General features: G+C 42.4%; 1 protein-coding gene across 1 annotated transcript; it reads right to left on the bottom strand.

Moving 5' to 3' along the window:
• Window positions 1–1,830: 1,830 nt before the first annotated feature.
• glb1 (galactosidase, beta 1) lies at window positions 1,831–86,584 on the bottom strand. The gene is made up of 16 exons (XM_060850270.1): window positions 86,514–86,584; window positions 83,886–84,052; window positions 79,511–79,661; window positions 79,352–79,412; window positions 76,203–76,297; window positions 74,011–74,191; window positions 72,521–72,579; window positions 71,466–71,587; window positions 71,338–71,378; window positions 69,471–69,583; window positions 65,591–65,665; window positions 63,706–63,795; window positions 55,529–55,642; window positions 48,091–48,222; window positions 38,345–38,584; window positions 1,831–2,603 (listed from the first exon to the last, which is right to left on the bottom strand). The coding sequence occupies exons 1-16, from the start codon at window positions 86,565–86,567 to the stop codon at window positions 2,328–2,330; spliced, it is 1,971 nt and encodes a 656-aa protein (XP_060706253.1). The 5' UTR covers window positions 86,568–86,584; the 3' UTR covers window positions 1,831–2,327.
• Window positions 86,585–115,969: the final 29,385 nt, after the last annotated feature.

The following is a 115,969-nucleotide window of genomic DNA, read 5'->3' as shown; positions in this document are numbered from 1 at the left end:
AACAATTAAATTCTGTGGTCCTTTTACCTCTTAGTCTCACACTGGCTCTTTATTGAATAATTTATATCTGTATAACTAATTCTTTGAATACTTCCCATTGTTGATCTGTAAATTACTCATTACATTATTGCTCATCTTACTGTGGTTTTAATTGATTACTCATCCCTTCAAAGATTGTCTCACTTAAATTTTGATTTTGTGTATGAATCTTCCTTCTCCCTCAAGCTTGATATCAAATTCACTCATGTTCTGGAGAGTATTTGAATGATGTTCTTATACTGCCAGAGTGTTAAAGAAAGCAAGTCTTGCATCTATAGCATCTTTTTAATTGTAAGATGTCTAAAAACACTTCACAATCAATTAAGTACTTTTTGAATGTGCTAAACAATTTCCATACAAGTTCACACACATAAGCTATGTGACAATGGGCAGATAATCAACTTTTTGATACTTGCTGAGAGATAAAATGGTCAAGACACTGGGGATAGGTCCATGGGATCTTTTACATCAATTTGAGGGGATAGCTGGGACCTTGGTTTAATGTCTTATCTGAAAGATGACATCTCTAACAGTGCAGCACTCTCTCATTGGAGTGTCAGTCTTTACATTCATATCCCAGCCTCAGCGTGGGATACGAACCTGGAACTTGTGAGTCAGAGTCGGAGTGGCACAAACCAAACCACAGCTGACACCAGGTTAACTAACTTTAGTTATTCTATATCCAGTAAGACCCATATCCACCAGTTCTAAAATGAATTGGAATGGAAATTGCTGGATAGTTTCTGAAAATCTTTGCCTTTAATACTTGAGCTGCTCCACTTGTACCAGGAGATGGGGAAATTGAAATCTCGCATCACTGCTTTGTTCTTGCGACATGTCTCCTTGACCACTGCATTCAAACATCTCTCACTGCACACCAACACAACCGTAGGTAACGCATTGCAGAGTACGGCAACTTTTGCACTTCATTCACTCAATCCATGGGTTACCTTTGTCTGGCTGCTCTTACTGAAGTTCTTTATTTTCACAGTGGTAATTTGTATCTATTGATCCTCTTCCTTGTTTCCTCTCTCTCCTGCCCCTCTGGAAGGTATTACAGCCTGTGAAGTTACAGCTATCAGTCTCTCTGATCGTTACTAGGTCAGCAGGGTGGGTGGAATGCACAGCTTCTCAGGTATCATGGAAAATGATGCTAGTTCTTGTATCCCTGTAATAAAGCACAGTGTAAAATGCCTCACAACTTACCCAACTTCGCTTCTTTCATTTCCTCATATCCTACATAATGAAGTGCAAGTAAGAGTGAAGTTGGGAAAACTGAACAAAGGCAATCTCTGGTGCTCAATGTACTGACAAGAGAAAGTCCAGAGCAGAGACAGCACTTTGAGTAATCATTCAGGGAGACTGCTCAGCAACTTTTCTGCCCACAGCCAGACAACTGTGCTGATGTCGGCTCCATTTGAGTAGTATTGCAGGCTGGCAGCTTCCATCGAGAATAAGAGGGTACAAAGCTTTAAATGGTGCCTACGTTTTTGTTCTGCGTAGCCACTCAAGTTCTTGATTCCTCTAAGACTGAATCAGAGAAGGATGGTGGGATGTGTCACTATGTCTCTGAACTTGCACAGCAATTGGGATAAGCCGAAGGTTACAGCTTATCCAACGTTCTGGGGGCAGTCAACTCTGCCTGCATTCCCAACATCTCATGTGGAATACGTAGTATGACACTGGTGGATGTGTGGTGCCCTGAAGAGAGCACATCAAAGACCAATCTGTTTCATTCTGTCATTCAAAACTGCAACTTCCTTACGTCGGTAAATGAATAAAGAGACCAAATTTAAATGATTTCAGTCTTTATAGTGCATGAACAATATAACACGAAATTTGAAGTAGTCAGGATTTATTATTTACATTCATTATTAATGTTACAACATGCCCTGATTTTTTTCCCCCAAACCTTGTATTAAATCAAAGGTAAATAATGATCACCCCTCAGAATCAATTTTATTTCTTGGCAATTCAATATCATTAAACATTTTCATTTATTTCTCCAGTAAAAAATCTGTCAAAGTCTCATTCGAGTTTTTAACCAGTTTTAAGGGCAGAGAGAAAACTACGGATCTGTGCAAATGAATCTCTACCTCATTGTTTTATTTCTTTCACACAATCCCAAGATGGTTGCATGGTTGTAACGTTGGTTATTTATCAACTTGCATCAGTAAAAAGCAAAAAAAAAAGACAGAAGTGTTAGCTTCACTTACAATATGGAAAAAGACATCCATATTCAATAGTCATCCACACAAACTGATGTGTCACACCAGATCAGTAACACATTAACCATTCAGGTCATGCATGCCAAGACTGTTTATTGAAAGCTTCTGGAGAAAGTTGGTGTAAGCTGTGGTTCCATTTAAAACAGGAGTGTCCACAAATTGCACAGCACAGACTGCGTTATGCTCAGCTCCACACGGTGCATTCTCCAGCTCCAGCACTGTGACGTTGTTAACTGCGGAGGTGCTGAGAATATGAGCAGGAACATACAGAGTGATTTGGGGTCCCCTGGCTGGCCAGTAACGACCTAGGTTAAAGCCGTTGATCCACACTTGACCCTGGGGCAAAACCAAACAAAATCAATTACGACAAACTTGCAGATCAATAGCCTGACAATCCAAAGATTCAGCACTAAGTATATTACTAAGGCTGGGGAAAGAAATATTTGATTATTTCATTTCTATCATTTCATGCATTTCATACATGTTGAAACGATTGTCACAGATTTGAAGGACATTATTCCTACCTTGTCATAGAAAACCCAAATTAAACCACATTTTACACAGGAACAGGAGTGGGCCAGCACACTGCCACTGATTTAGCTGGCTCTCAGTGTGGCTGCACTGTTTCCAATTCTAGGTAAAAGCAATGACTGCAGATGCTGGAAACCAGATTCTGGATTAGTGGTGCTGGAAAAGCACAGCAGTTCAGGCAGCATCCGGGGAGCAGTAAAATCGACGTTTCGGGCAAAAGCTCTTCATCAGGAATACAGGCCTGTATTCCTGATGAAGGGCTTTTCCCCGAAACATCGATTTTACTGTTTCCAATTCTGGGCACTCTCTCTAAAGGAGAGATATGAGAGGTTGAAAGGGTCATTGTAATGTCCAGTGCACATCTGTGAAATAGGAGCAGGTCATGTGGCCTTTAAAGCTTGCTCAGCCATTTAATAAAATCCATTACCTCAGCTTCATCTTCCTGCAGTATCCCTTTCATTCTCTCAGCACCAAAAATCTATAGACCTTTGCCTTTAATACAATCAACTATTGAACATCCTTTCTGAGGTACATAAATCCAAAGGTTATGACGCAGAGTAAAGAAATTCCTTTTCCTAAATGGTCAAACACTCATTCTGAGGCTATGTACCACATGCTCAGCTCTCCAATCAATGGAAATTCTACTCTGTTGAACCCCTTAAGTTTCAGTGAAATCGGCTTACGTTTTCCTCAACTCCAGGGACTATGGACCAGCTCCTCTCACCCCAAAAATCACTTCAGTGAACTTCCACTGCACTCCCTCTTGGACTCCCTCTTTCCTTATTTCAGGAAAAAAAGACCAGAAGCTACGCACACTACTCCGGATGTGATCTCATCATAAGAGCATCCCTGCAACCTCTTTCTGCCCTCCTTACCACGTATTTTCCAACTCAACTTTACACCAAATCTGAATATGCTACTCAATTCCCTGATCTACATCACTAATAGAAATGGTAAACGGAAAACAACTCTGGACCAAGTACTGCTTCCAATCTACTTATCAATCTTCAGCTCTTGTCATTCTATTAGCTGTCCCCCCTCCATTCTAAAATATCCTAATTCTATGTAGTAACTGCTTGAATGACACCTTATCGAATGCTGTTTTAAATCCAAATAATTATAATTTGTGGGTGGGTCTTCATCCATCTTACTACTTACCTCCTCAAAAACACATTAATCAAGGGTTTGTCAAATACCATTTCTCTGGTCATAGATCTTTGTGTACTCTGCTCAAAGATTCTTTCAGTGACCCCCTGTTTCCATATCCTTAATTATAGTGTGTGACATTCTGCATGCTGCTTATGTTAAACTGACCAGTTTATAGTTTTCTGTTTCTTCAGTTCTTCCTTTCTTAAATAGGGAGGTTCCATTTACTATCTTTTAATGTTTGGGAGCAGTCCTGGTAACAAGGGAGTTCTAACCGATCAGAAGCAGTACATCAACTCAATCTGCAGCTACAACTACAGTTAGAAGATTTATAAAACAAGTCCCACCTCTTTTCTCAGCATAACATTGTATCACTGCCCAGCTTTGTATCACCTCCAAATTTGGTCCTCACATACAAATCACTGATATACATCGTGAATAGCTGGGCCTCAAGTACTGATCCTCACCGTACCTCACTTGTCTGCTAATATGAGAATGACCCATTTACCCTTACACTGTTTTCTGTCAGGCAATCAACTGTAATCCATTGCAGAACATTATCTCCTATCTCACCTATTTTAATTTTGCAAACTAAGCACCTTCTAAAAATTAAATATCCTATATCCATTGACTGTCTTTTATTGAGTGTGTTAGTAGAACCTTCACATTCTCCATATGTCTGGGTGGCTTTCCTCCGGGTGCTCCGATTTCCTCCCACAATCCAAAGATAGACTGTTTCGGTGAATTGGCCATGCTAAATTATCCATAGTGTTCAGGGATGTGTAAGTTAGGTGCATTAGCCAGGGGCAAATGTAGAATAATAGGGTAGGGGAATGGGTCTGGGCAGGTTATTCTTCGGAGGGTCGGTGTGGACTTGTTGGGCCAAAGGGCCAGTTTCCACATCATAGGGATTCTATTCAACTCTCTCTCAACAAAAGACCATATTAATCCAGGGAGTCATTCTGTCTGTACAGAAATGACTAATAGTTGGGTCTGTATTTCACTGTGGAGCTGGTCACTGAAACCCGCCAATTATTCAGCCTTAACGCCAACCTCTGAATGGCACAAGTACTGCATTGTTATTGACTGTGAAGGTAACCATGGTTATGAACTTTAACGTTTCTGTCTTCTGGGCTGTTGTGGGTGACATTAACAATGCCTCACAGTTTGCAGTGCAATGCTCTACGTGGACCTCTATAACACAGCCTTTATATTCAGAGATATAGAACCCAGAAACAAAACAGCAAGAAAGTTTAGATCAGTGAAGACCGAAAAGATAAACTGACCCAAATAAAGTGTTTAATGCAAAATAAGCGCTATCACAAAATATCACTTGTACATTGACACTTCTTCCCAACACAAAGCATTCAACCAAACAGCTCTCATTTGTGGCTTCAAATATCATTCATAGAGTTTGAAACACTCACTTGAAAGATTTTATGAAATACCCTAGCAACACGATAGCTGGGATAGTATGTCTGCGCATTAAGCATTAGGGAAGAGAAGTTGAGGTATGACTATTTCCCCCGTCACACCAAAGGCAAAGCAAACTGAATCAGGCACCAATTAGGTACTCAAATGCCAGCTGGCAAGTTTCTCATCCAACGAGGAGACTTGACACTGAAGTGCAAAGACAACTAGTCAATCAGAGGCTGTAGCCTCTGGGAGCTGAAGAACAGTCACTGTGGGCCCAGACTATGTAAACACAAAGAGCTGTGTCAGTGGGTGTGCACTTCTGAGGAAAGGGAAATTACAAAAGGGGAGGGGGAGGGAGCTTTGAGGCGAGGGTCAGATTTGGCTTTCCTCAGTCATCCCTCTACTGCAACCACTGTCCCTCTTCCCCAGCCTCAAAATTCATCCCTTCCTAAATTGGGACAGATTAAGGGCCACCCAATCACACCCTCCAAAGCAGCTGGCAGGTCGCCTCAGCTTTCCAGTTGGAAGCCAGAAAGGTAGCTGATTGAGGCTGGTGGTGAGTCAAGGCCCTAAAATCGCCACTAATGGAACGACTGGTGGCCGGTCAGAAGCGTGCCCCAAGCATCATCTCTCCCACAGTTGAATTGCCAAGATGGAGGGAAGGGCATGATCATCTCCCTAGGGCCAATATTTTGACCCCTCCACCATTTCCAGTGAAAGTAGATCATGCCCTATGTATAGTCTGTTAACCACATGCAATTGAGACAGGATGAACATTTGACTGTAATATGTACACTCTGAAAATTCACAATACTTCAACACTAATTGTCCCTTTTCAGAACTCACAACAGAGGGGGAGTTGTACATGAGAATTTTCGCTAATCTAACATCACTAATGGAAGTCAAAGAGGCAAATTTAATCACCTGTAGCAACAATGATGTGGACAGCGAAGTTGCACAAAATAAAGTCAGAAGATTTCCCCCTTTCTATTGGCTTAAGGGCTTTATTGTACCCTTTTGCTGGGTTCTTTGATTTCCACTCACTCATTTATGGGTACGCAATAATGTTGCAAAGTGCATAGCTGTGGTAGCAATGTGTGAAGCAGCTTTCTCCACCTGTTTCATTTCTGCTTCAAAACAAAGCAGTAAAAATAACAGCTCACAAAGAAAGAAAGTGTTCTCAATAACAGGACTCAAAACATTAACTCTATTTCTCTCTCCACAGTAGGTGTCAGACTTGCTGAATTTTTTTATTCACTTGAGGGACGTTGCTGTCATTAGCTGGGCCAGCATTTATTTCTTGTCTCTAGTTGCCCCCGAGAAGGTGGCGATGAGCTGCCTTCTCAAACTGCTGCAATCCACATGCTACAGTGTGATCCACAATGCCCTCTTAGGAGGGAACACCAGGATTCTGACCCAGTGACACTGCAGGAACAGCAAAATAATTCCAAGTCAGGATGGGGATTAGCTCGGAGGGGAATCTGTAGGTGATAGTGCTCCTATGTATCTGCTGCCCTTGTCCTTTTGGATGGAAGAGGTCGTGGATTTGGAAGGTGCTGTCGAAGAGTCTTTGGTGAATTTCTGCAGTGCATCTTGTAGTTAATACACACTGTTGCTACTGAGTGTCAGTGGTAGAGGCAATGGATGCTTATGAATGTGATGTGAAGCAAGTGGATTGCTTTATCCTGGATGGTGTCAAATTTCTTGATATTTTTGGAGCTGCACCCATCTAGGCAAGTGGGGAGTATTCCATCACACTCCTGACTTGGGCCTTGTAGATGGTGGATAGTTTTGGGGAGTCAGGAGATGAGTTACTCATCACAGTGTTCCTAGTCACTGACCAACTCTTGTAGACAGTGTTTATGTCATAGAGTCATAGAGATGTACAGCATGGAAACAGACCCTTTGGTCTAACCCGTCCATGCCGACCAGACATCCCAACCCAATCTAGTCCCACCTGCCAGCATCTGGCCCATATTTCTCCAAACCCTTCCTGTTCATATACCCATCGAAATGCCTTTTAAATATTGCAACGACACTAGCCTCCAGCACATCCTCTGGCAGCTCATTCCATACACATACCACCCTCTGCATGAAAAAGTTGCCCCGTAGGTCTCTTTTATATCTTTTCCCTCTCACCTTAAACCTATGCCCTCTAGTTCTGGACTCCCCGACCTCAGGGAAAAGACTTTGCCTATTTATCCTATCCATGCCTCTCATAATTTTGTAACCCTCTATAAGGTCACCCCTCAGCCTCCAACACTCCAGGGAAAACAGACCCAGCCTGTTCAGCCTCTTGCTATAGCTCAAATCCTCCAACCCTGGCAACATCCTTGTAAATCTTTGCTGAACCCTTTCAAGTTTCACAACATCTTTCCAATAGAAAGGAGACTAGATTTGCACGCAATATTTCAACAGTGGCCGAACCAATGTCCTGTACAGATGCAACATGACTTCCCAACTCCTTTACTCAATACTCTGACCAATAAAAGAAAGCCTATCAAACGCCTTCTTCACTGTCCTATCTACCTGTGACTCCACTTTCAAGGAGCTATGAACCTGCACTCAAAGGTATCTTTGTTCAGCAACACTCCCTAGGACCTTACCATTAAGTGTATAAGTCCTGCTAAGATTTGCTTTCCCAAAATGCAGCACCTTGCATTTATCTGAATTAAATTCCATCTGCCACTTCTCAGCCCATTGGCCCATCTGGTCCAGATTCTGTTGTAATCTGAGATAACCTTCTTTGCTGTCCACTACACCTCCAATTTTACTCTCATCTGCCAACTTACTAATTATACCTCTCATGCTCACATCCAAATCATTTATGTAAATAATGAAACGTAGAGGACCCAGCATCGATCCTTGTGGTACTCCACTGGTCACAGGCCTCCAGTCTGAAAAACAACCCTCCATCACCACACTCTGTCTTCTATCTTTGAGCCAATTCTGTATCCAAATGGCGAACTCTCCCTGTATCCCATGAAATCTAACCTTACTAACCAGTTTCCCACGTGGAGCTTTGTTGAACACCTTACTGAATTCCATATACCACATCTACCACTCTGCCTTCACCAATCCTCTTTGTTACTTCTTCAGAAAACTCAATCAAGTTTGTGAGATATGATTTCCCACGCACAAAGCCATGTTGACTATCCCTAATCTGTCCTTGCCTTTCCAAATACATGTACATCCTGTCCCTCAGGATTCCCTCCAACAACTTGCCCACCACCGACATCAGGCTGTCTGGTTTATATTTCCCTGACTTGTCCTCACCACCATTCTTAAACAGTGGCACCACATTAGCCAACCTCCAGTCTTCCGGCACCTTACCTGTGACTATCTATGATACAAATATCTCAGCAAGAGGCCCAGCAATTACTTCCCTAGCTTCCCACAAAGTTCTAGGCTACACCTGAACAGATCCTGGGGATTTATCCATCTTTATGTGTTTAATGACATCCACACTTCCTCCTTTGTAATATGGACATTTTTCAAGATGTCACCAACTATGTCCCCATATTTTATATCTTCCATGTCCTTTTTCCACAGTAAATGCTGATGCAAAATAATTGTTTAGTATGTCCCCCATCTCCCCACAAAGGCCACCTTGCTGATCTTTGAGGAGCCCTATTCTCTCCCTAATTACCCTTTTGTCCTTACTGTATTTGTAAAGATCTTTTGGATTCTCCCTAACTCTATTTGCCAAAGCTATCTCATGTCCCCTTTTTGCCCTCCTGATTTCCCTCTTTAGTATACTCCTACTGCCTTCATACTCTTAGAAGGATTCACTCGATCTATCCTGTCTATACCTTGCATATGCTTCCTTCTTTTTCTTAACCAAACCCCCAATTTCTCTAGTCATCCAGCATTCCCTGCACCTACCAGCCTTTCCTTTCACCCTAACAGGAATATACTTTCTCAGGATTCTCGCTATCTCATTTCTGAAGGTTTCCATTTTCCAGCCATCCCTTTATCTGTGAACATCTGCACCCAATCAGCTTTTGAAAGCTCTTGTCTAATGTTGAGCCTGGTTCTGCTGAATGGTAACCCCCAGAAAGTTGATAGTGGGGATTCAATGATTGCAACACCATAGAATGTCAAGGGGCAGTGCTTTCGTAGGATCTTATTGTTAAATGGCCGTAACCAGGCATTTGTGTGATGCACATGTTACTTCCCATTGTGAGTCAAACCTGTTGCCATGAGAGCTCTTGGGGTCACAGTCAATGTTGGGGAATCCCTCTCAACTGTCTATCACAGTGGTATCATCTTTGCTGGGTTTGTCCTGTCACAGAGCCAGGATGTGTCCAGGGATAGTGATGATGGGGTCTGTAAGGTATGATTCTCTGAGTATGACTAAGTCAGGCTGTTGCTTGATTAGTCTGTGAGACAACTCTCCCAAGTTTGGCACTAGCCCCCTCGTGTTAGTGAGCAGGATTGACAAGACTGTCTCTACTGCCGTCGTTTCCAGTGCCTCAGTCAATTCCAGGTGATCTGTCTGGTTTCACTTCTTTGCTGAGACTTTGCAGTGATTGATACAACTCAGTGTTAGGCGGCACGGTGGCACAGTGGTTAGCACTGCTGCCTCACAGCGCCTGAGACCTGGGTTCAATTCCCGACTCAGGCGACTGACTGTGGAGTTTGCACGTTCTTCCCGTGTCTGCGCGGGTTTCCTCCGGGTGCTCCGGTTTCCCCCCACAGTCCAAAGATGTGCGAGCCAGGTGAATTGGCCATGCTAAATTGCCCGTAGTGTTAGGTAAGGGGTAAATGTAGGGGTATGGGTGGGTGGTGGGTCGGTGTGGACTTGTTGGGCCGAAGGGTCTGTTTCCACACTGTAAGTAAGCTAAGCTAATCTAATTTCAGAGGATAGTTGAGAGCCAATCATAATGCTGTGGGTTTGGGGTTAAATGGAGCCAGACCAGGTGAGGATGGAAGACATTAGTGAGCTATTGAGTTTTTACAATGGGTTCGTGGTCATCAGTAGATTCGTAATTCCATATTTTCTTTTGTTGGAATCAAATTCCACAATCTGCCATGGTGGGATGCGGATCTGGGTCCCAGAAAATCAGCTGAGTTTCTGGACCAATATTTGCGCAATAATAGTACTAGATCATAGTCTCTGCCCGTTCATATCTCCAGGATTCTCTGTGTTTGATTCAGCAGCCACACAATTTTGCTTTTGTAACAACTCTTAAAGGTTGGGTTAGCCAACCAAAGGTTCTCGCATCACTGCATCCTGCACCTCAGCTACTGCAAGTGTGAGAAAAGGTAACTTCACTCTGAGGTGTTTAGACTCAGGTTGAGTGAACAGAGGTACAAAGTGGGTAATGGAGGAGTTTTCCACAGCAGGAACATTTGTCGATTTGGATATCATGGAGTCTGCTACTAAATACCTACTCTATAACGCATGGTGACATTGCTGAGGTTTTTTTGGTATTGTGATCTCCCATTGAACAAGTGAATCTGCAATCGAACCCTTACGGTAAACAGGAACATTGGAGCAGGCCGTTCAGCCCATCAATCCTCCTCTGCCATTCAGTTGGATCAGGGGTGAGCATCCAGGTCTATGCAACTTTTTAACAATTTCCTTTATACATTTGTGTCACTTGTTTCTATAAATCTGCTAATCTCTACTTTAAATTAACTCAATAACCTAAGCTTCTTCAAACCCACTGGGGTTCAGAGTTCCAATGACTCACAACTCTGAATTAAAAATAAAATTTCTCATCTCACTATTGTCCTAAGTGACTTCCCCCTTATTTTGAACTGAATCCCCTGACTCTACTATACACAACCGGGGGAAACAATTTACCTGCATCTATTTGCTTAATATTTTAAATGTTTCAGTGAGATCACCTTTTATTCTTTAAAACTCCAGAAAAAACAGGATAGGCCAGTATCAGCAGCCCTTGAACAAGACTGCTGAGGCTTTATTGCACTCCCTGTATGCCAATATCCTTTTTAAAGTAAGGGGCCTTATCTTCTCCATGCACGTGGAGAAGGTAATGTAGTGATATATTCCTAGTAGGCGTCATAATGACAATTTCAGTTATTACGTTGATAAATTCTGAAAATTAAGAGGGTGGGGGAAAATTGACAATTCTTAGGACTTCGAGTTTGAACTTAGACATAAAAAATCAAAAAACGTGGTTCTATAGTTTGACAATTACAAAAATAGTGATTTCCTGAGTTCTACACAGAATGCTTGACTGAAACGCAAAAACAAAATCAGCCGCTAGTACCAATTTCTTTAATTCAAAATGACTGTTTTTAGAAGAACCTTGCCTTCTAAGAATGAGTGAAAGTCCAAGGTTACATGAATATTCAGGTCAGTCACAACAGGAAAGATAACTCATTTTACCAGTCATCATGATGGTGGCCTTTTAAGCTTGTGTAAATTAGGTTACGTGTCAGCCTGAGTCTGTGTAAGAGACCGTGTGATTAAGTTCCTTCACGGATATTGAGCATGTAATTCAGGCTGCGTATCAACATAATCTACTGAGGTATGATTAGAAACAATTTAAACTGCTAGCCTCCTTCTGCACTGTGACAATTCTGTGAGTTATTTTTATTTTCCTGGTCAATAATCCACCTTTGAGCAATGCTACAGAGAAACAAACTGTGTGTAGGATTGTGCTAAACATTACTGGTTGAAGTTTCTAACCTCACTACACTTCAGTTCTATTTTATTAGTGGGGAGGTGCAATAGAGACATCCTGAGGATGTGAATGACACTATGGAAATACATTGATAGACACAATCCTGCTATGTGTACCTTGTTTCAATTTTTCTGTTTGCAGCCAACAGTTCCTGACGGAGGACTCTACTTGTCAACGTATCAAAGAAAGAATGTTCATAACACTGCTCATTTTGGTGGGATGAGCAGCAAAGGGGGCAGGTCAGCAGGCAAGAAAAATGCTGCCTTAAAAAAAATTAGGTAAACAGTGTCCAGGGACAAGGTTCAAAGTTGTGCAAAATGACAAAGCTCAGCTATGATCTGATTGAAAGCAAAGTCTGGATCAAGGGGCTAAATAGTCTCCTCTTGCTTCTATGTCTGTAAAATCGTCCAGAGCAGAACAACTGGTTTCCATTCCTTCGCTTTCAGAACCCAGCATGGACATCAGGATGCACAGTAGTGACTCACATGGACAAGGAAGTAGGTGATGGGCTCCATCCTTTGGGAGTTTCCACAGCACCAGCACCTGGTTCCTCAGGTTAAACAATCACTACCTATACTGTTATTGAAAATGGTTGAAGAGAGAGAACCTATACTGTACAGAGAGAGAGAGAGAGACAGACAGACAGAGAGTGAAACAGAGACAGAGATACAGAGACACAGAGAGAGAGAGAGAGACAGAAAGAGGGAGACAGAGAGAGGGAGACAGAGAGAGGGAGACAGAGAGAGACAGAGAAAGACAGACGGTGACAGAGAGAGAGAGAGAGACAGAGACACAGAGAGAGACAAAGAGAAGGAGACAGAGACAGAGAGATTGACAGACAGCGACAGAGAGACAGAGAATCACAGAATTATTACAGATCAGAAGGTTCAGCCCCATCGCACCTGCAACTGTTTTATTATCTACTCCATTCATAGAGTCACAGAGATGTACAGCATGGAAACAGACCCCTCGGTCCAACCCGTCCATGCCGACCAGATATCCCAACCCAATCTAGTCCCACCTGCCAGCACCCAGCCCATATCCCTCCAAGACCTTCCTATTTATATACCCATCCAAATGCCTCTTAAATGCAGCAATTGTACCAGCCTCCACCACACCCTCTGGCAGCTCATTCTACACACATACCACCCTCTGTGTGAAAAAGTTGCCCCGTAGGTCTCTTCTATATCTTTCTCCTCTCACCCTAAACCTATGCCCTCTAGTTCTGGTCTCCCCCAACCCAGGGAAAAGACTTTGCCTATTTATCGTATCCATGCCCCTCATAATTTTGTAAACCTCTATAAGGTCACCCCTCAGCCTCTGATGTTCCGGGGAAAACAGCCCCAACCTGTTCAGTCTCTTGCTATAACTCAAATCTTTCAAACCTGGCAACAACCTTGTAACTTTTTTCTGATCCCTTTCAAGTTTCACAACATCTTTCCGATAGGAAGGAGACCAGAATTGCACACAATATTCCAAAAGTGGCCTAACCAATGTCCTGTACAGCCGCAACATGACTTCTCAACTCCTGTACTCAATACTCTGACCAATAAAGGAAAGCCTACCAAATGCCTTCTTCACTATCCTATCTACCTGTGACTCCACTTTCAAGGACCTATGAACCTGCACTCCAAGGTCTCTTTGTTCAGCAACACTCCCTAGGACCTTAATCATTAAGTGTATAAGTCCTGCTAAGATTTGCTTTCCCAAAATGCAGAACCTCACATTTATCTGAATTAAATTCCATCTGCCACTTCCCAGCCCATTGGCCCATCTGACCAAGATCCTGTTGTGATCTGAGGTAACCCTCTTCGCTGTCCACTACACCTCCAATTTTGGTGTCATCTGCAAACTTACTAACTATACATCTTATGCTTGCATCCAAATCATTTATGTAAATGACAAAAAGTAGAGGACCCAGCACCGATCCTTGTGGCACTCCACTGGTCACAGGCCTCCAGTCTGAAAAACAACTCTCCACCACCACCCTCTGTCTTTTACCTTTGAGCCAGTTGTGTATCCAAATCCAAATTCCATTACCCGGTGCCAATCTCCTGCCTTTTCTCCCATATCCCTTCATACTATTTCTATCCAATTAATCATCCACTGCCCTGGGGTGGCATGGTGGCTCAATGGTTAGCAGTGCTGCCTCACAGCACCAGGGTCCCAGGTTTGATTCCAGCCTTGGACAACTGTCTGTGTGGAGTTTGCACATTCTCCCCATGTCTGCGTGGGTTTCCTCCCACAGTCCAAAGATGTGCTGGTCAATTGGCCATGCTAAATTGCCCATAGTGTTAGGTGCATTAATCAGAGGGAAATGGTTCTGGGTGGGTTACTCTATGGAGAGTTGGTGTGGACCAGTTGGGCTGAAGGGCCTGTTTCCACACTGTAGGGAATCTAATCTAATAATCTACATTCCGCACTCTAAATACTCACTGTATGAAAAAATATTTTCTCACATCACCTTGCCTTACTTGCACATTGCTTTAATACCTATGCCCTCTCATTCTTGTTCCGTTTACCTTTAGAAACAGCTTCACACTCTCTATTCTATCTAGTCCACTCATGATTTTGGAAATCTTAATCAGATCTCCTTCCAATCACCTTCTCCCCAAGGAGAACAGTCCCAACGTCTTCCACCTATCCTCAGAGCTGATGCTACTCATGCCCAAAGCCAATCTAGCAAATTGTTTCCATACTCTTTCCAATGCATTTACATCTTTCCTATAATGTGGCATCCACAACTGCACACAATGTTCCAGCTGAGGTCTAAGGGCTATCTTTTATAAGTTTAACATCACCTCCTTGCTCTTGTACAATATGCCTCTATTAATGAAGGTGATAACACTGTTATCATTTACTAACTACTCTCTCCACCCATCCTAGTTTCTTCAATGATTTATACACTCATGCATCTTGGTCCCTTTGCTTTTGTGCCCCCTTTAGAATTACACCCAATATTTTAAATTATCTTTCAGGATTCTTCCGATCACAGTGCATTACCTCATTTCTCAGCATTGAACCTCATTTGACACTTATCTGTCTACTCCACCAATTTGTCAATGTCCTTTTGGAGTTCCATACTGTCATCCTCACAGTTTACAATTCTTCCAAGTTCAGTGTCATCTGCAAATTGTCCCTTGCACACCAAGACCAAAATCATGAAATCATCAGGGAAAGCAAGGGAGCCAATACCAGACCCGAGAGAACTCAACTTCAAACCTTCCTGTCACCCAGAAAATATCTTTTGATCATTACGCTTTGTTTTCTATCACTCAACCAATTTTGCATCTAAGTTGTTATTGTCCCTTTTAAACTGTGACCTGCAACTTTCCTCACAAGTCTGTTATGATGCACTGCATCAAATACTTTCTAGAGATCCATATATACCACATTATAAGTATTACTCTCATCAAACCTTATTGTTACCTCTTCAAAAACTTCAACAAATTAAACACAATTTCCTCTTTAGAAATCCACTTTGATTCCTCCTAACTAATCCACCTTACTCCACGTCAATACTAATTCTATCCCGAATAATTGTTTCCAAACATTTCCCCACTACTGATGTTAAATTAACTGATCCGTAATTATCAGGGTTGGCCTTACAACTTGTTTTGAACAAGGACATAATGTTACCAATAAGCACATCTTTTCTTTCTAATCTTAATTTCTCTCTCCTTTGTCATCCAGGAAACTGCAGCCTTGCTTGAAAGAAGGACCGAAACATGTGAAAGGAGAAAGGGGAGGCAGAGATAAAGAGCAGGACAGATAAAGATAGAGAGAGAGAGAGAGAGAGAGAGAGAGAAAAAAAAAGTAGAGCGAATGGATTCAAAAGTTAGGGCCTTGGAGTGGTCCTTTGTTAAACCTTAGAGGGATTTTATCCTCCAGGTGGAAAGACATTGAAATCTCAGAAACAAAGGTCAGACCGGCCAGATCCCATTGTCATCTTTTTAAATGAGATGCTTTGCTTAATTTTTTTTTAACTTTTGTACATCCCAGACTTTCTTCTGCTTGTTATGGTTTAGGCGTGAGGTAGAATTAACCCCAACATGTTTCATTTCTGTACAGGCAATTCTATGTTTGCACTTAGCTACTTGAATCAATTCTTAAAAAGACCCAGGACTTCCCACGGGAACATTCTGTGAAATGTCTGAACTAGAGAAATGGTTAAATGAGTCAATCAGACTGACTGTGACCTTTAGGAAAGACTTTCTAGACACACAAACTGCTGTCTGTCTGGGCCTGGCAATTTTTCTCAGCATACATGGGTAATGGAAGAAACACAATTAATGAGCCTCATACTTTAATCTCACATTCCTCTGGTGCTACCAATTAATGGATTCCCAATTTTAACACAAATTTAGCGCAATACTCAAACAATAACTTACATTTCCACATGCTCCAATTTGCTTCACTGTTGTATTATTGAATAACATTCTGCACCAAGCCAGATAAGGAGGTGCAAGGACAGATGACTGAAAACTCAGCGAAAGAGGGAGCTTTTAAGCAGCACACTTAAGGAGGAACGAGAAGTCAAAACCTTTGGGGAAGAACTTAAGGCATGGTGGCAGTGGAATGACTGTAAGATCGAGGATGCTCAAGAAGTCAGAGTTGGACGAGTGGAGACATTGGAGGGTTATAGATCAGGAATGGATTTAAAAGATAGGGCCTTGTAGTGGTCCTTTGTTAAGCCTTAGAGTAATTTGAAAACAAACGTGACAATTTAAAAACCAAGGCTGTGCTTCACCGGTAGTCAATGTAGGTCAGGAAACATGGGTGTGAAGGGACATTTCAGCAAGCTTAGATCGGCAGCAGAGATTTGAAGCTTGAGGAGGATGGAAGAAATGTGAGGCTTGCCTGGAGTTTGAGAGGACAGAATAACCTCGAGGTAAGAAAGGCAGGTTTGAGGGTTCAAGTAGCAATTAGGCTGAGGTACAGGTGGTGTTCCTCTCCTTGTCTGTCTGAAGGCAGGACCAACTCTCAGTGCCATGTCTTCCATCCTGGGTATGGCAAGCAGGCAGCTGCTGAGTCCACCCAGGCCGGAACAGGGACTGAAACTGGCACCGATCTGATCCATGTGTGCCATCCAGCCTCTTGAGCCAAACTAGTTTTTCCCAGGAGTTTGAATTGCTCACTTTCCATCCAGGCTGCAGTCTGGAGCTATGAATAGTGATGTCAGAAGCTGCAGTTTTTTTCCATCAGATGCCACTCTTACTTTGTGTTGGAAGGATTTGCAGATCAATAGTCGATCTGTACGATTGTGTTAGTAATGTATCTTTCTTGGCTATCTTCCTGGAGTATATCTTCAACCTAGAGGTCTTGGCTCAGGAGCAGGGATGTTACCTGTTCCATCCCAAGACCTCCCTTTGGGGTTGGAGCAGGTGTTGCAGAGGTAGGAATGGGCATTCAGCGATGTTGAGGAGGTGTTGTCAGAAGCTCAACTCAAGGTCAGACTTGTGACAAATTTGTGAGCATCCTCCTTATGCATCAAAGAGCCAGCTGAGAAAGGAGTGGAGTACCTGGTTAGGATATGGAGCCTGTGGTAGGGACTGAAGACAGTGATACAGAGATAGTGTCTCCATCTGCTGTGCTGCATCTGAAGGCCCTCTCATCCAGCATCACACAGTATACAGTTCAGGCTGCCAGGAATGCCATCCTGGATCCATGGACCCATGCCTCATGAGTCCTTCGGATTCCAGGAAAATCTGGCTCTAAGTCTCCAGCTATCTCCTCACATCTCCAAATCAGTCCATTTCAACAAAGGTCATGAGGATTAGTGGGTCAGGCCTTCTGGCTGAGGTTTATAGTTATTCCGGTCTATATTAGTCCTGGTGAAGCAATGCCTTGGCTTTTAAATATCACTCTTGTTTTCAAATTAATTCAAGGTTTCAAAAAGGCCCACTCCATGGTCCTGTTACAGCCCCATGACCATCAGCTGTCTCCATCCCTCCAACTCTAGCCTCTTGAGCATTCCCAATGTTCTGGTCACTTCCCTGTTGTAACGCCTCCAACTTTCTGGGACCCTAAGTTCTTGAATTCCTTCGCTCAAAATCCTTCCTCTGCTCTTTTAACGTGTTGCTCAAATAAATCTAGAAACTATTGAAGACAATGACTGACACTACTAGCCTCCATACAGATTCCATTTTCTCACTAGTCTTGGGTATTCATTTGGAATTTCATTCCAGCACAGGGATTACTTCCAAACACTCACAGCCTAAACTTAGGCATCGGGCTGGATCCAGGCCCCAGAGGAGAGAGGAAAGCAAAAAGCAGGCTTTATTTATTGTACCTGAAACTTCTGACCTCCAAACGTTGAACGTAATTCTAATCTTTCATTCTTCCAAGTAAAGCTTTCACAGTCATATTCAAGCCACAGATAGATGCAGTACAAACATCAAATGGTGACTGGTTTATCATTGTTTGACATCCAATACACATACCAAATCACTCAGCTCTGCAATGTGCAATTCTCGATTAGTACACAATACACATTGACCTTTCTGGGACATCAACATATATCAAGCAGATCACTGCTGATATGTCACAGAACAAAACGTGAAGGATGTACACTGGGTAGCAATATATTGTACAGATGCAGGCTTCGCCAAATACAGTTTACTCAGGAAATTGGAATATATACTACACTGAACTTTGGATTCCTTTCTACGAATGATTGTATGCAAAAATACATTTGCACAAATAGAGTATTATAATTCTGCACAATGGGCCGTTATATAAGAGGAGCCTCGATTATCTGAACGTGTTGGACGAGCACTATTTCATTCGGATAATTGATTATTTGGTTAATTGATTATTCGGTTAATTGATTTCCACTGGGGCTCGGAGCTTTCTGTGAAGTCTGATCCCCGTTCAGGAGATGAAGCCACATGTGAGCCCCCACCCCACCCCCATCCAACCCTCCCCAACCCCTCTCCACAACACCGCCTGTCCCTAAACTGCCCCACGGCCACTCCCACAACCCCGTCGCCCCCAAAACACCGCCTGTCGCCCCGCCTGCCACCCCATGAAACCCCACCCACCCTCGCCCACTCCCACAACCCTGCCCACCCCCACACAACCCCACCCAGGACCCCGCCCACCCCCGCAACCCCTCCCGCTCCCTGCAACACTGCCCGCTTCCCACAGAACCCCTTTCACCCCCCATCTGCCCCACACAACCCCGCCCACCCCAGCCCCGCCCGCCACTCACCTGCCTCCACACAACCCCGCCCAACCCCCACCCCCACCCACCACCACAACCTTGCCCGCCCCTCCGCAACCCTGTCCACACCCACGCAACCCCGCCCACCCCCACAACCCCGCCCGGCCCCACAATCCCATCCGCCCCCAAAACACCACCTGTTCCCCCACCCGCCACCCCACACAACCTCACCCAGCCCCCGCCCACCCTCCACAACCCCAGCCGCTCCCTGAAACACTGCCCGCTCCCCACACGACCCCACCCAGCCCCCACTCCCACACCCACACAACCCCGCCTGCCCCACAACCCTACCCGCCCTCACAACCTCACCCGCCCCTCCGCAACCCTGTCCGCTCCCACCCTGCCCACCCCCACAACCCCGCCCGTCCCCCTGCAACCCCACCCACCCAACCTCGCCCGCTCCCACAACCCTGCCCGCTCCCACCCCGGCCACCCCCCGCAACCCATCCGCACCCACATAACCCCGCCTGCCCCCACACCCTGCCCGCCCCCACAATCCCACCCACCTCCACAATCCCACCCACCTCCACAACCTCGCCCGCCCCCCACAACCTCGCCCACTCCCACAATCCCTCCCATCCCCTCAACACCGCTCGCCCCCTGCCTGCCCCCACAACCCCCCCCACCCCGCTCACTCCCACAAGCCCACCCACCCCCTGCCCGCCCCCATAACCCTGTCCGCCCCCCCGCCCGTTTCCACAACCCTGTCCCCCCACCTGCTCCCACAGCCCCGCCTGCCTGATCCCCCACCCACACAACCCGTATGCCCCCACCCCGACACCCTCACCGGCCCCACTACTCCGTCTGTTGCCCCAAACCCATCTGTCCCCTCCCCACCCACCTCCCAAACCCCGTCTGCCCCCACCCCTCAACCTGCTGCCCCCCACCATGCCATCCGCGCCCCCCCCCCCAACCAACCCACCCTCCGGGGTAACTGGACTGTACACCAACAGTAAGACTGCTGATGCCTTTGTGGAGTAAGTCTCCAAATAGCGCGCACACACAATTTGTTACTGCAACGTTTTGACAGGTTCCACCTCTGCCCTGTCCAGGGCAATGTTGGAGAGTATATCTGGGGAAGGGGTGTTCAGGGTACACCCCTGTCTAGAACTTCAGGGAAAATGTGTGGAGGAAGTGAGAGAGAGAAAGAGAGGACAGGAGGTCAGTCATTTGGAGACGGTGCCTGGATGTCCAGGACTGTTCTCAGCAGCATTTCAGTGAGCCGAGTTTGTTTTTAATCATTGAACCTGGAAACAAAAGACACGATCAGGGTTGAAACAGCTCTTTGACGTAACGTTTCTATCGGGACCTTGAGATCTCCTTTGGATAACCCGCTATTCAGATAATTGATATTTCGATAATCGAGGTACCTCTGCAGTTTGTTGACTGGGTACAACATCTATAACTATTCAATTTGCGTCGGCAGAATTACGAACCATGCTATTTTTATGTATGTTTTGACAGAAAAACATTCACAGTCTCTTCCTCAACTGTTGTAGAAGTCAAGTTAACCAAAATGTGTCAAAATGCATGGAAGCCCAAATATGGCCATCTACCTTACTAATTAATTGATAACAAATGATTAGTTATGTCAAGAATAAAAATGAATAGATCCTACCTCAATCAAGACTTTTCATGCTATTAGTCGGTTTTGTGACACTGTGTAAAAGTTGTAATATATAAGGTGTCGCTATGCAGGCATGTATAAAACCCAAATATTCAGAAGTGGTGAGATGGTGACAGATTCAATTCCAAGTATTTGAAAAACATCACAGTTTTTTTTCAAATGAAATGGCTTTCTTTTAGAAAAAAACCTGCAATTTTACACAGAACAAAAAACAAATGCACTTTTTCAGAAGGCTGGGTCCAAAGGGTGTGGTTTTAACTGATTGAAGGTGGGTCAGCCTGACCAATAGGGTGAGACTGGTGAAGTCGGTCAAAAACAGTGAAGAAACACTCGGAGGTGTTTCTAACAAAGAAAGGTGGCCATTTGGCCCATTCCTTTGTTGCTGTTTTTCTGTTTGAGCATTTCAACAATAATTCAACTGCCTCAGATGTTCCCTGTATCTTCAACTTTGTTTACCAGTTTCTCCCTTACAAGGTGAACTGGGGTCTGCACCAGCTAACTGTTCCCCTCACACTCTGTGATCACTGAATTGGTTAGCCCTTGATACTGACTCCTTAATAAGTCCTACTTTAGAACTGAGATGAAGAGAAATTTCTTCACCCGGAGAGTGGTGAGCCTGTGACATTTGCTACCACAGAAAGCAGTCGAGACCAAAGTATTGTATGATTGTGATGAGGGGTTGGATTTAATCTCTGTCGAAGGCTAAAGGGGTCAAAAGTATATGAGGTAAAAGCAAACAGGACGTTGATTTGGATAATCGCCCGTTGTTATAATGAATGATGGAATAAGTTGAAAGGGCCAAATGGCCTACTCTTACTCCTATTTCCAACAGCAAATTCCTTCATCAATTTTAAAATCCTGAATTTTTTTTACAATGATATAAACAATCCAGGCATACAACAGTTTCATCTGTCAGGTAGAATTCTCTGGTCAAAGTCTGAAGGACCAAAATCATTTGATTCATTATTGTCCTTTAGGGAAGGACATTATCTAACCTGGTCTCATCTATTTGTGATTTACAGACCCAGTAATTACAATGCTGTTAACGTTTAACTTCCCTCTACCTGCTTAGCAAGCCACTTGGTCCAAGAGCAATTAGGAATGGCAACATATGCTAGCAAAGCTGACATCACCCATACCATCTGGCGAATGACCCACTGACCGTTCTGGAACAAAAATGGTAGATTTGGACAATATCTGTCCATCAGCCACGCCAAAGACAGATTATCTGGTCCTTATGACAGCTTACTGTGTATTCATTGGTCGTCAAGCATCTGTGCCAGAACAGTAATTGCACTTCAAAGATTCTTTCCTGGGTATAAAGATGCCTTGGAACATTGGCAAGTCATGAAAGATGTTATTGTCAATGCACAGCTTTATTTTCTCTTTCTCAGCTAAAGATGTGAAGCACATGACAGTGATTGGTTAAGTGGCTGATCTGTGGTCTCCTGGAGCAAGACTGTATAGAGTTTAGATCTGTGACCAGAAAAGTGTGCACAGAGCTGTCTATGTTATGGAACTCAGTTTCCAGTCTGGTTGCAGGAACAAGCAGCTTTTTATAGCTCCATAAATAAAGCACAACATTCCAAGTCTGACCTATACCTGAGGCAAATCCCGTGCTCCACACAAAGTTCAAAATTCTGACATGTGCGTTTTTCTTAACACCCACCTATATATGGGTGTATATGCATAAGCCAACTGGGGTAAACCAGCTCCAGTTAGGTACTTGAACCCCACGTACATGTGCTAGTCTCTTTTTGATGACAAAGATATCACATGGACCCTGGAATATCTGAACTACTATGTTCAGTTGTACACTCCTCTATGTGGAATAGCACAACTTCTCTACTCAGAAGTTAAGGTCTACTGTCATTAATTGAGAAGATTCGTGCATCTCGACAAATGAATATGATAACATGTGATAACCAGGTAATAGCTAAATACGAGCAAATTTGTAACTGTTTAACAACATGAAAGAAGTGAAAACTTCTTTCTGAACAACTCCGATTGGGGGCCATGATCAGTTCATTTGTTTCCACTATGATGCGCTATGTTTTCAGGATTGGTTCTGTTTCAGGACAGTACTTCAGCACATGAAACCACTATAGAAAAAAAAGTTACTGCTTTGCTAAATCAAAATATGTGAGAATGCATTTCATCACGAAAGATAACTTGAGCAGCTAAACTACTTTTAGATTCCCGTAAATCTAAAGCTGACATCTGGATTTGAACATTTCTGTGGGCAGTCTCACTGTTGAGCTGTGCAGGCAGAAAAAAAAAAGTGAACTGCAGGGAATGTAATATTAAACTTCAAAACGACCAAATACAGCATTACCTTTCCCAAACACTGTGGAGCTTCTGAAAAAGGCCACAAACCTTATCTCCCAAATCAGTACATAAACCCGTTAGCCATCTCAACACCTTGAAGGCACAACAAAGATAACATCTCGAAGCCTGCAACCTACTGTAAAAAAGATGTTTCAAATTGAATCTTTTTGCATTTTCCTCTACCAGTCATCAGGTTAATGCATTGAGTCAGAACTTTCTATCCTTTGTAGTTACTGTCAATAAGAATCTCACCATCTGTCCAATTTTAGTCAAAGAAAGCTTGATGAACCTACAATGTTAAAAAGGGGAAAAGTGATTACTATTTCACATATTAGAGCGCATTGTCAATAATAGAAATGATTAGGTCTGACAATTGTGTCTAGAAAGATAAGAGTTGACTGTTGGGCGGCACGGTGGCACAGTGGTTAGCACTGTTGCCTCACAGCGCCAGAGACCCGGGTTCAATTCCCGCCTCTGGCGACTGACTGTGTGGAGTTTGCACGTTCTCCCCGTGTCTGCGTGGGTTTCCTCCGGGTTGTCTTGGGCATATATCTAAGTTTTGAACCTCTATTTGGCTAGATTAGATTACTTACAGTGTGGGAACAGGCCCTTCGGCCCAACAAGTCCACACCGACCTGCCGAAGCACAATCCACCCATACCCCTACATATACCCCTTACCTAACACTACGGGCAATTTAGCATGGCCAATTCACCAAGACAACATGCTGCAAGGCACAATGTTGAGAATGCAGAACTGTATGTGTTGGCTGAGGTACTATTGGTCACAGTATACCTTCACTGACATGCACTCAGCGCTGGCGTAACTGGAACTTGAAGCTTGATCGTGTTTCATCATCATGAATTCATAACCTACAGGTAAGACTGCGGAGAAGCTGCAAATTGGAGAGATTTTCTAACACTTCAAAAGCCATCAAGCGCATAAATAAAATACTGCAGCTGCTGGAAATCTGAAATAAAAACATCTAGTGAGAGGTCACAGGCATGAAATGTCAACTCTGTCTCTACAGATACTTGCCTGACCTGCAATTAGTTTTGAACATTGTAATCAGGATGAACTGGGCAAGAATTGAGGCCTGAGAGAAATCAGGATACGATTGATTGTTTTTATGTTTGGGTATATAAGACCTACACTCAAAGTTCATATCTTAAAATCATTTTATATTTATGTTTTAATTCAATTGACAGAAACACCAGAATTGTCAGCAATTCCCAATGTCATGCTAATGATAAGGAGTTCATTGTCCACATTGGAACCAAGACATTGGAAAGGAACAGGTTGAGACTCTAAAGGGAGATTACAGAGAGTTAGGCAGAAATTTAAAAAGGAGGTCCTCAAGGGTAGTAATATCTGGATTACTCCCAGTGCTGCGAGCTAGTGGGGGCAGGAATTGGAGGATAGAGCAGATGAATGCATGGCCGAGGAGCTGGTGTATGGGAGAAGGATTCACTTTTTGGATCATTGGAATCTCTTTCGGGGTAGAGGTGATCTGTACAAGAAGGACAGTTTGCACCTAAATTGGAAAGGGACTAATATTCAGGCAGGGAAATTTGCTAGAACTGCTTGGGAGGATTTAAACTCATAAAGTTGGGGGGGGGGTAAGGACCAGGAAGATAGTGAGGAACAAGATCGATCTGAGACGGGTACAGCTGAGAACAGAAGTGAGTCAAACAGTCTGGGAAGGCAGGGACAAGGTAGGACTAATCAATTAAACGGCATTTATTTCAATGCAAGGGGCCTAACAGGGAAGGCAGATGAACTCAGGGTATGGTTAGGAACATGGGACTGGGATATCATAGCAATTACGGAAACATAGCTCAGGGATGGGCAGGACTGGCAGCTTAATGTTCCAGGATACAAATGTTACAGGAAGGATACAAAGGGAGGAAAGAGAGGAGGGGAGTAGCATTTTTGATAAGGGATAGCATCACAGCTGTGCTGAGGGAGGATATTCCCGGAAATACATCCAGGGAAGTTATTTGGGTGGAACTGAGAAATAAGAAAGGGATGATCACCTTATTGGGATTGTATTATAGACACCCCCGCAAAAGTCATAGGGAAATTGAGAAACAAACTTGTAAGGACATCTCAGCTATCTGTAAGAATAATAGAGTAGTTATGGTTAGGGGATTTTAACTTTCCAAACATCGACTGGGACTGCCATAGTGTTAAAGGTTTAGATGGAGAGGAATTTCTTAAATGTGTACAAGACAATTTTCTGATTCAGTATGTGGATGTACCTAGTAGAGAATGTGCAAAACTTGACCTACTCTTGGGAAATAAGGCAAGGCAAGTGACTGAGGTGTCAATGGGGGAGCACTTTGGGGCCAGTGACCATAATTCTATTCGTTTTAAAACAGCGATGGAAAAGCATAGACCAAATCTAAAAGTTGAAGTTCTAAATTGGATTTAGGCCAATTTTGACGGTATTAGGCAAGAACTTTCCAAAGCTGATTGGAGGCAGATGTTCGCAGGTAAAGGGACGGCTGGAAAATGGGAAACCTTCAGAAATGACATAACAAGAATCCAGAGAAAATATATTCCTGTCAGGGTGAAAGGGAATGCTGGTAGGGATAGGGAATGCTGGATAACGAAAGAAATTGAAGGTTTTGTTAAGAAAAAGAAGGAAACATATGTCAGGTATAGACAGGATAGATCAATTGAATCCTTAGAAGAATAGAAAAAAAGTAGGAGTATACTTAAGAGGGAAATCAGGAGGGCAAAACGGGGACATAAGACCATAAGACATAGGAGTGGAAGTAAGGCCATTCGGCCCATCAAGTCCACTCCGCCATTCAATCATGGCTGATGGGCATTTCAACTCCACTTACCTGCATTCTCCCCGTAGCCCTTAATTCCTTGTGACATCAAGAATTCATCAATCTCTGCCTTGAAGACATTTAGTGTCCCGGCCTCCACTGCACTCTGTGGCAATGAATTCCACAGGCCCACCACTCTCTGGCTGAAGAAATGTCTCCGCATTTCTGTTCTGAATTGACCCCCTCTGATTCTAAGGCTATGTCCACGGGTCCTAGTCTCCTCGTCTAACGGAAACAATTTCCTAGCGTACACTCTTTCCAAGCCATGTATTATCTTGTAAGTTTCTATTAGATCTCCCCTTAATCTGCTAAACTCCAATGAATACAATCCCAGGATCCTCAGCCGTTCCTCGTATGTTAGACCTACCATTCCAGGAATCATCCGTGTGAATCTCCGCTGGACACGCTCCAGTGCCAGTATGTCCATCCTGAGGTGTGGGGACCAAAACTGGGCACAGTACTCCAAATGGGGCCTAACCAGAGATTTGTAAAGTCACAGTAGCACAATGGTGCTTTTATATTCCAACCTTCTTGAGAGAAATGACAACATTGCATTCGCTTTCTTAATCACGGACTCAACCTGCATGTTTACCTTTAGAGAATCCTCGACTAGCACTCCCAGATCCCTTTGTACTTTGGCTTTACGAATTTTCTCACCGTTTAGAAAGTAGTCCATGCTTGTATTCTTTTTCCAAAAGTGCAAGACCTCGCATTTGCCCACGTTGAATTCCATCAGCCATTTCCTTGCTCCACTCTCCCAAACTGTCTGGATCCTTCTGCAGCCTCCCCACTTCCTCAGTACTACCTGCCTGTCCACCTAACTTCGTATCATCGGCAAACTTCACTAGAACGCCCCCAGTCCCTTCATCCAGATCATTAATATATAACGTGAACAGCTGCAGCCCCAACACTGAACTCTGCGGGACACCGCTTGTCACCGGCTGCCATTCCGAAAAAGAACCTTTTATCCCAACTCTCTGCCTTCTGTCAGACAGCCAATCCTCAATCCATACCAGGAGTTCACCTCAAACACCATGGGCCCTCACCTTGCTCAGCAACCTCCCGTGTGGCACCTTATCAAAGGCCTTTTGGAAGTCTAGATAGACCACATCCACTGGGTTTCCCTGGTCTAACCTACTTGTCACCTCTTCAAAGATTTCCAACAGGTTTGTCAGGCACGACCTCCCCTTACTAAATCCATGTTGACTTGTTCTAATCCTACTCTGCTCTTCCAAGAATTTAGAAACCTCATGCTTAATGATGGATTCTAGAATTTTACCAACAACCAAGGTTAGGCTAATTGGCCTGTAATTTTCCATCTTTTGTCTTGATCCTTTCTTGAAGAAGGGGGTTACAACAGCGATCTTCCAATCATCCGGGACTTTCCCTGACTCCAGTGACTCTTGAAAGATCTCAACAAACGCCTCTGCTATTTCCTCAGCCACCTCCCTCAGAACTCTAGGATGTATCCCATCGAGTCCAGGAGATTTATCAATTTTAAGACCTTTTAGCTTTTCCAGCACTTTCTCTTTTGTAATGGCAACCATACTCAACTCAGCCCCCTGACTCCCTTTAATTGTTGGAATATTATTCCTGTCTTCCACTGTGAAGACTGACGCAAAGTACTTGTTAAGTTCTCCTGCTATTTCCTTATCTCCCATCACTAGGCTTCCTGCATCAGTTTGAAGTGGCCCAATGTCTACTTTTGCCTGTCGTTTGTTTCTTATGTATTGAAAGAAACCTTTACTAACATTTCTAATATAACTGGCTAGCCTTCCTTCATATTTGACCCTCTCCTTCCTTATTTCTCTCTTTGTTATCCTCTGTTTGTTTTTGTAGCCTTCCCAATCTTCTGATTTCCCAGTGCTCTTGGCCACTTTATAGGACCTCTCTTTTTCTTTAATACATTTTCTGACTTCTTTTGTCAGCCATGGCTGTCTAATCCCTCCCCGGATAATCTTTATTTTCTTGGGGATGAACCTCTGTACAGTGTCCTCAATTATACCCACAAACTCCTGCCACTTTTGCTCTACTGTCTTCCCCGCTAGACTCTGCTTCCAGTCTATTTTCGTCAGTTCCTCTCTCGTGCCCTCATAATTACCTTTGTTTAAATGTAACACCATTACATCCGATTTTGCCTTCTCTCTTTCAACTGCAGACTGAACTCTACCATATTATGATCGCTGCTTCCTAAGTGTTCCCTTACTTTAAGATCTTTTATAAAGTCTGGTTCATTACATAGCACAAGATCCAGAATAGCCTGCTCCCTTGTGGGCTCCACGACAAGCTGTTCCAAAAAGCCATCCTGTCAGCATTCCAAGAATTCCCTTTCTTTGGATCCACTGGCAACATTGTTCACCCAGTCCACCTGCATATTGAATGAGATATGCATATCTCACACATAATGACATGAGATAGCTTTGGCAAATAGAATTAAGGAGAATCCAAAGGGGTTTCACCAAGGCAGCCTTTGTGTGGAGCCACAGAAAATGGGGGTGATACTAAATGAGAATTTTGCATCAGTATTTACTGTAGAAAAGAATATGGGAGATATAGACTGTAGGGAAATAGATGGTGACATCTTGCAAAATGTCCAGATTACAGAGCAGGACGTGCTGGATGTCTTAATACAGTTAAAGGTGGATAAATCCCCAGGACCTGATCAGGTGTACCTGAGAACTCAGTGGGAAGCTAGAGAAGTGATTGCTGGGCCTCTTGCTGAGATATTTGTATCATCGATAGTCACAGGTGAGGTGCCGCAAGACTGGAGGTTGGCAAACATGATGCCACTGTTTAAGAAGGGCGGTAAAGACAAGCCAGGGAAATATAGACCGGTGAGCCTGACCTCAGCGGTGGGCAAGTGGTTGGAGGGAATCCTGAGGAACAGGATGTACATGTATTTGGAAAGGCAAGGACTGATTAGGATAGTCAACATGGCTTTGTATGTGGGAAATCATGTCTCACAAGCTTGGTTGAGTTTTTTGAAGAAGTAACAAAGAAGATTGATGAGAGCAGAGCAGAAGATGTGATCTATATGGACTTCAGTAAGGCGTTCGACAAGGTTCCCATGGGAGACTGATTAGCAAGGTTCAATCTCATGGAATACAGGGAGAACTAGCCATTTGGATACAGAACTGGCTCAAAGGTAGAAGACAGAGGGTAGTTTTTCAAACTGGAGGCCTGTGACCAGTGGAGTGCCACAAGGATCGGTGCTGGGTCCTCTACTTTTTGTCATTTATATAAATGATTTGGATGTGAGCATAAGAGGTACAGTTAGTAAGTTTGCAGATGACACCAAAATTGGAGGTGTAGTGGAGAGCGAAGAATGTTACCTCAGATTACAACAGAATCTGGACCAGATGGGCCACCGGGCTGAGAAGTGGCAGATGGAGTTTAATTCAGATCAATGTGAGGTGCTGCATTTTGGGAAAGCAAATCTTAGCAGGATTTATACACTTCATGGTAAAGTCCTAGGGAGTATTGTTGAACAAAGAGCCTTTGGAATGCAGGTTCATAGCTCCTTGAAAGTGGAGTCACAGGTAGATAGGATAGTGAAGAAGGCATTTGGTATGCTTTCCTTTATTGGTCAAAGTATTGAGTACAGGAGTCGGGAGGTCATGTTGCGGCTGTACAAGACATTGGTTAGGCCACTATTGGAATATTGCATGCAATTCTGGTCTCCTTCCTATCGGAAAGATGTTGTGAAACTTGAGAGGGTTCAGAAAAGATTTACAAGGATGTTGCCAGGGTTGGAGGATCTGAGCTACAGGGAGAGGCTGAACAGACTGGGGCTTTTTCCCTGGAGTGTCAGAGGCTGAGGGGTGACCTTATAGAGGTTTACAAAATTATGAGGGGCATGGATAGGATAAATAGACAAAGTCTTTTCCCTGGTGTGGGAGAGTCCAGAACTAGAGGGCATAGGTTTAGAGTGAGAGGGGAAAGATATAAAAAAGACGTAAGGGGCAGCTTTTTCATGCAGAGTGTGGTACATGTATGGAATGAGCTGTCAGAGGAAGTGCTGGAGGCTAGTGTCATTGCAACATTTAAAAGGCATTTCGATGGATATATGAATAGGAAGGGTTTGGAGGGATATGGGCCCAATGCTGGCAGGTGGGACTAGATCGGGTTGGGATATCTGGTCGGCATGGACGGGTTGGACCGAAGGGTCTGTTTCCATGCTGTACATCTCTATGACTCTATAACAGTCTAAAAGTTTAATCTAGTCTAAAATAATAGTGTGCACTGTACATCTGCAGCTGTTTTTGTAGGTTTGTCATTACCTACAGCCTAGCTTTGAGTTCAGGCTGACCATAAGATTTAGGAGGAGAAAGTGAGGTCTACAGATGCTGGAGATCAGAGCTGAAAATGTGTTGCTGGAAAAGCGCAGCAGGTCAGGCAGCATCCAAGAAGCAGGAGATTCGACATTTCGGGCATAAGCCCTTCCTGTCGGTCCATTGAGTCTGCTCTGCCATTCGATCATGGCTATTCCTTAACCCCTGACTTCTCTGCTTAAACTTTGATCCCCTTACTAATCAAAAATATTTCTCTCTCTGTCTTCAACTTGGCCTCCACAGCCTTCTCTGGCAATGAGTTCCACAGATTCCCCAATCTCTGCCTGAAGAAATTCTTCCTCATCTCAGAACTAAAAGGTCATTACTTCACTCTGTGGCTGTGCCTTCTGGTACTAGTCTCTCCTACAAGTGGCAACGTATTCTCCACATCCAATCTATCCAGGCCTCTCAGCATTCTGTAAGTGTCAATCAGATCCCGCTCAACCTTATAAACTCCATCAAGTAGAGACCCGGCGTCATCAGCCGCTCCTCACAGGTCGAGCCCTTCATCCCTGGGATCACTCTTATAAACCTCCTCTGCATACCCTCCAAGGCCAGCACATCCTTCTTGAAATATGGCGACAAAAACTGCTTACAATTGTCCAAATATGGTCTGACTCAGCAACAGACACAGCCTCAGCAGTGGATCTCTGCTCGTGTATTCCAGCCCTCTTGAAATGAAAAGTAAACATTGCATTTGTCTTCCTATCTGCCAACTGAACCTGCATGTTAACCTTGATAGAATTCTGAATCAGGACTCCTAAGTTCCATTTTTCTTCAGATTTCTAAAGCCTTTCTCCACTTAGAAAATACTCTTGTCTTCCTACCAAAGCGCATAATCTCACACATTCCCACAGTATGTTCCATCTGCCACTTTTTTGTTCATTATCCTTGTCTATCCAAGGAGCCTCCCCACTTCCTCAGACTACCTATCTTTGCGTCATCTGCAAACACAACAACAATGATCTGTGTTCCTTTGGCCAGATGGTGAATATATAATATATAATATGAATAATTGTGGTCCCAACAACGACCCCTGTGGAACTCCATTAGACACTGGCTGCCATTCTGCCTCCCTATCTTCTGTCAATCAGTCAATCCCTAATCCATACCAATACCTTGTTCCTAACATCATGGGCTCTTATCTAATTTAGCTGTCTCCAGTATGGCACTTGTCAAAGACCTTCAAGCAACCCAAGAGTTCATGTTCACTGCCTTTCCTTTGTCTAACTTGCTTGGTACCTTTTTAATTAATTCTAACAGATTTGTCAGGCATGACCTCCACTTGATGAAGGCATGCTGACTCAGCCCTATTTTAGCACGTACTCAGCAATCTCGTCCTTAATGATGGACTCTAAAATCTTATCCAAAGCTGAAGTTAGGCTAACCAGCCGATAATCTCCTGTCTTGTGTCTTCCTCCTGTCTTAAACATTAGCCATTTTCCAGACCTCTGGAACCCTCCGTAACTCCAGTCATTCCACCAATGTCTCCACAATTTCCTCAGCCATCTCCTTCAGAATCCTGGGGTGTAGCTGATCTGGTCCAAGTGATTCTGAACTAGCTACCTTCCCATTTCATCTTCTCCCCTCATTACTTTTTTTTAGTTGTCCTCTGCTGGTTTCTTAACTCCTTCCTAATCCTTTGGCTGCACATTAATCTTCACCAAATTGTATGTTTTTTCCCCTTTTGTTTCGATGCTCTCCCTAATGGCTCTCGTAAGCCAAGGTTGCCTCATCCTCCCCTTAGTATGTTTCTTCTTCTTTGGGATGAATTTCTACTGTGCCTCCCAAATTACACTCAGAAACTGCTGCCACTGTTGTTCCACTGTCTTCCCTGCTGGGCTTCCCTTCCAATCAACTCTGGCCAGCTCCTCCCTCTTTCTTTGGAGGTACCTTTAATCAATTGTAATATTGTTACACCTGATTCCAGCTTCTCCCTCTCAAACTGTCCCCTTGGGGTTCCTTCATTTTAATCTCCCTAATCAGGTCAGCCTCATTATACATCAGTAAATCCAAACGGCCGGTTCCCTAGTGGGCTCCAAAGAACAATCTTGGAGACATTCCTTTTCTCGGCATGCGAGTTTCCCTGTCCTCCTGTGAATTGAAGTTCCCCATGATTATTGCATTATTATTTATTACATGCCTTTTCTATCTCCTGATTTATTTTCTGCCTCACATCTTGACTACTGTTAGGAGACCTACACATAACTCTCATCGGTCCTCAACTCTAACCACACAGATACTACACCTTCTGACTCTACATTGCTTCTTTCTACCAATTTAATTTCACTTCTTACTAACAAGGGAACCCTGCCTCCTTCTGCCCAGCTGCCTGTCCTTTTGCGAGAATGCAAATCCTTGGATATTTAGTTTGTGGCTCTGACCCCCTTGCAGCCAGGTCACTGCGATACCCATAACATCATACCTGCCAAATTTCAATCTTCATTATAAACTCATTTACTTTGTTTTATATGCTGCATGCATTTAAGCACAACATCCTCAGTCCTGTGTTGACCATTCCTTCTCATAGTTGTCTCTAATCTGCTGTGCATGAAGGTAGATTCCTGACCTTTTCCACACTCTCTGTCCTCTACTCATTCTGAAAACTTAAATAATCTCCCCTGATTCCTTCCCTGCTCCACCTTTTTCCATAATTTTCCATGCAATTTGAACCAATACTCCCTACTCCTGCTGAGCCTAATTGGTTTGACATGCAGATCGCTCCAGACCTTTCTATAAAGGTCCTCCCTCATTAGGTCCACCGTCCTCCACAACTGGCACTTTTCCCTGTGGCTGCAGGAGGTGCAAAACCTGCCCCCACGCCTCCCCTCAAACCTCCCCTCTTACCACCGTGCAAGGCCCCAAAGAATCATTCCAAGTCCGGCAGAGATTCACCTGCATTCCCTCTAACCTGATTTATTGCAATCGTTGCTCCCCTTGTGATCTCCTCTACATCGAAGAGGCCGCGCGCAACTAAGGGACTGGTTCGGGGACTATATATGGTGTGTACCTTCCAATCAACCCCACCTTCCCATCGCTATCCATTTCAACTTCCCCTCGCACTCCTCCGACAACATATCAATCCTGGGTCTCTCTACCGTCAAAATCAGACAACACACAAACTGAAGAAAGAACACCTCATCCTCTGCCTCGAGAGTTTATAACCATACGGCCTTAACATAGAATTCGCCAGCTTTCAAATCTCCCCAATCCATCCCAGGTCCAGCCCTCCCTTTCCGCCCCGCTCTCTTGATCTGACCTAACCTGTCCATCTTCCTTCCCACATATCCGCAGCACACTTCCTACTGACCAATCACAATCACCCCTTACCTGCATCCACCTATCACCATCCCACCTACCTTTCCCCCAGCCCCACCCTCTCCCTCTATTTTTCAGCCCCCCTCCCTGCCCCAGTCCTGAGGAAAGGGCTCAACCTGAAAGGTTGACTCCCCTGCTCCTCTGATGCTGCTTGACTGACTGGCCTTTTTCCAGCTCCACACTTTATCGACTTTGACAATACAGTGCTCATAGTTCATCCCACTTCCTTTCTGTTCCAGCTTTCCATTCACCTTTGTGAGCCAAGCAGAAACATCCCTAAAGACTTTCTCTCAAGATTGAATTTTTCTTGAGCTAGTGATTCATCCCTTTTACTTGGCCTTTCATTCTCCTGTCCACTGAAAACTGATATTTTAAGCTCTCACAACATCAGACATTAAGTGTTCTGTTCTTTTATACTCAATTCTATAATTATTTCTTGAATCATCTGTGCAGTTTCTGTTGTGCCTCCATGCATTGTGATGAGAGGTTGGTCACAGCACAGGGCATACCTGCAATCTGCAGTGTCTGCGATGTAGAATATTGGTAACATCCAGCTTGGTTGTTAACACTTGCCCTCCTGATTAATTGATCCTACATATTGAATTAGTGAACTGTTGTATACTGGAAGGTTTTCCTGACACACGCCTCACAAACTGAGGTGAAAACTGGGCATTTCCTTGGTGCATGCAGAAGGCCACATCTTTCTGTGTTGCTATGCTTAGGTATGGCACTGTCTCTATCAAATTGAGTTTGTAATTCGAACCTGTAAACTTTGCTATTCTGAGAGGACCGCATCATACTTACGTCCATCCTTCTGTAGCTCTTAAACTCTAAGCCTTCAGTTTGTCTAATAAATCTTTCTGATTAACTTCTATGGGATAGGTGCATTTACCAGTTCAATAATTCTTTTACTCGTTCTCCATCTAGAAATCCTTCCCTTGCATCAGCTAACAAAGTGGTCCAAGCATTCTGTATGTTCCTGTCTTAATTACATGAATTCTAGTGGATGAGTATGGAAGTTTAATCAGACCATGAGTAGGTCTTCTAATGAGAACCATAAATTTCAGGATCTTTTGGCTCTCTGACTGTTAATTCCTACTCATTAATTCTTTGGAGACCTCATTCCCAATTGCTAAGCAAATCTTAATGGCTCGTATTGCAACATGTAAATCAAGAAATCAATGTTCTGAATACTGTTTAAATATTTTGAATTCTGGTCTGCTGTGTCCAAATTTAAAATATGGAATTTTGCATTTTAGCAATATGATTTTGACTTCCCTTGCTTGCTATCCGACTGGCACACACCCTGATTAATTGCCTTTCTCGAGTGAATTAAACTGTCCCCTTGATAGGAATGTGTCTGCTTACTAGCAAGCTGTGTTTTCAACACTGACACTTTAATGAAAGAAAGACATCAAAAGTTGTCTCATGCACTTTATGCCCATTTAAGACCATTGACCATGAACTGTACGTGTAGATTAACTTGCTTGCCAACTGTCCAAGTTTGATAGCTCTCATCAGTATGATATTTTCCACATGGTTCATCTTGACATTAATGATAACAGTCTAATAATGGTTGCTTATCAGGGATTAACTCCATGAGTTAGTTCATTTAAAACAGTAAAACATGTTACAAATTATGAATTAGGTGTTACAACAAACAAACTAATTTCTGAGACTCTGTGCTGCTTACAGCCACATAGGAGACTAACTGCCTGGCAAAGCCACAACAAAGCTAGGTATATATACAACATTCACCATCCCTACAATCAAACTATACTAGATCCTGGCCAGCTAACATCTTGAGTACACTTCTAGTTGCTGAGAAATGAACGAGACTTTGAAGTATTCACACTGTGAAGACAGACTAAAGAAACTCACCCTGAGAAAGGCAAATCCAGAAAATTATGATGCATTAAATTAAACTGAAGACAAAGAGTTACAGACTCAAACTATAAAATACAAGTCTGATGCAAGATCTATTTACACACCCACACTCAGACAGAATGATTTAACATGCAGCATGGCCTTCTGATAGAATAATTGAGACAAAACTTGCCTCTGTTCTGATTATGTCACTTTCTATACCATAACTCTCAAGATGTCTTCCTTTCATGGCAACTAAGGATTCTCCTCGACTGCCACTGACAAAGCCCTTGGTCATATCCACTTCCATTCCCAACAATCGTGTGCTCACCATTCCCCTGACCATAACAGTTTCCATATCGTAAACCTCTGATCCCATCATCTTCCAGTGAATCATCCGCTGCCCATTCTAATATGATGCCATGAAACACATGCTTGGCCACCCTCTCCTTCAGCCACATCTTGCACCACTCCTCAATCGACTCCAACACCACCTCCTGTTCCCATGGAGCTTTTCCATGTAAAACCAGGTGATGCAACACCAGCCTTTTCACCTCCTGATTCTTCGTCGTTCAGATGAAGCATCGATTTACTCGAACTCACTTGCGATTTAGTACACAGCATCCTCTACCATAAGACCAAATACAGATTGGTTGACCTCCTGTCAAAACCATTTTTTCTTTGTCTGTAGACCTGACCCAGAGCTTCCATTACCTGTCACTTGATGTCTTCACACCACTGTGACTCAGACCTGCCAAGCTGTTCTACGAAGCTAGACAGATGCTGGAGCAAGAAAACCTAATAATTACATATTTTACAACCCTCTGGACTTAACATGGAGTTCAACAACTTTAGAACAAAATCTGTGACCTCATTAGTTTGGGCAGCAGCTGATGACAAGAATTATACTTTTTCCATTTCCACCTTCTCTACACCCACCTTCTGTTTCCTTAGCTTATCTCATTATCTTGCCAAACACTATCACTGCTAAATTCCACTCAATTTCATATTTTCACTTCAGTTTTTTTCTTCATCCCTCAGCCCTTGACCTGGCTCTGTGCTTGCTTTTAACCTCTGTAATTCAACTTTTTTCGAATTCTACTAAAAGGTCTCCAACCCAAAAATCTACTCTATTTCTCTGCCCCTGTAGATGCTGCTGAGAATTTCCAGCATTTTTGGTTTTAATTCCATTGTTCCCTGTTGCTTTACCAACTTTCTATCTGAGCTGCTACTGATAGATGTCATGAACGTTGTCAAATGCAATTTGAAGGTCCCTGGTCATTTAAGGAACAATTAGATGCTACAATAGGAGGAAACTGTGGGTCCTTTGTTGACAGATAAATTACAATGGAATGAATGACTTTCAACATCCAGAACTCCTGTATTATATCTTGTGAATTTTATAATCAGCCAACACCCCTCATATATTCAATTACAAATGTGATTCTTCTTTTGATATCTTCAAGCTCAGTGACAATTGCCTGCTTACTGCGTATCAATCTAAAATAAACAGCATCAGAGCAGTTCAATAGAATTCTAATATCTACTGCCTCAGATCTCCTGATTTCAGTTTTACGTGTAACAGCATTTAAAAATAGCCCTTACTCAAATTGTTTCTTCAATGAATAAATCCAGACTATGAGATCTATTTCTCTGACATCAGTACACATCAGTGTTGTGCTCCATTTAGTCCAAATCATTTACATATTCTGAGACTTAGACTTGACCCCTGGAATGGGGGTGGATTTGGGGAGCACACTCTTTCTGAACTTCAGCAAGACACAGTTACGCTATCCTTTGGCTTCCAGCTTGTCAGAGTGAGGGTGAGACACAAGATGGTAGCTCAGAGATAATATCACTGGGCTAATAATACAGATGGGAGAAAGTGAGGACTGTAGATGCTGGAGTCAGAGTCGAGAGTGTGTTGCTGGAAAAGCACAGCAGGTCAAACAGCATCTAAGAAGCAGGAGAATCAACATCAGGAACGAGGGATTGTCCTGCACCGCACTCACACTCTGACTCCAGCATCTGCAGACCTCACTTTCCCCTAGTGATTTCAACCTGACTGCAAAACCTCTTCCAAGGATGCCTACCTTGAAGACGTTCTCCTCCTCTCTCTACAAAAATCTCAGTGAGTCCCTCTCTCACTGTACTCCCCAAATCATCCTCATTCCTAATAATACAGGTGACCAGGTTAAGGCTCTACAAGGACAAGAGTGTGGTGCTGGAAAAGCACAGCAGGTCAGGCAGCATCCAAGGAGCAGGAGAATCGACGTTTTCGGGCAAAAGCCTTTAGTCAGGACTCTCCTGCTCCTTGAATAATACCCGAACTGCTGTGCTTTTCCAGCACCAGATTCTTGACTCTAATCTTCAGCATCTGCAGTCCTCACTTTTGCCTAATGATCGAGAGACACAGGTTCAAAATTCAACATAGCAGATGGAGGAACTTAAATTCAATTAATAATTCTGGAATTGAAAACCAGTCTCAGGAATGATGACCATGATATCTTGGGTTGTCATAAAAACCAACTGGTTCGCTGAGGTCCTTTTTTACCTGGTCTGGCTACATGTGACTCCAGATCCACAGCAAAGTGACTGACTCTTAATTGCCCTCTGAAGTGGCCCAGCAGGTCATACAGTTCAAGGGCAATTAAGGATGGGCAACATATGTTATCTGACATCCATTCAAAACATATGGTAGTCTCTCAGAACAAGAACGACACTTGCTTGAAATGTGTTACATTCCATGCTCATGGTTATTATGCAGATATAATTCAAATCTCTCACTTACCTTAGTCCATCCAGGAAATTTGAGGTATGTATCTTGAGGTAGATCTGGAATACCATTTGGAATCACAAAGGTACCTAAATAAAAAGCTGGCACACTCGCATTAACCTCAGCTGGGGCTTCTGGAGTCATCCTCTGGAATTTGTTTAAGTAGCCACTGGCCACCACTTCGTCAATATTTAATGAATAGATGGTCCAGTTGGTCAGGATGTTTGAAGCCAAAGTTAGATTTGTTACCAGTCCCTGAGGGGGAGAGCAAAATAAGGAGACATTTTAGACAATTTGCCAGCAGTTGATACTGATGCTGCTGTTGCCTTGCCATCTGTCAACCAATGAAATAACCTCAGACACCCAAATACACAAAAGGAGGCAGTGCCTTGTACTGAGAACAGGGTCAGAAATGGAAATGCATGCATGACCAATTCCCATTTGCCTTTTGAGATATAAATGGGGCTCAGACCTTCTCTCTTATTGGGGGAGTTCTGGATAAACTCCTTGGAGAAGCCTATGAACAGTCCCCTTTATCAGGCCTTCAGCACATGGGGTCACTGGGAAGTACCTGGTAGGTCTCAAGCCCATTGCAGATGTTTGGAGGCATGAAAGAGCAGAAATCCGAGAGCTCCAGGATGAGGACATGGTCCTAGCTCCACTTGAAAAAACAATTTTCCACATTTCACCCAACTTCACAGTGACGAAGACTGAAACTGGAACACATGTCACTCAACTAATTAAGAAAGATGATGCAGAAGGAAAGCAGGGATATGCTATCAGGAATTTACTACAGGCTATAACAAAGGACTGAGTGACTGAAACAAGTTCAGCTGGTCAGATCACCAGTATGGATTTGTAGAGGACAGAATACACCTGACAAACCTGATCATATGAATACACAAACTAGGAGCATCCTGCTCAACCATTCAGTAAGATTGAGGTTGATCTGTTTGCCTTCAAAATCCCACACGCCCATCTCCTACTGATAGCTTTGGATTTCCTGACCTAACATGAATCTATCTACCATGGTCTTAAAATTATTCTGAGGTGAAGAGCTGGAAGGTTGCACAACTCTCAGAAAAATGTCCCCCTCATCTCCATCCCAAAAGGATGACCACAAATTTTAAAACAGTGACCCCTAGATCTGTAATGACCTAAAGGTTAAAGTGTCTATCCCATATACACCCTTTTAAGATCATTCAGGATCTTACATACTTCAATCAAATCTTCCCCTACTCTGAATTCCTTACCTTTCCTCCGACACCATTAGCTTCTACTTTGCTCAATGACCTTTTATGTGGAATCTTGTCAAATACCTCTTGGAAATCCAAGTACAGTATATCGGTGGGCTCCCCTTTATCCAGAGCACATGTTACTCCCTCAAGGAATTGCAATAAGTCAGCAATGATTTTCCTTTCACAAGATTATGCTAACTGTTCCTGATTAAGTTGTATTTTTATAACTTCCTCAATGATCGATTCTAAAACCTTCCCACCAACGGACATCAAGATGACTAACCTATAGTTTCCTGTTTTCTTGGTACTTTCCAGTCTGATGGAACCTTTCCAGAATATAAGGAAAGTTGAAAAGTCAACATCTAAGTACTGATTATTTCATTTACCACAGGAAATCCAAGGTTGTCAGCAGGAGATGGGCATGTGGGATTTTGAAGTCAAACAGATCAACCTCAATCTTACTGAATGGTTGAGCAGGATGCTCCTAGTTTGTGTGATCATAGGATCAAGTTTGTCAGGTGTGATCTGTCCTTGACAATTCCATGGGTGGCAGGGTGGCTCAGTGGTTAGCACTGCTGCCTCACAGCACCAGGGTCCCAGGTTCAATTCTAGCCTTGGATAACTGTCTGTGTGGAGTTTGCACATTTTCCCCGTGTCTGTATGGGTTTCTCACAGTCTAAATGAATTGGCCATGCTAAATTGCCCATCGTGCTAAGTGCATTAGTCAGAGGGAAATGGGTTTGAGCGGGTTTCTCTTTGGAGGGTCGGTGTAGACTAGTTGGGCCGAAGGGACTGTTTCCACACTGTAGGGAATCTAACCTAATCTCTTTTAAGACCCTAGCATGAAGTTTATCTGGATCTGCAGACTTGTAACTCCATCAGTTGGCTCATAACCTTAATGATTATAACTTCATCAAGTTCCTCTCTTCTTTCCACTTCCTGATTTACAAATATTATTAGAATTCTATTGGTATCCTCTAAGACAGAAGCAAAATGCGTATTCATTACGTCTGTCATTTCTTTATTATCCACTATAAATTCCTCACCTAAAGCTCTAGATGGCTTACATGCACTTTACCTACTCTTTCCCTTTTTATATGGCAAGAGAAACTCTTGCTACTTTTTAATGTTTTTAGCTATTTTAGATTAGATTACTTACAGTGTGGAAACAGGCCCTTCGACCCAACAAGTCCACACCGACCCGCCAAAGCGCAACCCACCCATTCCCCTACATTTACCCCTTTACCTAACACTATGGGCAATTTAGCATGACCAATTCCCCTGACCTGCACATCTTTGGACTGTGGGAGGAAACCGGAGCACCCAGAGGAAACCCACGCAGACACGGAGAGAATGTGCAAACTCCACACAGCTAGTCTCCTGAGTCGGGAATTGAACCCGGGTCTCTGGCGCTGTGAGGCAGCAGTGCTCCTCTGATGCTCTAATTTAGTTAATCATTCTCTGCCATTCTTCATCTTTGAGCAATGATCTGCTTTGTCCTTAAGTTTTTGAATTGAAGACCTTAACTTCCTTAATTAACCCTAGCTTTTTTTTTCTTAGGAATGTACTTTTTTTCTGAGTATTCTGAAATGTCCCTTTAATATTTGCCATTGACTTATCTCCTGGCCCAGTTTATTTCAGTTGGCTAAGCTTTAAGGGCCACACAATTGACCTTAATTAAGCATAAAATACTAGTCTTGGATCCATTTTCCCTCTTTCAAACTTGATGCAAAATTCAATCATATTATGACTAGTGCTACCTTAATAGGCCCTTACTCAGAGATCATTACTTAATCCTGTCACATCAAATATTTTGAAGTTGTGACTAAAGTAGTGGCATGGGGGAAGATTTTAGATTTTAACTTATTAGACTTCCAGGCAGTATTTAATAACGTTTCTCATCCAAAGCTATTAGTTAAAGGTGGTGAAGTTGAAGATCATGGAAGTAAATGGTGAAAACACAGAAATAAGCCTAAACATAGACAACAATCTAAGTGAAATAGTTTAATTTGGACTCAAAAAGGAATAGGACAGGATAATTTCTAAACAATGAGAAGTGCGAAACTGTGGACTTCCAAAGGCAATTAGGAACCTAGGACATAGGTCAATACAATCTTGTGAACAGGGGCTGAAAATAATCAAAACATCTAATGGAAAGCTAGACGTTCTTTCGGAAGAAAACTAGAACGGAAGGGGTTAGCAGTCCCACTTGAGTTATACAAAGCCCAAATCAGGCAACATCTAGATTGCTGTAAGCCATCCACTTCCCACATCTTTGCAAAAATACAGAAATACAGGTGCAGCAAGAACAGCTGTCTGAGGAGCATTGTACATCATGGAGACATCTGCGATCCTTTAACTCCTCTTATTTCCTTTAGGTCAAAGAGGTGGCCATGGGTACTCACATGGGTCTCAGTTATTCCTGTATCTTTGTGGGGTTTGTGGAACATTCCTTGTTCCTGCCCTACCCAGCACCCACCCAGAACTCTTTCTCTAGTACATCAATAACATCATCGGTAACATGTGCTATGGATAAAGGGGAGCCCATTGATATCTATTACAAGCCCACCAACTCTTAGTTACCTCAACTATATATTGAAGGTAGCATGGTGGCTCAGTGGTTAATACTGCTACCTCACAGTGCCAGGGACCTGGGTTTGATTCCAGCCTCAGGTGACGATCTGTGTGGAGTTTGCACATTCTCCCAGTGTCTGCATGGGTTTCCACCGGGTGCACTGGTTTCCTCTCACAGTCCAAAGATGTGCAGGTTAGGTAGACTGGCCATGCTAAATTGCCCCATTGTTCAGGGATTTCAAGGTTAAGTGCATTACTCAGGAGTAAACATTGGGTAAGGGAATGGGTCTGGAAAGGTCACTCTTTGGAAGGTTAATGTGACCGGTTGGGCTGAAGGACCTGTTTTCACACTGTAGGGATTCAATATATCCTCACATCCCATATCCTGTAATGACTCCATCCCATTCTCCCAGTTTCTCTACCTCCATTGCATCTGTTTTGATGACACCACCTTCTGCACCTTTTTCCTCAAATGAGGATTACCTGTTATTGTGGTCTACACCAATCCTAGCCGTGTCTACCCCTTCTTCTGCACTTCTGCCCTTACCTCTTCTCTTCCCTCCCAAAACAATAACAGGATTCATTTAAACCCCACCAACCTCCACACCCAAAGGATTGTAAGCCACCATTTCTGCCACCTCCCAAGGGATGCCACATATTCCCTTCCCCTCTTTGTCAGCCTTCTGCAGGGACCACTCCCTCCGGGGCACCATGGTCCACTCCTCCTTTATTCCCAACACCTCTCCACACCCCCATGGCACCTTCCCATGCAAGTGCAGAAGGTGTTTACTTCCTCCATCCTCACCATCCAAGGCCCAAGACACATCCTGCCAGGTGAAGCAGCGATTTACCTTACTTTATTGAATCTAGTCTACTGCATTCGCTGTTCACACTGCTGTCTCCTGTACACTGGGGAGATGAAATTGAAGTGTGAGTTGATACAGGACATGCTGACACAGGGCCCACAGACGCAAGATGGCCACCGAGCCATAAAATGGTCACTTAGCACACAAGATGGCCGCTGAGCCTGTACATAGAAAAATACAGCAAAGCATACACAGATACTGCCTGTGGCTAACAGGATACCAGCACAAAAGACATAGAGCATAGGTGATTAGTTTATGGCAGGTGGGGGAGAAAATACACATCAATAACGTCTACTGCCCAATGAAGTGTCTGAAGCCAGCCCCCACTTTCAATGGAAATGTTAAATACCTGAGACTGCTTGTGTACAAGTGTTAATACTTCAGATCTGCCGTAATGGAAAACAATCTTCCTTCTCAGGAAGAACAATCACGACCACTGAAACTGACAATGATTTTGTAATATTTTCTGTATTACAAAATACAGAAACAAATGCACAAACAAAGACTTGAACTTGAACTATTGTACCACACAATGTGTAAAATATCACGACACGTGCTCCGAGAGTGAGAGGAGACTCATAGCTGACAGCCGTGCTGACGAACGTCTCTCTCTCTCTCCGGAGCTCCTGTTTCTTTGTACAATAAACTCTGTTATAGAATCCCGATTCTGACTTCGAGACTGTGATGTTCCCCACAACAATATGTAGACTGGGTGACTGCTTTGCAAAACACCTATATTCTGTTGGTAAAAATGACAGGGCTTTCAGTTGCCTGCCACTTCATTACATCACCACGTTCCCATGTCAACATTTCTATCACAAGTCTGCTGCAATGTTCCAGTGAGGCTCAGCATAAACCTGAAGAACACCATCACGTTTTTTGCTTGGGGACCCTGAAGCTACTAGGACTTAACATCAAGTTTAATAACATTAGAAAGTCTGATTCTATTCTCCTATTTTTTTTTGCTCATCCCTGCAACCCAGTGTTGTTATAACATGGATTGCTTTAGAATAGACATTCCATTTTCACCTATTTTCAGGCTTATTATCACAGTACAGTATGTAGTTGGCTTTCAGCACAACGACCAATTATCTGCTCCACTCAACTCTCATTTCTCACTTTTTCAGCTTCTCTTCTCTGCTGGCCTACCATCCATAATCCCCTCATTTATCTACCCCATTCATAGCTCTCTCTCTGTGGGCTCCAAATCCACCTATCACCTCAGCTTTCCCTTCCCTCACCACTCCCCCTTACTCACCTTCAGCATAAATACCAGGTTTCTCTGGTTGCTATCAGTTCTGATGAAAAGTCAACGATGGATTCGAAACATTAACTCCGCTTTCTTCCCACAGATACTGCCAGTTCTGCTGAGTTTTGCCAGCAATTTCAGTTTTTGTTTTGAATATCTAGCATCTGCAGGTCTTTGTTTTATTTTGAAAAAAAATCACGGCCCTTAATGGTGAACTGCCTTCCTGAACTGCTGTAATCCATGAAGATTATAGCTTTTGCCAAAGAGCAAACAGCTATGGTTGGGAGTTGCACAAATGCCACACTGGTTAGGGACAATTAATTTCTTTCCCAAAAAGGACATAAGTAATCCTGTTGGAATTCCAAATCCTGTCTCTCAGTTCTATCCAGTATTTAGTCAGTGCAGGCAGACACATCTAACTGAAGACAAGGAGAATGACCCCCAGTCTAGCTGACCTCTATATTTATACCCAGACACATTTCAGATGATGAAGGATCCATCATCAACTCTATAAGTTCCAATGATTGTGCTCCCCACATATTTGTGGTCAATATGCATCTGTCAGAGTCTACATAAATATATATCAGTCAATCCTTACACAGGAGCAGAGTTGTTCATTTTAACAACACGCCAACACTGTCTCCCAATCCTACCCTGAGTGACAAAGGCAGAGGAAGCATTGAAACACCTCACACCATTCCAACTTGGAACAATATCACCGTTCCTTCAGTGTTACTGGATCAAGATCCTGGAACAATTTCCGAACAGCACTGTGGGGGCCCCTACGCCACATGGACTGAAGTGGTTCAGGAAGGCAACTAGATTTGGGACTGCAGATATAGAACTGCACATTACTTTCTCCTCTTATTGGTTTTGCACTGGTAAAAAGGTACAAAATTTGAAAGTGAGCTGTTGGTATCTAGCAGTCATAATTTTAATGACTTTGAAATCCTCAAAGATTCGTTTAACACCTTCCCATAACTCCAAAAGTAGTATTGCCTAACTCCAAACCTACAGTTGTCTTAGGTGAAGAATGATTGCTTACCAAACCAGACACTGCTTGTGTTTCTAGATAAGATAATGGCTTCGTGGTGTCAACTTAGTAGCTACATTTTATTGGCCAATTCTACTATTGCACGTTTAAAATGTTCAGGTTTTACTGGGACATTACCAGCATTGATGCATCTTCATCACAGCTGCAGTTCAAGGAAGTGGCTCATAACCACCTCCTCAAGAATGAGATGAATAATGGTCTAATTGGTAATACCCACATCCCATAAAGCAATTTAAAAAAAATTAGTGATTAATTTTGCTGTCCTTATACCATTTAAGCTAAAGTTACATATTTGGGTTTCAACTATATGTGCTATTGAAATGTTTGATGTGTATGTTCATCCTTATCTGTGTAGGTCATGTCAGATATTTGTGCTGTAGTTTTACAAGATGTTTGAAATTTGATAATGCGCTGGTGGTCAAGGGCTCCTTGTTACAAGACAGTATTCAGAGACAGTGAGTGAAATATCAACCCACCTTGTGGTTATATTTGGGCATTCAACATCTACAAGGGAACATGAAGAATAGTATAAATAATAAATAAGACTATAATAGATTGAAAATCATGGGCTGAAGCCAATCATTCAAACAGTCACATTTTTCCTGTTTTTAAAAAAGTGACTGAACAAAGTAAACAAATTTAATTTCTACTAGAAGAATGTAGTTTTTTTTGCTAGGTTCAAGAGCAAGATTGATGATAATAAATTCATTGTAATAGTAGGCAGATATTTAATCTAGGCATATGACATTTTAACACTTTTATTCTTTTACTTTATATTAATCTTATGTCATATTGAAGTTGTATAATATCCTCCATGTAAACTATCTGTAAGATTTCCTATTTTCTTTTGGAACAGTAGCAGCACAGTGGGCTCCAACCATACCAGAAAATTCTCCAAAAGAAACACTACTCTTAAAAATATCTCTGCAGTAAGTAACCACACCTGAGATGAAAAATTGAGTTCTCCAAATCCACAGCTATGATAAACTGTGCTTTACAGACTTTGGGTTTCCTCCTGCAACCAGTCTCAACCTCAACATCTCAATTAATCAGAGATGACCTTATATTCTCTTCATCATTAATTCTGCCTACAGGTGCTAACACAAACTCACTATAATGCGATTGATGAATTGGGGACACTGTTTCTAAAGTGCGAACTTTTAAAGAGTGTATTGGTTATAATGCGATTCTGGCTCCATTAAATGGTGCTGCTGTTACATGATTTTGATATAACACTAGCATGAGAATGGAACTATCACGTTATAGCAGAAATGACTGTATTTCCATTCTGGAACATTGCTTATCACTTTCCCTGCCTCAGCTCATCTACTGATATCCTCTCTTTCTCTAACTACCACAGTGCTTAAGTTCTGATTTTGCACATACCCTGGTTTCTTTCATCCCACCATCAGGCGGTCAGCTCTATATTCTCTCCCTATACCCCTTAGCATCTCTCTCCTCTTTTACGAGACTGTGTATGGTCTAACTCTTTGGTCGTGCTTTTCATTATCCATCTTGATAGCTTGGGTGTCAAACTTGTTCTGATCATGCTCCTGTGAAGTGTCTTATATACAAATGCGAAGTGTGGATGCTGTTGATGAGTGTAGATATCTGCATGTTGGTGGTGGGAGCAGAGGTCACACACAAGGAAGGCAGCTCATGTTCTGACACAGCTTCACAGCCAATGATGTGTCTATTGTTTGTGTTTTGTATAAAGTTAATGAAAGCATCCAAATCTCAAATCCAGCTCAGCCTCCTCCTCAGGTTCTCAACATTAGCCTTGAACAATTCAATTCACTCCATGCCATCTAAAAATGGCTGAAGGCACTAAACAATGAAACATCTATGGGCACATGCCAACATTTCAGCAATAGTATCAAAAGTTTGTGCCCCAGAGCAAGGCACATCCTTAGTCAAGCTGTTCCAGGTCAGTTACAACACAGACATCTAATCGACTTGGAACTATATTACTATTCTTTCATACATGCCGAGTTAAAATCCTAAGATCCTAACAGCACTGTGGCTGTAGCTACAACCCAAAACATCAGCTGGAAAATTCAGCCTAAAACAGTGGTAGAAACAAATTCCATTGAAATCCTCAGAGACTACTGGTGGATTATCTGAAGATAAAAGTTTTGTAGGGTTATGGGGAAAAGCCAGGGGATACGAATGAGATGAACTCTCTTGCTGAATGGCCTCCTGTACCATAATCATTCTGTGGTTTGATTACCCCAAATAAATGGAAGAATAATACATACTGTAATGTCTAGATTACGAGCTAAGAATCATTGATAAAATGATTAGACCAATATAGGATTTGTCCACGTATGTGCATACATTCAAACTAGGAAGAGTAGACCATTCGGTCCCTCAAGCCTGTGCTGCAACATGCATACATAAAGTTACATTTCCTCAATACTATGGAATTGGTCCAAACCAGCAGAAAATTTAAGCCCTTCCTGTAAAACATCAGAAGTTCAGTTCAGGTACAGGCCGCTGGGATCAAGTGAACTCCTGGAGATATAAAGTGGATACAGGAGTGCACTCAAGAAGGAAGTCAGGAGGGCAAAAAGAGAGCATGAGATAACCTTGGTTAAAAAGATTAGGGAGAATCCAAAAACATTCTTTAAGCATATTAAAGGAAAAAGAATAATTAGATACAGAATAGGACCTGGGCTGGCACGGTGGTTCAGTGGTTAGCACTAATGCCTCACAGCGCCAAGGCCTGTTTCCACACTGTTGGGATTCTATTATTCTTCATTAAAATGTACAATGAATACCTTGAAATCATGGATGCCTTCCCCATAATTTATTCTTCCCATGTTTTCTAATAATATGTCAAGTCTTGAACCAGCCTGTCCAGTGATGTTGATTGTGTTGATTTTATTTCTCTCCAGAATCCCTTGGAAAACCTAATGAACAAAGATATAGTCACAATTAAGGCACATAAAACATCGCACAAAAACAGGAGCTTGAGCATGTGCAGCCAAACTGATATTATAAATAAAGCTGTAACCTTGGGAGCAGCAAGTGCTGACTGTCAGTAGATTGTTTTGTTCGAGACAGTCTAGGGTCCTTTGAAGCCTATCAGGGGTTTTGTGCTGGACGTGCCACTTTTCGATACAATGGTCAGTGTGAGGTTTACACAGCTGCAGTCATTTTGTGACGCAGAAATCTTCGTTTTGAGAAAGATTGAATATAGTTAAGATTGCTCTCTTTGAAGAGGAGCAGTCAGTGGCCAGAACGAAGTTTTCAACATTATCTAATACAGAAAATTGGCCAAGCTCCTTTTCTCCCAGTGTAAATTGCTTGAATCACGGGAGAAACAAAATTAGCTATTTGGAAAATAAGACTATGAACGGAAGTCAATGATCCATATAGTGTGATTGTCAGCTTATTGTTACTCATATAGATTCTGAAGACCAACTGCACTCCCAAAGCTCTCTCAGTGTACAATGTGAACCTGGGTACAAGGTTCATTACATCGAAATTCACCTAGTGAATTAACCCAGGAGTAAATTTTCACCAAACTTTTGCCTTAACCAGTATTAAATATTTTCACCCATTATGTACACCTGGCACTGGCATCTGATTCCACAAATATCCAGTCTTAACTACGTCTTCAAGTTGCTTGATGACTTGTTCCTCTCTTATTGTCATAAATTCTCAGTCCTGCAAGCCCCTGAAAATTCTTCATTTCACAATCTAGTCTTCAGCCATAGAGCCACTAGGCTCTGGAATTCCAAACCCATCAAGCTCCCTACCTTTGTCCCCTAGTGAAAGGGGGTGTCTTCGAGTCACATTTCGTTCTTTGACAGGATGTTTGTTCTGTGGGTGTGAGCACAACACCAGGTGTACGTTTGACTGGCTGGCTAATTAGTGGCCAGAATGTGTGCTTCTCACTAAGATTGACAGGCTAGTCAGGCAACAGGAGACCTACCAACTCCACTATCAGCTGCTGAGCTAGCTAGAAGGGTTGGTGCAGCCCATTAAGAGCTTTTCACAGTGGTGACTCTCATGCTGGTTACAAATATCTACACTGCTCCTTTGGAGGGGGAGCCACATCCATGGATGCTGCCTGTGACCACCGTTGTGGCCAACTCTCAGGTGCAGCCACATCTTGCGTTGGGCACGTTGAGGTAAGAGGTAAGTGAAAGGTTTGCAAAAAACACTGGTCTCTCTGCTGCTAGAAGGCTGCATCCACTCATTGGTTGGGTTTCAGCCTCAGTGCAAGGATCAAAAATTCCAATCGCCATCTATACTGTATCCTCAATGGGAGGCTGTGATTGGATAACTACCACATGGAGCACCTCCACTAACCATCCATCTCTAAAATGACTCTGGTTGGAAATAAGCCAGGAAACTGCACCATTCACCTGTTCAATTCTCTTTAACTCAAGCTGGTATCTTCCCATTGTGCCTCTCCTCAATATCATTTTCTGTCCCAAACTGATGCAATTTGTTAATTTTTGCTACATTGAGCAACTGAAGTTTACACTTTTTCTGCTCAATAGTTGTAGCATTTTTGTGTTTACTTCTCTTATCTCGCCACATTTTGACTTCAGTGTGGTGTGTCAGGCAAAGATAGAGAAAAACAAGGTTTAATTTGATAGCCACTCCAGGAAGTGGTCAGTCAGGCAAAATTTCAAAGCAGAAAGTTTGGTGTTAAAAAAAGATATTCAAATCAAAACATGTAAATGCCGGAAAAGTAAAGTAACTCACAAGTGCAGCTAAACTTTAAAAATAATGTCATAAGAATGAATAATGCAGCTGCATTATGTTTCTGTTCTTCAAGCAATGACATTCATCGAAAGCTAATTAATGCAGATTTTTTGTTAACTTTAAACTTTTGCTCGTAATCATTCATATAAAAAGCCACAGAACTTGGTGCTGTTGCCCAACATCACAGCTATTTTTATTTCAAGAAAAAAATCTCAATTTAAAACATTAGGAAAAGTTTGCTCTGTACCAGACACCAATATCAGAACAATCTTTTTCAATAACAAATACTCATATTTGTATGACACCTTTAACTGAATTGTACATTCCCAGAGGCTTTAATCAAGCCTTTATAAAATAAAATCTGACATCGAGTCATACAAGGAGATGTTAACTCACAAGCTTAGTCAAAAGAGATTTGTTTTACAAACCGTCCTCTGGATAAAAACAAGGCACAGAGGTATTTAGAGAGGGAACCCGGGAGTTTGGAGCCGAGATACTGAAAGGTACAACCAACAATGGAGGAGTGATTTAAATTAGCAAAATGCAAAAAGCCAGAATTAGATTTCTTTGATATTATTGTAAGAATTTATTCATTTTTTTTTCCATAACTGAACATCCATTAGATTCTATTTGTCATATTTTGACTGGCTGCAGTTGTGGAAACTTAAGTATGCAAGTATGCTTTTTCTCATGACTGAAGGAAGTTAAACTGATTTTTTTTTAAAATGTGAACAGCTGCAACCTTAAATTAAGATGGGGCGGAGGAGTGAATGTGAAGTTACTTCAGGTAAGGAAAGCTGGTCAAGAGTACAGCATTGTTATGGAGCTGTGGAAAAGAGCTTTGATTTGGTGGGTCAGTGGTTAGTACTGCTACCTCACAGCGCCAGGGACCCGGGTTTGATTCCAGCCTTGGGTGACTGTCTGTATGGGGTTTGCACATTCTCCCCGTCTCCATGTAGGTTTCCTCCGGATGCTCTGGTTTCCTCCCACAGTCCAAAGATGTGCAGGTTAGGTGAACTGGCCATGCTAAATTGCCCATAGCGTTCAGGGATGTGTTAGTTAGGGGTAAAATGTACAGTAATAGGGTAGGGGAATGGGTTTGGGTGGGGTACTCTCCGGAGGGTTGGTATGGACTTGTTGGGCCAAAGGGCTTGTTTCCACACTGTAGGGATTCTATGAATTTATAGGTAAGGAGCGGATGCTCAGGAGCACACAGCAGGTGGAAATAAAACTAAAGGTGGGTATGGAGGAGTGGGGAGTTTGGGAGCTACAGATAGCATGTAGGGGCCAAGGTAGGTAAGAGAGGCATGGGACAACGTTCAGAATAGGTGGGGATAGATAGTAGATAGTCTGCGTTCCCACCTCCCCCTCAATAAATATGTGGCCTCTTTTTTTTATAAACAGAAATTTAAGTCAAAATTTGCACCCCCAAACAATTTAAAACCAAATTCATAAAATTGAACAAGCAGCATTATCAAGGCTGAAAGAGCAGCAAATTCACTGGCTTAAGATGTACATGTTCTCCATAGGCTGTCCATTCTAAAAGTACAAAGAGGAATTCACTATGGAGATGCATGGCCAGGTATTTTATTTTTAATGTACCATGAGTCGGTCTATGATGGTGATGCGTGCAATCTATCGGACAGTACCATCACATTCTGCTTATCACTAATGCCTTTTTTCTCCTCTTCTCCATCAATCTTTCATTTTTTCTTCTGCTCTTCTGTCTGGCCTCTTCTGTATCTATTTTTTTTTTGGACAGAATGGAGATTGTGTGATGGGGAAATGGACTAAACAGTTAAAGCTTGTTTTTGAAAGGAAGGTGGCACCCACTGATTCTCTTCCACATCCGTGGATTTCCCCCAAACTCCTCCGCCATTATCTGACACCCCTGCTCTCAATCTTTGCTGCTCTACTCTCTCAAAAGCTCTGATCCTCCTTTCCTTTCATAGCACCCTTTCCTAACAATTTCCCTCAAAGAGAATTAGTAAGCTTTCAAAATTTTGTAAAATAATCAAATGACAGTAACAAGGAACTGTCTACATGGCTTGTTGGCTAGTTTTGCCCTTTTCTTTCTTTGTTTGTATTCTATCATAATCGGGAATCTCTTTTCAACGGTGTAACTGATTAACATTTAGATCTCCTAACAAAATTCAGGGGACATAATTGGCCTCTTTCAAAAGCTAACTGGCAATGCTTCAAGAAACCTCCAGACAGAGAATGTATTAAGTTATTGAACATCTTTAAATTTTAACAACTCTGAATGTACACATAGCTCGCTCAAACCATAAATGTCATATGAAAACAAGATTAAATATTTAAACAGAATATCATATAAATTTCTAGACTTGCACGTAACCACTATTTTCTATGATCCGCTATCAACAGTTCACTGGTGACATATTCGTTTGGTTATACATAGCTTGAATATTACTGATTTTTGTTGTGAAATATTTAGAACTTGCAGACTAGTGGAGGGGTTCAAGTAAAAGCTTATAGCGATCGGACTAAAGTAACTCTTAAATGCATAAATGTACTGTGAAGCAGGCAAATTAAAAACTGAAAAATAACTTTGGTCAAAAAAATTAAAAATGACAGGTTAAGAAAAGTTTCAATAAGCGTTTCAAGTTATTTACGTGAACCTGGAAATCAAGTTCTGCACAAGGAGTGACAAAATTGACAAACATCGGAACTAATATTCATAAGAAGTGTTTCAAATGTGGCAAGCAGACAGGAAGATAATAGAAAGAGGAAGAAAGGATGGAGATAGGAATCAATTTCTTCCCCCGACAAATTCTATGACATAGCTCTTCTAAAGGAAAAGAAAATGTTGCAATTATATACTAAGCTGTTTTGTGTGGTTCTTTTTCCCAAAACCTTTTATAATTGTAAGAGTTATGCACCTGAATCTTCTGCGAACGTTACTTGATCAGTTTAATACATTTCAGCAAATGCTGGATATTCTCAGTGGTTCATGCAATAAAAGTATTCAACCGAATTGCCCCATGCTGGTATTCAGGTCCCAGAACAATCTTTCTTCACTTCTCATCATCTAACCTTATCAAGACATCTTTGACTCTTTTCTCTTTCATGTGTTTATCTAGCTTTCCTTGAAATAAACCTATGCTGTTTGTTAGAAACCTTGCTGATTATTCATTTTTAAAAATACTTTATTCTTTTATCAATTTCAGTTTGGAACTGAAGTTGACTTGTGGACTTTTAAATGGCTTGTGGAAAAGGAAAAGGTCAGACCAAACAAGCTTTGGTTTTAGTTATAAGGACAGACCTGGAGGTTAGTTACAGGCTGAGTCTAGATTAAAAGGATTCCTAAAGATACAACCACCCTGGGAAGAGCATTATATTTAAGCAGATAGCAAAAGTTGACTACTTAAAGAAGTCAATATCTGGAAATTGGTTTCAGCAAGTCTGGAAGAGACTAATGCTATAACTGATTCTGAATGGTAATTGAGGTCTTGGGCAAAGATGGTTGGATTTTGTAAACTATATTTTCTGGGGAGGTGAGCTTGACTGTTATGACACAGCATGAAGATTTGAGAACTCTGTGCCTGACCTCCATCACCAGCTTCTGAAATCCCAAAGGGCAGTAAGCTGAGTTAGAAGGATTGTTACCTGTACGTAGGTGAACTGAAAACGTGACCCTGATCAACGCTTCAGAAAACCAACCATGGAGTTCATTTCTATGCCTGTGAAAGAATGCATACTGTGAAAAACATTTAATTAATATGGCCAGTTTTGTTATTTTCTTTATCCATTAACTATGTTTGTTTGTCTGTCTGTCCGTTGAGTGAATGGATGTGAAAAAAATGTTTTGAGTTTCAAGCATAGACATTGATCAGATTACCATGTTGTTTAATTTTTCACTGCTAACGGGTTTTGGTATTTAATAAACCTTTAATTATTTTCAGATATAAAATTGGTGTCTGGAAATTAATTATTCACAAAGTGTGGGATTGGTTACTCAAAAGTCTGATGAGGAACTATTGGAGTAACTAATGGGTGTCTTTGGCAGTTCACTTTTACTTTAGATGTTTGACTGTCTGATTCCTAGTTTTATCTCCTCAGTACTTTCTCTTCGCCCACCCTGTTAAACCCCCATACTCCCCACCAGCACATAATTCTAAAGTCCTCTATCAGGTCACCCTTCAGCTTTTTTCTTTTCTAAATAAAATAGTTCCAACATGTACAGTCTTTACTAATAAATATATCCATCAGTGGGGATACTTTTGTGGCTTCTGCAATTCTTCGATGTTCGGTTTATAACATGGAGACCAGAATAGTACATAGTGCTTTTAAGTGTGTTGTCGCCTGACACTGTACGTCTCTGAAAACAAGTAATTTCTACAATCCAGTCAGTTACATTTGAGAGTCCTTCACTCCCACCCTTGCCATCATAGAGTCATGCAGCACAGAAACAGACACTTCGGTCCCAATCAGTCCATGTCGACCATAATCCCAAATTAAACTAGTCCCACCTGCCTGCTCCTGGCCCATATCCCTCCAAACCTTTCATATTCATGTACTTATCCAAATGTCTTTTAAACGTTAAAATTGAAACCACATCCACCATGTCCTCAGAAGCTCATTCCACATGCAAACCAGCATTTGTGTACAGAGGAACCTCGATTATCTGAAGGCCATGGGCAGGGAATACTTTGTTTGGTTAACTGAATGCTGGATAACATGATTTAGCCATGCATCTGGACCTTGCGATCTTGTTTGGATAATCCAAAATTCGGATAATCAAATGTCAGATAATCACGGTTTCTCTGTGAATACTTTGCCCTCATGTGTCTTTTTATAATTGCTCTCCTCTCACCTTAAAAACGTGCCCCCTAGTCTTGAAATACTTCATCCAAGAGAAAGACACTATCATTAACTTTATCTATACCCCTGTCAGTGGAAAAGCCTCCAGCTTACAATGAGGCCAAATGCACACTCCTGCCACAACAATGACATTTCCACTGCCTGATGATCAAAGGAACTTGAAAAAAATATGACTACGTGCCCACAGTCATCAGTTCCCAAATATCCCCAGCCTGCAAGCACTGGCTATATCCGCATTCAAGCCTGTGTAACCAGGTCCCTGCAGTTAATGCATTGAACTCCCAAAGATATTCAGGGCTCAGTACTCCACCAGTTTTACAATTCACAAATACTCCGCAATACTCCAAAACACTCTGCAAAGCTCTACTACTCCGTCATGTTATGTAATAGAATCAAACATTGTGATGCTGGAGAAGCACTGGTCAGGCAGCATCTGAGGAGCAGGAGAGTCGACATTTCGGGCAGAAGCCCTTCATCAGGAATGCATCAGCAGTTGTCACTATCTCCATGTTATGTAATGCTCAAATAATTTAATATTCACCTGGTTGATTCAAGGCATTAGTTTTGAGCAGATGAAGAAGTCAAGTTGACATCAGGGAGGAGGGAAACACCATTTTAGATAATAATCAGGTACACCAATAACTAGCTTACCCCATCCACCATGGCGTAGGCTCTGTCATGGATACCATTCTCAGGCGATGCCAGTGGGGTACCCTCAGTGCAATTTATTGGCAGGGTATTTCGATACAGCATATATCCAGAATACTGTAAGGAAATGAAAACAATACAGTGTAATCAGTAAGAGTTTTAGGAAATTATCCTGTTGCTTTATGACTAAGAGGATGAGCTGGATCTGGTGCAGGCCGTCACTTCAGGGTACAGGACATAACCATGGCCAGCAACTCGGTGCACATTTGGGGCAATCAGCAGAGGGTCCTGCAACACAAAACACCAAAACCTCATCACGAGCCAAGGCTATAGGAAACAGCTAAACAAGTGTCATTGACCCAATCGAGAAAGGAAACAATTAATATTGTAAGCTGAGTGATAGAATTGCACTCATTTGAATACACTTGGAATTAACACAGCTGAGTGTAGTCTTGCTGATGCTAATAGAGATGAAAACCAAGAAAGAGATCAAAATAGAGGAATATAGAAGATCCAGAGCAAAATAAAAGTATCTTACACTTTTCAGCTGAAAATGCAGTTTAAAATTACTTACTTGGAGGGGAAGAGAATCAGCTTGTGAAATGCAAAATAGAGCCAGATCTGAGACACAGGGTTCAGTTTAGTAAATATAATTTTCTTCAAAAGAAAAAATGAAGATCATCCAGAATTTATACATCGATATTTAAAACAACATTAAAGTAAACGCAAGCGGCATAATGTTAGAAAAGTCACCTACTGTGTGAGAAACTGGGCTGTGTACATCGGTGACAGGCAAGGTCTAATGCTGCAAATAGTAACAGCGCCAGCTACAGGTAGTTGAATGTTTCCAAGAACTGCACATATATAAAAGATACTGACTTTTTAAAAATCTGATTATGCCCCACAATTGTTGAATGTATAGATGAGGTCGAGATAAAGCACAAAGCACCATGTAATCTTACTAAGAAGGGTAGTGCAATACATTCTGATTAGATTACTTACAGTGTGGAAACAGGCCCTTCGGCCCAACAAGTCCACAGCGACCCGCCGAAGCGCAACCAACCCATACCCCTACATTTACCCCTTATCTAACACTACGGGCAATTTAGCTTGGCCAATTCACCTAACCCGCACATCTTTGAACTGTGGGAGGAAACCGGAGCACCCGGAGGAAACCCACGCAGACACGGGGAGAACGTGCAAACTCCACGCAGTCAGTCGCCTGAGTCGGGAATTGAACCCGGGTCTCAGGTGCTGTGAGGCAGCAGTGCTAACCACCATGCCGCCCAACTTTGACATTCTGCTCAAATGTCAAAGTTGTATGAATGATGAGGCAGTCATATTTTACACAATTTTTAATGATTCATTTTCCAATAGTCTTTTAGTACCACCTTTTGTTTTTAGTCCCTCTTCAATTGGAAAAAAAGCAGGCTATCGTTATGGAAATTATATTTCAAAAGGTATTCGCTAAAGTATCCTCCATACACACATCAGCCAAATTGAAGCGCTTGGGGTTACGGGAGCAATAGCAATGTGGATACTAAATTAGCCAAGAATGGAAAGTACAGAGTATTAATGAACAATTGTTTTATTGACTGCAGAGAAGTATTCAAAGAAACATTCGAGAAAAGGAGCAGTAGCATGCCATTCAGCCCTTCAAGCCTGCTCCTCTAATCGATATGATGCTGGCTGATCATCCAACTCAGTACCCTGTTCCCACTTTCTTCCCATAACTTTGGATCCCTTAGGTCTAAGGACTATATCTACTCCTTCTTGAAATCATTCAATGTTTTGGCCTCAACTGCTTTCTGTGGCAAAGAATTCCACAGCTCACCACTGTCTGGGTGAAGAAGTTTCCCCCATTTCAGTCTGAAATGCCCTACCCTGTGTCCTTAGACTGTCACCTCTGGTCCTGGACATGCCATTCATTAGGAACATCCTTCTTGCATTTACCCTGTGTCGTCTGATTAGAATTTTCTGGGCTTTGTAAGAACCCCACTCATTGTTCTAAACTCCAGTAAATATAGTCCTAACTGATCCAGCCTCTCTTCATATGTGCTAGTCCTGCCATTGCAGGAATCAATTCTGGTAAACATTTGTTGCACTCCCTCCATAGCCAGAATACCTTACCTCAGTTTAGGAGGCCAAAACTGCACATTCTAGCTGTGATCTCACCAAAACCCTGTACAATTGCAGCAAGACATCCCTGCTCCTGCACGCAAACCCTCTCACTCTGCGAATTTGGCTTCACTGCCTGCTGCATCTTCAGCGACCTGGTTTAAAAGGTCACATTGTACCTCCCTCATGCCTAATCTATCACCATTCAGATATTAATCTGTCTTCTTGTTTTTGCTTTAAAGTAGATAAACTCACATTTATTCACACGATGCTCTATCTGCCATGCATTTGCCAATTCACTCAACTTATCCAAATCACACTGATGCATCTCAGCATCCTCTTCACGGTTCACCTTCCCACCCAGCTTTGCGTCATCTACAAACGTTGAGATATTATATTCAGCTTTATCATATAAATCATTAATTAATATTGTTCAAAACTGGGGTCCAAGCACTTAACCTGTGCAGTACTCCACAGGTCATTGGCTGCCATTTGGAAAAAGATCTGTATATTCTTACTCTTTGTTTCCTGTCTGCCAACCAGTTCTCTATTCATAGCAGTACAGTATCCCAATCCCATGTGCTTTACGCTTACATGCTAATCTCTTGTGGGTCCTTATTAAAAGCCTTCTGAAGATCCAAATCAATCACATCCACTGCCTTTCCCATATCAATTCTACTGGTGATATCCTCGAAAAATTCCAGATTTGTCTTTCTTTCATATATCTATGCTGATAGAGTGATTAGGTTAGACTCTTTGAAATAGGACTGTGTATTCTAATGCTCGTTTTTAGAAAGCAATACAGGAAACTAAATGTAGTCAAGAAGTTCTCTTTAATAAGTGAGAGAATTTTGGAATAATGAATTAATCAATAGTCACTAAATAACATGCAGTTATTTCATCTCAGCAATGAGTCCTGAACTCTGCCCAAAGTGGACACAGGACATGTTGGTACAGCAGGTATAAGGGCGATAAACAGATTGGAGAGACATAGGTCACCATTAAATTTGTGAGGACCTTTAGGGTGGGTAGGCGGTTACAGGTTGACCTGGAGGATATGGGATATGTAGAGTGCATGAGGAGGCAGTAGCTTGGAATGGAGCGCCATAAGAAATGTGTGTGGGGGAGTTGGGAGAGGATGAGGAGTGTGAGGGCAAGGATTGGAAAGGGTTGTTTTTTTTATTGCTTCAATTGATGATCCACTTTTCTGCTCCAGATTTCGGATCTTACTATCTATCATCCCTGGGAAATCAGGGGTCAAAAAATATCAGGATGTGGTTCTGACATTTCCCTGAGTATTTTACTGTCTGTTGTCTCTCTCGCTCCAATCCCTTCTCCCCCACCACCACCCCATTTATCATAGAGGAATAATGTGACAACTGTTCGCAAAACTGCAGTTTATTCTATTCATGCATCACGGAGTTGCAATGATCTTGGGAATGTGCCAAGAGTTTTATTGTTCACTTTGTGATAGTAAGAGCATATTGGCAAGAGAGAAGTGAGTTGAAAGTTGTTCAGATTTGCATGCAGTTAGCAGGAACAAGCATGCAGCAGGTTAGCAGACAATGAATCTCAAAGTGTGTGCGCTGCACAAGAAACTAAACATTATTGGTGAGAAGGGGCTTCTTAACACAGGACCTTCCTTATGTATCTCTAATGCTTCCCAGAGCCTGTAGGGCATATGCACAATGCCGATAACAGCCATCATATTGCACTGCTCTGTTTTAGGAATACTGCCCTGGAATCTCACATGGAATAAACCTCCTTATGACCATCTCTCCACTCCTACAACCAATCACACTTTACTCTACTGTTTCCTCATTTTGCCAACCGCTTCCTTTGGTTCAGACACTGAAATGACTGAAAAATAATCAGTTCCCTTCCATGATTGCTCAGCCTCAAGGGAGCTACATCCATTGAATGGAAGCTGAAATTTAAATATGAAATGTGAGCTGGCTGGGTGACACGGTGGCACAGTGGTTAGCACTGCTGCCTCACAGCGCCAGAGACCCGGGTTCAAGTCCCGCCTCAGGCAACTGTCTGTGTCGAGGTTGCACATTCTCCCCGTGTCTGCGTGGATTTCCTCCGGGTGCTCCGGTTTCCTCCCACAGTCCAAAAATGTGCAGGTTAGGTGAATTGACCATGCTAAATTGTCCATAGTGATAGGTGAAGGGGTAAATGTAGGGGAATTCATTTGGGTGGGTTGCTCTTCGGAGGGTTGGTGTGGACTTGTTACAGTTTCCACACTGTAAGTAATCAAATCTAATATCGGACTCCTAGGGCTGGAAAAGTGCTTGAGTGTCCACTCAAAGTGCTGGGGCATACAGGTCAATGGACCGGCGCAAGAAATTGGGGTTGGGCTGGATGTTCTTCACTGAGAGATACAGGCACAAGGAGCCAACTAGCTTCCTTCTGCATTGTAAATTTTCTAAAATTTCCATGAAGTAAAACAGTTTGGTACGATCTGTCAGATTATTTTAAGCCTTTTGAAATCGTGTGAACTAGTTCGTCATTTCAACATGGGAGCCCTTAAATTGTAAGATTATTCCCTTTACCAGGCACATTTTCACATTAATTGGAAGCAAGTCTTTGATTTTAAGTTTCTATTTCATTGAATATGGGAGATGACAGGGTGATCTGTTTAGAGCTGTTTAAGATGATGAAAGGATTTGATAGAATGGAGAAGAGGCAGAAATCTAGAACTGGGGAAAATAAATCTTAATGGACATGGACGATCAGTGAGATAGCAGAAAGCACTTTTCCACACACACACAGGGGAATGGAAATTTGGAAAATTAACTCTCTAAAAGCTGAAATGCCCAATTAATTTGGTCCCAACACTCTCCAAAACAATTGTTCAGGCAGAGTAAAACTTCAAAAGGGTGATGAATGAATTTTGTTTTGTAAGTCAAAGATATCAAGGGCTGTAGAATCAAGGTGGGCAAATAGAGACAAGATAGAGAAATGTAGAATTAATATCAGAAACGTACATAAGGATAATGGTGAATGTTTGAGTAACATGATTAACCACAGAGAGCTGGAAGGAAGCAGAAGCTCTATCCTAGTGTAAACAAAAATAGATCACGCAATAAATCAGAGTTCCGGTAGAAAACATTTTATGGATTCCAGCTGCACTGCTTTGGAAGATGAAACAGAATTAGACCCCAAACAATGCACCTTTGTCAGGATCCAGTTCAGGGAGAACAGGTCTAAGGCAAACACCGAGAATGCTGGAGAAAGGCAGTAGGTCTATGGGAAAAGAAACAGAGAGCCACTCGTTACAGAGTTAACTCTGTTTCTCTCTCCACAGAAGCTGTTAGACTTGCTGCCTTCCTTCAGCATTCTCTGTTCGTTCCAGATTCTCACTATCTGGAGTTATTTTGTTTTTACATATGAATAGGTTTGAGGGGCTGAATGGCCTACTTTTGCTCTGAACATTGTGAGGGCAGAAGGAGTAAGACACAATCCACTTACCTGTTCACTCTGATAAAACATGAGGTAGCCAATATCCACACCCCCTCCCAAAGATTATAGTTGATGGTTCATAAATATTTTTATGAATTACTTATGTAGCATTGTCAGCACGCTTGGGAAAATCACGTGAGGTTTTCAAATAGGGAAAGGAAAAGAAAACTAAGTTTGTTTGGGAAATGTTCCTTAAGCATACTTTGCAACTGACAGAAAATTATAAAGTTGACAGAAAGCGCATTCAATAGATACAGTGCAGGCTGTTTTGTTTCACGCAATAAAGAACACAACTCTCGAACCAAGGACAACCATAGTGTGCTTGTCTTCTCAGAACTGGGCAGCCTGATGAAAACAATTGGTGCAATCAGCCAGAAGGAAAGGGATAACCAGTGCAGTCCAAAGATGTGCAGCGTAGGTGGATTGGCCATGCTCAATTGCCCTGAAGTGTGCAGGTATGTGCAGGTTGGGTGGGGTTAGCCGTGGGAAATGTGGGGTTAGAGGGGTAGGTCTGGGTGGAATGTTCTTTGGACAGTCAGTGCAGACTGGATGGGCTGAATGGCTTCTTTCCAAGTTGTATGGATTCTATGATTTAGATGGGGAGTGTGGGATCATCCTTTTAGATGTACCTCTGTTCCAGAAAGGCATTTCCACGTTCTTGCTGTGATTTTGATGTGACTGATTTAGGTGTACAGGACATTCCACAATATAGTAGGATCCAAGCATAGGATTTCTGTCAGTTTCTTTCCTTCTCTGCTGCTGCACTGCCTCATCATTAAGATGTCACAATTTGAAAGCACAGTGCAGATTTGGATTTTGAATGGTATTTGACCATGTTGAATGACTGCTCCTCACAGTTGTTCATGCCAATGGATGCGACATATCAAGGAGAGCTTCTTTCATAGATTCATCGAATCCCTACAGTGTGGAAACAGGCTCTTCGGCCCAACACGTCCACACCGACCCTCCAAAGAGCAACCCACCCAGACCCATTCCCTGAACCTATTACTCTACATTTACCCCCACCTAATGCTCCTAACCTACACATCCATGAACACTATGGACAATTTAGCATGGCCAGTTCACTCATCTGCACATCTTTGGACTGTGGGAGGAAACCAGAACACCCGGAGAAAACCCACGCAGACACAGGGAGAATAAACAGACTCCACACAGACAGTCGCCTGAGACTGGAATCGAACCCAGGTCCCTGGTGCTGTGAGGCAGCAGAGTTAACCACTGAGCCACCATGCCGCCCTAATATATGCAACTCTGTCTGTACTCTTTGTAACTTTGTTTTGTTCACCACAGAACATTGGCCTTGTGAGAGTCAAGGAAACAGTACTCAGTGGGGAGATTCATTTCAGTTGTCTGAGCATGGTGTCCAGTTCATCAAAGTTGATGTTTTCAGGAGTTTGCTTGAATGCTTTTTGCAGAGTTGACTTCGGGAAGGACGCATTGTTTGACCATCTTCCAATTGTAACCGGAGAACGCAGTGCATTCATTGTTGATGGAATTTCTGTACATTCACATGTTGCTGACACAGAGTCCAGCACTTACAACAATCAGTGATTCATGGAGGAGACTGATCATCACCTTCTCCAGGACAATTAATGTTGGCTCAGCCTCTGATGCTTACAGCATATGAATTTTGCATATGTTTGAAAACATAATCAATCTGCTATTCTAAAGCTTTATGTACTGTCAGCCAGGACACAATGTTTGGTTAAAGGGAGTACAATTGTGTCGCCCAGTGTTATGACTATTACTCTTCTGGGATATAGGTAAAGCAGTGTTACTTCTGCAATCATAAATTGCTGATGCAAGGTAAATGAACTCACACCTGTGTATAATTGTTTCAGCCAAGAGCTGAGTTAACAAGAATGAAAACTATGTGAAGGAAATATATAATTGCTTTTACATTAGCTAAAATGTGCATACAAAAATGAAATGTGCCTGCAAATAATGGTAGATGTTACAGACAAATAGAGAAGGTGTTGTGAGGGGAGGGGGTGTAGGTTAAGCTAGATATGCCGGTACAAACCGTTACAAACATCTGTTTCCCACTTCAGCAAAAACAAAAAAAGACCACCATCAAGGCTCACTGTGTAAATAAAGAATGAAAGGAAATATTGCTTTGGAAAGCAAGGGAAACAGATGATAGTAAAGAAGGGTATATAACAATAAGACCACAGAGGGATGTGGTCAAATGGCTTTGTGAGGCCAGAGATAAACATTTTGCCGGATGAGTTCAGAGATAAACAAGAGTAGGAGGCGTCATGCTTAGAGTAGTGGGAAAGGTAAACAGGGGAGGAACAATGGGAGGAGGGAAGAGAAACAAATTACATAAATATTATGTTACTCGTTAAACTCGGTTTGTGTGTGTGACTGCCTTTGTAAACAGTAGACACCACACCCCTCTTGCAACAGCATAATAAACGATACTACTGCTTCAGACCTTGTCTCTGACTGAAATTATTGAAGTGAGTGAGCTTCGTTTCTCACAATCTTTGAAAAGTCTTCATACTTAATGTAGAATGTGGAGAAATGAAATGTTTGTGTCAAATTTGATCTGTAACACCACCTAGAATTCTCACCTGCTTCATCTCCACAAACGTCAGTGGGTAAACAGACTTGACTGGGCCAGAGAACGACAGCAAGTTAACCAATTCTACGACACTCTGCAACTGTAAAATATTCCCAGTCATTGGCCTCACACAATCTAAAGTTTTCTTTAGAAATACAATTCTTATTAAGAACTGAACAGTAGTAAAACAGAAACAAGATACAAAGTAGCATTTAGGAAGAAGGATTTGATGAGAGGAAGTTTAGGGCAACTAGATATGGACAATAAATGCTGGCCAGCCAGCAATACCTACGTCTCACAACTGAATTAAAAAATTGCAACAGACCTGTTTATTCAATTTTCACACTCAGAGTTAAATCATCTCACTGAGATATCAACTGAACATGAAGGATTTGGGGACTAATTTTGACACTTCGAGAGAAAACTCGGGCAAACACAAAATTGGGTGTTAGACTTTGTACCAACACTGTTCGACTACCATTGGTCCTGAAGAATATTCCAGAATCAGCCACATCAATGTGACTTCAGGGACTCCTTGCTGACCTCCTCTTTACTCCAAAGTGGAGTCATGCTCAGGTCAAGCAGGCACTGAATTAAGCTGAAAAGTAGAGGGTCATTTTCTGACAAAATTTCGAAGTTCGCCACATTGCAGGATTGTAATTGTTTGCCCATAATGACAATGATCTTTCTTCCCACCTCTCTGCCCCAATACTCCTTAAAGCAAATATTCCTGAGTAACATTATCGTCACTCCAACATCTCCTTACGTGGATGTTTCAAATTTTCTTTTATGCTGCCTCTGGGAAAGCCCTGAGATGTTTAATTATATCAGAGGTACAATATACATGTAAACTGTTGATCTTGTCTTCAGAAACTTACATCTTTGTGACCACTGCAATATAGGCCATCACAAGCTTGGAGACCTTCTTTTGTGCCAACAAAACTTTTGATATTAAATGATGGAATTTCGCAGTCTATTTAGAAGATTGGGGTAATGCTCGTTTTGGGAAGAAAATGGATAATACTGGATTGGTTTTATTGGGAAAGGAAATTGGGCAGAGTGTAAAACAGCTGATGATTCATTTTTGCTGTGACTCCATTGACTGATCTGAACCCATCACGTTTCTATCATTAGCATTGGATAAGCATATGGAGGTTATTGGGCTAGTGTAGGTTAGGTAGGCTTTGGTCGGCGCAACATCGAGGGCCGAAGGGCCTGTACTGCACTGTATTTTTCTATGTTCTATTATAAATCATTCCAAGGCATCTCTCAGGAGAGACAGTAAAGACAAATTTGACACCCTGATTGACAAGATTCGATGATATCAGGATAGATGATTAAAAACTTGGTTGAAGAGGTGAGCTTTAAGGAGCTGTTGATGAGATGGCTGTCAATGGTGGCTCAAGTGAACTTGGCAAAACTCAAAATGCCAGACTCAGAGGAGCGCTAACATCTTGATCATTGGGTGAGAGAAGATTATAGAGATAGGGAGGAAGCAATGGGGATGAAAGATTTGCTGCAATGAAGGAACCTCAGCAAGTGAACTGCATAAAGCAAGTTACCACCTACAACAATGAGACCTTCACCAGATCAGGTGTTAAAGACGATTGTTGAGAGATTAACACGCTCAGGGAGACTCGGGGAACTCCTCTCCTTCAAACATTGTAGGATCCTTTATACCTAGCTAAGATGGCAATCAGTGTCTTATCAAACAGACAGAACCTCCAACTGTTTAGTATTGCCTTGAACCCACGCCCTTCTGACTCAAAGCACTCGCTCTATGTCTCAGCAATGGCTGGCATCCGTCGCTAATTCAGTCACCAAATGATAAATATTTATTTCAAAGAAAAAGAACATCATAAACCTTATACAACCCAAGTGTAACCTATTCTTACCTTTTTAACTTGTATTAACCCGTATGCATATTTGGGGGTCGCAGGAAGTACAGGACCGGCAGGTAATGTTTTGTACTAAGGAAGGAAAAGAAAGTGAAAAACCATTGAGATTTTTATCTCCTTAATAAATCAAAAATATTCCAAGCCCGATTACCACCACAATTGGCCCATGAACTGTGCAGATGACCTTCTTGCAGCAATGTTCACCGAGGTGTTGGGGGAATAATGCAAATTTTACCATCCCACAAATCTGCTGACTCCTGCAGACACTGGCACCTGCAAATTTTCCAAAAGTGGGATCTAAGTCATCATTCCTTCACTGTCGCTGGGTCAAAGTCCTGAAACACTCTCCCCCAGTAACCTGGTGGGTACCCCTACACCACATGGATTACAAGGATTCAAGGCAGCAACTCATGACAAGGATGTGGACAATTAGAGACGGACAACAAAAGCTGACCTTGTTCCTGATGCTCAACCCATTTAAAAATCTAAAGTAAGGTTGAGTACACACTCAAGCAGCATTCAAGAAGCAGAAGAGTCCATGTTTTGAGCATAAGCTCTTCATCAGGAATGAGCTTATGCTCAAAATGTCGAGTCTCCTGCTCCTTGGATGCTGCCTGACTGGCTGTGCTTTTCCAGCACCACACACATTTTGACTCTGATCTCCAGTATCTGCAGTCCTCACTTTCTCCTACATAAGCAAGCAATTAATCTAAAAACAATTACAAAAATAATACATATGAAAGAGAAACAACATAAAATGTCAGGAACATCTTCACTGTTTGCTGTGGAAAACTATCGGGTGCAGGACAGGTTTTCTTATTCATTGAATGCTGTTAAGTATCCACAGGTCTTCAGTTTTGTCCATTTGAATAAGGAAAAGATCTCAAGGCAGGGCTCCTCTCAATGTTCATGTTTTCCTTCCTGCAACTCTCACCAGCAAATCTTACTTTGTCAACTGCTTCCCGAAGACAACATCCTGGTTCTTTCTCTATTAAAATCCAACATGAGAGGGAAACCCTTGCATATTATTCCCTAATGGATAAAAGGATGCTCCAAGCAATAAGTGCAAGATTAACTTTGGTCATTGAATGGAATTCTTGACTCATACTCTTTATTCTGGTAACCTACATTAAATAAAACTATAAGATGGAGGAGCAGAGGTAAGTCAGTTGGTCCATCAAGACTGTTCCACCATTTAATGAGGTCATGGCTAATCTGATCTCAGCCAATGTTATTTTTCTGTCAGACCCCATAACTCTGGATTCCCTCACTGATTAAATTTTGTCTATCTCAAAGTAGAATATACTTAATGACTCAGCCTTGACAGCCCACTATGGTTAAGAATACAGAGAACAGGTTTCCAGTTACAACAGATAATCATTTGTGTGACTCAAATCAGAGATTAATATCAAAGTTGACTGATGGTCTCCAACTGACGAAATGTTATCTTACAAAAGTTCTGCAGGAGAATGAGCAAACTTGTAGAATGGGTGGATGTTGTTCAATGTATAAACATGGTCAATTAAAAGCAAAGAACAACATCTTAAATTGTAACATTTTTAATGAAGAGCAGGGGAAATGTGAACTACAGATACATGAGGTTTTAAAAGGTTTCAGTGCAAGTACAAGGTATTATCACAGAATTATCACAGTGCACAGCCAGGCCATTCAGCCCATCGAGCCTGCAACAGCACATGGAATTCAGGAAAACTTGGCGTGATGGATCAGAAACTGACTTAGTAATAGGACACAAAGAGTAATGGTAGAAGGCTGTTTGAGTGACCAGAGGCTGGTGTCCAGGAGTGTATGACAAGGAGCAGTACTGGACCCTTATTGTTTGTTATAAACATAAATGATATAGATAAGAGTGTGGCGGCAATGTCAAGTAAGTTTGCAGACAACACCAATACTGGAAGAGTGATTAATAATGAAGAAGATGGTGTGTGTTCTAAGCAGGAACGACTACTCCCTCTCATTCTGTCTAGCTGGCTCATGATTTTAAAAACCTCACTTAGATTGTCTTTCAGACTTCTTCTTTCTAAGAACAATCCCAGCTTCAATCCATCCTCAAAGCTGAACAGATGATTGAAATTGTAGATCCAACATCTAGTGCTGAACTTGTACAACATCACAGGCTGCACTTGGGCTACTGTACAGTTCTGGCATCCTATTATTAGAAGATTATGAATTTAGTGGAAAAACTACTAACAACAATTCTACCAGGGTTGAAGGATCACAAAAGCAGAGCCCTACAACACGAGAAATCTGAAATTAAAACAGAAATCACTCGAAATACTCAGTTAAGTCGGGTAGAATTTGTGGAGAGAGAAAGAGTGTTAACAGACAGCATTCTTTCTTTGTTTCTCAGTCACCAGGCCCAAATGGGGGGTGGGGGAGAGAGATGGTGAGAAGGCTGCACTGTGTCAGAGACCCCGGTCCACTCACTGCTGGTTTCCGTGGAGAGGTCAACTATCGACCACAGGGCAGGCTCTCTGCCCTCTGGCTCTCGAAGCTGGATGCATGACAGCAATAGAAGTTTAAATATTTTAAGAAAGGGCTCTTTTTGGCAGCCAAACCAGTGTGGGTGGGGGTTGTTGAGGGCAGGTTGGGCTCAGATTGCTGGGGTAGTGCAGGGGGATCTCTTGAGTAGGAGGGCTGCAGCTATTGCTGCATCCACGCAAGGAAGGAGGGCCTCTTAGCTCAAGTGGCCCTAAAAGTACAGTGTCTGATGGAAGGCCCCCCCCCAAAATGCTAGACTCTGTTTCTTTTCCCATTAGCAGACCTGCTGAGTACTTCCAGCAGCTTTTTGCTTGTATTTGACAGGTTTGGAATTATGAGGGCAGACTATGACGAGATTTCCTGAAGAAGGGCTTATGCCCGAAACGTCGATTCTCTTGCTCCTTGGATGCTGCCTGACCTGCTGCGTTTTTCCAGCAACACATTTTCAGCTATGACGAGATTAAGGATGGTTCATTGGAGCTGAGGCAATGTTTAAGAGTATGAGGGACTCCTGGTAAAAGACTGAGGGCAAGCGAATAATTCATTTTACAATAAACCCCAAGCGGTTTTCATGGAGGTCATAATTACGTTTAAACCTAACCTTTCTCACATATTTTATGCACACTCAGAGACAGATATGTTTGCTGTACAGACACAACAGATCCAGTCCGTGCTTTGCTTGCCTTAAACACCAGCTTTCCAGATATGGAGACAATGAAATAAATATTTAGAGAGCTTGGAACATGTTGATAAAGACTGGTATGAGCTTGTGATAAAGTGTGGCTTTAAAATTGAGAAATAGGACTAATAAATTTAGAAGATGAGAAAATAAAAGATCTATAAAGTCGATCTCAGTGATAGTAACATGATGTTCTCCAGCAAAGCACCACCATGCATTGCCTGAGACTATGTTCAAGTAACGTTTAATAAACATGTCGTGACCCTTCCGTAGAGAGCCTTTATTTGTCGTACATGGATAGAGATTGCAGGCTTAGTGTATCCTTGAGGCTATTTAAAGCTAAACAGAAGCATTTTGTTTCTGTTTGTTGGCAACAAGTATATTGAGCCCATTCCAACAAAACAATTTAAAGTAAAGGGCAGGAAACATGTTCTTACGGAGAGGGCGATTCGAATCTTGTTCTGCAAAATGTTATTGAAACTGATGCCATATTTCTAAAAAGAAATCCAGTTTTTTTTAGGAAAGAATATTTAAGGGTGCGGAAAGCAAGAAGAGGATGGACGTAGATTAGGTGACTGTTAGACAAAACAGATTTAACAGGTGAAATAGCCTTTTATGTGCTGGAATATCCCAGGATTTTATTTGAGCAGTGGACTTCCTTCATAATATTTGCTATTTCTGCTTTGCTTCATCCCTTACCTTTCCAATAACTTGCCGAACACTGAAGTATTTGTCAGTCGGGTCTCCTGCTTCTGACAGGGGGGCGTCATAGTCATAACTCGTTGGCTCTGGCCAATAGGGAGAGTTTGCTCCTACGTCAATTATAAAAAAAAATGTATTTAAAGACAAATACACAACACCCTTTTTTCACAAATATTATGGGCAGCATGGGAGACTTGTGCAAGTCAATGGATTCAACGCAAGAACATTATACCATGTGAGTAGTTGAGAAAATGGAATACTTATTCTCTAGAGTTTAGATGTGTGAGAGGCAAACCCTTTGAAACAAACAGGATTCTGAGGGGTTGGCAGGACAGGCACAGAGATCACTTGTCTTGGCTGCAGAAGTTTGATCACAGGAGGCACAGGCTCATGAGAAGGGACGGTCACTTAGGATGGAAAGGAGGAGAAACTTCTGCATTCAAAACGGATTTGAATCTGCGTAATTCTCTAGCCAAGAGGGGTTTGAAATATATTTAATTCTGAGATAGTCAAGACATTTGGTGTGTCAAGGAGTCAAGGGATATGGGGAGCAATGTGGTGAGGCATGAGCCACCAAGTTCCATGTTTGACAGCAGCCTCTGCAAAGGGAAGCTATCCTTTGCCATGCCGAGTGTCTTGTGCCGAGCTTGCCAACAGCTGAAAGGGAATGTTAACGGGGAGGGAGCAGACATGTGGCAATGAAGCCCAAGATTAGCCATGAATTAACTTGAATAGTAGAGAAAGCTCAGGGGCCCATAGAGTGCCCTTAATTCTTATATAAAGTAAGCAGCATATCCAAGTTACAGCCAACCAATAAAGTATCTTTTGAAATGTAGTCCTTGCTGTAATGTAGCATGGGTGGCAGCCAATTTGCACACAGTAAGCTCCCACAAGCAGTAATGTGATAATGGCAAGATATTCTGTTTGTGTGAAGCTGGTTCTGAGGTAAAGGTTTTGAACACTGCTCTAATAATTCCCCACCTCTTCCATCAAAATAGCAGCACGGGATAATGTCCAAAATAGAGACCTTTTACATCTGCCGCAGCAGGGCCTGACTTTCTCATCTAAATGACAGCACCTCTGACAGTGCAGAACAACTTCAGTACTGCACTGGAGTTTCAGACTTGACCTTTGAACTGAATCCCTGGAGTGGGGCTCGAACCTGGAATCTTGTGACTCAAGAAGCTACCAACTGAGCCATGGCCGACAGCAAGCAGCCTGATATTTTAGCCAGCACAGAAGAGTTGAGAGAGTTAGTGGTGAGGTAGAGCTGGGCGTTGTCAGTGTACACGTAAAAACGGACATTCTGCTTTCAGATGATGTCATGGGAGAGCATGTAGACAAGAAACAGGAGCCAGCTAAGGACAGATCCTCTGCAGGAGCAGAAAAGAAGTCATTGCAATTAATCCTCTGGCTACAATTAATTTGATGTCCGTGTGTATAAGTAATTATCACGAGTAGATTAATTGTTAAATGCATACTTGCATCAGTAATTAGTGACTGGTACAGTGGGCATTATTGTTACCAGCTCAATGATTAGTGCTGGTACAGTTAAAGTTAAGGTTATAGATTCATTCTCCAAGCTGATGTGGATTTCGGGAAACATTTTGTTGCCTTGCTAGGTGACATCGTCAGTGCATCTTCAATATGGTGTGGTCCCTCATAGAACAGATAAATACCAGATGGGACAAACCAACATCATATCAAGGCAACAAAACGTCTGCTGAAAACCACACCAGCTCAGTGAATGAATCTATGCCCTCATCCACATTCTGAGCTACAATTCTTTGCAAAAATCTGAAACAATTCAAATTATTAAACAGACTAGTTATTCCAGCAAGGTTAAAGTTACTGATAGACTCACCATTCCAGTAGGCAAAGTTTGTTCCTCCTTCAAACATGTACCTGATGATATCAAAACAAAGATTACATTTCAAGACAGAATTGCAACATTACATTATGGAACATTAGAAACTCATTAAAAATACGTACATATTGACATTGGCTCCAAGGGCAAGGATTTCATCCAATGATTTAGCAACGACTTCTTTTTTAATCACAGAGTGTTTCTTGCCCCAGTGATCCAACCATCCTGTGTAAAACTCAGAGTTTACCTAATATAAAAAAAAGCATCCAATTCATCGAGTCAAACATTTAATTTGTATTTTTTACCCTGAAAATATATCTGAATGATATATCATTTGCAATGCATTCCAAATTACATCCAATTAATTGCTCAATCTTTCAATGTTTACATTGCAAAGAGCTAGTTGCAGCTTGGAAATGAACAAGGTGTTTCTTCTCAAGGTGAAAGTTGGAGTTCATCAGTATTCAGGTAGTTACAATTCTCTGCATCAACTGTCCCACTTAGGAAGAAACCTTCAATGCATTGGACCAAAATACCTTTCTGTATTGAGAAACTTGAGTCAATGTTAATATTGTGTGTTTACAATTTTTCATGCTTTTCCACATTTTAAATGGTATAATTTCTATCCGATAAGCAGTGTACAATATGCTAACTGGATCGCAGCCATGTAGTGAATCGTGAACCATGAGAGCTTATCCTTAGTAGAACACTAGTCTCTTACATCATCTTACAGATCTATTGCCTCCAGGGTCCTCACTGTCCCATCTTCAGCCTGAAGATACATTGGACTCAAAAGGTTAACTCTGTCTCTTCATAGATGCTGCCAGACCAGCTGAGTTCCTGTTTTTATAGCTACTTAAATTGATCTGTTCAGAATGTTGTTACACATTCTGGAGAGGGTGGGATTTGAGCCCAGGCTCAGAGATAGGGACATTGCCACTGCAACACAGGAACCCCACTGCTGGTGGGGCTATTTTAATATGTTCAGGAGAATAACTCAATTAATACCAATATCTGTTTATCCCACACTATAAAATGTGATTGACATGACATTAACCTGCAGTTATGGTATAACAAACTAATAATTCTACCAAGTTGCATTCTATCTCTTTCTAACTGCCCAGCTGCTCTTGCAGTAAAATTGAATTGGCTGAAAGGATGTCAGTTGCTAGGTACTTACCAGTGGTCCATGAGGCTCTGCATATCTTTGAGCTTCAAATGATTTTGTAGCATTTCCACCTGTCAACAGAAAATAACACTGCACAGAGTAAGGACAGAAAAAGACATGTTGCCCAACTAATCCACATGACTCAATGCTTCAAAGTTAGAAGTATAATCCCCATTGTTTATAGCAGGCATGTTCCTGTTAAGTGGACTGAATTTACTCAAGGCAGAGTTAGATCATTTTTAGATCCTCAAGGGAGTCAACGATGGGGGAGATAGGAAAGAGGAATTGAGACCAAACCAGATCAATTACAATCTTATTGAACAGAAAAAGATGTGACATTCCGAACTGCTCCCAATGTTCCCTCTAAACGCAATGTCTGGTGCAATGTGGTCCCTCGACTTTAGTTGCCAGCTTAGGAGTGATATTATAGAGGTTTAGAAAATCACGAGGGGCATGGATAGGATAAATAGACAAGATCTTCTCCCTGGGGTGGGGGAGTCCAGAACTAGAGGGCATAGGTTTATGGTGAGAGGGGAAAGATTTAAAAGGGACCTCAACGGCAACTTTTTCACGCAGAGGGTGGTGTATGTATGGAATGAGCTGCCAGAGGAATTGCAATGTTTAAAAGGCAGCTGAATGGGCATATGAATAGGAAGGGTTTAGAGGGATATGGGCCAAATGTTGGCAAATAGAACTAGATTGGTTTAAGATACCTGGTTGGCATGGATGAGTTAGAATGAAGGGTCTGTGTATGTACTGTTCAATTCATTGATTCGAAATCAAATTTCTTTTTCACTGTGAATAAATATGCATTTCTCAGCTTTCTATCATTCTATATTTTCCCTTCTCCAGGACTAGTAAATTCCCAGTACAGGTTAGGCTCCCTCCTCGTTACACAAACTTTGCTGTAACTTTTTGGGTCAGGATGATTGAACCCACAAGGCCCTGTTAGCTCTCTCACAAGCAATGCTAGGTCCCTCACGCTGCTTTATATTTGCGCCGATTTTAAGCCGTCCTCATTTTCTGTATTTTGGCTGTTGGAAGATTAGTGATGGGGGGAAAATCAGTTTATGTGAAGCTAGGTTTTCTAGATTGATATCTGGAATGAGTAGGTTGTCCTATGGAGCTGACTGGATTGAAATATGTACGATCCTGAATATGTCTTGACAAGCTGGACAAGGAAAGGAAATTTCCTGTTGCGAATAAGCCCAGAGCAGGGCAGCACTGTTTAAAATTAGGGTTCACTCTTGTAGGACTGAGATTAGGATTTTTGTTTCTCAGAAGGTTACACTGTTACGGAACTCTCTGCCTGAGAAGTTGGTGGGCCTGCTGAGTTTCTCCAAAACCTTGGATTTCTTTAAATTTTAGATTTCCAGCATCAGCATTAATTTGCTTTTATTACGCCTTGCTTTATTGATGAGAGGTCCAAACTGAAAGAAATCCCTTAACCTATTAACATTCAAAGGCTTTCAGTTCTTCGAAATAACTAAACACTAGCATACCTGGACCAAAATCCACTGTAGCATATAGCCCTTGCAGTGCACCACACTTCAGGAACCTTTTGTCTGCTCCATCCGTTGTAAACAAAATAACTTCATCTCCCAGATGATACCGAAAGAGATTCAGTAGGTATCGTAGGTAATCATAGTCACAAGCAAAGTAGCTACCATATTCATTCTCCACCTGAAACCGCATAAGAATTCTTACACTTACTAATTATGTAGTTACATGTAAAAAAAATTGACCCAATTGCAAAACAACTCTCAATAGCTGAAAGAAAGAGCAAGATGTGAATTTGTATGGCACGGTTCAGAGTCACCAGGGACCTTTACAGCCAATCCAATGAAGCACCTTTGAAGCTGACACGCAAGAAATGTCACGGCCAATTTGCACACACCAGTCCCAGAAACAACAATGGTATCATGGTCAGATAATTTATTTTTGTGATACTGATGCAGGAATCAATATTGGATGAGAGTGCATGGATAATTCACCTGCTCTTCTTCAGAAAAGTGCAACGGGATACTTTACATCCAGCAGAGACTGGTGGGAGGGACAATCCCTCAGTTTATTGCCTCACATGAAACATGGCACCTCACTATTCTGTCAGTACTGCAGCCTTACTCTCGGGTTTTGTCCTATGATTCTGGAGTACACCTGAAACCTTTTGACGCAGAGGCTAGAATACCATCACTGAGTCGACACTTGCTACCTACTGGCAACCTCTAATGTTAAACCTATCTCTCTCTCTCTCTACAGATACGGTCTGACCAGAGTGTTTCCAGAATTCTATCAGCATTCTTACTGCAGTTGATAGTTACTGTTGCTTAATAACAAATACAACAGATGTCAAAAGAAATGCATAGCGGTTCAAAGAATCCTCTGAAGTTCTATACACCTTGGCTCAAATACTGGAGAGATCCACAGTATCATATTTTGGCGGGGTGGGGGGGTTTGCAAGTAGAAATGTTCAGCTGTAATCCTACAGTTGGGTGTTCTGGCTACTCAGCCATATGCACGAAACAAAAATGTCCAAATGTATGAAACATCATCCAACAAATACTCAGAAAATCATCAAAACAATTGTAAAACCCAAGCCATCAGCAGCTGCTGCTGCAAAATAAGCCAATTCCTGCAGCCTGATTTTAGCTGTACTATTGCTTTTCTTTCTTCAGGTTGAGTATGTACTGGTAAAAAGAATGCTTGCTATAACCCATGGGCTGAATCATAATCCTTCTGCATCATTTTAACTCTATGCAGACATGTTTTGGTCACATTTCAGTTATCGCCTTCTGCTATGTAACATAATTTCACATGAAGCCGCCCGGTGGAACACACTTCAAGCACTGAATTCTTGTCTTCCTTTCCTCTTTACACAGCAGAAGTTTATTTTGAAGCTTTAGATGCTAAGTCAGTGTTTCCTGAAATTGAAAGCTGGCCAGAATATTGCAAACTTCAGAATAACAGCCTCAAACTCAATTTAATTCAGCAGCGTAACTGTTTGCTCTGCAACAACGGTATAAGGTTGGCGCTGAATCTTCCAGTTTTTTTTTGTCCATCCTGCCCAACAATTCGCTGAGTGTGCCTTATTTTAACACAGCAACACTTTGCAATCGTCTGGATGGAAGTTAATCTCTCAGAGCTCTGTCTATTTGTGAAAGTTTGTCTCTGCTCTTCTGCTGCCACTCATTGACTCTCTCGAGCACTGAGGAATATGTGGTTTATATAACTCTCATCCCTTATTTTCAAATCCCACTATGACTGCTCCCTCCCTTTCCCTGTAATCTCCTCCAGCTTGAAAACTTTCCAAGAACTGTGTGCTCCTTCAATTCCTGCTTTTCACACATCCTTATTTTTATTTACTTCATGACTGGTGGTTGTGCCTTTAGCTCTCTGGGCTTCCCTCCTTAACCTTCACTGTTTCTCAACTGCGCTATCTGCCTTAAAGGTATTTCTCAAGATCTACTTCTTTCACCTGTTCCTGTGTTGCACTTGGCTCAGCATCAAATGCTGTCTGACAATGCTCCTGTGAAGTACTTTGGGTAATTTTACTGCATTAGAGATGCTACACAAGTGCAAGATATTTTTGCACACCCATGGATTATACCCCCACACCCATCCAATCAAGAAGATTAATTATTGACTAATTATTTGGATCAGTTCATTCATCTATTTTAACATAAACACTTCGTACCTGTACCGCAATAATTGGTCCATTGTTCTGATACAAAAATGGTTTGATCTTGGGAAGTAAAACATCCATCCATTTATGAACAAACTGGAGAAAATCTAAGACAAAAGCAAAAGTGTCAGACACTGTAAAGAACAATCCTTAGTTCTGTTTAGTTGCATGATTTGGTATTGGACGGAGACAGGAAGATCACCTCAAATTTGCTGGTCCCTAATTTTAGTAAGATGCACTTTTTGTCGTTATTATTCATTTTCAAAATGAGGACATCATTGATGGGCCACCATTTATTGCCTCTCTCTAGATGCCCAAGTAGCGGCTAGTGGGCCTCCTTCTTCAACCACTGCAGTCCATGCTTCAGAGGTAGTGCCAAAACGCTGTCAGGTAGGGAGCTCCAGGATTTGTATCAAGTAAACGATCGAATGATAAAGGTAGAGGGATGGGTGTATATGTGGCTGGATGGTGCAACACTTAAGAGGTGATGCTCTCAAGAATATGCTGTCCTGGTATTTCTAGGGGGTGGAGGTCATGGTTTCGGGAGGTGCTGTCAAAGAAACCTCAGTAAGCTACTGCCATGAATTGTACTGGTGCTGCACTGTACCCAATGTTGGGACTAAAATGTGCCTGTGCATGAGCACACAACACCCTCGAAATACCACACAATGTTCTGTATTAGTTTTCTTTTGCTCGCATGGTATTTAAGATACAATGCTTTGAAAAAAACTGGCTGTGTGTATCACCAAAGGTTTACAAAGAAGAATGACTGCAGCCACATATTGGGAGGATGTGGATCCTTGAGAGGGTGGATGATGTGGAGTTTGAGTGTTGTTGCAGCTGCACCCAAGCAGGCAACTGGACAGTATTCCATCATACTCCTTCTACTGATGCTTTTAAACATGGTGAGGATGGAAGCTACTTGCTGCAAGACTGCTCTGCTAGTTGCAGCATTTCTGGAACTGGATGAGTTCCTGGTCAGTAGCCACCATGCAGATTCGGCTGTGCTGAATCCGGAATGTTGAATATCAAGGAGTGGGAGTTGGAATGACTCTTTTTGGAGTTGCCAATTGGCTGACACGTATATGCTTAGAAGTTACTTGCCTCAAGCCAAGTCTGGATGTAATCCAGATCCTTCTGCACATGAGCATTGGATGCTTCATAATTTGAGGAATTCAGAGTGGCAATGAAGCACAGTGTGAAAAAGTGTACACTGTACAAACTGTGTTCACCAGTGATCAGCCCAGCTTCTGAACTTATAATGATGGAAAGGTCATTGAGGAACCAAGTAGTGAGAATGTGTATTGCTAAAAAGAGAGCGTAATGTAAGTAGAGTGGAAATTTTAAACTAAGATTGAGCTAAGTCTGAGAATTCATTGGAAGTCATGAATAATCAGTTCGTTGGGTGTTCACATAGGAATGACAGCCGCATTCACACTAATTTTCACAAATATCAAGTCTGCTCTAAATACTCTCTTGGATAAATATGCAGATTTCATTCCCTAATGCTCAAATGTTCCCCAGCAACTACTTAACATCTAAGGCCATAGTTGTATAACATGTTGCTCCAGAGCCATTTAATTGGATACACTAGCTTTTCCTACACACTGATATGTTGCCTGTGGGTCTTCATTCGCTGGTTGACTGTCAGAGACATGGGTTTTGTTTGCCAAAGCATCCACCAAGTTCACTCACTTGCACACTCACTCACCCTCCTTCACCTTCCTTCAAATTAATTTCATGCAAAGCTCAGCATGGAGAGACAATCCAACCTCATGAAACACGATTGTTCACTGGGGCTAGCAGAGCAAAAGCAACAATTAGCGCGTACTTTCAGTGGTTATAGAACATAGAAAAATACAGCGCAGTACAGGCCCCTTGGCCCTCAATGTTGCACCGACCCAAGCCCACCTAACCTACACTAGCCCACTATCCTCCATATGCCTATCCAATGCCCGTTTAAATGACCATAAAGAGGGAGAGTCCACCACTGCTACTGGCAGGGCATTCCATGAACTCATGACTTGCTGAGGAAAGAATCTACCCCTAACATCAGTCCTATACCTACCATCCCTTAATTTAAAGCTATGCCCCCTCGTAATAGCTGACTCCATACGTGGAAAAAGGTTCTCATTGTCAACCCTATTTAAATCCCTAATCATCTTGTACACCTCTATCAAGTCACCCCTAAACCTTCTTTTCTCCAATGAAAACAGCCCCAACTGCCTCAGCTTTCCTCATACGATCTTCCTACCATACCAGGCAACATCCTGGTAAACCTCCTCTGCATTCCAGTGCCTCCACATCCTTCCTATAGTATGGCGACCAAAACTGCACACAATACTCCAGATGCGGCCGCACCAGAGTCTTATACAACTGCAACATGACCTCAGGACTCCGGAACTCAATTCCTCTACTAATAAAAGCAAGTACGCCATATGCCTTCTTCACAGCACTATTTACCTGGATGGCAACTTTCAGAGATCTGTGCACATGGACACCAAGATCCCTCTGCTCATCCACACTACCGAGTATCCGACCATTAGCCCAGTACTCCATCTTCTTGTTACTCTTACATGTAGCAGAGTCATTCAAGGTATAGTCTGAGGTTTAGATGCTCGTTTTAATAATTACAAAAGCAATGCTTCAACAGGAAATTGGATCTAAGTCTTTCTTCTTGGCAAACTGAGAAAGCAAAAACCTGATACATTGCTTAAAGCTCTTTCTTCTTTGGGTTGAACAACAATAATATTTGTTCTCATTTGCTAATTACTTCCCAAAATTAATTCTGAATTTTCAACCTTTCACTTTATCAAAGCAAAATCAAATTAGATTACTTACAGTGTAGAAGCAGGCCCTTCGGCCCAACAAGTCCACACCGACCCGCCGAAGCACACCCACCCAGACCCATTCCCCTACATTTACCCCCGCACCTAACACTACGGGCAATTTAACATGACCAATTTACCTGACCTGCACATCTTTGGACTGTGAGAGGAAACCGGAGCACCCGGAGGAAACCCACACAGACAGAGGGAGAATGTACAAACTCCACACAGTCAGTCGCCTGAGGCGGGAACTGAACCCAGGTCTCTGGCGCTGTGAGGCAGCAGTGCTAACCACTGTGCCACCGTGCCGCCCATTATGATTTTACATCTTACCTGGATCTGTAGATCGAAGGACGACTGACTTCTTCTGCAGCAGCCAGGCAGGAAGACCACCCTTTTTAAGGAAAAAAAATTAAAAACACTCCAGCTTTATGAACAATTTGTTTTATAAATTTGAATTATAATTTCTCAATTGAATTTTATTGCACTCACCATGTCCCACTCTGCACAAATAAAGGGCCCAGCTCGTAAAATGACCAGCAAACCGATATCATTGCACAACTTTAAGAAGTATTCCAAATCTCTATCTCCAGTGAAGTCATATTTGCCAGATTCGGTCTCGTGGTAATTCCATGGCACATATCTGTATAATTTAAATAGGATCTGGTTTATTACACAACTGATGCTGATAAATGCCAGAGAACATTAGAACAACTGCATATATGGGCTTCCTCATTCTTTAAACCATCCTTTTGTCTATATGCATGAATATAACAAACTGTGAATGTTAACTGAGTCACTAGCACCAGATCTTAAAGCAGTTTAGCAATCCAGACAGCAGCTGCTGCTGCTCCAGAGCTCCCACATTACTCCTCATTCTATAATGGTACCTTGTTCATTTTCCATGGAGTTAGTAGCATCGAGAACAATTGCACGTACATAAAGAAATGCATATTATAAAATGAAATGAGTGCTGTAGGTGATAGAAAGTCTAAGTACATAAAGCAAAGCTTTAAAATAGAAAAACGCAGCTTGCATGAATTAACCATTTTCACAAACCAGTTTCAAGTCAAAGAAGAACTTACATTTGGGAAGTGCAGCCACGGTTATATTGGAGGAAGTGTGCTAGCTAATTTGCCACAGTTGTAACACTAAGTGCTTTATGGTTCAACCTTTATGCTTGAACGACATTTAAAGAATGAGTATGTTAACTGCAGTGATAGTTTGACATTTTTATTCCCTAACCCTGGCTAAACAATCAATTAATTTTAAGTGGTTGAGCAAATGCCAGCTGGCTGCAGGGGTTTTGGTTTTGGAAAGGGGATTGGGGGGAGTTGAGGTTAAGAAAGTGGACCATGCCAATATTTCTATCTCAGGCCTGCTGCAGTGCTCCAGTGAGGCTCAACACAAGCTGCAGGAACACCACCTTATCTTCCTTGTAGGCACCTTACCTGTTTATCTGGCTGTAATATTTATCCTTTTAACTTTATTTCATACTTTTAAAACTTTTACTATGAATCACTGTAAGGTAATGTAACTTATTTTTTCTTTCTTTCTCTATTTTGTATCTTAGATTTGTACCTAGGTACTTTGTACATAAGATTTCTGTGCTGTACATCTCTGTGACTCTAAGATGGTGCCATGGGGTTTGACATTGCAAACTTTTCACTGTACTCGAGTATATGTGATAATAAATCTAATTCTCATGAGTTTTCAGACCTCAACACTGAGTTTAACCATTTCAGAATGAGAATACCCTCCTCCATGTTCACTGAGCCCCCACACCTCCACCCGCCTCTGTCTCAAACACACGCATAACCACCCCCACTCCTCATTTTGTATAAGTTGTCCTAGCAGAGTGAGCCCATTTTCAATCATTTATATTTCTTGTTAGCACAGTACCTAGCATTTATCTCTCTCAGCAGCAACCTCTTTGTTTGCCTGTCCATTTCCCTGAATCCCATCACCATGAAACCTACCCATCAGCCCCCAACTCCTGCTGAGTGCTTCCAGCACTTTCCGCTTTTGTTTCTGATTACCAGCATCTGCAGTTCTTTGTTTTTATTACACAAATGTAAATTCTGTGGTATTGTCTTAAATCAATTCGAGAAGACACAAATAAACATCCACTGAGAGTGAGTAGTCTGTTGACTGTATTATGGAAATAATTATTGGAGTCAGTGAACATCTCACTTTTTCAGAGATGACCCTAGTCCCGTATCTCTCCAACACATTTGACATTTCAGAATTAACGACTTAACATAAACATTCATTACAGAGTCACAGTCATAGAGCAGGGAAACAGACCTTTCGGTCTAACTCGTCCATGTCCTATTCGTGTACCTATCCAAATGTATTTAAATGTTGTAACTGTACCTGCATCTACCACACCCTTCAGTAGTTTATTCCACATCGGAACCACCCTGTGTGTGAAAAAGCTGCCCCTCAAGTCCTTTTAGATAAAGCAAAAGTGACTGCAGACATTTAATTACATTAACCTGTAGCACAAGTACTTTTTAATAACATGATTCTTATTAATGGTTCCATCAACTTTTCACGTACTGAAAATTATCCAGTTCCAGTATACAATCATATTTAAATTTTTCGGGTAGTTTTTGCTGAAAAGTCAAACTTTGTTTTCTTTTAAATTTTCCCTTTCTGACATTTTTACTTTTATTAATCAAATATTTTATTTCCCTCTTTACCACTCTTTCTGCACATGACCTGACATTGAATTCATCCACTGAATACTGTATAGCTTTCTTCACAGTCCTGGCTATGTTTTATTTCCCACTGACTGGTTAAGGAGGTGGCCTGTTGGTTGCTCTGGGCTGTTATCAGTCTACAGTTCCAGCAAATTTGTTATCTTGAATTGCAGGAGAGAGAGGCTGCCAGCTGGAGATGTCCTGGAGGAATGAAGTCTGACCCTATTGTATCTGATATTGTAGTGCATTACATATAGACTCTCCAAAATACTATCATTCTGTGGACAGTCATGCTTCACAAATAGGAATAGGGAACATGACCTGTTAACCTGCAATTTGACCAAAGAATAAACACTAGCCAAGAACTCTGTAAACTTGAGCTCATCTAAAACTCTGCTTCCTGGTTCCTTATTTACATTCACCTATCATCCCTGGGCCTCACTAACTTACATTGGATCCAGGTCCAGCAACATCGCAATTTCAAAATTCACATCCTCATTTTCAAATCCCTTCATGTCTGCCCAACATCTAATCTGCTTAAGCCCAAGCTTCCAAAATATCAGGAGTTCCTCTAACTCTGACTTCTTTGCGCACGCCTGAATTTAATTTTTCCACCACTGATGGCTTTGTTTTCAGCCACATTAGTCCCAGGTTCTAGAATTCCTTTCCAAACCTCTCCATCTCTCTCACCTTATTTCAAAAGCTTTTTAAAGCTTTACCTCTCTGACAAGCCCTTGATCATCGGCCTTTGATTCCAAATTTTGTTTCAAAAAATGTCTGCGTAAAGTTTTAAATTAAAAGTGCGAAATAGATACAAGTTGTTTTGCGTCTTCGAACAGTGGCAAGGTGTCTAACATCCACATGAACAGGTAGGGAAGGCCTCCGTCTCTCCTGAAAGACCAAAGATTATGTAGTAATAGGTCCCAAGACCACACCTAGGACAACTAGCAACCTGGAGGCAGACAATGTCAAAAAACAAAGAGATCAATAGATGTAATTCTACAGCAAAGCAGAAATTGCTGGAAAATTTCATCAGATCTGGCAGCATCTGTGGAGAGAAATCAGAGTTAATGTTTCAGGTCTAGTGACCCTTCTTCAGAACTGATGGTAGGTCGGAAAAGGATCTTTTTTATACAGAAGCTGAGGTGGGGGGTTGTAAACAATAGGTAGAGATAGAGCTCAAACAGAGAGAAAACCAGTTGGATAGATAAAGGAATGGTTAAAAGTCAATGTGGGGGAATGAACAGTTGCTTAAGCGGACAATTAGTGGCTGACAATGTGTAGTGTGTGGTGGCAGCTGTGTAATGACAAGCCTGTTGATGTTGAGTCCAGAAGACTGCTAGCAATGTAGTCTACCTACATTGGGAAAACCAAGCACAGACTGGGCCACCACTTCACACAATACCATCGTTCTGTCTGCACTTCCAGGTGCTTGCCACTTCACTACACCACTGTGTTCTCTGGCCAACATCTCCGTCTCCAGCTTACTGCAGCACTCCAGTGACGCTCAGACCAGGATGGAAGAATATTACCTCATTTTCAATTTGGGAAAATTGTAGGCTCCTGGACTCAATATTGAGTTCAACAATTATCAGGCTTGAGTCGATTAAAATGTGGAGCTGGAGAAAGCACAGCAGGTCAAGCAGCATCGGAGGAGGAGAGTCAACATTTTGGGTAGGACCCTCCATCAGGACTGGGAGGGAGAAGAGGGCTGAGAAATAAATAAAGGGAGTGGAGTAGGGCTGGGGGAAAGGTAGGTGGGATAGTGATAGGTGGATACAGGTAGGAGGTGATTGAGACTGGTCAGTGGGAAAGGTGGAGTGGATAGGTGGGAAGGAAAATGGACAGCTTAAATCAGGTCAAGGGGACGGATCAGAGAGGGAGGGCTGGACCTGGGATGAGGTGGGAGATTTGGAAGCTGGTGAATTCTATGTTGAGGCCATAAGGTTGTCTTGATGAAGGACCCTGCTCCTCTCCTGCTGTGTTTTTTCCAGCTCCACATTTTATCAACTCTGACTTTCCAACATCTGCAGTCCTCACTATCTCCAAATGATAGGCCTTGAGCACCTTTATCCCAGCCCAACAAACCAAGCCTATTCGATCCAATATCTGCATTTCTTACTGCTTTTTTCCCAGATAGAATTCTAAGTTGTCACACTCACGTTTGAATTGCATTCAATCCCGCCATATACATTTTCATAAGGCGGTCCTTCCAATAGTAACGAGGTACACGAGAGTAGTGTATGCTCCCCGAAATGTAGCGAAAAGTTTTGCCATCCTTTCGGAAACAGTCATTGTCATAATCAATTTGGAATGTTCTAGATGAACTCTGAAAAAAATAACACAAGTCAGCTATGATCAGATTGTCAGACTCTCACTTACAAAAAGCATTTGATAAAAGCGTTGAGGGTACGGAGTGTAGAATTGTAATCTGCCCATGGAAAGGTCGGGATGTGATGTTACATGGGCTCACTTGCACTGGCCGCATAGGAGCAAGTGTAGTGCAGAGAATCAGGATTTCTCACTGTGTACCAGTTACGTACTGAGGACAAAACACGCAGGAAACTTCAGTGTTGTAATTTTATCTAGGCTTTTTTCTTCACCTTTCTAGATTACACAGTTGACTGACTGATGAACAGTTCTGGGGCTGTGTTGTTTGGATCCTTTTATTTCATCATTCCTTAAGTTATAGACACTTAAAGACAAAAATATTATCCCATGAATTATGATTGCTTATTTTGTTTGCCTGCTCCATTACTCAGCAAGATTACGGCCAAACTCTAAGTATTCGGCTTTGCTTATATACCTCTGTCTTGAGATAACCAAAATCAATCAATTTAAAATCTAAAATTAACAACTGATCTAGCATCAACTTACATTTACAGAAGAGAGTTCCAACATTTCCAATGTGTTTTGTGTAGAAATATTGCCTAATTTTATGCTAGTAAGATCTGTTTCTAATTTTTAAAGACTCCCAAAGTTTCTTAAAAAACAGTTTCCCTCCAACTGCTGCGCTAATTTCTTTGATCAAGCCACATCTTCATATTCTGGATTCCAGAGTACACAGCCTCTGTTAACTAAATCTCTCATTAGATTTTAATCATTGGAATGAAGGTATCATTCTGGTTAATCAATGCTGCACTTCCTCCGGGGCCAATTTGTATGGTATGATAGAGTTGATAAATTGTGGAACTGCAAAACGCACAGCAGGTCAAGCAGCCTCAGAAGGGCAGGAGAGTCCTTGTTTCAGGCAGGACTCTTCATCAGGACCTCCCTTCATCTTCCTGATGAAGGGTCCTGCCCGAAACGTCGTCTCTCCTGCTCTTCTGATGCTGCTTGATCTGCAGTGCTTTTTCCAGCTCCACATTTTATCGACTGACTTTCCAGCAACAACAGTCCTCACTATCTCCAAGTGGTATGATGTAGTGTCTTAATAAAGTTGAAATAAATAAGTGTCTCCAATTCACTTTTAAAAACAGACATACCTGACTTCATAGCCAGAAATGGTGCTTGTTTTCAACACAAGGGCAAAGCTACAAAGGCAGCTGTGTATTAACCTTATAATGAAATGCACTGGAAAATATAGAAGTCCTGCTGTTCTAGGGTAAAATGTCTTGCACCAGGGCACAATCTAAGCACCTCTCAGAGGAAACGATTCTTGTCTAAATAAAGCTTCTGCACCTGTAGATGACCTTTTGGAACCTGGAGATGCTGCCTTATCCACTGTTGCCAGCATTTTCTGTTTTTGTTTTGGATCACGAAGGAATATACTAGATGTCGAATACAGAGAGACAGACAAACATTGAGGGACTAAAGCAAAATACCGAAAATGGAAAAACATTAAACAGAGAATGCTGAATACATTCCATTTCATGTGTTGAGAAATAAACACCTTTCCAGTCAACGGCTTTTCATCAGAACTGGAAGTGAGATTTAATGAGGACTGGAAAGTTGCAATAATGAACTTAAAAGAGGCTTTCAGTAAAACATTCACTCACTTTACATTTGGTCTCCCCGAAATAGAGGAGACAACACTGTGGACAATGAATACATTATCAGTATCCTGAACAGAAAGATGAATGGGAAAATCTATGGTTCACCTGGAAGGAATGGTTTGCATCTGCCAGCAGTGAGAGGGAGAAGTGAAAGTTGTAAATTCAAAAATTAAGGAACTTGATGCTGAATGCAGGGGACTGGCAGTGAGACAGCATGTTCTCTCCAGTGTTGGGGACAGGGTCACTTGTTGGAGCAGAGAGGCAGAGGGTCACTGCAGGGGAGACAGAGTGATGGGGTTTGGCTGCAGGGAAGAGAGCAAGCATCTTATTTAGGAGTGGGTGGGTGGGGGTCTGAGAGAGGAAATGGGGAGGTCATTGGGGAGGTGGGGAAGAGATAGAGTGGATCGCTTCAGGGAGGTCTCACTGCAGGAGGAATGGGGGGGGGGGGGACTGTCACTTTACAAGGAAGTGAGAGAGGGAGTCACCTGGGAACAGAATGAGGGAGATCAATCAGATTGAGAATGTCTGCTAGAGGATACTCTATCACTGTAGAAGAGGGGAGAGGGAGGGGGAGAGGGAGAGGGAGAGGGGGGGGGGGTGTCACTGTGGAAAGGGAGAGAGAATGAGTGAGGTCAACCCAAGTGAGTGAGAGGGTGAGGGGGTCTCGCTGCCCAGTACAGACACAGGGCAGGGGGGAATGCTGCCTGACACACAGAGCAAGGAGGACCTAACTTCTCATACACGGAATGCGGGGTTGCGAACAGAAGGACAATGACGATAAAATTAATCACTTACTTGCGAAATTAGACAGGAACTAAGAGCCAGCAACAGCCACACACCCGGTCCCATGCTTCCTGGTGCTTGCTGTATCAGCTGATGGTAACGTTAAACCATCATCACGTTGTTTTGCTGCAGTGACTGACAGCTGAGGAGCCCAGTCTTCAAGCTGTGCTCAGAGCCAGGTCCCTGCTCCCGGCTGGATCCCTGCTCCTGAGGGATTGCGATTTCCCCGAGGATCTCAGTACCGAACTTTCAAACAATCCGCATTGAAATTTTAACAAAACACCACATGGATCAAAACACAACGTTGCAAGCCTCCTCTCTCTACAGCGCTTCAATGGAAGTGTCTCATCACTTTCCCGCTCCTTTGGCTTAAAACATCAAGAACCACAAATAGTTTAATTATGAAGAGTGTAGCTGATTTTCTTTTGGCTTCAGTTTGTATAAGCCATGATAGAAGTGAAAATGTTCGTGTACTAATGGAGATATTGAAAAACCGACTCGAGCAACCCGGTAAATCAATGCACACTAAAAGGATGTGTTGTTGAAAAAAGTCATATTGCAGATTCTCTGGCAATACCAGACTTTTTTTTAGTTCTTTCATGAGATGTGGGTAATGCATTAATTCGCTCCCCAGACATTGTTGATGTGTTGGGTTCTGGGTGGGTAAGGTACATTGCTGCCACAACCCTTCTTTGTAACTATTTTAAAACTGAACCAAAAAAATTTGTCCAAACAGTCCCCAAGGGACACTTCAATGAAAATCAGAATTCCAAGGAAAACACTCTTAAGATGCCATTTCATGGGTTACAGTATAATGCACCCTCAACCCTGTGGTGCCCATTGTCCACAGAAGGGCATCAGTGGTAACCGTGTGCTCCTCTTCGGAGATGCCCAAGACACGGACGTGATCACAAAAGAGTGGCAGGCAACTGATGCATAAACCCTGCAAAATCTGAACCAGTTCATGTCCAACTTGGTCAGACTTGAAAGCAGACCGTTGAGGAGGTCTTCTCACCAGCCCACACCTTTCTGCACTGCATGTCCAAAGATCAGGAGCATAGGGAAGAAGTACAACCAAAGATTAAATGAAATGAGGGAGAGGTGTTTGGTTGCCAATGGCAATTAATATAAACACGGTCCACAGACTCCCCAAAGACAGCAGGAGTTACTGGGCTCTGTGAACCGATACAACCTCTGATTGCACGGGTCTGCTGCATGCTACATCCTCCAACCAGGATCCCCAACAGCAACGAGGAGGACTCCCTCCAAGAGAACTGGGGGACTTCACCGATGCTGATAGAATGATGGAAAGCCAGGTCATGTCTGAATGGTAGACCAAGGTAAGGCAGCGAACAGTCGGTGTATTGGACTTGCAGTTGGTTTCTCTTTCCACAGATGCTGCTAGACTTGCTGAGTTCCTCCAGCATTCTTTGTCATATTCAGGAAGTGAAGAAAACCCATGCCAGAAATCCCTCTATGTCAAATGGAAGAACACGGAGGGTATTTCCTCAAGATGGTGCAAATTGTCGCTCACAGGTCCCTGAGGGGAGTTTTGGGTCCTTCGGTCAATTAAATATTTGTCCAGACGAGGGTAGTCCAGGTGGAAACTCACTGCACACTTGAGCTTCCTGAACCTCATAAGTATCTTCAGAGCCGAGTGTCACTGTTTTAAGGCAATGAATGGCTTTGGCCACAAACTGGACTGACATTGGCAAGGTCCTCCATCACCCAGTACATCTCTGAGTGACATCACCCAGCAGATCAAACCCTGTCTTCTGCTGGCCACTTAGAATCAGACAGCCTCCTCAGGAATAGATCCCCAATGGCAGCCACTATTCCTGAAAAAAAGGGGACCTTGACTCTGACGTGAGGGAACCATGTTCCGTATCCAAATTAGATCCAGGTAAAAGACAGACAACTACCCTCAGGAGTTTGAACGTGTAGATTGACTTAGAAACAGGAGCTGCTTGTCATAATCGAAGCTGCTTGAGCCTAAGGGCTTGACAAATTATCAGTGGTAGAGAATAAGCTACTGGTGAGTCTTAACAGAAAAAGACACATGCTAAGAGGTAGTTTATTGCATGATAGCAATAAATACTAGTTACATTTATTTGATAGGCATAATTATGCCAGGCCATCAGGAAGTAGAGATGACAAATCTGACCCCATTGGAATTGTATGTAGACCAAGTCATTAGGTTAGGTGGAACCCAACATGACTTCAACATTCATTATTTCAGAGCCTTTATCATGTACAACATTGCCACTCAAAACTTTCCCAGTAATTAAAATTCTTAATTTTTGTAAATAACAACTTTCACATTTTTAACTGCCATCTATCAATAAGTCTCAGTTTCACCAGGCAGCCTGAAGGTTGCATAATTTTTCCAAAAAAGAAAAATTATGGTTCATTAGTAAAGATCCATTGCATTATGGCTGTATCTCTAAACTAGGGCTTTCTATACCCACCTCCACCAATCCCCCTCCCCCTCCCCACCACCACCACCTCCATTCCCCCCCCCCCCCCCCCCTCACATTTTATGGTCAAAGTTTCCTCCCTTAGAAACATAGAATCCATACAGTGTGGAAAGAGGCCACTTTTCCCATTGAGTCTCCAGTCACCCTCCAAACAGCATCCCACCCAGACCTAACTCCAGCCCAGATCCTATTCCCGTAACCCTGCATTTAATATGCTCATCCACCTAGCTTGTACATCCCTGGATGCTGTGGCACAATTTAGCATGGCCAATCCACCAAACCCACATCTTTGCATTGTGGGAGGAAACCAGGGCACCTGGAGGAAACCCATGCAAACAAGGGGCACACATTCAAACTCCACACAAACAGTTGCCTGAGGGTGGAATCGAACCTGAGGCAGCAGTGCTAACCACTGAGTCACCATGCTGCCCATAAACCTTGTAGAGAGTACGTTCTGGAGGATTTTTGCCTTCTGCAGGAAGGATGTTTGCCAAACAAACAAAATCAGAAATTGCTGGAGAAACTCAGCAAGTCTGCCTGGTCCGAATGTTCTGAAGGAGGATCACTGTATTTGAAACATTAACTCTGTTTTCAGCACCCACAGATGTTGCCAGACCTGCTGAGTTTCTCTAGCAATATCTCTTCTTATTTGTTTCAGATCTCCAGCATCCGCAAACTTTGTTTTATTTTAAGAATGCTTCATTTCTTCATGGGCAAAATGAATACCTTCTCATCTTTCACAACAACAAACACAATGCACACACATTGCACACTTTTTGGGGAATAAACGTTTGTGGCCTGTTGAAATTGTGGTTTAAGTCATTCCTTTGCCAATCATATAAATGCCTTAAGATTCTTCTAACTCACTTCTTACATTACAAATATTTTAAATTTGCCTTTTTGTCCTCTTAAACAAACAGAGTTTTCTGATAATGCAGACTTAATATAAAGTTATTTTCTGGCCTTTGATGGGGCTATTGTGGAGACAATTCATGACGTGGTGACAATGTTCATGTTGAAGGATAAGTATTGCCTGTCCTCTCTATCTTTCTCAGACTGGTCTTGAGCATTGTCATTGTAAGTTTTCTCATTTGTGCCCTCAAGGATGTCCCCGTTACATTGTGAGTTCCCGTTCCCTCCCACAGTGCATTCCTCTCTGAGAACATTCTCTGTCTTTCCTCAGTGTGCCTAACTTTTATTCTCTTCCACACGTGCAATGTTTGCCTGCATCTCTTCAGCCCCAAAGAGAAGGTTTCCTTCTGCAGTGCTGTTTACAGCTCGTTGCTGTCCCCGAAGGTCCTGTGGTGATTTTTTATTTACTTCCCCTGTTCAGAGTACCTAGACTTCAGGGGCTAAGAAACGAGGAGAGATTACTCAAATTAGGCCTGTTTCCTCTAGAATTCGGAAGGTTAAGGGGATAATATGATTGCAGTCTTCAAGATATTGTGCTGGGGTTGGAGGGTTTGAGCTACAGGGAGAAGCTGAATAGGCTGGGGAAATTTTCCCTGGTGTGTCAAAGGCTGAGGGATGACCTTAGAGAGGTTTATAAAATCAAGAGGGGCATGCATAGGGTGAACAGCCAAGTCCTTTTTCCCAAGAGAGGGGAGTCCATGACTAGATGGCAAAGGTTTAAGGTCAGAAGGAAAGATTTAAAAGGGATCTAAGGGGCAGCTTTTCACGCAGAGGGTGGGGCGTGTATGGCATGAGCTGCCCAAGGAAGTGGTGGAAGCTGGTACAATAGCAATATTTAAAAGCATCTGGATAGGTGCATGAATAGGAAGGGCTTAGAGGAATATGGGCCAAATGCTGACAAATAGGATTAGATTAATTTAGGATCTCCAGTCGGCATGGATGAGTTGAGTAGAAAGGTTTGTTTCCATGCTTTACAACTCTATGTCTTTGTATTAACAGGAAAAGACAAAGTAAACAAAGATAAACTGTTTCAACTGGTTGGAAATTCTAGAACTTGGGCATATTCTGTGAATTAGGGCCAGACTATTCAGCAGAAATGTTACGATGCACTTCTACACACTAGATGTTTTAAATTTTCTTCCACGAGGCATAAGGGCCAAAGGCAGGGGTACAGAGTTAGGCCACAGATCAACTATGATCTCATTGAATGGTAGAACAGGCTCGAGGGGCTGAATGGCCTACTCCTGTTCCTATGTTCCTAGTTGTTATTACTTTGTGCTGGAACAGGTGGAACTTGAACCCAGGTCTTCACATGAGTCCTGCTGACAGTTTACACATTTCAGCTGCTAACTGAGTGTGCTTCTTTTATTCATTCATGAAATAATGTGGCTGGAGCAGCATTTATTGTCCATTTATAACTGCTTGTGAACCGAATTGCTTGCTAGAGCTATTTCAAAGGACAGTTAGAAGTCAAGCACATTGCATAGGTCTGGAGTCACACGTAGATCAGACCATGTAAAGATCCCGTCCTTAAACGACATTTGTAAACGAGATCGGATTTTACAACAATCAACAGTAATTACATGGTCATCATTAGGATCGGTGAGAAATGTAGTTCCTGACTGTCATTGATCCAAATTTCATCACATGGCACGATTCTACCCACCCTCACCCCAATTCAATTACCATCTGGCCTCCCCTCACCCCCCCCCCAACCATCTTTTTAAAGCAGTCATATAAGTAAAGTGGTAAACCCACGTGTCTTCAGGAGACAAACAGGAGGCTGGAAGAACACAGCAAGCCAGGCAGCATCACGATGTGGGGAAGTCAACATTTCAGGTATTAACCCTTCTTCAGTACTAGTGTGGGGGTAGAGGGAGCTACAGATAAAGTGGGGAGCGTGGGATGGGGTGAGTAATGGAATGGTTAGGTAATGATGGGTGGACACAGGTAGCGGATACAACCTGTTTGGCCAATGGGAGGGATGAATGCGGTTGGTAGCTGGAAGGAAAGGTCGGTAGGTGGAACGGAAGAGAGTAGACACTGTTGGAAAGGGAACTGCAGGATGGGTGGGGAAGTTATTTGAAATTAGAGAACTAAATGTTAAGTTCTCTGGGCTGTAGGATGCCCAGGCAGAAGATATGGTGTCTTTAGAACTTTTTGCCCAGTTGGATTGATTCTCTCCTTTGTTGTTACCTTGAGGTATTTCAACAATGGTGCCCTGTCAAATTGGGTTCTGAGTAGTTGATGAAAAATGTTGCCACAAATTTACCTTTTACAGAAACCCTACAATGTGGAAACAGGTCATTCAGCCCAACAAGTCCACACCAACTCGCCAAGAGCATCCCACCCAGACTCACCCCCGCCCCACCCTGTCCCTGTAACACTGCATTTCCCATGGCCAATCCGCCTAGCCTGCATGTCTTTGGACTGTGTGATGAAGCCAGAGCACCCAGATGAAATCCACACAGACACGGGGAGAATATGCAAACTCCGTACAGACAGTCAGTTGGAATTGAACCCGGGTCCCTGATGCTGTGAGGCAGCAGTGCTAAACACTGAGACACCATGCCGCCCAATGCTGACCCTAACGGCCTGTCAAATTATCTGTAGTGGAGAAGAGGTTAGCTGGTAATGCTCAGCAAGAAGAGGCACTCATCTTATATATATTAGTCTTATATATTCAGACTATTAGGAGCCAGAGATGATACTGCTGACCCCATCAGGATCTCATGCAAGACTGCCTGGGTAACATTGCTAGATTAGGTGGAGTCCAATGCAATGCCAACATTAACTCTTTCAGAACCATCACCTTATCCAACAGTTGTTATTGACCATGACATTCCAATTAGACCAACATCAATTATAGGTACATACCAAGGATTTATAATTTGATATAAAATTAGTAAGCAAATTGAAATTCATGTGTTGATCACAGATTGTTCAAACAAACTTTGGTTGACAAATTTAATGAGGCACTCTAGAGAAGCAAATCAATTTCTAGATAAATGCAATACAGTCATTTCAGTATATAGGGATTTCTAAAAGAGATCTGATCAAGTGTTTCACGATGCAGTATGGCATGCATAAACAGAGATCAAACATGATATGAAAAGAAAATAAGTCTTTATGCTAACAAGTTGGTCAAAGGACTGGAAACAGTTAAAATAAAAAGATGCTGTTCCTTTGAAGAAAGGTTAGAAGTGACTTATAGAGGTCAACACTGATCTGCTTTTATTCTCTGTGTTATACAGATGGATCAAATTACAGTAAAATATCAAAACTTTCTAATTTCTTAAAAATAGACAATTTTAAAATGTGCGAAGGGCTGTAACAAACTTGCTGATGATACACATTGATCAGAAAAATAGGCAGATATGTGGTGAATTAAATTTATTGTAGACAATTGTGAGATTGAGAGGCAGTACTCTTTGGAAGAGACAAGAAATTTGGAAAGATTTTGAAGTACATGAATAAAGAGAGACACATAAAGTTTAAGCATAATTTATTGAAAATGTCAATGTTGATAGATAATTCCATTTTAAGGAAAGGTCTGCACAGTGCTGAACTTCATAAATAAGTTCGTAGAGTACAAAACATTGGTTATCCATAGTTGATGTACTTTTGTCAGTATTGAGCACCCCTTTATAGAAAATACATTAAAGCGATAGAAAGAGAGCTCTTAAAACAGAATAACTATAATGGAAAATTATAATCCTGTGAGAAAATATTGAAGCTACTTCCTCTTGATCAGAAAATGTTGAGAGGAAATTTAATAGAGATTATAAAATGATTAATAGCTTTGAGGTGATCTTTTTCACAGTAGTAAGGCAGATATTTGTTATATGTCAGTAAAGGAAGGTTCATTGCTTCAGGTAAGAGTGATGATGTGCAAATGGAAGGACCTTCCTCTCTGCATCTTAAAGCAGGTGTATATGAGGGGAAGACATCAAACAGAACAGAGTTCACTTAAAGGAAGGGCCATGTGGTCATAACAGCAGGGTAGGAAGTGTTTGGGCTCTGTGAAACTCCCACTCACCTGGACGGCCACATTTTTTTAATTGTTTTGTGTCTTTATTTCTCTTTTCTATCAAAGTTCATATTTTTGCAGCTGCAGTGGAGGAAGATGGCAGCGAGGGGATGCAGTGTGGTGGATCTGAAATGTCCATTCCTTGTGGCCATTGTGGCTGCGGCTTTCTCAGAGGCTTCATCATTGGTGGGTCTGGTCCGTTCCTCCTGGGGAGCAGTGCGGTGGTTTCAGTGCTAGCTATAGCGGTAGCAGCATGGTGATTCTGGTTTGTTCCTCATGGCTATGGTGACAATCTGGAAGATTTGGAGCAGATATGAAGACATCTAAGAGAAAGGGACCGAGGGGAGTGCAGCAGGCAGGGCACTCCCCTATTATTAGATTAGATTACTTACAGTGTGGAAACAGGCCCTTCGGCCCAACAAGTCCACACCGACCCGCCGAAGCGCAACCCACCCATACCCCTACATTTACCCCTTACCTTACACTACGGGCAATTTAGCATGGCCAATTCACCTGACCCGCACATCTTTGGACTGTGGGAGGAAACCGGAGCACCCGGAGGAAACCCACGTAGACACGGGGAGAACGTGCAAACTCCACACAGTCAGTCGCCTGAGTCGGGAATTGAACCCGGGTCTCAGGCGCTGTGAGGCAGCAGTGCTAACCACTGTGCCACTGTGCCTCCCACTAATGCCACCGTGCCGCCCACAAATTATGTCGGGCATTACCGCAGCCGTTACCTCAACTTCCTTGGCAGCGACCTTGAGTTCAGTGGAGCTACAGAATTTACTCACGGAGATTGCAAAACTCCTTGAAAAAATCAAGGGAGCGCTGGAACTAATTACTGCCATGCTGACAACGCATAAGCAGGACCTTGGATCAGTGTGTGGAGGCAGTGGAGCAGAGGACCATGGTCTCGGAGGTCGTGGCGGAGAGCTCCGGGAGGGTCCGAAACTTGGAAGGCCAGGTTCAGGCCCTGCAGAAACAAGTTGACGACCTTGAAAATTGAGGTTGGCGAGAAAATCTGCGATCTTAGGCTTACCTGAGCCTGAAGAAGGTGAAAACCTTGCTGATTTCCTGAAGAGGTGGCTTCTGGGGTTGCTGGGCCTGGAGACTGAGTCGGGCCGGGTGAGTGTGGAGCGGGTCTACCGGATCACAATGCACAGGTCTGGGCCGGCCCAGCGCCCCCACCCGGTCCTAGTGTGACTCCAGCATTACAAGGAAAAGCATTTAAGAATAGAAACAGCCGGAAGACTGGGAAGAGATCCACAGGTTTTGGCTTATACAGGTTCCAAAAAAAATGTTTTTTCATGACTTTTCTGGGGCCATAGTTAAGAAAAGGAAGACCTTTGATGATGTAAAGAAAAAATATGAAGTAAATTAAACATTCAGTACTCTCTGAGGGACCTGGCAGTGCTACGTTTCAATTATGAGGGAACTGTCTACAACTTCTACTTGGCGGAAAAAGTAAAAGAATTTTTGAACTCGCTGAAATGATAGACTTTGGCCGAGGAGGAAGGAGGAAAAGAGGTGAACGGACAATGGCATAATATAACTTTTTTTGTATCTTCTCTCTTTTTGTTCTTCTCTATTTTGGGGTCTTGGGCTTTATAGGTCTGGTATTGCTTTAGGGTAAAATCTGGTATGTTTTACATTATATCTGGTTTGAGGTTATTGGTAATTTTATTGTTCTGTTTTGCTGGGTGAGGGGTGGTTACTCCTTTGATGTAAAGACGTATGGGGTTGAGATGAGGAGGAGGAGGGGTGGGCGTCCATTGTTAACTTATCAGAGTGTAAATGTGTTTTCTCCGCCATTGCGTGGGTTTGGAGCCTGGCCTTAACTGGAAGGTGTGAGGATGGTTGTGAGGTTGGGAGTTAATACCCCCTATGGGCAAGAGGTGGGGATCTCTGGGAAATTATGCTTTTTGTGTTTATTTGTTTAAGTTAGGAGTAGAGGTTAGTTTTTTTAGTTTTAGTAGTTTTGGTAGTGTTGGTAGTGTTGGTAGGAATAGTCTTTAGAATTGATAAAATCTGTTTTTTTCTCCACTCGTCGCACACTGAATAGGCTTCTTCCTCTTGGGGAGCCACGGGCTGCAGTGGGTGGTCATGGCTAGTGATTTGTTCAGGTGGAGAATTGGAACATAAAGGGGAGCCATTCCCCCATTAAAAGGAAAAAGGTATTCTCAAATCTTAGGAAAGAAATGGTTGACATTGTGCTGTTGCAAGAGACACATTTGACTGATGGGGAACATCTGAAGTTACAGCAGGGGACATACAATAGGGTGTTCTTTTTGTCCTTGAACTCCAAAAGCACGGGAGTGGCCGTATTGGTACGTAATAAATTCCCATTTCAAGTGACAGATCAAATCAAGGATGGGTATAGACAGTTCGTCATTATCAAGGCACTGATTCACAGAGATGATTATGCCATCCTGAATGTTTACTGTCCCCCGGTGCGCTGTACGATTATAGGAGGGGACTTTAATTGTCTCACAAACCCTGGAGTAGACGGAATGCCAAGAGGTGTGTCGGGTACACCCCGGCAGTTTAGACAATTAGTGGGCTTGTGTGAGGAGTTGGGGCTAGTGGATGTGTGGAGGTGCCTCCACCCGAATGGGAGGGACTTTACCTTTTACTCCAACCCGCATTAGTAACACACAAGAATTGATATGTTCTTTGTTCTGTCAGTTTGTTTTGACTTGGTGTTAGCCTGCAGGATTGGGAGCATAACTATTTCGGACTATGCGGCAGTATATTTGGATGTTAAGGCCAAAGGTAGTAGAGTAGGCACATGGCAGTGGTGCATGGTTCAGTTTCTGTTGAAGGATGGCAACTTTCTACAGGATAGTACAAGGGAGTTCAGAGCTTTCTGGGACATCAGTCAGGGTATGGCCAATCCATCCGCGCTCTGGGAGACCACCAAAACATTCTTACGGGGTATAATTATTTCATACTCAACAATGAGAAGGAGGCAGAGAGGGGAGCAGCAGTGGATGTTCGAAGCCCGGCTGAAGATAGCTGAATCAGCATATTAAACCAGATCATCTGTGGGTCACGGCTCTCCGGGCTACTCAGGACTCAGTGCTCACACAAGAGGCGAAGAGAGGGATCTCCTTTGCAAAGCAAAGGCTGTTGGAATATGGGGATGATCCAGGTAGATAGGAAGAAAAGTGCTCCACAGTCCATTGAAGATCCTCCACAGGGCCCATATGGCACCAAAGAGGTTAGCAAAGTTTAAGAAAGGATCTTCCCCGACATGTCCCAAATGTAATATCAGTATTGGCACCCTTGCTTTTGGTCCTGTTACAAGATCCGGGCTATTGGGGGGCCATGGTGAATAAGCAGGAGAGGATCCTGGGAATGGAAGTTAGGGAGGATCCAGTGTCCTTCCTTTTGGGGCTACCGAATCTTCCCTTTTTGGGCGAGCACGGGAAGAGGTTATTCAACATTCTTCCGCACTGTGTGAAGAAAAACATCCTAATGAATTGGATATCAGAAAAGCCTCCAGGTTTTGCAGGGTGGTGCAGATGGAGCACATCCCTCAGGATTACATGACAGGTATGGTGCACCACGGAATGGAGCAATTTTATAAAATATGGTGGCCCTTTCTAAATTATGTAGACATGGATCTGCGGATATTGATTAGGGCCTTTATATAGTCATGAGGGATGTATATGTAAGTCTGGGGGTGGAGCTGGTAAATACAGATATAATCACTGTTGCTCCTGGGGACAGGAGCCTGGATGGAGGTGCAGCGGGTAGAGTTATATAATACTGGACAATGTAGTGTAATTTAAGTTGAGTGGATTGTAATTAAATTTAATATTATTTTATTTAATTTGAGTTTGTACTAATTTGGTTTAAGTAAATATGAGTTGACTGTATCTGAAAGAACAGTAGGCAGCTTATTGTTAATGTTACTGTAATATAATGTAATAGTACAATACTAATTCTATTTTTCTGTACTTTTGTACTTCTATAACTTTTTTTTGCTTTGTGTTTTTGTAAAAAAGTGACATTTTTTTCAATAAATATATACATATAAAATGTATATTCCAGTCAAAAGTAAGGACTGTAAGAAAAGGAGTAGTCTGCCAAGGGTCCCTGAGGAAATAAGAGCTGCCTGACACAAGATAAGTTAAGATTATGACAAAGGTCAAGCCTTGCTAACCTCAGCAGGACTTGAAGCGGACTGAGTCCACATAAATCTTTAACCTTAGTCAACAGAGCTTGGTCAGGCTGGCTCCACATATATCCTGGGACATGGACTTAACCCAAATAAAGACATTCCACAAGGACGGAATTAGGGGTGACGTATGTGTCACCAGGTTTTGGAGGTCAATATGATAAACCTCTGAAGTAATAACCCAAATCATAGTTCAATGTACTGGTCTAATAGATGACTAACCTCTAGTGGTAGTTACTGATAGCTATTGATTGGCTTTAACTATAGGTATTCCTGCTTGTTTCTCGGTAAAGTGCGAACTTGTGAGAGAGACAGAGAGCTGAGCAGTCCTCTCTCTCTTCCAAGTTTTGCCTACTGCATGCAGTACTGTTGTCAATAAAGACTGATTGTTGTCAGAATATGCTGTTTTGTGAGTCATGTTGATTTTAGCTCTCACAGACCAGTAGCTATTTTAATCCAATTCTACATTTGGCATTGTGAGTAAAAACCAGATCTCCTGTAAGTGAATTCTGTCGGGGACCGAAAAAGCAATTGAGCCACAACCCATAGGTTAGAGATGGACAGGTGCCACAAGGTAAGCTTTAACCTTGGGTCTCTCTTTCTCGCTCTCCCTTGGCTGGGTGCTGGCTTGCAGAGGACACTAACAAGAGATGGTTTCCGAGTCTAAATTCTAAATGTTTACAGTGGACTATGATTTCAGCGCAGTCGAACAGGGATCGAGATGTTTTCCTCCTCTCTCTACAAGAATCTCAGGGAGTCCCTCTCCCACTGCAACTCCCAGGTCATTTCCTCTGCCCTGAAGCTCTTCAACCATGTCATGCTACTCTCTCCCCACTCCCACTCTCCCCTAGCTTATCTCTCCACGCTTCAGGCTCACTGCCTTTATTCCTGATGAAGGGCTTTTGCCCGAAACGTCGATTTCGCTGCACTTTGGATGCTGCCTGAACTGCTGTGCTCTTCCAGCACCACTGATCCATGTCTTTCCTTCGACAGAGAATTTCAGTTCCGTGCTGATCACCTTGCAACACCCCAATCCTCCTGGTTTCAAAAATTGGACCACCATCTGAATGATGCTTGGTGCAAGACTTTCACTGTATCAATCAGATTATGGAACCTTTGCATCCCATTTTACCTAACCCAGCTACAGTTCTTAGTAGCATCCCGCCTGAAGCATGTGTTTTCACCCTTGCTGACTTACAGCATGCCCTTTTTGGGAGTCCCCTCGTCCCTGACTTACAGTATTTGTTTGCCTTTACGTTTACGCTTGGACATGACTCCTACAGTGCTTCATTCATTCTCCTACCCTTTTTTTGCAGGCACTACACCCCCAGCTGGTGATGCTAATGCCCCAGCGTTTCCACTAATATTCTATTCGTGGATAATTTGCTCCTTGCTAGCCCTGATTTGGTTAATAATCAGCAGGGCACTGTTTACCTACTGACGCATCTCCATTCATGGGGCTATGTGGTCCCGCCCACTAAGGTTCATAAAGGTCAATCGCAAGTTAAATTTTTGGGTGTTCTGATCCTCATCCCATCTTGCAAACCCCCCACCCACCCCGACCTCCCCCGAGCAGATGAAGGTCTTTTTTGGGACTGGTGAACTTTTGCAGGCAGTGGCTTCCAAATGTTACAACTCATACTAAAGAGCTTACTTCATGTTCCTCTCTGAATGCCCCTCTTTAGTCTCAGCTGCCTTCCCCACCACTAATTGCACTGCACATACAGTGGTGAAAATATTGTTAACTGAAGTTATTTCCCCCTTTGGATTACCTACAATGATAAACTCAGACAATTGACCACATTCTGTGGATCGAATCAGTCCTGTGTTATGTAACTCACTCTCAATTAAACAGCAACTGCACTGAGCGTATCACCCGCAGGCAGCAGGGATTGTGGAAGGGGCCACATTTATCTAAATTATCTAATTATCTATATTAGTTAAAGAAATGGAATTAAATTGGCTCAAAGTATTCCCATTAGCTCTATTTCACATGCAAGTGGCTCCGCATTCGCAGACCACACTGTCAGCTGCAGAGATAGTTTATGGTTGGCCAACGAGAACTCCGTGGGATGCTCATGATAAACCCCTAGAGGGCATAGACCTTCATGTAATGGGTGAGCAAATGCAGAACTTCTTGAAACAGTTAACTCTTTCTCTGAGGTTTCTTCACCCGCAGGTCAGTCACATTGCCCAGCTAAGGAAGAAACAATCGCCTCCCAATATATCTGGGTAAACCCAAGGGGTAACGTGTTGGTCAAGAATTGGGAATGGAAGAAATCGGGGTAATGTTGGAGTGGCCCCTTTCAAGTCTTACTAACAACACCAACCTCAATCAAAATGGAAGGATGCTCAAACTGGGTCCATCTATCTGAATGTAAGAAGATTACTCCTTGACCAGAGAAGACACAGCATAAAGATCTTTTTGATATTCTTTGGACTTTCTGATTTCTTTTATGTAGGTGTACTTTTGACACTGAAAAAACAACCTACCCAGGAACTGCAGATTTACAGATGTCTTTTACGTATGCTAAAAATTGAATGTAAGTAAGTGTTGGGTTTGTACCCATGTCCCCATCCATTCAAGGGAAGAAATACCTCCCCAGACGCTTCCTTTCTATACACCAGAAACAGTTGAATGGATGTTTCATCAGAATCAAACATGGATTAATGGGGATATGAGAATATGGGGATCTGCAGATTATGAGATGACTAAATTTTCGACATGGTATCAGCCCGCATATAATCACAACTTAGTTCCCCTTTACCTTATTGTCCCTTTGAATAATGCTACAGCCTCCCTATGCCTTAGAAAATCAGGAAAGAGAAAATTGACAGGGCAAAGTAGGTGTAACCTGACATTTTACTAGGAAGGCCCAGTAGTAAACATTTCTGATAATGGGGTGTTTAATTGTAATTGGTCCAGGGTATGGAATGTAACTATTAATAGTCCATGGGCCTATTCCACCCTGTAACCTGAGATGACATTGGCTAATGATTTTACAGATTATAATTACATATACTTTATTTGCAGCACCAGAGCATACTCATGGCTTCCAAACTGTTGGATAGGAGTCTGCTATCTGAGTTATGTTATGACCTACATGCATCACCTGGCCTCCATTAAGCACTACCATCCATGAGTCAAATGAGCCATTACCAGAACAGCCCAGTTCCTCATGATGTCCTTTCCACTGTATGAACGAGGCTGGGCATCCAACGAATTGCTTTACATGGCCTCAACATTGGCACACCTGACAAATGAGACAGCTTTCAAAGCCAGGGCAACTGGACAAGCACTGGCTGAGGTCTCAGCTTAGCTGGTGGCTGTACAGACCATGGCACTACAGAATTGACTAGTTTTGGATTTTCTGCTAGTCTCACAGTGAGGAACGTGCACTGTTGTAGGTCAGCAGTGCTATACTTACATTCCAGATGCCTCTGAGAATATCACCAATCTGGCTGACCGTATTAAACGACATGCTAATCAAATACAAATAATTGGCAGGGAGTTCCATGATTATAACCCACCGTGTTGGTTGGGTCATAAAATGTTTGATTGGATCTTTAAGGCCTTTTTACTTATATTACTATTGCTGGTAGGAATAGGATTGCTTGTTTGCTTAAGCGAATGTATTTTCAATCGAATTGTTAATACACATGTAAATCTGATTGTCATGATATGACAAAAGGATGGAATATGGAATTGTGTGAAACAGACAGCTGCATGATGGGAAAATTGGCCAACACCTCATTGTAGCATACCCTTTGACTGTCTTTTGTATGACCCCAGAGCTGCCTTAACACAAGTTAAGATTATGACAAGGTCAAGTCTTGCTAGCCTCAGCAGGGCTTGGAGCAGACTGAGTCCACATGAATCTTTAACCTTGATAGACAGAGCTTGGTCAGGCTGGCTCCACATATATCCTGGGACATGGACTTAACCCAAATAAAGACATTCCACGAGGATGAGATTAGGGATAACGTATGTGACACCAGGTTTTGGAGGTCAATGTGAACAACCCAGGTCATAATTCAATGTATCAGTCTAACGGATAGTTACTGATAGCTATTGATAAGCTTTAAGTATAGGTATTCCTGCTTGTCTCTCTGTAAAGTGTGAACTTGAAGAGAAACAGAGAGCTGAGCAGTTCTCTCTCTCTTCCAAGTTTTGTCTTCTGCATGCATTACTATTGTCAATAAAGACCGATTGTTGTCAGAACATGCTGTTTTGTGAGTAATGTTGATTTTAGCTCTCATAGTCCGATAGTTATTTTAATCCAGTTCTACACAAGGATAAACAAGTCTCCTGGCCCTGATGGAATGCATGCCACGATACTAAAGAGATGGCGGGAGGAACAGCAAGTGCACTGACGGTAATTTTCCAAAATTCGCTGGACTCTGGGGCAATTCCAACAGATTGGAAAACAGCCACTGTTTAAAAAGGGAGGTCGAAAAAGATGGGGAATTATAGACTGGTTAGCTTAACCTCTGTAGTGGGAAGATACTTGAGTCTATTATCAAGGAAGAAATAGCAAGGCATCTCGATTGTTCCGTTGAGCAGACACAGCATGAGTTCATGAAGGGCAGGTCATGTTAACTAATCTTTTTGGAATTCTATGAAGACATTATCAACACGGTGGACAACAGGGACCCAGTGAATGTGGTGTACCTAGATTTCAAAAAGGCCTTTGACAAGGTGCCACACAAGAGGCTGCTGCATAGGGTGAGGATACATGGCATTAGGTGTAAATTATTAGCATGGATAGAGGTTTGGTTGACTAACAGAAGCAAAGAGTAGAGATAAATGAGTGCTATTCTGGCCGGCAATCAGTATCCAGTGGTGTGCCTCAGGGACCGGTGTTGGGACTTCAGTTATTTACAATTTATGTAGATGATTTGGAGCTAGGGACCATGTATAAGGTGTCAATGTTTGCAGATGATACTAAGATGTGTGGCAGAGCAAAGTGTGCAGCGGACTGTGAAACTTTGCAGTGAGTGGGCAAAGGTCTGGCAGATGGAATACAATGTTAATGAATGTGAAGTCATCCATTTTGGTAGGAGCAACAGTAAAGAGGATTATTACTTGAAAGGTAAGAAATTACAGCATGCTGCTATGCAGAGGGACCTGGGTGTCCTTGTGCATGAATCACAGAGGGTTAGTCTGCAGGTACAACAGGTAATTAGGAAGGCAAATGGAATTTTGTCCTTCTTTACTAAAGGGATTGAGTTTTAAAGCAGCGAGGTTATGTTGCAGCTGTACAAGGTGCTGGTGAGGCCTCACCTGGAGTACTGTGTGAGTTTTGGTGTCTTTACTTGAGAAAGGATGTATTGGCAGGTGATTAGGTTGATTCCAGATTTGAGGGGTTTGGATTATCTGGACAGACTGAGTATACTGGGATTATATTCATTGGAATTCAGAAGAATGAAGGAGGAATCTTATAGAAACATACAAAGTTATGAAGGAAATAGATAAGATAGAAGAAGAGAGGATGTTTCCACGGGCGGGTGAAGCAAGGACAAGAGGGCATAGCCTCAAAATGAGAGGGAGCAGATTTAGGACTGAATTGAGAAGGAACTTCTTCACCCAGAGGGTTGTTAGTTTATGGAATTCCTTGCCCAGAGAAGTAGTTGGCACTACTTCAGTAAACATTTTTAAAGCTAAGATAGATTTTTTTGAACAATAATGGAATTAAGGGATATGGTGAGAATGTGGGTAATTGGATCTGAGTCCACAAAAAGATCAGCCCTGATCTTACTGAATGGCGGAGCAGGCTTGAAGGGCCAGACGGCCTACTCCTGCTCCTTGTTCTCAAGCTCTTATGTCCTAACTTTGTCTCAATTATTATTTTTTTATCATTTCTGTAATTAAAATGGTGCCAAATTGTGGTGACCCATACACGATTCACTTTATTTTCATTATTACAGCAGCCAATAAATTGCTATTCTGTTCTGAGGAAAGATGTACAGGCGTTGGATGCAGTCCAAAGATTGATCCCACATAGAGAATGATTTTCTCATGAGGTTGAGCAGGTTGGGCCTGTATACGTGAAGTTTAAAAGATAAAGAAGAGACCTTGGTGAAGCATGTAAAATTCTGGAGGGCTTCACAGTAATTATAGAGAGGTTATTCCCCCTTTTGGAGAGTCTAGAACCAAAGGATGTAATCTCAGAATAAAGGTAAACTCACAACAGTCCCAGAAAACCACAGGGCTGCTCGCTCAATAGGAGGCATCCAGCGATAATTTAACCAGAGGCTCACCACACCTTGATGAGGAGTGAAGTAATCTCAGAATGAGGATCACCCATTTAAGACAAGGAGGATTTTCTTTCTCTCACAGGGACATGAATCAATGGAATTCTTTACCGCAGATGGCTGTCAAGGCTGTGTCACTAAAAACATTCAAAGCTGACACAGATTGATTGGCCAGATCCACAGGGGCCGACCGGACCTCCCAGTCACCACCTGTTTCAATTCCCCCAGCCACTTCCTTTCTGACATGACCATCCTTGGCCTCCTTCATTGCCAAAACAAACCACAGCTCCTACTGGAAGAACAACACCTTATCTTCTGCCTGGGCACCCTACAGCCCAGAGGATTCAACAATGAGTTCTCCAATTTAAAATAACCTCCCTCCCATCCCCAACCTCCTTCCCAGCCCCTCCCCCTCCCTTCCAATGCTCCCTGCCATCAACTTGATTCATTTCTCCCACTAACCAACCAGGTCATACTGTCTGCCTGTCTTCACCTATCCCCATTTCACCACCCTGCCCCGCTATCCCTTTATCTGCAGCTTCCCCACATGCCCCCAGTCCTGAAGAAGGGTTACACCTAAAACATCAACCTGCACCTCCTGATGTTGCCTGGATTGCTGTGTTCTTCCAGCCTCCTGCCTGTCTACTACAGATAGATTTTTAAACAGTAAGGGAATCATCAGTAATGATGATAAGGCAGGAAAGTGGAGTTGAGGATTATCAGATCAGTCATGATCTCATTGAATGATGGAGTTGCCTCAATTGGCCAAGTGGCCTATTTTCACTCAAATGTTTAATGGTCCTTTAGATTTAAACTAAAGAAGGGTCAGACAATATCTACCCTGATGCTTTTAATAGATGTTCACTTACCAAACAAACTTATTTCACAGAATCATATGTGGAACTGGCCACAACCAGCTAATGGATGCTGCCACCAATCCTCCTTCCTTTACTGGCCCTAGGGACCTATTTGACTAACAGTGGTAGAGGATGAACCACTGGTTCATTTTAGCAAGCAATGGCTTAACAACAAGGTGCAGTTAATGGTATGATAGTATTAAGTACCAGATACATTGGCTAGTTAGACATAATTACTATAAGACAATCAGGAACCATGTCTCACCCCATTGAGATCTTGATCGAGACTTCTCATTCTTTACCATGGCTGTACAGCATCATTAGATTGGGTGCAGTTTAACTCAGTCTCCAACATTAACCTTTTCAGAAGCATCATCTTACACAACAAAATGGGGCTCGAAACATGAACTCTCCTTCTCTCTCCACAGATGCTGCCAGACCTGCTGAGTTTTTTTTTAGCATTTGGCGTTTTTTTTCAAAGCTACTTTGCACCTGTCAGTTCGTATTTGTCCTGTCACCCTCAAATCCCAAACCAGGGTTTTCATAAAGTCACTTCTCAAGAGGGAGTTTAGATTTTCCATGTCTTCATTTCAAGCCCCTACACCCCTCTGCCAGCCAAACTTGAAAGAAAAAATATCTGAAACTCTATGTCTACACACATTAACTTCATGTGATAATCTTTTCTAATATCGCATGTCTCTAATATCTATTGTTATGCATGTTGAAATATTTTACTGCGTGATACACAATATACAAGTGTAAATTGTTGCTTTTGTTGCTATTTTCTAAATGATAGAAGATGTATACTGTTACCATCCAATGTGTAGATCACTAAATTACTTCCTGGACTGAACAATCATTGTTGAAATGGTAGAGGGAGCACCTTTTTGTATGAGGCTTATTGACCTCAACGCCCAACAAATTTGTTCTCCTGGCCTAGAATTCTGAGAAAGATAAAAAAATTCCACGTATGTCTTTTAATGGCTATAGCTTCCCTTACTTTCACTGGCAGTAAAACTTGCAAGAAGATGAGCCTCTTCTGCCATTCAATTTGATTGGTATCTGAACTTCATTTATCTGCTTTGGTTCTGAAATAATTCCACAGAGGCAGTATTGCGTCACCAAGTCACCCTTTATTTACTTGTGCATAGTACTTGACTTTGGTCCAACTTTCTCAGAACCAGCTCTTAGACGGAACAGGGTCCCTGACACTCCTGTTTATCCTTTTTAACAAAGTGCACAAATCTTCATTCAATTTCCACCACCAGGAAAATAGGAAAACACCCGAGTGGCCAGTGACAAGCACTGCCCTTCACATCGAAGGGCAATGCTGTGCGATCAAACAGTGAAGGGGAGGGCAGGGACTAAATCAAAATAGAGTTGGAGGGGGATATCTGTTTATATCTGTCAGCCAAGACTCCCTGATTGGGCCAGACTAACAGCCCCAATCAGGGAACCCATATTCTACAATGTCCACCTGGCTGACCTCATTACAATCACTGTGGGTTCGTTATCCAGATCCCTTAAATGATTGCCTAAGAAAAATTTGAACTGTCAACTTGTGAGCACATGAGGCTACCTTAAGTACTTCAAAGTTTGCCTAGCAATTGAGGGTAATGGAAGCTAATTACAGCCGATTAGTGGCGGATAAAATTTCCGCTCTGCCATTAATCTGTCAATGTGAGGACCCAAGGAGACACTATTCAAGTATATCTGCCTGGGAGAAAGCATATGCATCAAGGGAGAGAAATATCTTGTGTGAAAAGTCAGGAGACAAGAATACACAATTCATCTGAGTAACCTCCTAGTCAACTCAGAAATTGCACTGTCATTGTCTCCTATAAAATAGATGCATGTGGTGCCAACATTAGTTTGAAATTAATTTAGAACAGGATTTCAGACGGCCTTTCCCTGCCAAGGCCAGTGTGACAAATAAAATATTTTCAATGTAAATTCAAAATATCTTCAAAACTGGCTGCAAAATTATTTTCTGGCTTTAAATTATACACTGATGAAAAACAAACAAAATTCCAATGGAACTATATTGGCAGCATGGCTTGTAATAAGAGTTAATTAATGAAAGCAAATATTTTTGTTAGATATGAAGGACAAGGAAAAATCATAAAACAGAAACAGAATCTACCAATAACACGCTGCGATCAGTATTCTATGTTTGAGGAATATCTCTGCATTATCTTAATTCATGTCTCTTGAGCATCCCCATCTTTCAACTGTTCCACATTGATGTCCATGACTTCAGTTGCCCAAGTACAAAACTCTGAAATTTCCTCCCTACATCTCACTACCTCTTTCTTCCTGTAAGGCATCCCTTAAAATCTTGATGGGCCAAATGGCCTCTATTTGCGCTGTGGGAATTCTATGATGATTTTGTAAAGATGCAAAACAGCAATTGTGGCCTAACTTTACGTTAGAAAGAAAGAACTTGCATTTGTAGAGATCATTCACCCTTAGGTTGTTAACCTATTGCCCATAAAAATTAGTTGATGATTTATCCTATGCTCGGACATGAACACATACCTTCACTGGACATTAATGCTCTGCTCCCTAGATCTCATCATAACTGCTCCTCTACCAACTCTGCACACATAATACTTGCTTCTTGGTCTTCTGCTGAGACTAATGCTCTCCAAACTTTATAGTCATAGAGTCATACAGCATGCAAACAGACCCTTCTGTCCAACTAGCCCACACTGACCATGTTCCCAAACTAAACTAGTCCCACCTGCCTGCATTTGGTCCATATTCCTCTAAACCTTTCCTATTCACGTACCTATCCAAATGTCTTTTAAACATTGTAACTAAATCTGCATCCACCACTTTCTCTGGCAATTTATTCCACACACTAACCACTCTCTGTGTAAAAGAGTTTCTCCTTGTGACTTTTTAAATCTTTCTCCCTTCGCCTTAAAAATATGCGCCATAGTTTTGAACTCACACACCCTAGGGAAAAGTCATTTGCTATTCACCTTATTCATGCTCCTCATGATTTTATAAACCTCTATAAGGTCCAGTGAAAAAAGTCCCAGCCTATCCAGCCTGTCTTTATAACTCAAGCTCTCCATTCTCAGCAACATCCTGGTAATTATTTTCTGAACCCTCTCCAATTTAATACTACCCTTCCCGTAACAGGGCAGCCATAACTGTACAAGTAGTCCAGAAGAGGCCTCACCAATGGCCTGTACAACCTCAACATGACATCCCAAAGCAGTTGAGGTCAAGGTATTTAACAAAAAGAAGCCAGATATAGCTCTTAGTGCTGAAGGATCAAAGGAGAGAAAGCGTGGGCAGGTTACTGATTTGGATGCTTAGCCATGATTATCTTGAATGGTAGGGCAGGCTCAAAGGACCGAATGGACTACTCCTGCTCCAATTATCTGTGTTTCTATGTTTTACACCTCAATTATCTGCAATACCAATTATTTGCAACATTTTGGCTACAGAAAAGCCTCATGAAATATTGCTTCACAATACAGCCCAGCGGCAGCAAATGTCCCAATTTAGTTTCAACCTTGCAACTTGAATATTAAAGTTATTTATATAGTCTATTTAATTCTAGTCTTCATTCAGTTTCCACAATGTTGACAGACTCTATGAGTAAGTCCAACAGTTTGAGATTCAATTTTTGCCACGTAATGTAATTATTCACTAGGCAATAGGCGTGTTTCTCTTCATTACGACAGAACATGATAGATCCACTATTCCGACTGATAATAAATGGTATATACAAGATAACACTTCCTCGGTGTTCAATGGGAAAGAGTTGACAATGACAGCATCAACAAACTTCTGCAAATTTGAAAAACTTGGAAATGGTTAAAATAGTTTGTACAAATTATTAGCTTGCCAGAGCTTAAGATCACTTGTCCCACAGCGAAAGCATGGAAAATAGTCAGGTTTAGTCAAAAGTGTTTGCTTTATCAGAATATTCTCAGAACAAGTTTCCGTATGCATGATAGAGACAACTTATCTGATTTGACACCACCTCTACCTCAACGTACCGCAAATGCTGTTCTGGAAGAACTACCTCCACATGATTGAATGTGGGTGAAATGGGAAATCCATAGGGGGTTGCCCAGGGCAATTCAATTCCCATCAACAGCCAACTCTCCTTCTGAAACTCTCCCCTAACCTGAGGTATGGTGGCCCTCAGGTTAAATTACTACCAGTTGTCACTCTGTAATGAGACTGGTCTGGTAAGACTATGGCAACACAACAGCTGCCTTAGTTCCAGCTTTAGACTCTTCTGCCATCTAGTGGCTACCTCTTCTACTACATAGTCTGTAACTCTAGTATCCTTGCCCTTCTAAAGGCTCACGGTCCATTACAGCTGTTTCTGCTGTTGAACTCTACGTGACTTGAATTCAGTGACTTATACTGTCTCTCCACTGTGTAGCAGCTTCCTGCTGATATCCACTAGGTCCTGGGCTGATTTAATTGCTCTTGCATTAGTCCTGAACCAAACCCTGCTTCTCTGCTGGCTTCTGATATATAATTCAGTCTTACAGTGGAAATTCTTCTTCTCTAACACCATTGGACCACTGAGAGTGGACCACATCTCTGCTTGCCCCTCGCCAATATTTTGCTCTTCACAAACTGAACCTTATTTCACCACAGCTCTCAAGTGAGATTTTATGTTTCCATTGACTTCTAACCTGCAACTCCCCCCTTCAAGGGATATCTCAAGTTATTGGATTGACTACTTTCTGACTTTAATATAAATATGAATTTTTCTTAACATCCTGAACATTTTGTCAATGGCTCATGGAATCTATAAACTGCTGTGGTGATTGTAATGAGATCAGCCAGCTGGACACCACAGAATATGAGTTCCTTGATTGGGGCTGTTAATCTGGTCCAATTAGGGAGCCCTGGCTGACATAAAGGAAGAATGTCAGGGATATTGAACTCTAGAATGCCTGACTTAGTGAGAGACAGTGCTATTGTCAAAGGTTATGTATTCATAAATGAAGGGTGATTGGTGATGGGATGCAAGCCTCTGAAGAATTATTTCACCTACATTCAAATCTGTTCATATTCTGCCATTCATCACCCAGACCCTTCACTGCCCTTCTGCTTTGTCCATTTCCAGCCCATTTGTGCTCTTTATCTCCTCTTTGGAATTCACTGACCCAGAAGGCTGAGGAGGCTCCATTGTTGAGCATGTTTCAGACTGAGATTGATTGATTTCTATGTTGTAAAAACATCAAGGGCTGTGGATAGTGCAGGAAGATGACATTCAAGTAGAAGAGGAGCTATGATCTTATTGAATGGAGGAGTGGGCTTGAAGGTTAAACAGCTGGATGGATAGAGCAAAAGGGCAGTGAAGGGTCTGGGTGATAAATGGTAGAATATGAACAGATCTGAATGTAGGTGGATAATTTCTATTTCTTATTCTTCATCTTTCCCAGTTAGACTGTTCTTTAATCTTCTTCTCCAGCACTATGTTCCAGGCAAACTTTCTTTTCATAATAGAATATGCATCAGTCTAACATCTCCCCAGATTTTCACGCCTTCTGAATAAATGTGTGGTGTTGAAATGCTCAATATTTGGTGTTCTCCTCTGTGAGCAATATAAAATCCATTGCAAATGCTCAGAATGGATGCTCCAACAGCCTGATACCCTGTTCTCAGTAGCCAAGATTATGTGACTTTGGCTAATACTTCTAAAATCCTCCCTGTCCATCTTCCACTGGTTTTCCATCTGATCCGACAAGTGTCATAGAGACATACAGCATGGAAACAGAACCTCCAGTCCAACAAGTCCACGCCAACCACATTCCCAAACTAAACTAGTCCATCCTGTCTGCGTTTGGCCCTCATCCTTCCAAACCTTTCCTATTCATCTCTTTATCCAAAGGTCGTTTAAATGCTGTAACTGTACCTGCATTCATCACTCTCTCTGTCGGTTCATTCCACACACCAACCACTCTCTGTATAAAAAAGTTGCCCCTCATGTCCTTTGTAAATCTTTCACCTTCCAACTTAAAAGTATGTCCTCTAGTTTTGAACTCACCCACCAAAGGGAAAAGACCTTTCCGATTAGATTTAAAATAGTGATGGGAAAGGGTAGACCAGATCTAAAAGTTGAAGTTCTAAATTGGAGAAAGGCCAATTTTGACGGTATTCGGCAAGAACTTTCGAAAGCTGATTGGGGGCAGATGTCGCAGGTAAAGGGACAGCTGGAAAATGGGAAGCCTTCAAAAATGCGATAACAAGAATCCAGAGAAAGTGTATTCCTGTCAGGTGAAAGGAAAGGCTGGTAGGTATAGGGAATGCTGGATGACTAAAGAAATTGAGGGTTTGGTTAAGAAAAAGGAAGCATATGTCAGGTATAGACAGGATAGATCGAGTGAATCCTTAGAATAGTATGAAGGAAGTAAGAGTATACTCAAGAGGGAAATCAGGAGGGCAAAAAGGGACATGAGATAGCTTTGGCAAATAGAATTAAGGAGAATCCAAAGGGATTTTACAAATACATTAAGGACAAAAGGATAACTAGGGAGACAATAGGGCCCCTTAAAGCTTAGCAAGGCGGCCTTTGTGTGGAGCTGCAGAAAATGGGGGAGATACTAAATGAATATTTGCATCAGTATTTACTGTGGAAAAGGATATGGAAGATATTGACTGTAGGGAAATAGATGGTGACATCTTGCAAAATGTCCAGATTACAGAGGAGGAAATGCTGGATGTCTTGAAACGGGTTAAGGTGGATAAATCCCCAGGACCTGATCAGGTGTACCCGAGAACTCTGTGGGAAGCTAGAGAAGTGGTTGCTGGGCTTCTTGCCGAGATATTTGTATCATCGAAAGTCACAGGTGAGGTGCTGGAAGACTGGAGGTTAGCAAACGTGTTGCCACTGTTTAAGAAGTGTAGTAAGGACAAGCCAGGGAACTATAGACCAGTGAGCCTGACCTTGGTGGTGGGCAAATTGTTGGAGGGAATCCTGAGGGACAGGATGTACATGCATTTGAAAAGGCAAGGACTGATTAGGGATTGTCAACATGGCTTTGTGAGTGGGAAATCATGTCTCACAAACTTGATTGAGTTTTTCGAAGAAGTAACAAAGAGGATTGATGAGGGCAGAGCAGTAGATGTGATCTATATGGACTTCAGTAAGGCATTCGACAAGGTTCCCAATGGGAGACTGATTAGCAAGGTTCGATCTCATGGAATACAGGGAGAACTAGCCATTTGGATACAGAATTGGCTCAAAGGTAGAAGACAGAGGGTGGTGGTGGAGGGTTGTTTTTCAGACTGGAGGCCTGTGACCAGTGGAGTGCCACAAGGATCGGTGCTGGGTCCTCTACATTTTGTCATTTACATAAATGATTTGGATGTGAGCATAAGAGGTACAGTTAGTAAGTTTGCAGATGACACCAAAATTGGAGGTGTAGTGGACAGCGAAGAGGGTTACCTCAGATTACAACAGGATCTTGACCAGATGGGCCAATTGGCTGAGCAGTGGCAGATGGAGTTTAATTCAGATAAATGCGAGGTGCTGCATTTTGGGAAAGCAAATCTTAGCAGGATTTATACACTTAATAGTAAGGTCCTATGGAGTGTTGCTAAACAAAGAGACCTTGGAGTGCAGGTTCATAGCTCCTTGAAAGTTGAGTCGCAGGTAGATAGGATAGTGAAGAAGGCGTTTGGTATGCTTTCCTTTATTGGTCAGAGTACTGAGTACGGGAGTTGGGAGGTCATGTTGAGGCTGTACAGGACATGGCCACTGTTGGAATATTGTGTGCAATTCTGGTCTCCTTCCTATTGGAAAGATGTTGTGAAACTTAAAAGGATTCAGATAAGATTTACAAGGATGTTGCCAGGGTTGGAGGATTTGAGCCAGAGGGAGAGGCTGAACAGGCTGGGGCTGTTTTCCCTGGAGTATCGGAGGCTGAGGGATGACCTTATAGGGGTTTATAAAATTATGAGGGGCATGGATAGGATAAATAGACAAAGAATTTTCCCTGGGGTCGGGAGTCCAGAACTAGAGGGCATAGGTTTAGGGTGAGAGGGGAAACATATAAAAGAGGCCTAAGGGGCAACTTTTTCACACAGAGGGTGGTACGGGTATGGAATGTGCTGTCAGAGGAAGTGGTGGAGACTGGTACAATTGCAACATTTAAGAGGCATTTGGATGGGTTTATGAATAGAGAGGGTTTGGAGGGATATGGGCCGGGTGCTGGCAGGTGGGAGTAGATCGGGTTGTGATATCTGGTCGGCATAGATGGGTGGACCGAAGGGTCTGTTTCCATGCTTTACATCTCTATGACTCTATGTTATCTATGCCCTTCATGATTTTATAAATATCTCTAAAGTCACCCCTCATTTCCTATGTGCCAGTGAAAAAAGTCCCAGTCTTTGAAGTTTATGTTTATATCTGAAACCCTCAGTTCTAGGCAATATTCTGGTAAATCTTTTCTGAATCCTCTCCAGTTTAATAATATCCTTCTTATAACAGGATGACCAGAACTGCACACAACACTCTAGAAAAGGCCTCACCAACATCCTGTGCAATCTCAACATGATGTCCCAACCCCTATACTCAAAGGTCTGAGCAATGAAGGCAGACATACTAAACAGCTTTTTAACCATTCTGTCTACTGGGGATCAAGGATAATCAGTTGTCCAAACCCTGTTGCGCATTTTAAGTTAAAAAAAGACTCAACATAACATAAGAACTAGGAGCAGGAGTAGGCCACCTGGCCCTTTGAGCCTGCTCTGCCATTCAATAAGTCATGGCTTTCTGTGGACTCAGCTTCACTTACCCGCCCTCTCACCATCACCGTTAATTCCTTTATTGTTCAAAAAAATTTATCTTAGCTTTAAAAGTATTTACTGAAGTAGCGTCAACTACTTCACTGGGCAGGGAATTCCATAGATTTACAACCCTCTGGGTGAAGACATTCCTTCTCAATTCAGTCCTAAATCTGCTCTCTCTAATCTTGATGTCATGCCCTCTTGTTCCTAGTTTCACCTGCCAGGGGAAACATATCTCTACTTCTATCTTATCCATTCCCTTCATAATTGTATGTTTCTATAAGATCCCCCCTCATTCTTCTACATTCCAATGAATATAATCCCAGACTACTCAGTCTCTTCTCATCAGCCAACCCCCTCAACTCCAGAATCAACCTAGTGAACCTCCTCTGCACCCCCTCTAGTGCCAGTACATCCTTTCTCAAGTAAGGAGACCAAAACTGCACACAGTACTCCAGGTGTGGCCTCACTAGCTCCCCATACAGCTGCAACATAACCTCCCTGCTTTTAAACTCAATCCCTTTAGCAATGAAGGACAAAATTCCATTTGCCTTTCTAATCCTTGCCTTCCTGGTCTGAGGAGTGGTGGACGGAGTTTAATTTAAATAAATATAAGGTGCTGCATTTTGGAAAAGCAAATCAGAGCAGGACCCATACACTATAGTAAGGTCCTGGGGAGTGCTGCTGAACAAAGAGACCTTGGAGTGCAGGTTCATATCTCCTTGAAAGTAGAGTTGTAGGTAGATAGGATTAGTGAAGAAGGCATTTGGTATGTTTTCCTTTATTGGCCAGAGTATTGAGTATAGGAGTTGGGACGTCATGTTCTGGCTGTACAGGACGTTGGTTCGGCCACTTTTGGAATATTGTGTGCAATTCTGGTCTCCTTCCTATCAGAAAGATGTTGTGAAACTTGAAAGGATTCAGAAAAGATTGACAAGGATGTTGCCAGGGTTGGAGGATTTTAGCTATAGGGAGAGGCTGAATAGGTTGGGGCTGTTTTCCCTGGAGCGTCGGAGGCTGAGGGGTGACCTTATAGAGGTTTATAAAATCATGATGGGCATGGATAGGGTAAATAGACAAATTCTTTTCCCTGGGGTGAGAGAGCCCAGAACTAGAGGGCATAGGTTGAGGATGAGAGGGAAAGTTTGTGCGAAGATTTGTAGCTCGGGTGTTTGTTGTAGTGGTTCTGTTCGCCGAGCTGGAAGTTTTTGTTGCAAACGTTTCGTCCCCTGGCTAGGAGACATCATCAGTGCTGTGGAGCCTCCTGCGAAGCGCTTCTTTGATGTTTCTTCCGGCATTTATAGTGGTCTGTCCTTGCCGCTTCCGGGTGTCAGTTTCAGCTCTCCGCTGTAGTGATTGGTATATTGAGTCCAGGTCGATGTGTCTGTTGATGGAATTTGTGGATGAATGCCATGCCTCTAGGAATTCCCTGGCTGTTCTCTGTCTGGCTTGCCCTATGATAGTAGTGTTTTCCCAGTCAAATTCATGTTGCTTGTTGTCTGAGTGTGTGGCTACTAGGGATAGCTGGTCGTGTCGTTTCGTGGCTAGTTGGTGTTCATGTATGCGGATTGTTAGCTGTCTTCCTGTTTGTCCTATATAGTGTTTTGTGCAGTCCTTGCATGGTATTTTATAAACTACATTAGTTTTGCTCATGTTGGGTATTGGCTCCTTTGTTCTAGTAAGTTGTTGTCTGAGCGTGGCTGTTGGTTTGTGTGCCGTTATGAGTCCTAAGGGTCGCAGTAGTCTGGCTGTCAGTTCTGAAATGCTCCTGATGTATGGTAGTGTGGCTAGTCCTTTTGGTTGTGGCATGTCCTCGTTCCGTGGTCTATCTCTTAGGCATCTGTTGATAAAGTTGCGCGGGTATCCGTTTTTGGCGAATACCTTGTATAGGTGTTCCCCTTCCTCTTTTTGCAGTTCTGGTGTACTGCAGTGTGTTGTAACTCTTTTGAATAGTGTCCTGGTGCAGCTTCGTT

This window comes from Hemiscyllium ocellatum, chromosome 34 (genome assembly GCF_020745735.1).
Source record: "Hemiscyllium ocellatum isolate sHemOce1 chromosome 34, sHemOce1.pat.X.cur, whole genome shotgun sequence".
Lineage (NCBI taxonomy): Eukaryota > Metazoa > Chordata > Chondrichthyes > Orectolobiformes > Hemiscylliidae > Hemiscyllium > Hemiscyllium ocellatum.
Note: the sequence above shows the minus strand (reverse complement) of the source record. Positions and strands in the feature narration are given on the sequence as shown.

Coding starts and splice junctions, on each gene's coding strand:
- glb1 (XM_060850270.1), bottom strand. CDS start 86,567: ATGGGACCGGGTGTGTGGCTGTTGCTGGCTCTTAGTTCCTGTCTAATT. Junction 76,298..79,351: donor CCTTCGATCTACAGATCCAG/GTAAGATGTAAA, acceptor CTTTTGTCTTAG/ATTTTCTCCAGTTTGTTCAT. Junction 71,588..72,520: donor CAGAGCCTCATGGACCACTG/GTAAGTACCTAG, acceptor TTTTTATATTAG/GTAAACTCTGAGTTTTACAC.